General features: G+C 35.4%; 1 protein-coding gene across 19 annotated transcripts; it reads right to left on the bottom strand.

The window, feature by feature from the left end:
- Positions 1-239: 239 nt before the first annotated feature.
- Positions 240-82,054, bottom strand: LOC101894094 (uncharacterized). Of its 19 annotated transcripts, none has more exons than XM_011293353.3 (3): positions 81,891-82,054; positions 81,759-81,822; positions 240-993 (listed from the first exon to the last, which is right to left on the bottom strand). In XM_011293353.3, exons 1-3 carry the CDS (start codon positions 81,948-81,950, stop codon positions 557-559), a joined length of 561 nt encoding a protein of 186 aa, XP_011291655.1. In that variant the 5' UTR covers positions 81,951-82,054; the 3' UTR covers positions 240-556. The 19 variants fall into 19 exon arrangements, with proteins under 19 accessions (XP_011291655.1, XP_005181483.1, XP_019891595.1 ...); XM_005181426.4 differs by lacking the exons at positions 81,759-81,822; positions 81,891-82,054 and adding exons at positions 78,344-78,455; positions 78,527-78,711; XM_020036036.2 differs by lacking the exons at positions 81,759-81,822; positions 81,891-82,054 and adding exons at positions 70,786-70,873; positions 70,936-71,071.
- Between the last annotated feature and the right edge of the window lie 39,842 nt (positions 82,055-121,896).

Raw genomic sequence — 121,896 nt, 5'->3', positions numbered from 1 at the left:
ATGAGAATGATTTCTGGTCTTCTCTGAAAAAATCCTCTGTCTCTATGTATATACCGTCTGGATTGAAGTTCCCGAGACACATAGTCCACTCTTCTTCATTTTATTACTTTCTTTTTTAGAAATTTAAAAGTAAAACATTGCAATTTTGTTATAAAATCTAACCTAAAAAGTTTTTTTTATTTAAATTTTAATAATTATTAATTTTACTTCGCCAATCATTATGTATATAAAAATAAATAATATACATAAGATTAAGGCAGATATATTTTGTTTTAATATACAATAACTAAATATTTACAATAATAATACACTGAAATACCTCTTCTCGTTATATATTTCAATATTTACACGAATTTGTGGGAAGGAAATGATTCTACTCCCATTGTTTTTGTTTAAGTACGTATATAACTTATTTAAAGAATTTAAAATACAAAATATCGTTGCTTGTTTTTTTTTAATAATGACTAAGAACTTCACTGAACACACCATACTGGCGCTAACCTGCCCGGCAGGCTAACACTGTGTATGCCTAGCACCCGCCCAACCCACTTCTACATCATACAACCGATGACGCCTGGTGTGTGATGTCTGTGGCTGTTGAAACCATTGCCGCTGGCATGGGTGGGGGTGCTGTGGAAGTTCTGGCTGCAGATGCACTGGAGCTGGTATTATTTCCTGAACTTGAAGTGGCTGCTGCCGCCGCAATTGGATCAACTTCACTGTATGGTGGTACGGCTAGTATTGTCTCGGTTGTGTTGACACTGGCATTTGAGGCTGTTAGGCCGGTAACACCGGCCGCACTGGTTGTCGTTGGGGTCGTGACGCTAGTCATGCGCATAACTTCTTCGTAGGAGGGCAAGTCTTTGTCATCCTTTTCCAATTGTGCCCGTATGCGTGCTGCCTCGGCACTGTTGGGTTCAATGAAGAAAATGTCATTGTAACGACTCTCTCGACTGTTCTCATCTTGTACGGTAAATACATTGGCCTGACGATCTGAAATGGAAGGATTAACAGAAAATTGGGGAATTAGAGAGGGAGTTTCGAAAGTTGTAATGAGGATTTTATTTAAAATGTTTACAGGTAAGTTACAATCCAATCACAATAAACTTAACATATGTTTACCATAGCCAAGTTGATTGTGATTGGTCAATTATTAGGGATTTGTATGTAAACGTAGTCTAAGAGCATTTTTAGGATATATCATAATAAAGTAATACAGGTAGGTGCATCGACACAGTTGCTGGGACAATGAACTGTCAAATCAATTTTGAAATTGAAATTGTTGAATTAAAAATTATTATAATTTTTAAAAATTGTTAAAAACGCATATTATAATAACCTCCGATTGGCGTCGTCTAAGAAATCACATAAAAATCTACTTATATTTGAAAAAAAAAAACATTCTTAAATTTTTGACATATCAATTTTCTCTAGTGTTGATGCAACTACTTGTATTCTTCTACCATGGGATATATTAAGATAAAATAATATAGGAAGGCGTACGACACAGCTGTAGTGACAATGAACTGTTAAACCAATTTTGGAAAGCTTTTTCAATTCGTTTAAATAGTTCAAAAATAAATATCATAGCAACATCCGAATAGCATCCTTTAAGAACACTTATAATTTTTCTACCATGTGATATATTAGCCCAATCTTAGTTGTTGGTGTCTTAACAACAATCTAAATAACGAATTTTATAAAAACAGGCAGGTGTAGATGGGGTTTTCTCAGTAAAATGTAAAGTAATCAAATGCTATCGACTCTGAGTATCAATGGACGTAGAAATTGACACTTGAAATCCACTCGATTTGTTATGTGTAAACAGGCTTAAATTTCATCAGGTGATTTACCTATTCTGTGGCGGTAGCATGGTAGAAGAATACAGGTAGATGTATCAATACTTGGGAACATTGATATGTCATTGATATTTCAAAAATAAGTAGATTTTTATACGTTCTCTTATGCGATACCAATCGGAGCTTGTTATGATATGCACTTTTAAACAATTTTTACAAATTGGAATAATTTTTCATTTAACATTTTCAATTTCAAGATGGGCTTGAGAGTTCATTGTCCCAGCATCTGCGTCGATGCGACTACCTGTATTCTTCTACCATGGGCGGTAGTCAGTTATTTCGAACCTTAGGTGTGTCTGGTTACCCTAACATTTGTAGCATGGTTGAAGAATATAGTTATGTGGGAACATTGATATGTCAAAAATTTTAAAGTGTTTTGTCAAAAATAAGTAGATGTTTATATGTTTTCTTATACGATACTAATCGGAGCTTGTTATGAAATGTATTTTTCAACAATTTTTACAAATTTCAATAATTTCTCATTCAAGATTTTCAATTCCAAAATCTGTTTGACAATTCATTGTCCCAGTGGCTGTGTCGATGCGATTACCTGAATTTTTCTACCATGATTTGTAGCTATTGTTGTAATTGTATTGTTGTTATCTGAAGTCTGTCTGTTAATACAAAAGTTCTGCCAAATAGAGCGATTTAAGAGAAAAATTTTTATACTTCTTTCACTGAGAGTTTGCAAATTCTTGCTGGACAAATTTCCCTTTGTAATCACTTGTAACACTTCTTCTCCTTCCGGTGATTTATATTTGGACAAAAACATCTATATTTTTCTGACGCACAAATTATTTTGTTATGACAAATCAGCTGATTGTTTGCATGGTTTACATCTGTTTAGTTTTCACAGTTAATTTGCAAAAGAGAATAAAACTACCTTACTCTCTCAGACATATGTTGCTAGACAATAAACATTCTCTATTAACGAATTCTAGATTAGGCGCTTTTTCTTTGTCGAATTTTACCGAATTTCGTTCGATATCTATATAAATTCCCTCAGTACAAGTTTCTGAGTAAAGGTGGGAGTACATAAAAGGCTTTTTTTTAACTGGCTTAAGTCATCGGCTAGCTTCTGCGAAAAAGAACAAAGGAGCGTAGGGCCAAAATCGAACTAAGTCAACCTAAAACACCTTTGTTCCCGTACGTAGAAGCCAGCCCATGGCCCAATTATTATGTCTTCCTTCGAGCGAATTAATTTAAAAACAGCTGTTTTTTATCAGATAAAATGTCAAAATTCAAGCTTGAGCCGAAAATAAATATTTTCGCCTTGACAGAAGAATTTTGTGGCGAATATGTTTTTTTTTGTCAATTTTTGGTATGTATAACAGCTCTGCTGCATGGTAGAAGAATACAGGTAGATGCAACAACGCTTGGGAACATTGAGATGTAAAATAAGATCATTTTTATAGGTGTTCTTACTCGACACCAATTGGAGGTTGTTATGAAAGGCATTTTTCAACAATTTTAACAATTTTGAACAATGTTTCATTTAAAATTTTTAATTTAAAAATTGGTTTGACAGTTCATTTTCCCAGCAGCTTTACGATGCGACTACCCATATACTTCTACCATGGTTTTGAAGTTTGTTTTGGTTGCAGCGAATTCAAATTTAATTGACAGATCGTTTGGTAATCAGCTGAGCTGGCCGATGACTTAAGCCAGTCAAAAAAGCGTTTTATGTATTCTCATCTAAACCTTTCCTGGGAATGGTTGTTGAAGTCACTGCACGAATGACTTTGAAGAGTTGAAAATAACTTATTAAAAAAAAACATTTTAACATTTTTGACATATCAATCTTCCCAAGTGTTGATGCATATACCTGAATTCTTCTACCAAGACTTCAACCAAGTAAGGAACTGGATGTGTTTCATATTTTATATATAAAGATTAAGCACTGTATAGGGAAAGCACTAAATTCTGCGTTTTTAGAATTGCCTTATTCTTTTGTTCTTCACATTTTTTTATTTAGATTTTTATACATTTTTTATTTGCATATTTACTTCTTGCTTCATAGGCTTGAGTTTCCAATTTGGCACTGCGAAATATTGCCAAATAGACAAAGTAGCAGAAACATGGCAGAACTACAACAATTAATAAAACACAAATCGCAATAATGCCAACAGAAGTCATATTTTCCGACGACAAATGGCTAACAATTCGGACTGAAGTCAATAAACCAATCGTAGCAGATATCTAGTGACAAAGAATCGATTTTATAATTATTTTGAAATTGAGAGCAAATTGTTATTCTTCCGATAAGATTAATAATTTATAGCCCCGAAGAGAAAGAGCTGAGGTATTTTGTTATTGTTTTTCTCTTTCATTGTTGGCATGTGATACTTGACAAAATAATGACTTCGAACTGCCAATAAGTTCGAAGAAGTCATCAAGTGAATGCCCAGGGAGGCAAAGGAACATTATATTGCCTTGTTGTTTTTTTTTACCGATAATTTAGGTAAACAAAACCTCTTATTGTACTAAAAAAACGCTTTACGTTAGAATGTTCGTGGTTTTTAGTATCTTTATTGACACAGGGCACAATTTATAGAGCGGAATTTCACAATGAATAAAGTAGCAGAAGATGAACTGTATGCCAAGCCTCCCAATATGAAGGCCATGTTTGAATTTAAGTTTTCAACGGTAAACCAATGGATCATGACGAAATAATAAGGCGTTACACCCATCAGACGAAATGTCAAAATTTGTTTGCTGTTTTGTTTACCGTTTGTTTATCTTTCGTAAAGAATCGTAATAAGTGTTTTGACAACTAATCTAGACGATCAGCTGTGGAGATTTCAGCACCTATTGATTGCGCCATGAAATCGATCATAGAAATAGATCAATTATAACGGCTCCCTACAGAAAAGAGTTTTTGTTTTCAAGACTAAAAAAAGGGTAATGGTGAAATATCAGACGAAAACTAATAATTTGTTAACAATTTGTTTATTTCTTGTGCTGTGATCTCAATCACAACAAGTATTTTTGAGATCTAAAAGGATATTTGTTTATTCCTATTATGTTGGAACATGGCATTATTTTCCTTTAAAGTACGTTTACATACAACATCTCTACCCTGGTAATTGACCAATCACAATAAATTGAAGGAATGTTTTCTATAGTCGGATTTATTGTGATTGGTCAATTCACAGGAATAAAGCGGGTAGCAATTTTTAGAAAAGTGAATGAGTTAAGTTGAGTATACATAAGAGGACATTTTCGATTAACTTCCATTTTAGATCCATAGTCCATGGCAGAAACAAATTCTTTTATATTCTCATCTTATTTTTCAATATCAATTGTATACATCATGGCAACATAATAAAAGGTAAAGTCATTTACTAAATTGAATATGGCAACCCTTTTCTGACGAAATTGACCTTGTCATTTTTCAAATAAAATCTATTTTCATATATAAAAGATTTTCGTATGACGAGTGGCAGATTTTACAACAATAATAAATGTTATTTTATTTTCAGTGTTCCTTTGCACGTGAACACATTTTTACATTCCATATCTTAGGAATATCAAATTTATTTATCTACTTTTGGACTAAAACATATAAAGATAAATATTTCAAGCCCTTTAGGAAACGTTTTCGGTGATAATAGCCCGCTTTTAAGAATCAAATCCGCAGAACTACCCCGCTGACAAATGTTGCCAAAATATTGAGAATATATGCTATATGAATTCTGTACTGAAACGAAAGCTTACACTGACAATTTCTTTTAATGCATTTAATGCCAATTCGACTAAAAATGAGAGATGAGATTGTTTACCTCCATTTACCCTTTAAAAGACGTGAAAATAACAAAGTATTTCGACTGAATTTAATGAAAAACTCTTGCAAGCGTACGCCCATATTTAAGAAAGAATACAAAATATAAAATTGACCATGAAGGGACATAAAAAATTGTGACCGTATGATAGCTTGAGATTACCTTGGTAATGTAAACGCACAAGTCTGTAAAACTGTAATCGTAACTAGTGTAAACGTACTTTTATTACCAGCTGTTAACATGGTAGAAGAATATAGGTAGACGCGTCGACACGGCTGCTGGGACAATGAACTGTCAAATCAATTTTGGAATTGAAAATGTTGAATGAAAAATGGATTCAATTTGTAAAAATTGTTGAAAAACACGAATTATAATAGCCTCTGAATGACGTAGTATAAGAAAAAATGTAAAAATCTACTTAGATTTGAAAAAAACATTTAAATATTTTTGACATATCAATGCTCCCAAGCGTTGATGCATCTACCTGTATTCTTCTGCCATGGCTGTTAAGGTGCAGTCATGGTAGAAGAATACAGGTAGTGGCATCAACGTCAAATGTCAAAACAACATCAAATGTCAAAAATAATTAGATTTTTATATGTTTTCTTATACGAAGCCAATCGGAGGTTATTATGATATGCATTTTTTCAAAAGATCTTACAAATTTCAATAACTCTTCATTGAAATTTGTCAATTTTTAAAATTGGTTTGACAGTTCATTGTCTCAGCAGCTGTGTCGACGCGACTACCCGCATTCTTCTATCCACACAGCTGCTGGGACAATGAACTGTCAAATCAATTTTGGAATTGAAAATTTTGAATGAAAATATATTAAAATTTGTAAAAATTATTGAAAAATGCATGTCATAACAAATTACGATTGTCGTATTTAAAAACGTATAAAAATTTATTTATTTTTGAAAAAATTTTATGAATTTTGACATATCAATGTTCCCAAGCCTTGCTGCATCTACCTGCATTCTTCTACCATGTTGGAATCCAAGTACGAATGAACCACACACAACAACAAATAAAATGTAAACAAATGTTGACATTTCCTGCGATTTTGCTTTATGTAATCTAAAATAAATGTTGACAGCTCAACGCAACATTAGTTGAGGTTTTAGAAACCCGAATAAACGGGTTTGAATTATGTCATATTTCAATTTGTTTTTTTTTTTTTCGAAAAATACCCATCAAGTGTGGGTAACTAGCTCATCAATAAAAAACAATTGACAAGAGTTTTGACAAGAGTTTTGACAATCTACTTCAAAGCGTTTCACTTCTGACATTCGGACACTGTCACAAAAAAAAATAATATTTACCATTTCCATTTCTTCTCTCCTGTCGATAGGCCGCCCAACGATACTTTAAACATGGCATAAGAAGCAATATACAATAAACCGTTAAAAATATAAAAACTATAAATAGTAGGGCTAATCCTAGCAAACCTCCGACCATTTTTAGTTTATGCTTCCTTCGAAATCACTTCAAAATGTTTAACTGCTAAAACAGTTAATTAAACAGAAGTAATAGTTGCGATTGTTTAACGAAATCGCTATCAGATTAATATTTTCGTTTATTATTTGACGATAAGATATTCGCAATCGCACATAATAGATTAGTCATAACTTGAAATATTTGTTTTTAATGCTAAAAGTAATTCGGCGGGCTGGTGGTGGTCATGTGTGCAGCAGAATAAACTAAATAGATAACGACATTTGTATGTATTAATGTGGGCGAGTGCTATGAGTTATTGTGGAAGAATGATCCATAGTTGATTTTCTGGATTTGCAGCAAAAAAAAAAAAAGATTTGACAACAATTTCTCAAAACTAGCTTTTACAAAGACGTAAAATCTTGAATCAGAGTTGTATTTTACTACATACTGGATTGATACTTGAGGTGAATGACTTCCTTACTATCTACTAGCAAATTTTAAGATAGTTTTGTAAACGCAGGGTAAGGCTATGTGTCATATACATAGTTTGCTATTTTCATTGTTTACCTGTCAAATAAACAGCGTATTTTTATAAACTTAGCTCCTATATAAACAAAACAGATTTTAAAAGACATGCAAGCTTCTTCTTAGCTAGTAGGAACACAGTTTACTTTTCTGTCCTATGCCATTTCGAAGGTAGAAATTCTTGACAGAAACGAAACGTACACTCCGACTATTGAACATTGGCATCACTTTTACATTAAATAGAATTTCTACGCATTTAAGCATGTTTCACCGATTCCGGCTCCTTACATTTTCACAAAAATGAGATACGCTGAAACTGTATCATGGTAGAAGAAAACAGGTAGTCGCATCAACACAGCTGCTGGGACAATGAACTGTCAAATCAATTTTAAAATTCATGAGAATTTCTACAAATGTGTCAAAATTGTTGAGAACTGCATAAAATTACAACCTTCGATTGGTTTCTTATGCGACACCAATCTTATACAAATCTATTTTTTTTGAAAAACATTTTAAAAATGTTGACACAACAATGATCCCAACCGTTGATCATGGTAGAAGAATATAGGTAGACACATCGACACAGCTGCTGGGACAACTGTCAGAAAAAAATTTGGAATTGAAATTGTTGAATGAAAAATTATTTAAATTTGTAAAAATTGTCGAAAAATGCGTATTATAATAACCTCCGAATGACGTCGTATAAGAAAACACACAAAAATTTACTTATATTTGAAAAAACATTTAAACATTTTTGACATATCAATGTTCCCAAGCGTTGATGCAACTACCTGTATTTTTCTACCATGCCGTTGATGCAGCACACTCCATGGTAGAAGAATACAGGTAGATGTGTCAACGCTTGGAAACACTGATATGTCAAAATTTTAAAAAATGTCAAAAATAATTAGATTTTTATATGTTTTCTTATACGAAGTCAATCGGAGGTTAATATGATATGCATTTTTCAAAAGATCTTACAAATTTCAATAACTCTTCATTGAAATTTGTCAATTCCAAACTTGGTTTGACAGTTCATTATCTTAGGAGCGACTACCCGCATTCTTCTACCGACACAGCTGCTGGGACAATGAACAGTCAAACCAATTTTGGAATTGAAAATTTTGAATGAAAAATATTAAAATTTGCAAAATTATTGAAAAATGCATTTCATAACAACATACGATTAGCCTCGTATTAGAAAACGTATAAAAATGTATTTATTTTTGAAAAACGTTTTATAAATTTTGACATATCAATGTTCCCAAGCCTTGATGCATCTACCTGTATTCTTCTACCATGTTGGAATCCAAGTACGAATGAACCACACACAACAAATAAAATGTAAACAAATGTTGACATTTCCTGCGATTTTGCTTTATTTAATCTAAAATAAATGTTGACAGCTCAACGCAACATTAGTTGAGGTTTTTGAAACGCGAATAAATGGGTTTGGATTGTGTCATATTTCAATTTGTTTTTTTTTCCTAGAATTAGGCCATGTAACAAAAACCGACCATTGGCAAATGTTGTTGTCGAAAAATACCCATAGAGTGCGAGCAACTATCTCATCAATAACAAACGTTGGCCTAGAGTTTGACAGTCTACTTCAATGCATTTCACTGCTGACATTCGGACACTATCACAAAAAAAAAAATAATATTTACCATTTCTATTCCTTCTCTCTTGCCGATTGGTCGTCCAACGATAATTTAAACATGGCACAAGAAGAAATATAAAGATAGCCGTTAAAAATGTTAAAACTATAAATATTAAGGCCAATCCTCCCAAACCTCCGATCATTGTTAGTTTGTGCTTCTTTCGAAATCACTTCAAAATGTTTAACTGCTAAAACAGTTAGTAGAAGTAGCATTTGCGAATGTTTAACGGAATCGCCATCAAATTAATATTTTCGTTTAGTATTTGACGATAAGATATTCGCAATCGCACATAGATTAGTCATAACTTGAAATATTTGTTTTTAATGCTAAAGATAGTTCGCCGAGCTGGTGGTGGTCAAATGTGCAGCAGAATAAACTAAATAGATAACGACATTTGTATGTATTAATGTGGGTGAGTGCTTGGGTTCTTGTGGAAGAAGGATCAATAGTAAATTTTCTGGATTTGCAGCACAAGAAAAAAAAATTGACTACAATTTCTCAAAACTAGCTTTTACAAAGACAGTTTTGTTAACGCAGGGCAAGGATATGTGTAATATACATAGTTTGCCATTTTCATTGTATACCTGTCAAATAAACAAAGAATTTAGCTGATATAAAAACAAAACAGATTTTAAAAGACATGCAAGCTTCTTCTTAGCTTGTAGGAACACAGTTTACTTTTCTGTGCAATTTCGAAGGTAGAAACATTGGCATCACTTTTACATTAAATAGAATTTCTACGCATTTATGCATGTTTCACCGATTCTGGCTCCTTGCATTTTCACAAAAAATGAGTTACGCTGAATCGGTATCATGGTAGAAGAATACATGTGGTCACATCGACACAGCCGCTACGACAATGAACTGTCAAAACCAATTTTGGAATTGAACATTTTCAATGAAAAATTATTTCAATTTGTATAATGTTTTGAAAAATTCATATTATAATGGCTTCGTATAAGAAAACATAAAAAATCTATTTATTTTTGACAAAAGGGTTTAAAAAATTTGACATATCGATTTTCCCAAGCGTTGATGCAAAAGCATGTTTACATACACTTAATCAAGCAAATTTTGACTGTAAATTTCATCGCGTTTATGTCACATTAAATCCAATGAATTTTGTATTTGTAAGTACGATTTAAAGATATGTAACTTCAAAATAAAAATTCTTGACAGAAACGAACCGTCAATTTGGACTATTGAACTTTGGCATCACTTTTATATTAAACAGAATTTCCTGCTACATATGAGCTGTCACTTTTGGTTTATTTAGATATGAGTTGTCATTTTTATTATCCATGTATACGTCAAAATTCCAATTTTACATATGACTCATAATTCTTGCAACCATACACTTGCATATGTTTTTATATATCGTCCACCTTAAAAAAGGAGGGCATATTAACTTTGTCATTCCGTTTCTAACATTCCTAAATATTCTCCATAAAGTATATACAAGGTGAGAAAAAAACTGCAACAGAGTCAAACGCCATATTTTTTACATTTTTTTTAAAAATTTTATTGAATGAAAGCTAAAAATGTCGGAAATATCATCAATTTCTAGAATTAGTTTAGATTGGTTCGAAATGGTCACTTAGACACGAATTATGGCGAATGAAACCGTCACACGCTGCCCGAATTTTGCTCTATGGTATTTTGGACCATTCCGGGCGAAGCTCTGGCTTAAGGTGATCGACACTTTGGTATTGTTTAGTGCCAACCTTGCTTTCCACAATATTCTAGACACAATAGATCAACGGGTTGGTATCCGGAGATTTTGGTGGTCATTGTGCGCTGGAAATGGAACGAAGAACCTCATTTTGTAACCATTCTTGGGTGGCGCGTCTTGAGTGCGATGGTGCTGAGTCCTGCCCAAGGCTTTAATAGATCCTTCAGAATATTTTCGCGATAATATTCGGCATTTATTCTGTACCCACAGTCGATTAATATGAGCGAAGAGCGACCATCGGCTGTTATGGCGGCCAACCGAAGATGCGCATTTCCAGCTGACCTCTTTGGCAAGTAAACACGATCATTTTGTTTGTTTACAAACTGCTGGACAACGAATGTTTTCTCATCGGAGAAAACCAAATTCGGCAGTTCACCACTTTGGGCCAAGCGAAGCAACTCTTTAGCTCTTTTGAGTCTATTTTCTTTTTGCTTTCTGTTGCGATGTAAGTTCTTGCACTTTTTGGAATTTCAATGGCTTTACCCCGAGCTCATTTTTCAATATTTGCCGAATGGAATATTGCGATATGTTCAGCTTTTTCGAACCATTTCTTCTGATGTTGCTGTTTTCTTCCGCCCACTTCCTTGACGTCGGGCTACGCTACCAGCATCACGGTAACGAGCGATGGTGCGAGACACAGAAAATTTATTTAATATCACGAATAACTTTTTTTCTGGAAAATTGTCACCAAAATTCTTTTGTACCCTTGTAAACAATATAATGAGCTGTCACTGGAATAATTTTAACAATTTTCGGACGCGTGGCTTTGAAATGACAGCAGTCTGAAGTTGGTTGCAGTTTTTTCATCTCAACCTGTATGCAAAACCCTTATCGTCTGATAACAGCTTAACCTATTTAAATTGAATTTTTCGTCTGTTCTGGTCCGTTATATTTTTTTTTTTTAAATTTGACACACTGAATCAATATTTTGTAAAAATGTATGTTTACATGAAAGATCCAACAGATTTCAAATGTCAATTTCTCTTATGGTTTCATCCTTGACATAAATAATATTTGGGTGTTTACAACTTGGCATCACTTTACAACACTTTTCCTTTAAAAACGAATTCCGATTTCAGCACTCCTCTTTCGATTATATCATTGTTTTCTTTTACCTGAGGATTTTTTTATTTTGTCAGTAAGGGCTGCAACGAAAATAATTATCGCAATTACCAAAACGAAGAAAACAGCTATCATTTTGTTACATGGCTTTTTGTTTTGTTCACACTTCCCTAATGTTTTTCAATGACTACACTCAGGTAAATATTAATTCTTTTCAATAGTCCATTGGTTTAACAACGTCTAATAATATAATTGTCTTTTTTCCATCGTTCGATAAGATAGAGCGCAGAGTAAAACGATAAGATGATTTTATTACTGAGCTTTTGGCTTCAAATATTGGCAACACTGTGACAGCTGAGAATGTAAACACATAATTTTCGGTGTGATTTCACTTGTCAAATTACATACATACGGCAAAGTAAACGCCGATGGGATTGTTCATGTGGCAATCTTTTGTTAGAGCACGTTTACACTACTAAATCCACTTGATTTCAAATGTCAATTCCATTAGGCATACGTCAAATAAAATCCAATGGATTTTGTACATGTTAACATGGTGTTAAGATCATTTCCTCTTATTTTTTCAAACTTGACTACAATAATAATTATGAGTTTACAACTTGGCATCACCTTACAACACTTTTTTTAACCGAATTCCGGTTGCAACACTCCTCTTTCGAGTATATCACTGTTTTCTTTTACCTGAGGATTTTTTTATTTTGGCTGCAATGAAAATAATTATTGCAATTACCAAAACGAAGAAAACAGCTATCATTTTGTTACATAGCTTTTTGTTTTGTTCACACTTCCCTAATGTTTTTCAATGACTACTCAGTTAAATATAAATTCTTTTCAATAGTCCATTGGTTTAACAACGTCTAATAATATAATTGTCTTTTTTCCATTGTTCGATAAGATAGAGTTCAGAATAAAACGATAAGATTATTTTATTATTGAGCTTTTGGCTTCAAATATTGGCAACACTGTGACAGCTGAGAATGTAAACACACAATTTTCGGGGTGATTTCACTTGTCAAATTACATGCATACGGCAAAGTAAACGCCGATGGGATTGTTCATGTGGCAATCTTTTGTTAGAGCACGTTTACACTACTAAATCTACGTTTACACTACTCAAATGTCAATTCCAAAGGGTGTATGTCAAGTAAATCGTGGATATTTGTCGTATACGCAATTTGAGATCGAGTGGATTTAAATTCAATTGTCACAAAAAATGTATTTTTAACTAAAACCTCAATATTTTTGACATTTCCAATAGCACTAGAATTAATACCCACTCATTAACGGCAGCATAATTTGCAATAACACAAATATAATTGCAATTAATAGAACATAGCCCAAGATGAAGAGTGTTAATGTATCCATTTAATTTTAGAATAACAAAGAAACAAAGAAAAAAAAAACGCAATAGCGATGTTGTTTTAGATCTTCCGCCACCAGGGAATTGTTTGAAATTAAAATAATAACTGCACGAATAAGTTTTAATTTTTTATGGCCGCAAAACATTTTGATAAAGGAGATAATAAAACAAATATGTCAAAAATAAAATATAAGTGGATGCATATCGTCTGTCTCTCTGTCTGTTTGTGCGAGATAAGATTACAACACTTGATGTTGTAAATAATGACGAAAATGCAAATATTTATTAGAGATGACGTAGAGGCAAGAGATTTACTGGAATTTTCTCAGGGATAAAATCAGAGGGCGATGATTATAATATTTCACAAGTAATTGTCCATAGTTTTGTTTTATTTTCAGGCTCATCGATGTTTTCTAATTATAGATTTTATTAAAAAAAATATGCTTAATTATCTTATCCAACAATGTTGCGATTTGTTTTGTTTTTGAAACACAAGGCTGTGAAAGACTGACGCCGGAGAGTTAAATCACACCAACATTGTGTGCAAAATATGTCATATTTTATCTCTGCTTTGACAGTTTACAAAACAGCTGATATGACATAAAACAAACAAGAGCTTTGGCAGCATTTTTTTTTTTAAATTTGATGGATATATATTTAATTAATTTTTGCAAATTATCAGATACAAATATGGAAATTTTAAATGGGAAATATTAATGGGAAAAATATATAAACAATAGCTAAATTCCGGAACGTGTAAAATTACTACTTTATATATTTTTGCAACAACTAGATTCGTGCGAACAGGAATATAGAATTAAACACGATTTCCTGACCTGGTATTCAATTTTTGCAATTAGAAGTGGTAAAAAAAATATAAAGGAAAGAAATGTCAAATCAAAAATGTTTATAACATTGAACTGGAAAACGGCCCATACTTTTAAAAAACTGCTGAAGTAGAGCAAAAACATGTTTACACATAACAAATCCAGTGGATTTCGACTTGAAATTTTATTACACATAGTTCAAATGGTCAGATTTGACATATACGCAATGGAATTGACAGCTGAATTCCACTATATTAAGTACATGTAAGCATGTATATTAAATGAAAGCATGGTAGAAGAAAATACGTAGACGCGTCGACACAGCTGCTGGGACAATGAACTGTCAAACCAATTTTGAAATTGAAAATGTTGAATGAAAAATTATTTAAATTTGTAAAAATTGTTGAAAAAAAGCCAATTTTAATAGACTCCGAATGACGTAGTATAAGAAAACATATAAAAATCTACTTATATTTGAAAAAAACATTTAATTTTTTTTGACATATCAATGCTTCCAAGCGTTGATGCATCTACCTGTTTTCTTCTGCCATGAATGAAAGTCAATTGAGAAAGTTTATATGTTTAATCCTGAAATACGAAACAGTTGTTGTCTTTTAGACAAAGGAATCATTGGCAGAAAAAATTTTTTTGAGATATTTGTGAACTTTTCTATGTATTCCCATTTGTTTTCATTATAATTTTAAGTGAAAGATGCATTTTAAAGAAGGCACCGACAAAATCAGCTGTTGTTATGAAGATGCAATAATGTAAACGAACTGTGATATAAATTTTAGTTGTGTTACAGGGTAGAATAAATTGGTAGAATTCAATTGGCGTCGTATTAAAAAATAATATATAAAAATCTACATATATTTGATAAAAGTAAACATTTAAAAACTTTTAACGCATCAATGTTCCCAACTGCTTAGGCATCTACCTGTATTCTTCTACCATGGGATTTGCTAACTATTTCTTTATTGCTGTGATTTCAATCACAATACAATTTTGACAGTTAATGAAATGATCAGCTCTGATAGTTGTTGTGTCTATTAACAGGGTGAGATGAAAAAACTGCAACCAATTTCATACTGCTGTCATTTGTAAGCCACTCGTCCGACAGCTGTTAAAATTATTCCAATGACAGCTCATTATATTGTTTAAAAGCGTATAAAAGCATTTTGGTGAGAATTTTGCAGAAAAAAAGTTATTCGTGATGGGTTTCAAGCGTGATAGAATGATTTCTTTATATTTGGCTGGAAAACCACAAGCGGCTATCGTTAGATCGCTCCTGCATTTAAATGAGAGTAAATCTTTTGTGTCTCGTACCATCGCTCGTTACCGTGATGCTGGTAGCGTAGCCCGACGTCAAGGAAGTGGACATAAGGCAGAAACAGCAACATCAGCAGAAATGGTTCGAAAAGTAAAGAAGCGACTTGATCGAAAGCCGCGTGGCAGTGGCGGAAAAATGGCTAGTAAGCTGAACATATCGCAATATTCCAATCGGAAAATATTGAAAAATGAGCTCGAGGTAAAGCCATTGAAATTCCTCAAAGTTCAAGAACTTACACCGCCACATAAAGAAAATAGACTCAAAAGAGCTAAAGAGTTGCTTCGCTTGGCCGAAAGTGGTGAACTGCCGAATTTGGTTTTCTCCGATCAGAAAACATTCGTTGTTCAGTATTCGTTTATAGTGTTTACTTGCCAAGAACTGAAGCCCGGCCATCGTCACGGTGTGGGCCCCATAACAGCCGATGGTCGTTCTCCTCTCGTATTAATCGACCGTGGCATGCCGAATATTATAGCGAAAATATTCTGGAGGGTGTATTAAAGCCCTGGGGCACGCAAACATTTTTGCCGCAGACCTTGGACATTCCAACAGGACTCAGCATTATCGCACTAAGCACGCGCCACCCAAGAATTGTTACAAAATGAGGTTCCTCGCTTCATTTCCAGCGCACAATGGCCACCAAAATCTCCGGATATCAATGCGTTGTACTATTGTGGAGTATTTTGGAAAGCGAGGTTGGCTCTAAAAAATACCAAAATGTCGATCACCTCAAACAAGCGCTTCGCCGGGAATGGGCCAAAATACCGCAGAGCAACATTAGGGCAACGTGTGACGGTTTTATTGGCGGTTTGAAGGACATAATTCGTGCCAAAGGTAGCCAATTCGAACAAATCTAAACTTATTCTGAATTTTGATGGTATTTCCGATACTTTTTGCTTTCATCCAATAAAATTAAAAAAAAAAATTAAAAATTATGGCGTTTGACTTTGTTGCAGTTTTTTTTTTAATTTTTCACCATTTGGAAGAAACTTGAAATATTTTAAAAATTAGTTCAGCCGAAAAATACCGCTCAAATGAAAGCCGTTATATGCGGGCTATACGAAGACTTGGTCCTGCATAAGCAATTTGTTTCATAAGTTTACTACCACCGGTTCTGAACTTTGTATATGAAATTTGAAACAATTCCGGTCAATAGTGTTGCAAAAATCATCAAAATACCGAATATCGGGGGGTACCGTTATATGGGTGCTATACTAAAACGTGTATCTGGAAAAGTACTCATAAAGAACTGCTTGTGTAGAATTTCAGACAATTCCATTAAAAAATGTGGCTAAAATCATCAAAATACCCAATAATGGGTGGGGGATGTACCGGATATACGATATCGTAGACCGATATAGCCCATCTTCGAACTTGACCTGCTTGCAGAGAAAAGACAGATCTGTGTAAAATTTTAGATTCCTATCTTAATTCGTTTTGACTGTAGCGTAATTACAACAGAGTTGGGGCTAAATCGTGGCTAAAATTATCAAAATACACAATAATGGGTGGGGGATGTACCGGATATACGATATCGTGGACCGATATAGCCCATCTTCGAACTTGACCTGCCTGCAGAGAAAAGACAGATCTGTGTAAAAGTTTAGCTTTCTATCTTAATTCGTTTTGACTGTAGCGTAATTACAACAGACGGATGGACGTACGAGGCTTGGGGCTAAATCGTCTTAGAATGTTACGCTGATCAAGAATATATATACTTTGTTGGGTCTAAAATTATTATTTCGATGAGTTACAAATGGAATGACGAACTTAATATACCCTCCATACTATTTGTGGTGGACGGTATAAAAATGGAAAGAATTGATGATTTAGTCAATATTTCGCCAATGTTGCGATAATACCAGGATCAGAAGATTATATTGATGTATTGGACTCGATTTAATTTTGTATGGTAAATAATCGTAAAATTTGGGTTGATAAGGCACACATAAAATAATGTAGTCTAAATGGCCTTTAAGTTTTATTTACTGTTTGTTTATCTTTTGCCCTGTGATTCCAATCACAATAAATTTTTGACAGCTCTTCTAGATGACAAGTCGCATTAAGTGGGGTAAATAGCATTATGTGTACCAAAGAGCATTTAAAAGGTCAGTCAACGCGAACAGCTGTTTCCTCTTGAACTGTCAAAATTCATTGTAACCATGGTAGAATAATATAGGTAGGCGCATCGACACAGCTGCTGGGACAATGAACTGTCAAACCAATTTTGGAATTGAAAATGTTGAATGAAAAATTATTTAAATTTGTAAAAATTTTTGAAAAACGTGAATTATAATAGCCTCCGAACGTAGTATAAAAAAACCTATAAAAATCTACATATATTTGAAAAAACATTTAAATTTTTTTGACATATCAATGCTCCCAAGCGTTGATGCATCTACCTGTATTCTTCTGCCATGTTGTAACCCGAGTATAATAACCGACAGACAATAAATAACCTTATTTTTCAAATGTTCTGGTAATCTGTCAAGTTTCTATTTTGTTCGAAATTTCATTAAACATACCTTCCACATTTGTCGGTCGCCGCCTTCGTTTGTGACAACACAAACGCCATATCACCAAAACTACCTATCGATAGTAAAATACAAATATACACATATATTTCGTATCGATATCAAATAAAGCCAACACCTACCATCATTATTACACATAATCCAATGGTCATGAAAATTATATAAACTCGAGCGGCTACGCCAATATTGTCTTCCATTTTTCAAATTTCACAAAAGAAATCACAAAATGTTCAAAAAGCGATCGACAACATTCGGAATGAAAATTTTGCACACAACTGATTGAGTAAAGGGCTGATTAGAGTTCGTCAGGTGGTAACCCGAACAGTTAATCAGATAACATGTTATTTCATTAATACTGTGATAATGTCAAAAAACAGAAACGCTGGTGCGGAGTTTCCAATACACTTAATAGATAATTAATTTAGGCTAGCGTATGTAAGTCCTCGCGTTTTGAGTCACTTTACGATGACACAGAATGAACTCTGGTCATTTAATGGTATAAGAGTTATAGTTTTTTTCAAAATGTTGTCCCTTTGTGGGGGAGGTACTAGAAGGAGGGAACCGATATATCCCATCTGCACAGCAGATCTTGAGTTAATAGAAATACTGGGATGTGTAAAATATGGAGATTTCGGATTTATTAATCGTTTCGGTTATTCAAAATTTTATCCTTTGGGGGGAAGGTACCAGAAGGAATGGTTCGACCTCTGTCATCATTATCACAGATCTTGAGTTAATGGAAATATTGAGATGGGTGAATGCGTTTTATGAGCTTCATGGATATTCAAAATGTTGACCCTTTGTGGGAAAGGTACCAGGAGAAGTCGTCCGATATATTCCTACTTCTCACTTGACTTTGAGTTAATAAAAATATGGTGATGGGAATAATTTGAAGACAATCGGACTCTGACATCACATATTATAAGAATTATAATTATTCAAAGGAGATACCAAAGGAGTGAACTGATATATCCCATCTGCACAGCAGATCTTGAGTTAGTAGAAATAATGGGATGTATGAAATATGAATAGAACGATGTGCCTCTTTCGGATTTTATAATAGTTTCGGTTATTCAAAATTTGTACCCTATGCGGGGGAGGTACCAGAAGGAATGGTCCGATCGCTACCATCATTATCACAGATCTAGAGTTGATGGAAATATTGATATGTGTTAAGTTGGAATGGAATCGAAAATTAATTTCGCGTTGTTATGAGTTTCATGGATATTCAAAATTTTGACAATTTGTGGGGAAGGTACCAGAAGGAGTCGACCGATACATCCCTTCTTCACACCTGACCTTGGGTTAATAAAAATATTGTGATGTGTGTTATTTGAAGACAATCGGACCCTTACATCACGTTTTACATGAGTATAATTATTAATTAAAAACTGTGACCCTTTGTGGGGGAAGTACTGGATGGAGTGGACCGATATTGTCCATTTTTGCACCTGACCTAGCACTGCCGCAAATATTAGGTTATGCAAAATGGTAGCAAAATCGGATTATCCTTTCTTATTTTAATTTTTTGAAAATTTCGATCATTTGTGGGGGAGGTACCAGAAGGAGTGAACCGATATTGCCCATCTCCGAACTCGATCTAAGTTTGACAATAATATTACGATGTACCAAGTTTGGATCAAATCAGATATTCCCTTCGAAAGTTATCGTGAGCACCAACAAGCCAGATAGACAGATGGACGGACGGACATCGCTAGATCGACTCCAAATGTTCTGAAACGGATTTGGTCCAAAGAGACCTATGGTCTAAATCCGTTGTTTCGATGAGGCTCTAGCCATATAGCTGAGGGTATAATAAAAACTACTACAATTTTCAGGTGTCACAAAATACTTTACACAAATCACAATTTTCATTTATTTTTCCAGATATTCGCCAGAAACCCAGAAATCGTCAGTTAAGCTTTGCATTGCTCTCTTTTCTTTCCTTTCTTCTTTCCGAACAAAATGCAGCAACCGTTGGAGTAAAAGTTTTGCCCAACATTCCTTGAAATCATGGTAGAAGAATACAGGTAGTCGCATCGACACAGCTGCTGGGACAGTGAACTGTCAAACCAATTTTGGAAGTAACATTTTTGAATGAAAAATGATTAAAAAATGTATATCATAACAACATCCGATAGGCGTCGTATAGGAAAACATATACAAATATACTCATTTTTGAAAAAAATTAAATTTTTTGACATATCAACTTTTGAGATGATCTCAAGCGTTGATGCATTTACCTGTATTCATCTACCATGCTTGGAATCAACAATTCCATCGCAGTAACCATGGTAGAAGAATATAGGTAGTCGCTTCGACACAGCTGCTGGGACAATGAACTGTTAAACCAATTTTGAAATTAAAAATTTTGAATGAAAATTTACTCAAATTCGTTAAAGCTGTTGTAAAATGCATATCGTAAGAAACGTTTTCTTATACGACGTCATTCGGAGGTTATTACAAATCGCGTTTTCAACTATTTTTATAAATTTAAATTATTTTTCATTCAACATTTTCAATTCCAAAATTAGTTTTACAGTTCATTGTTGCAGCAGCTCTGTCGATGCGTCTACCTATATTCTTCTACCATGTATAAACTTCTTGAATGTCTTACTGAATCAGTGTTGTATTTGCTGATTGTTTATTTGGTGTAAACACAACATAACGCTAAATCCATTTAATAAGTAGTGCCAAGTTCATGGTAAAAGTAATGCCAACCGAACTAAGAACACAATTGTTGTTTCCATTATATATTTTTTTTCAATTATCTTTTTTTCTGTATTTAATCACAATAAACATACCTTCCACTCCCATAATTGGTTGATTTGGTTTATAACAACACAGACGCCACATCAGCACCACTAACTGTTTGATAGCATTGTATTAGTATGTGTGTTTGTAATGAAATTAACTAAAAATAACCTACTATCATTATCACACATAATCCGATTGTCATGAAAATTATGACCACACGGGCGGACTCAGCAGGATCAGCTGCCATATTATAAATTTGAAATAAAATATCACAATCGAGCGATCGACAACATTCAGAATGAATATTTTGCAAACGACTGATTCCAATTAATGGCCGAATTGCCGTGGTATGTGTTTCTTCGACAACAATTCAATATAGAAAACTAACCTGATAACATATTTTCTTCAATGTGATAGTGCAAAAACAAAAAAATACATTTTGAGGGTTTAAATTCCAATTAACATGTTCGTAAATAGGGGCATATTTAGGGTATACCTTTTAAAAGAAAACTGTTTTTGGTTAAGTTAATTGAAACAGCCTTTAGCAAGATCCTATTACATGATTCTACATCACTGTACAAAACAAACGAACAAATAAATAAAATTTGACATTTAGTCTGAGTCTGAAGCGCTGGTGGAACGCCTTATTATTGTACCATGAATTTGGCATTACTTTTTTTAGAAAAAAACAATGGGAAGTGCATTAAACACAGTTGAACACATGGTAGAAGAATACATGTAGACGCATCGACACAGCTGCTGGGATAATGAACTGTCAAACTGATTTTGAAATTGAAAATGTTGAATGAAAAACTATTGAAAATTGTTTTATGAGGTTAATGAATATAAAAAATGTTGACCCTTTGTGGGGGAGGTACTTGATGGAGTTTGATCGATATAGTCCATTTTCGCAACTGACCTAACACTGATGCAAATTTTAGGATTTGCAAAGTTGCAGCAAAATCGGATTATCCTTTGTCTTTCTGTTAATTTCTTCGGAAATGTTGACATTTTGTGAGGTAGGTACCTGAAGAAGTGGAACGATATTGTCCATTTCCGATCTCGATCTAAGTTTGACAATAATATTACGATTATTATTATTTTTATTATTATTATTATTACCATTTCTTTGTTGTCGAACACGAAATAATGTAACCAGCAGAAGAAGAACAAATCCCAAAACTACTGCTGCAATGACTACAGCAACCATGTAAATATTGTCACTCATAGTAATTTGTATTTTTCGTTTAGAGGCTTTCTGTGATCGGTGTTAATATTAAAAACAAAAACTTGGTTGAAAACATTTTCAATTGATCAACTGCTTGAAGTGAACTGATTATGGCACTTAACGTGTCATACAATTTATAAGTATGTATAAGATAAGATATTATGTTAGGAAATTTTACAACAATTTCATCATGATGAGAAATAATGGCATGAAAGTTAAGGTATTGTTCGGCTTGATATTAGCACGTGATTTTTTCACGTGAGAAAAAAAGATTGTCTCATGACAATGGCATTTTAGCCACTAGAATCAATCGCCAATAGCTCGTTATCGTAACTCTTGGCGATTAACCGAGATATTGTTAAAAAATCCCCATAAAAACACATTAGACTTCGTCGAAGTGCAGTTGCCCATCGTTGACTCTATTTGGGTATTGCCAATTCCATTGACCCATAACTCTTAAAGTTTTTAGATTTTAAGTTTAGACTATACCCTTATACGATGATTAAGAGCAGTATTACGATTTACGTGGTGAGTTAAAAAAACGGCAAAGTCAAACGCCATAATTATTAAATTTTGTTTTAAATTTTATTGAATGAAAGCAAAAAATGTCGGAAATAGCATCAAATTTTAGAATAAGTTTAGATTTGTTCGGATTATGGCCTTCAAACGGCCAATACAACCGTCACATGCTGCCCTAATGTTACTATGTGCTATTTTGACCCTTTTCCGGCGAAGCGCTTGCTTGAGGTGATCGACACTTTGGTGTTTTTTAGTGCCAAACTTGCTTTCCAAAGTACTTCAGACACAATAGTCCAATAGATTGGTATCCGGAGATTTTAGTGGCCATTGTGCGCTGGAAATGAAGCGAGGAACCATCTAATCATTCTTGGGTGGCGCGTGCTGAGTCCTGTTGGAATGTCCAAGGTTTGCTGCCAAAATGTTTGCTTGCTCAAGGCTTTAATACACCCTACAGAATATTTTTGCGATAATATTCGGCATTTCTTCTGATGCCACGGTCGATTAATGCGGAGCGGAGAGCGACCTTCAGCTGTTATGGCGACCCACACCATCACCATGGCTGGCGCTTGAGTTCCGGTGGCCAACCGAAGGTAAACATTTTTTATTGACCTCTTTGGCAAGTAAACACGATCATTTTGTTTGTTTACAAACTGATGGACAACAAATGTTTTCTAATCGGAGACGGAGGAAACCAAATTCGGCGTTCACCACTTTCGACCAAGCGAAGCAACTCTTTAGCTCTTTTGAGTCTATTTTCTTTCAGTTGCGGTGTAAGTTCTTGCACTTTTTGGAATTTCAATGGCTTTACCCTAAGCTCATTTTCCCATATTTGCCGAATGGAATATTGCGCTATGTTCAGCTCACGAGCCATTTTTCGGCCACTGCGACGTAGGTTTCGATCAAGTCGCCTTTACTTTTCGAACCATTTCTGCTGATGTTGCTGTTTTCTTCCGATCACTTCCTTGACGTCGGGCTACGCTACCAGTATCACGGCAACGAGCGATGGTACGAGACACAAACGATTTATTCACATTTAAAAGCTGGAGTGCTCTAGCGATAGCCACTTGTGGTTTTCCAGCCAAATATAAAGAAGTCAGACTATCACGCTTGAATTTCATTACGAATAAATTTTTTTCTGGAAAATTCTCTCCAAAATGCACTTGTAAACACTAGTATAATGAGCTGTCACTGGAATAATTTTACAAGCAGTCTGATGTTGGTTGCAGTTTTTTCATCTCACCCTGTATACTGTGTTGCATAACGTACAATGATCTATAATTGTTACTCCTTTTTCGCAAAAAGTAGCAAAACATATGCTCCATTCCAGAACCTGCAAGAATCTACTAGTCTTGCATTTCTTTCGAAATCATAGAGGGAAAATCGGTTATTATAGTAAAAACTTTAAAGTTCTTGCAGTTCTGGAACCGACCCATAATAAAAAAAAAACGTTTACATTCAAGCCCTTCCATGGTAATTGATCCATAACGGCAAAATACATTTATTTACAGACAACAACTGATTTTGACACTTTGTGTTTTCCTTAAGACTTATTTACACCGAATATGTTTTCGTTAAATGCCTTATTACAATTATTATAAGTTACATAGATGATAAATCTCCGAAAAGCTCGTAATTTAGGTTTCGGTGTGGGGGATGTTTTACTCACTGTAGCATAAAACAAGTGTAGTGTAATCGACTGTTATCGATACGCGCACCTAGAGATCCCAAAATATAACATGATAGATCAGCTGTAATTTATCAGCTGTAATTTAGCATTTGTTTTATTGTTTACAATTAAGGATAATAGTTTATAAGATAATAGAAAATAAGTAAAATCCCGTTATTTATGTATATATGTAGGACATTTTTGTAATAAAAATTAATCAAGTTTTATCTGCCGATCTGTCGGCATAAAGAAAACTACAAGTCTTTTATTTGAGCACTCTAAAGTGCTCTAAAAGGAAATTGCTTTGGCACTGTTAAGTGCCAGCAAACAGATAATCCTCTAGTGGCCAGTGGCGTTTTTAAGCGCCGGCTAAAAAAACAGCAGGCAGATGTTTCCATAAAGTGTCTTTCATCACACAAGTGTTTTACGATAATTTACAATTAATTTGACATTTGTATAACCCATCGAAGAAGAATACAGCTGCTGTGACTAAGAGCTGTCAAACCAATTTTGAAATTGAAAATTTTAAATGAAAAATTATTAAAATGTGTAAAACTTGTTGAAAAATTCCTCCGGTTGGTGACGTATAAGAAAACTTATAAAAATCGACTTATTTTGAAAAAAAAAAAACAACATTTTAAAATTTTTGACACATCAATGTTCCCACCAATCGTTGATGCATCTACCTGTAATCTTCTACCATGGTATAACCCGTGTATTTCAAATATTAAACGACACGTTTTAATGAAATATTTCTAATGTAAATATAGTCCACCATTAAAACATACTGGGGTTATATCTCTTTGTCGGAGTGTTATTTTGTTTGACATTTGTTTGTTGACTTTTCAATGAAAAATGTACCGACAGCAATCAGGGTTATGTTTATATCGGCCTTAAAAAACACACGTTAGATAAAGGAACACATTTTATGAAGGTCAACAAAGATATATGTGTCAGCAAAAAGAAAGAGAGTCAAAAAGGGGATAAGGCAAAAAAAAAAAACAAGTGAAAAAACATTAAGTTCGGCCGGGCCAAACTTTTAATACCCTCCACCTTAGGGTAAAAGAAACATTAGAAGAATTGTGGCAAAAACCATTAAAATGCCGATTATGGGGAGGTACCGTTATATGGGGGCTATACCAAAACGTGGACCTATAATTACAATGTTTCGCCACCGGAGCTGGAACCCATTATGACCCACAAATACCAATTTTTAGACAAATCAGTGAAAAAATGTGGCAAAAACCATCAAAATACCGAATATCGGGAGGTACCGTTATATGGGGGCTATATCAAATCATGGACCCATGCATGCAATGTTTCTCCACCGGAGCTGGAACCAATTATGACCAACAAATACCATTTTCGAACAAATCCCTGAAAAAATGTGGCAAAACTCATCAAATTACCGAATATCGGGAGGTACCGTTATATGGGGGCTATACCAAAACGTGGACCTATAATTACAATGTTTCGCCACCGGAGCTGGAACCCATTATGACCTACAAATACCGATTTTCAGACAAATCCGTGAAAAAATGTGGTAAAAAAAAACTAAAATACTAAATATCGGGAGGTACCTTTATATGGGGGCTATACCACAACGTGGACCTATACATGCAATGTTTTGCCACACGCTCAGGGACCCGCTATGACCTACAAATACCAATTTTAAGACAAATCCGTGAAAAAATGTGGCATAAATCATCAAAATACCGAATATCGGGAGGTACCGTTATATGGGGACTTTACCAGAACGTGGACCGATATATCTCATTTTCAATACCAACCATCCTAGACACAATGCAAATAGCTCTGCTAAATTTTGGAGCCCTACGTCAAATAATGTGGGCTGTATCGTGATTTCAACAGACAGACAGACGGACAGACAGACAGACAGACGGACATCGTTAAATCGACTTAGAATTTTATGCTGATTATGAATATATATACTTTATGGGGTCTAAAACGAATATTTAGGGATGTTACAAACGGAATGACAAAGTTAATATACCCTCCTTTCCAAGGTGGAGGGTATAAAAAAACGGTAATGATACCCTACACCACTTTGCTAATTTAGTAGAGCTCCGCATAACAATTACACGTTTTAATGGGAGAATTCAACATGCACGCTATAATTATAATTTAAAGTTCAACGGAATATATATGCCGAAGCATTTGTATCTTTTAAATTAGGACTTGTATTGTCCATTTGGTGTACAATTAATTTGAAATCGGATAAATGTATATATGGGAGCTATATCCAAATCGGAACCGATTTCAATAAAATTTGGCAAAGATATTTCTGAGCTGTATTTGATATATTACCTGAATATCGTTGTTATGGAGTGCATATTACGGCTGTGGGTAACAAATATAACAAATCGGATGAACTGTATATATGGGAGCTATAGCTATATCTGAACCGATCTTCACCAAATTTGACATACTAGCTTCTAGATTCAGTTCGGTCGTAAGTGCCAAATTCCATTCCATTTGGACAAATATTAGACGTTTGGTGCACAATAAAACCTTAGTCGGTCGAAGTTTTATATGGGGGCTACATCCAAATCTGAACCGATCTCGATAAAATTTGGCATACTTATTTTCAGGCCTAATTTGGTTGTATGTGCATATTAAATTTCATACTATTCGGGATGATATTACACGTTTGGTGCACAATAAAAAGCAAATCGGACGAAGAGATATATGGGAGCTATATCTAAATTTTGACCGATTATCTCCATTTGGGTTCGTCCTTGGGCCAAAAAAATAATTTGTGCAAAATCTGGATAGGGCAATAAATGCGAACTGTACTTTGTTTACAAAAATACATGGACAGACATGCATAAATCGATCATCAAAAGGAACTATGGGACTATCTCGTTTCCTTTTGCCTGTTACAAGCAAATGCACAAAGGCATAATACCCTGACCACCTTGTGGTGTAGGATATAAAAAACACATTGAGTTCACAGTAGAAGTTAGCATATAGCGTATTTCCATACAAAATCTTTACCCGGTTTTATACCAATTCATGGTAAAGAATATATATAGACGCAGCTGCTGGAATAATGAACTGTCAAACCAATTTTGAAATTGAAAATTTTGAACGAGAAATTATTCAAATTTGTAACAATTCTTGAAAAAATTCATGTCATAACAACATCCGATTGGTGTCATATGAGAAAACTTATGCATACTTATTTAAAAAAAATTGTAAACATTTTGACGTATCTACAGGGTGAGATGAAAAAACTACAACCGACTTCAGACTGCTGTCATTTCTAAGCCACTCATCCGACAGCTGTTGAAATTATTCCAGTGGCAGTTCATTATATTGTTTATAAGCGTACAAAAGCATTTTGGTGAGAATTTTCCAGAAAAATAGTTATTCGTGACGGAATTCAAGCGTGATAGAGTGATTTCTTTATATTTGGCACTCCAGCATTTAAATGTGAATAAATCTTTTGTGTCTCGTACCATTGCTCGTTACCGTGATACTGGAAGCGTAGCCCGACGTCAAGGAAGTGGGCGGAAGAAAACAGGAACATCAGGAGATGTTCCGTGTCGCAGTGGCCAAAAAATGGCTCGTGAGCTGAACATATCGCATTCGGCAATATTCCATTCGGCAAATATTGAAAAATGAGCTTGGTATAAAGCCATTGAAATTCCAAAAAGTGCAAGAATTTACACCGCAACAGAAAAAAAAATAGACTCAAAAGAGCTAAAGAGTTGCTTCGATTGCCCGAAAGTGGTGAACTGCCGAATTTGGTTTTCTCCGATGAGAGTGTGTTAACAAACAAAATTGTCGTGTTTAATTGCCAAAGAGATCAGCTGAAAATGTGCACCTTCGGTTGGCCACCTGAACTCAAGCGCCGACCGGTGATGGTGTGGGCCGCCGATGGTGGCTCTCCGCTCGTATTAATCGAACGTGGCGAAAATATTCTGGAGGGTGTATTCAGGCCTTCGGCACGCAAACATTTTGGCCGCAGACCTTGGACATTCCAACAGGACTCAGCACCATCGCACTCAGCACGCGCCACCCAAGTATGGTAATAAAATGAGGTTCCTCGGATCATTTCCAGCACACAATGGACTGTCGATCATCTCAAGCAAGCGCCAGGCAGGGAATGGGCCAAAATACCGCAGAGCAATATTCGGGTAGCGTGTGACGGTTTTATTGGCCGTGTGACCAATTCGAACAAATCTAAAATGTTTCTAACATTTGATGCTATTTCCGAAATTTTTTGCTTTCATTCAATAAAATTAAAAAAAAAAATTAAAAATTATTATATTGTTGCAGTTTTTTTATCTCACCCTGCATATAACATTATATGAAAAATGTCAGCGTTTGACATAAGACATATTATATGCAATAGCTATTTTCAGCTGTGATTTTGCACTTTTTTGTTATTGAGTAAACATTTTTTTCTGAAAGCAATTCCATGGTAGAAGAATAAAGAACCCTTGGGAACATTGATATGTCACAATTTTTAAAAATTCTTTTAAAATAAGTAAAATTTTATAAGTTTTCTTGTACGACACTAATCGGAAGTTGTCATAATATTGATTTTTCAATATTTCTTTTAAACTTGATTAATTTTTCATTAAAATTTTTCAATTTCAAAATTTTGTTTGACAGTTCATTGTCTCAGCAGCTGTGTCGATGTGACTACCATGAGCAATTCGGGTTGTCTCTTTCTATTTACACTCTCTATTAAAGATAGTACTCAGCCGCGACATGAACCATTTTTATCTCTCAAAAAATATACTGTTTTTTTATTTTATCATTATTTTGTACTCTTTGAAGCACACAATAAGACACATCCATCATAGACATTTTATGCATACCTCTTGAGTGATTTCTCGGCTTATACCACTTTCTCCATGCCAATATTAACAGCTACAATCGAAAATAATAGAAGTTATTATTAAACTCAAGTACGATACACTAACGTCGCAGTAACATACAAGAATTATAATATATATTGCCAACATAAACAGCGATGCAATTATATAGGCACGAGGATCCTGGAAGACATCCAAGTCATCCGGATTGTTGTAATTGTAGTTTGAGGTTGAAATGAAATTATGAACTTCCATAATTTGTTAAAAAAAAAAAAAAAAAAACGTAAAAATCTTTAGTAAAATCGTAGAAGAGAGGTTATGACACTGATTAGACGCCCTCTGTTAGACTAACAAAACAAACGCAAAAACAGTTAAAACAATTTTCTGTTTATATGGCAGGGCAGAAAAATAAAAGAAGAAAAATAAAAATATTCCATCACTATAAGATTGCTGAAAAGTAAATAATGGAACAACCACATGCACACATGATTTCCCTCCCCCCATCAGCGATAAGGGGAGAATGTTAGTATTTTTGTTGAAAAAAAAAAAAAAAAAACTGTTCGTTTTAAGTTTATTGGAATGGAAATGTTTGTGTTCTCTTAGTTTTTTGCTCATTTCTGGTTTTTGTGTTATGGAACATCTGTTTCCTATATCCAATGGGAAGAGCATTCGATCAGCTGTTGAAAGTCAACATCTGTTTATTTTTAATTTATATGGCTTATAGTACGTTTACAGTTTACTGGATGTATTAAACCTGTTGGATTTAAATAAAATAAATCTCAGAAAGGTGTTTGTGCGGCAAAGAGGAAAAGAACGAGTGGCACCAAAAAAAATAGATATATAACAATCAAATTGTATTTCGTCCATGGTAGAAGAATATAGGTAGACGCGTCGACACAGCTGCTGGGATAATGAACTGTCAAACCAATTTTGGAATTGAAAATATTGAATTAAAAATTATGTAAATTTGTAAAAATTTTTGAAAAAACGCGAATTATAATAGCCTCCGAATGACGTAGTATAAGAAAACATATAAAAATCTACTTATATTTGAAAAAAAAACATTTAAATTTTTTCGACATATCAATGCTCCCAAGCGTTAATGCATCTACCTGTATTCTTCTGCCATGATTTCGTCAAATGCAAATATTGTAGATTTTTTATTCAAGCAAATATTGAGAGATTTCGTTCTTGATGCGACGTAATGCAACAACAATATAAGATTTAAAAAAATGAAAAAACGGGTCGAACTGTGAATACCCTCCACCATTGGGAACGAATTTGGCAATTTTCAAAAAAATAAAATCCGTTTAAAATTTAAAATTCCGTTCAAATCTTAATAATACCGAATGTAGCCGAAATTTAAAAAACGTCGGTGAATGATGTAGCTAAAATCATCAAAATACCGAATATAGGGGGGTACTATTATATGGGGGCTATACCAAAACGTAGACCTGCACAGACAAATTTCTGTCATAGGCTGTAGTATCCATTACGAACTTCAAATACGAAATTTAAAAGAATTCCGGAGAATAATGTCACTAAATCATCAAATTATCGAATATCGGGAGGTACTGTTATATGGGGGCTATACGAAACTGTGGACCTACCTGGCCCATTTTCAATACCAAAACTCCTGCAAATATAATTAACATTTTATCAACCTACTTCATTTCGTTCGAAAGCTAGAGTGAATTCCACAGAAGAACAGACGGTCGGACATCGCTAAATCAACATAGAATTTTATGCTGATCATGAATATATATTCTTTGTGGGGCCTAAAATCTAGATTTCGAGGTGTTACAAACGTAATGACCAACCCTCCATAATATATCCTCCAGGTGGAGGCTGTAAAAACAACGAGCAAGCGAAGATATCGTAAGTGTTGCTTTTAGAAGTAAAAACATTAATTTTGGCCGAGTACCCTCCACCATTGGGTAAAGAAAACATTTTTATAAAAAAATATCTGAATTCCATTTTGGATAATGCTGTTAAATTTTTCAAAAAACCATAAAGTGGGTGAGGCCGTTGTATGGGAGCCATACCTAAACGGGAACCTCTATAGACAATTTTTTTTACTTCAAGGATTGTCATCTACCAAATCTTCTAAAATACCAAAGTTGAAACAATTTCATGGGTAAATGTGACTGGGATTATCAAAATACTGAATATCGGTTTGCATCTTTATGTGTGTGCTATAGAAAAAGGTGGAACTAAAAATTCAATGATCTGCTACCGGAACCCATTATGAACTACAAATACCAATTTTTTGGCAAAGGCGTTGAAAATATGGCAAAAATCACCAAAATACCGAATATGGGGAGGTATCGTTATATGGGGACTATACAAAAACGTGTACCTATACATGATATGTTCCGCCACAGGAGCTAGAACCCATTACGGACAACGAATACCAATTTTTGAACAAATCCGTTTAAATATGTTGCAAAATATAAACAAAAAAAATAACGAATATCGAGAGGTACCGTTACATGGGTGCTATACCAAAACATGGACCTATATATACTATATTCCGCCACCGGAGCTAGAACCCATTATAAACTACAAATACCAATTTTTAGACAAGTCTGTGAAAAAATGTGGCAAAAATCATCAAAATACTGAATATCAGGAGGTACCGTTATACGGGGATTAGACAAAAACGTGGACCTATACATACAATATTTCGCCACCAGAGGTAGAACCTATTATGACCTAAAAAGATAAATTTTAAGACGAATTCGTGAAAAAATGTGGCAAAAATCATCGAAATACCGAATATCGGGAGGTACCGTTATGTGCGAGCTGTAAAAAAACGCAGACCTACATATACAATTTTCGACCACCGGAGCCATAGCCCATTATGACCTAGAAATTCCAATTTTTATACAAATCCGTGGACAAATGTGGCAAAAATCAGCAAACTACTGAATATCCGGAGGCACCATTATTTGGGAGCAATACGATAACGTGGACCAATATATGCAATGTTCCGCCACTGGAGCTAGAACCAATTGCGAACTACAAATGCCAATTTTTGGACAAATCCGTGGAAAAATATGACACAAATCCAAAAAAAAAAAATGCCGAAAATCGGAAGGTACAGTTACATGGGGGCTATACAAAAACGTGGACCAATCTATCTCATTTTCAATACCGACCATCCTACATACAAAGGCAATTGTTCTGCCAAATTTTGAAGCTCTACGTCAAATAATGTTTGCTGTGTGTCCGGGAGCCAAATCTCCCGTTTTGGCGATTTGTACTGGCCAGGAAAAATTGCCTGAGTTGACCGCTCCAGACTTCTTTTCTTGGATCTTAATGAAGTCGCGGGCTTATGTCAACAAGAATCAGACTCTTTCAGTTCCCGGAAGTTTTGGCCTAAGTGATGGAAAATGCCATGAAATGGGCTTAAATGACAGTAAACTGCGGCGGCGGCCATTTACATGACATCATATTCTCGACGTAAAAAAAAAACAAGTAAAAAACCAGTAAAGAAAGTCTTAAAGTCGGGCGGCGCCGACTTTATGATACCCTACACCACTTTGCTAATTAAGTAGAGCTCCACATAACAATTAAAAGTTTTTATGGGAGAATTCAATCATACACGATATGATTATAATTATAATTTATAGTTTAAAGGACTAAATATGCCGAAGCATTTGTATCTTTTAAATTCGGAATTGTATTGCCCATTTGGTGCACAATTAATTTGAAATCGGATAAAGATATATATGGGAGCTATATCCAAATCTGAACCGATCTCGATAAACTTTGGCAACGATATTTCTGAGCTGTATTTGATATATTTCCCTGAATATCGTTGTTTCAGAGTGCATATTACGGTTGTGGGTGCCAAATATAACAAATCGGACGAATAATATATATGGAAGCTATAACTATATCTGAACCAATCTGAACCAAATTTGACATACTAGCTACTAGACTCAATTCGGTCGTAAGTGCCAAATTCCATCCCATTTAGACAAATATTAGACGTTTGGTGCACAATAAAAGGTAAATCGGACGATGTTATATATGGAAGCTATATCCAAATCTGAACCGATCTCGACAAAATTTAGCAAATGTATTTCTGAGCTGTATTTGATATATTTCCCCAAATATTGTTGTTGCATAGTGCATATTACGGCGGCGGTGGACAAAAATAACAAATCGGATGAACAATATATATGGGAGCTATAGCTATATCTGAACCGATTTCGATCAAATTTGGCGTACATATTTTCAGGCCTAATATGGGTATATGTGCAAAATTCCATACAATTCGGGCTGATATTGCACGTTTGGTGCACAATAAAAGTCAAATCGGACGAAGATATATATGGGAGCTATATCCAAATTTTGACCGATTTTCTCCAATTTCAATAGGGTTCGTCCTTAGGCCAAACAAAAGATCTTTGCAAAATTTCATCTGGATCGGGCAATAAATGCGACCTGTACTTTGTTTACAAAAATACATGGACAGACGGACGGACGGACGGACAGACGGACGGACGGACGGGCGGACATGCATAAATCGACTCAGAATGTGATTCTATGCAGATCATCAAAAAGAACTATGGGTCTATCTCGTTTCCTTCTGCCTGTTACAAACAAATGCACAAAGACATAATACCCTGACCACCTTGTGGTGTAGGGTATAAACAGCTAAGTTCGGGGCCGGGCCGAACTTTTTATACCCTCCACCATTTCGAAGGAAATTGAAAAATTAAAAAAAAAATTCCGAAAACTACCACTTAAATGAAATGGGGAAAATACGAAACGTGAAATGAAAGTTTTTTTTTTTTTTTTTTTTTTTTTTTGTAAATAACAGTCAAAAAATATCGCCTTTTGCGCCACCTTGTATTTCGAGAGAAATTTTTGTTTATTGGTCTGTTCCAGAACTGCAAGAATGTAAAACTTTTTACCACGGATAACCGCTTTGTCCTTTATTATATGGAAGAAAATTCCAATTCTAGTAGATTCTTTCGGGTACTGTGACAGAGCGTATGATGACAATAAAAGTAAAAGAGAACACTTCCGAACGGAATCGTGATTGGGCTGGTTGTTGTTATAATCTTTCCAAGATCACTTTTGTAAATCCTGTTTAAAATAAATCAACAGTGCCTCCTGAATTGAAGGGGACCGCTTGTTGGCTTGACTCCGAGAATGGCGTAGTATCTTTTTTTCGTTCTTGAACGCGGTATACAACACATTTTTTATCCTGGTTTATTGTATTTTTCGGAATCAATTATCATGCCTTATCAGATTTGTAAGGCGTAAAAACTTTTAGATTATTGGTCTGTTCCAGAATTGCAAGAATATAAAAGTTTTTACTACGATAACCGATTTTCCCTTTATGATATCGAAGAAAATTGCAAAACTAGTGGATTCTTGCAGGTTCTGGAAAAGAGTATATGTTCGGTATTGAATTGAATTAAATTTCCTCAGTATATTTCTGGTTCCTTAAGAAATTATTTAGTTGTCCGATGACACTTGTAGAACACGAATGTGTACAAACATATCACAATATTATTTTTTGATTGACAATATTTGTTTTTAATTTTACATTTATTTTCTTCAAATTTGTAAATATTTTCGCACACACACAGACACTCATTACCTCTCATTTGACAGCGACGCGCATACGGATGTCGTTGGATTTGCAGTGGATTCCGGTATTCCATGTAAATCCACATGGAAAAGCGTAAACAAAAACAAACAATGGCACACGACAAAAATATCATGAAAAATGCCGAAATATACAACAGGACGTCCTGCATGTTGGCAACACTTGAAAATCGTATTTCTTTTTTCGAAATTACACAATTTTGAAATTAAATATTTTTGTAATAGTTCCTTCAAGAAAATTTCGTAGTTAAATGAACTTTCTTAGTTTGGACGCGACGTGAGAAGACTCAAATTTCTATTTCGTTTTAATTATCAGACGTCTATTTTACTGTTTGAACGTTTTTCATTTCTTAGACGTTACTCGAATGTTTTGTTTTGTTATCTTATGTTATTGTTGTCGTTGTTATTCTGAATTGCCTTCTACTGAATATTGTTGTGAGTGGGTACGAAATTTGGGGGGGGGGGGGGGGGGGCGAGAACAGCAGTTGTGTTATTTACAAAGGCAGTGCGCAAAAGTTGATATAAAATATAAGAGATACCCTACATGTGGTAGTTAAGGAAGAGTAAAACATAATAAACTCTGTGGAATTCTACTGTCAATTCCGATGCGTATGCGTCAAATGAAATTCCATCGATTTATGATATGTAAACATGCCTTAAAGTGCGTTTACATCATCCTTGCTCAGAATACATGATTTAGTAGAGGTGAGACACTCTTTGTTAATTTAGTAGAGCTCCACATAACAATTAAAAGTTTTTATGGGAGAATTCAATCATATAATTATTCAATTATAATTATAATTTAAAGTTCAAAGGACTAAATATGCCGAAGCATTTGTATCCTTTAAATTCGGACCTGTATTGCTTATTTGGTGCAAAATTAAATTGAAATCAGATAAAGATATATATGGGAGCTATATCCAAATCTGAACCGATATCGATAAAATTTGGCAAAGATATTTCTGAGCTGCATTTGATTTATTTCCCCAAATATTGTTGTTACAGAGTGCATATTACGGCTGCGGAGGACAAAAATAACAAATCGGATGAACAATATATATGGAAACTATAGCTATATCTGAACCGATCTTCACCAAATCTGACACACTAGCTTCTAGACTCAATTCGGTCGTAAGTGTCAAATTTCATCCCATTTGGGCAAATATTAGACGTTTGGTGCACAAAAGGTAAATCGGACGAAGTTATATATAGGAGATACATCCAAATCTGAACCGATCTCGATAATATTTAGCAAATGTATTTCTGAGCTGCATTTGATCTATTTGTCCAAATGTTGTTGTTACAGAGTGCATATTACGGTTGCGGAGAACAAAAATAACAAATCGGATGAACAATATATATGGGAGCTATAGCTATATCTGACCCGATTTCGATCAAACTTTGCATACTTATTTTCAGGTCTAATTTGGTTGTAATTCCATACTATTCGGGCTGATATTACACGTTTGGTGCACAATAAAAGGCAAATCGGACGAACATATATATGGGAGCTATATCTAAATTTTGACCGATTATCTCCAATTTCAATAGGGTTCGTCCTTGGACCAAACAAATGATTTGTGCAAAACTTCATTTCAATCGGAAAATAAATGCGACCTGCATTTTGTTTACAAGAATACATGGACAGACGGACGGACGGACTGACATGCATAAATCAACTCAGAAAGTGATTCTATGGAGATCCTCAAAAGTAACTATGGGTCTATCTCGCTTCCTTCTCCATGTTACAAACAAATACACAAAGACATAATACCCTTACCACTATGTGGTGTAGGGTATAAAAAGAAAATCAAGAGAGAATAAGTGTGCTTTGTTTATACCTTTTCGTTCGAGGCTGCTAATAGCTTGTTTACAACATGGTAGAAGAATACAGGTAGCTGCATCGACGCAGCTGATGGGACAATGAATTGTCAAACCATGTCTATTTTTGAATGAAAGAATATTTAAATTTGTAAAAATTGTCAAAACAAGTAAAATAGTATCAGTCGCCGACAGATGTAAAATCCCGGCCTTGAGTTATGATTATACAAACAGTTGACCCTTCCGAAGCAGTTGGACAATATTGACCAATTCGTATATGACCTAGGAATGATATAAATATTACAATGCGCCAGATTTGGACTATATCGAATACTTTCTATGAGATAAGTGCAAATTTGTGAAAAATGTGGGAATTCGCTTGAGGTATCAGATGTAGCAGACCAAGAATTCCATTTTTATACCCTCCACCATAATATGGAGGGTATATTAAGTTTGTCATTCCTCGAAATATACCTCGAAATATACATTTTATACCCCACAAAGTATAAATATTCTTGATCAGCATAAAATTCTATGTCGATTTAGTGATGGCCGTCCGTCTATCCGTCTGTGGAAACCACTCTAGCTTCCGAACGAAATGAAGTAGTTTTATAAAATTTTACTCAAATGTATATTATGTCTGCAGAACTTTTGGTATTGAAAATGGGCCATGTAGGTCTACGTTTTGGTACAGCCTTCATATAACGGTACCTCCCGATATTCGGTATTTTGATCATTTTAGCGACATTATTCAGCGGATTTTTTTCAAATTTGTTATTTGAAGTTCGTAATGGATACTTCAGCCTATGACAGACAATTGTCTGTGCCGGTTCACACTTTCCTATAGCCCCCATATAACGATACCTCCCGATATTCGGTATTTTTATGATTTAAGCGATATTATTCACCGGCATTTTAAGTTCGTAATGGATACTACAACTTAAGACAAAAAATTGTCTTTGTAGGCCCACGTCTTCGGTACGGTACCTCCCGATATTCGGTATTTTGATGATTTTTGCGATATTATTCACCGGAATTGTTTCAAATTTGGTATTTTGAAGTTCGTAATGGATACTACAATACAGAAAATTGTCTTTGCAGGTCCACATCTTCATATAGCCCCCTTATAACGGTACCTCCCGATATTCGGTATTCCGAAAATTCCGATAAATTACAAATTCATATCACATTTCTCTTTGATAGAAATATTTAATATTAACAAGTTGTAAAGAATAGCTGACTTGTTTCGCAACTTATGACAGATAAAAGTATTGGAAATTGTGGGTGAGGTACCAGAAGGGTTGGCAGATATACATCATCTTTACAACAGATCCTGCTTTAACAAATAAGTGAAATTTGAAAAGAGTTGCTTATTTCGCTTTCTTTGAGCGTTTCGTTTTTTTTTTAATCCTTAACCCTATGTGGGGGAGGTAGTAAAAGAAATGGTCCGATTTGTGCCATTTTTATAACAGATCTTACGTTGATGGAAATATTGAGATTTACCAAGTCAGAATGGAATGGGATGTTAATTTCGCGTTTTATGAGCTTCATGGATGCTCAAAATGTTAAACCTTTGTGGTGGAGGAGTGGACCGATATGTCATAATTTTACACTAGGCCTTGGGTTAATACTAATATTGTGATGTGTGTAATTTAAAGTGAACCGAATGCTTATTTCGGATATTATGATGGCTTCAGTTATTAAAAATTTTAAACATTTGCGGGGGAGGTACCAAAAGGTACTTTTAAAATGTTGACTCGATCTAAGTTTGACAATAATATTACGATGTAACAAGTTTGGACCAAATCGGATACTACCTTCAAGAGTTATTGTGGGCACCAGCCAAACAAACAGACGGACGGACGGACATTGCTAGAACGACTCCAAATGTCTTGAAATGGATTTGGTCCAAAGAGACCTGTTATTTCGACGAGGCACCTTTTGGCCGTATCAAATGATATATAACCTCTGTAGCCATATGGCTGAGGGTATAAAAATGGTGTGATATTTTTTTGTCGGCTATATAGGCTCATCTGGATATTGCCTGCAGTAGTTATATTCAAAGGAAGGAACACCCCAACCTGGCATCACACACCATTGTTTAATGGACAAAGGTACAAAAATAAAGTTTAGTGAAAAAGCACATATGTTCGGCCGGGCCAAACTTTTTATGCCCTCCACCATTTGGAAGGACTTGAAATTTAAGAAAAAAAATCCGTAGAAAAAATTCCTGAGAAATGAAACCCCTTATATGGGCGCTATACCAAGTCTTCATATGTAATATGTTGTCATAGGGCAATTCCGAACTTCAAATGCGAAATTTTCAAATTTGAAACAATTTCGGTAAGTATTGCTGCTAAAATCATCAAAATACCGAACAAAGGGAGGTATAGTTATATGGGAGACGTGGACCTGCACAGACAGTTTTCTGTCATAGGCTGTAGCACACATTACCAACTTTAAATACGAAATTCGAAAAAATTCCGTTAAAAATTATATATCTAAAATCATCAAAATACCTACTTATTTTAATTAAAATTGGTTAAAAATTTACTTTCTAAATAATTAACATAATTTATTTCAATGTTAAGCTGCGTTGATTTTCTCTCCACTATTCTGTGAATACCCTCTAAGGATCTTCAAATTTAAAACTACATTCCGATCTAATATATATTTAAGACTTCTACAGATAAAATACCTTCTATAGGGGTGTCGTAAAATATTCGCTCTAGGGTACTCCATTATTCGTTGTTGACCACCCGAAAATCTCATTTATTTACCAACATTCAATTCAATTTGTTGTTTAATTTCTGATATTGTATTTCAAGTTGAAAGTTTCTTCAAGTTTTTTTTTCTATGTGTTTGCTTCATTAGATATTTTTTCCAGATAAGTGTGATAAGATTGTGGCATTACACTCGTCTACAACCCCCTCCCTCGGGTTCTTCGACAAGTTATAGGCAATTTAGTAGTAGTAGTAGTGTCTGTGAAATATATGAAAATGATTTCGAAAAATATCACAAACTAATGCGAAATTTTCAAATAATGTGGGACATTTAATGAAAGAATTTTCGTTTTAAGGGGAGTTGTCGGGAGAGCATTCCCAATGGAAAAATAAATATTAGGAATGACGTTTTCGAAATCGAAAATCAGAATAGTTATGTTCTAGAAGAAAATAAATGCTAAAGATAAACAAATAAATATCATTTGTGATGTCACATGTGACGTATGAGTTATAAGTGATTATCGAAATATTGCTCATACGCAATGTTTTACTCAGTCATTATGTTATGTGGTAAAGTTGTTTTGTATTTTTAATAAAGTCAAATGTTTATTCTCCTATCATATGTGATATTCTTGCGTTACTCCAATATTGTATTGGAGGAAATGTCAAAATGTATTTATACCTCTCTTATGGAATGCTTATATTTCGTACAATCACAACAAGTGTTTTTGGGCAAATCGTATAGATCAAGGCCCATATAAAGTGGTTTGGGAACAGTAGTTTTTTCACTATTGTCATTTGACTCATTTTGAATTATAAATCTCAATTATGTCTTTTAACACCAAAGTCATAGCACGTTTAGATACAAAATTTTATCCGCATTATAAAGATTTATTCAACCAGATTTGTTATACAAAATTGATCTTCTCACGACCGGATTTATTTTAAATCCGAAGCGAAATCCACATACAACTGATATGCAACCCTTCACCATAGTATGGAGGGTCATTCCGTTTGTAACACCTCGAAACATACATTTTAGCCCCCACAAAGTATATATATATATTCTTGATCAGCATAAAATTCTATGTCCGTCCGTCTATCCGTCTGTGGAAATCTCTCTAGCTTCCGAACCAAATAAAGTAGGTCGATAAAATTTTACTCAAATGTATATTATGCCAGTAGGACTTTTGGTATTGACCATATAGGTCCGTGTTTTCATATAGCCCCCATATAACGATACCTTCCGATATTCGGTATTTTGATGATTTTAGCGACGCTATTCAGCGGAATTGTTTCAAATTTGGTATTTAAAGTTCGTAGTGTATACTACAGCATAAGACAGAAAATTGTCTGTGCAGGTCCACGTCTTCGTGTAACCCCCATATAACGGTACCACCCGATATTCGGTATTTTGATAATTTTTGCGACATTTTTCACCGGAATTGTTTCAAATTTGGTATTTGAAGTTCGAAATGGATACTACAACCTAAGACAGAAAATTGTCTGTGCAGGTCCACGTCTTCGTGTAGCCCCCATCTAACGATACCTCCCGATATTCGGTATTTTGATAATTTTTGCGACATTTTTCACCGGAATTCTTTCAAATTTAGTATTTGAGATTCGTAATGGATACTACCGCCTATGACAGAAAATTATTTTATTCTTCTGTACAGGTCTATCAAAGAATCCCTCTTCAGCACGTCTGTAATAGTCTCCCTTCGTCTCTTCAGTAATAGACACTTTTAAACTCACTTATTGTACGCTACTCAGAAATTCCTGTTGTAGGTAAAGGTGATGACTGCGATAATTTTTATACCCTACACCACAAGGTGGTCAGGATATTATGTCTTTGTGCATTTATTTGTAACAGGCAAAAGGAAACGAGATAGACCCATAGTTCCTTTTGATGATCTGCATAGAATCACATTCTGAGTCGATTTATGCATGTCCGTCCGTCCGTCTGTCCATGTATTTTTGTAAACAAAGTACAGTTCGCATTAATTGCCCAATACAGATGAAATTTTGCGCAGATCATTTGTTTGGCCCAAGGACGAACCCTATTGAAATTGAAGATAATCGGCCAAAATTTAGATATAGCTCACATATATATGATTGTCCGATTTGTATGGAATTTTGCATATACACCCTCATAGGCCTCAAAATAAGTATGCCAAATTTTATCGAAATCGGTTCAGATATAGCTATAGCTCCAATATATATTGTTTATCCGATTTGTTATTTTTGTCTTCCGCAGCCGTAATATGCACTCTGTAACAACGATATTTAGGGAAATATACCAAATACAGCTCAGAAATACCTTTGCTAAATTTTTTCGAGATCGGTTCGGCCTTTTATTGTGCACCAAACGTCTAATATTTCGTCTAATTCCAAATGGGATGGAATTTGGCACTTACGACCGAATTGAGTCTAGAAGCTAGTATGTCAAATTTGGTGAAGATCGGTTCAGATATAGCTATAGCTCCCAAATATACTGTTCATCCGATTTGTTATATTTGTTACCCACAGCCGTAATATGCACTCCGTAACAACGATATTCAGGGAAATATATCAAATACAGCTCAGAAATATCTTTGCCAAATTTTATCGAGATCGGTTCCGATTTGGAAATAGCTCCCATTTATATGTTTATCAGATTTTATCCTTTGTACTTTAAATTATAATTAGGCACTACCAATAAAATCAACTGTTTTCGCAAAGTGTTTCTTTACAACGAATGACAGAAAAAACAAGGTAAGCAAGGGCTATAGTAGGGGGGGGGGGGCGACCATGTGATACCCTGCAACACTACATTCTGTTCTAAGTCCCCAAATCCATTTTGAAAGAATTCATTTTTGAAATAATGTCCCGGCCCAGAGGTTACCCTTAGGTTTTTGACCCGGAGAATTTGGCCAATATTTATGCACTCCGTACTGTTGTTAGATATTCAAAATAATTTTACACGAAACTTGCGGTCCATTTTACAGCTAAATGTAATCCAATGGTCATCCAAAATGCTAGACGTCTTCCCTGTCCCTAACTCTCTTCCGATGCGAAATTCCGTGTGGATTAGTTTTTAATTGTGGCCTATGGAGCGACTACAAAATTAGAAAAAAATTTTTTTTTTAGTCCATTTGAACCTTTAAATGTACATCTTAAGAACAATAGGCTTTTATTCTGACCCTAACCCTACCGCCATGCAAAATTTCGAGAGAATCGGACGATAATTGCGACATGCATACAATACCCTCAAAACGTAGTGTTGGGGGTGTCAAAAATTAGAAAATATACCATTGAAAATTGTAAGTCAAATTGAAAAAAAAATTTCATCGCCAAATTGGTAGGTTTTCGAACAGTCTTAAACTCTAACACCATGTAAATATTCGCGTCTATTGGTTCATAATTGTGGCCAACAAAGCAACTGCAAAATCCTGAAAATGTTCTGTTTTTGGTACATTTGAGCCCCTAAATATCATGCGACCATCTCCAAAAACACTAGGGTTCTATTCTGACCCCCTAGCATCACGTTCTCTACAAATTTCACATATCTCATTATTTTTAGTAACAAAAGATCTGCTGTCAAGAAGATATATATCTGCGAACCCCTTCTGGTACCTCACCCACAAAGGTTCACAATTTTCAATTTTTTTATCTGTCATAACTTGTGAAAGAAGACAGCGATCCTGTACAACTTGCTATACCTGAATATTTCTCTTAACCCGAAATCTGTTATGAAAATGGAATTTATCGAAATTTATGATTTCGCATAGAACTGGATATATATATGTGTTCGATTTCCTTCAAATTTTGAACATGCCAATATTTATACCCTCCACCTTGGAAAGGAGGGTATATTAACTTTGTCATTCCCTTTGTAACATCCTTAAATAATCGTCGTACATCCCATAAAGTATATATATATATATTCATAATCAGCATAAAATTCTAAGTCGATTTGGCGATGTCCGTCTGTCTGTCTGTTGAAATCGCGATACAGCCCACATTATTTGGCGTAGAGTGCCAAAATTTAGCAGAGCAATTGGTATTGTGTCTAGGATGGTTGGTATTGAAAATGAGATATATCGGTCCACGTTCTGGTATAGTCCCCATATAACGGCACCTCCCGATATTCGGTATTTTGATGATTTATGCCACATTTTTTCACGGATTTGTTTGAAAATTGGTATTTGTAGGTCATAACGGGTCCCTGTACGTGTGGCAAAGCTTTGCATGTATAGGTCCACGTTTTGGTATAGCCCCCATATAATGGTACCTCCCAATATTCGGTATTTTGATGGTTTTTGCCACATTTTTTCACTAATTTGTCTAAAAATTAGTATTTGTGAGTCATACTGGGTCCTAGTTCGTGTGGCGAAACATTGTATGTATAGGTCCACGTTTGGGTATAGTCCCCATATAACGGTACCTCCCAATATTCGGTATTTTGATGATTTTTGACACATTTCTTCACGAATTTCTCTGAAAATTTGGTAGTTGTAGATCATAATGGGTCCCAGTTCGTGTGGCGAATCATTGTAAATACAGGTCCACGTTGGTATAGCCCCCATATAACGGTACCTCCCGATATTCAGTAATTTGATGATTTTTGCCACATTTTTTTCTGAAAATTGGTATTTGTAGGTCAAAATGGGTTCTAGCTCCGTTGACGAAACCTTGCATGTGTAGGTCCACGATTTGGTATAGCCCCCACAGATAGAGGTAATACCAAAAGCCAAACAAAAAAGGACTGCGTCCATCTCTCCCGAGAAAAGTAAAATAAATAAAATAGTGCGTACTGGAGAACCAGAAAGAAAAGAAACAATAGAAAAGGAATCAGAAATAAGTGAAAATAAATCTGAAAGTAACTCTCAATGGTCAATGGTAGAACGCAGAAAGGCAAAAGTTAAAAAAAGAAGTGAAAGGAACAATATTAGACGAAAAGGAGATTCCATTACAATTCAAAGCGGCAATTCCACCTATGCAGATATTGTTAAGAAAATGAAAATTTCGATAAAACCCGAAGAAATTGGATTTGGAATCCAAAAAATCCGTAAAACCAAGGAAGGAGACGTCCAGATAGTGGTAGGAAACAGAGACGGAAATGTCAAAAAGCTAGAAGATATCATTAAGTCATCACTTGGCGAAGAGGTCAGAATACAAACCCGAGTTGAAAAATTTTTCATCGATATAAGGGATATGGAAGAAACGACCGACGAAGAAGAAATCATTAGCAGTATAGTGGAAGCTGTCAATGATACAGAGGCTAGGAGTAATATCCAAGTGCGCAATATCCGGAACTTTTATGGAGGAACTAAGCAAGCATTAGTAGAAATACCAGCCAATATTGCTGCTACACTCTTAAAAAATACAAAGATTAGAGTGGGACTGGTTCAATGCCGTATACGGCGAAAAATTTTTGCCAAACATTGTTATAGATGTCTAGAACAAGGTCATACTGCTCGAAACTGCCAAGGTAAAGACCGTAGCAAGATGTGTAGAAAATGTGGGATTGATGGCCACAAGTCAAACTCATGTCCAAACCAGATGAGATGTGTTATATGCCTTGAGGCTAAACAAGAGAATACACATCACTATATGGGAACAGGCTCATATTGTAGATATGCGATTTAAAATCCTACAAATTAACTTAGGAAGAGGACGGCAAGCTCAAGATCTAATGATAAAAAATGCCTCTGAAATGGAAGCTGATATCATTCTAATCAGCGAGCAATACAAGAAATGTGAAGGTAAACTGTGGTACCAAGACGTCAGTACAAAGGCGTCGATATATGTCAGAAATTCAGGAATAATTATACAAAGCGTTGAGGAGAAAAATGAAAATTTCGTTGTCATACACACAAAGGAATTGAGCATATGTAGTTGTTATTATTCGCCAAACATGGAGCTACAAGAGTTTTTAAAAAAAATCTGTGAACTGGAAAGGCACATAAAATTACAGCATACACCCGTCTTAATTGCTGGAGATTTTAACAGCAAATCGTCCGAATGGTACTCACGGATAACTGACAAAAGAGGTTTAGCAGTCAGCGAGATGATAGCATCACTTGGACTAGCTATACTCAATAAAGGTAATACTCCTACTTTTATGAGAGGCAACGCCACTTCAATCATCGACATTTCATTGGTCTCAACAACAGTTGCACCGACAGTACTAAACTGGAAAGTTTTAAGTGACGAATCACTAAGTGACCATCAAGAACAAAGTTCCCTTGTTTCTGGTCTGGGATATTCTCCCCAGAAGTTATTTTAAAAATAACTTCTATGACAAAAAACATTTTTTTACCCAAGTGACGAGATCGTAAGCTCAATAGAAGAGGAACAAAAGAATTACATAAAACTAAAATTCTTTTGGAAAATCTTCTAAATCTTACAACCGCACTTATAAACATTTACATCTTTCTCCACTTGTTTTCTATTAATAGACACAGGCACGGTCGACGAAGGGGTTTTTGTTCTAACAGACAAAACAAACTTACATGGTTATGTTACTTCGTTCAGGTTGAACGAAAGCATAACAAGTGGAGAAAGATGTAAATGTTTATAAGTGCGGTTGTAAGATTTAGAAGATTTTCCAAAAGAATTTTAGTTTTATGTAATTCTTTTGTTCCTCTTCTATTGAGCTTACGATCTCGTCACTTGGGTAAAAAAATGTTTTTTGTCATAGAAGTTATTTTTAAAATAACTTCTGGGGAGAATATCCCAGACAAGAAACAAGGGAACTGGTGAGGATTGGTGGCTCTTTCCGAAACCTAGGTATTCCCTGCCTTACCCCCTGGTAAACATTACCATCGTTCTCCACTCATAAATAAACGTTGTTTTTATAAAAACAACAATAATGGGATTTTGCCTGACGATTTTGCAACAACAAAATTCGTATAATTCTAATATAAACACCCTCTGGGGAACAGTAGACACATTTTATCAATATATCAACACTTTGCATTTACACAAGGCTAAATTAGATGATAAAACACGACATAAATCCTACCTCTTTGGCGGAGATCACGATTTAGACGCCATGTCTTATAGAGACGTATGCCCAACTACAGATATAAGAAAATCATATTTAAACATATTCATTTAGCAATTTTTTAATTTCATTAACAAAATCATACAATTATCAATTGATAGAAGCCGAAGACCACGGCCATGGCCACCAAATAAACGATAATATTTTCAACAGCTGACATTTTTTTTTTTTTTGCCGCGTGGATATTCGAAGGTGCTTAACTTCTTGTGCGAATTAGTGCAAATTAACTACTTTCTTTTTCTGCAATTGTTGCGGTCGTTGTTTTTGTGGGGAAAAGGCACTAAAGTAAACACTTCTTTTGACACAATTCGAAAACGAACTGTTCGTAAATTTGATAGAATGGAATTAAAGCCTTAATGCCCGTCATCATCTATTCGAGGCATATGAATGCCGCACACAGCCAAAAAAAAAAAAATGATTTCTATATTTATTTGACTTGGTTTCTTTGATAATCAAACGAAACTGGTGTCGGAATTATGTATTAATGAAAACGCTTCGATGAGTTGTGTTCGAAATTATCCATTCGATAAGATAAGGGACATTTGCATGACGGTGTAAGTTTCGTTTTCGTTTTTGTTTCTGTTTGTCTGTTCTCTTTCACAGCAAACAGAACGCCCGAAAAATGCCAACTATTGTCTACTCCTGCCACCCAAAAAAAAAAAAAAAAAAAAAAAAAAACACGAGCATTGACGTGACATTGATGAATTCCCCCATTTTTTTTGGGATAAGAGTGGTTATGACGACAAAGAGGGTTGGCATATTCCACAACAATGCTAGGAATTTTAACATAAGGGCCATTGTACAAAAGCTATGATCTATGGTCATGTGTCAGGTGATTTTTCGATATTCGTTGCTAACTGAAATTGAATAGAAAAACATTTTGGGATAATGATTTCCCAAGGATGTCTGGGCTAAAAATAGGTAGAAAACAAAGAACTATAGAAAAAAATGGGCAACAATTCAATTTATTAAAGAGTAGCAGCTGTAATTCGTGGGAAGCTTTCATCTGGTCTCCAATATATTCACTTCGTCTGAGGATTTACTACAAAAACGTAATGATGGTAATCTCCGGAGCTTTGGTTGCTGTAGAAGACTGAAAATCGAAATGAGGGGTCTGAGTTTTCAAGACAAGCTGTAGAAATGAACGGAAGACCTTCTGCAGGTCTTTTATGGATAGCAAACCTTCTACAGGTATTCTATGGACATAGGAGCTTCTACAGGTCTTCTATGGACAGAGGATCTTCCACAGGTCTTCTACGGCTAGAAGACGTTCTACAAGTCTTCTACGGATAGAAAACCTTCTACAGGTCTCCTATGGATAGAATACCTTCTACAGGTCTTCTACTGATAGAAAACCTTCTACAGGTCTCCTATGGATAGAATACCTTCAACAGGTTTTCTATGGATAGAATACCTTCTACAAGTCTTCTGTGGATAAAAGACCTTCTGCAGGTCTTCTATAGATAGTAGGACCTTTTATAGGTCTTCTATGGATAGAAGACCTTCTATAGGTCTTCTATGGATAGATCTTCTATGGATACAGGATTTTCTGCAGGTCGTCTATGGACAGAAGACCTTCTACAGGTCTTCTATGGACAGAAGATCTTCCACAGGTCATCTATTAACAACAGATCTTCTGCGTGTCTTCAATGGAGAGAAGACCTGATGGTCTTCTATGGACAGAAGACCTTCTGCAGGTCTCACATGAACAGAATACCTTCTGCAGGTCTCACATGAACAGAATACCTCATGTAGGTCTTCTATGGACAGAAGATCTTCTACACCTTTTCTATGGACAGAAGAACTTCTACAGGTCTTCTATGGACAGAAGAATATATACAGGTCTTCTATGGATAGATGACCTTTTGCAGGTCTTCTATGGATAGAAGAAGGCCTTCTACATGTCTTCTATGAATAGAACCCCTTCTACAGGTCTTCTGTGCAGACCTTCTGTAGGTCTCCAATAGACAAAATACTTTCAACAGGCCTTCAATTGAAGATGAACTTCTAGAGGCTTTCAATAGATAGTAGATTTTCTGCAGGTCTTCAATTGACGTAAAGCCTTTCAAGCCTGTCTTCTATAGATATAAGATCTTCTACAGGTCTTCTATAGACGAAAGACCTAGAGGTCTATTTAAAATAATTCCTAAAGAGCTCGTCTATAAATACTGGTCTTCAAAAAACTAATTTCAAGCTCGTCTATAGTGATACCCTCCTCAGCTCGTCTATAAACACTTTTTTCCTCAGCTTTCTATAAAGACTCTCTGCTCAGCTCTTCTGTAAAGACTCTCTCCTCATCTCGTCTATAAGGACTGCCTCCTCAGCTGGTCTATATAGGCTCTTTCCTTAGCTCGTCTATAAAAAGATTTACCTTGCTCTCTTTTTCGTAAATCAATGTTTCGTCTGGGATATACATTCATTTTTCCAGCATTTTCTAGAAACATGCATCACAATTACCTCTTCGTTGTGGATTCCGTTGTCTGGTCGCACGTCCACGTCGAGATTCATAACCCGATACACAATATTCCATTACTAGCCACAAAATAAACTACAAGAAATTTTCCACATCAACAAGATAATCTTTATCAAATATAAGTGTAGATTTCGTTCATTACCCTTATGATTAGGAACACCACCGGCATTCCCAGGAAAATAATGAAAAAGAATAGGATATATAAGGCAAGTATACTCATTTTGATAATTTTATTTAACTTTAAAAACTTTTTAATAAACAACGTATTTTATTCAAATTTTTTCACCGAATTCATTTACTTCTTTATGACCAAAATACAACCGTTTTTGTTTACAACCGAAAACAACATAATTTTTATATTTTCTACAATGTTTTTAAAAACTTTCTGTCGTTGTGTTGAAAAAAAGCCCAATTTGGTCGGTCGGATTTAATAACAAATGACAAATTTTATCACCGGATTCTTTTTATGGCTACCTTCGAAGATAAGATTGCGTGAAATAACTGAATGAAATGAACTGTAAAAATATTTTTGGTGGAATCGGCAGGTATTTTAGGTACCCTACACGACTTTGGGGATTGGAGGGGAAAACAGGTCAAACCCCTAGCATGAAAATTCTTAATAATATAGTAACGACTGATAGTGAAGAAGATTTGGACTTTTTTTTAAGTCGAAGAAGGTTTGTCTTCCACTCCTCTTTCATTTTTTACTACACACAACTTCACAAAAAAGACTCCCTCGGAAGCTGTAAAGACTCTATCTCGGGTGCTCGTCTATAAAAACTTCCTCGGGGGACAGGTCTATAAAGAATCTTTCTCCAGCTCGCCTATGAAATCCCATTCTTCATTTCGTCCAGAAAACTCTCCCTCGAGCTTGTCTTTAAAACGTACTCTCAAGCTCGTATATAAAGACACTCCCTCGAGCCCGTTAATAATAACACTCCACCGAGCTCGTCTATAAATACTCCCTCACGAGCTTGTCTATAAAGACTATCTCTCTCGAACTCGTCTATAAAGACTCTCTCTCGAGCTCGTCTATAAAGACTCTTTCTCGAACTCCCTTTCGAGCTCGTCTACAAAGACTTCCTCTCGAGCTCGTCTATAAAGACTCCCTCTCGAGCTCGTCTATAAAGACTCTTTCTCGAGCTCGTCTATAAAGACTCCCTTTCGAGCTCGTCTACAAAGACTTCCTCTCGAGCTTGTCTATAAAGACTCCCTCTCGAGCTCGTCTATAAAGACTCCCTCTCGAGCTCGTCTATAAAGACTCCCTCTCGAGCTCGTCTATAAAGACTCCCTCTCGAGCTCGTCTATAAAGACTCCCTCTCGAGCTCGTCTATAAAGACTCCCTCTCGAGATCGTCTATAAAGACTCCCTCTCGAGATCGTCTATAAAGACTCCCTCTCGAGCTCGTCTATAAAGACTCCCTCTCGAGCTCGTCCATAAAGACTCCCTCTCGAGCTCGTCTATAAAGACTCCCTCCCGAGCTCGTCTATAAAGACTCCCTTTCGAGCTCTTGTGTAAAAACCGTTTTTCACGTCATCTATAAAGACTGCCTGATATAGAATCCCGTCCATAAGAAATGCTTTTTCATCAGCTCCTCTATGGAAAGCCTCTCTTTACGCATCATATCCATAAATTTTGTGTCTTCGTGTGATTCAAGTTCTTAATTTTTAAATTTAAAATCAAAACATACCACTGTCTTCATAAATCTCCGAGTCTCTATGGTTAGCCGTACATTGCCATGCTCTCAACCAGGTGGATACGGAGCGTCGTCTACATGGTGCTGGGCGGCATAATTTTTCCAAAGTGTTGCTGCGAATGTAGCAGCAGAAGCAGATGATGGGGAGGATTAAGAAGAGGAATAGAAATCCCGCTACATAGTAAACCCAATCGTTCATTTTTATTACACAGCAAAAATTCTGCCCTTTCTCTCTCTCTTCTTATCACCACTAGCCACCGGAATAACTCTCCTCCGCAAGGGAATTGAACTGAAAACCAAAAATCCTATTGCTTTGTTTATTTTAGATCGCTTAGCTACCTCCTTCAATACCGTACTAAAAATAAATATCGATTTGTTTGCTTAGCGAATTTGTAACGATTTCCCATTTGCTTTTGCTGTTGTTGTTGTTTTTTATTGTTTTTTTTTTTATTTTCATTTTGCCATTGGTAGTGACCTGTAAAGAGCTGATATTATTTACCCCCATCCAGCAACAACATTGACGGACGGAGATAAGAGTAAACCATTTGTATTTATTTTGAAAGATAATGCCAAAAAAAAAACGCAAAGCGCACGAGAGAGCAGGAGAGAAGATATTCCGATGGTTGTTATGCCGTTTATTATAGAACTCGTCTCCGATAAGATTTTGTTAATACTCAAACTGATGTGAAGAGTTTTATAATATATTTGTTAATATATTAGGTATGTATGCGAAAGGTATGACAGCGATCTTAATGTGGGTCGAGGTAAAACATTCAACTTAGGGATGAACTGAAAGAAAGTAGTCTTTTTTAAAGACGAGTTCTAGAGGGTGTCGGATTTAGAGACGATTTCCAGAGAGAGTTTTTATTACAGAAGAGCTCGAGAGGGAGTGTTTTTTAAAGACGATTTCGAGAGGTTTTTTATAGATGAACTCGAGAGGGGGTTTTTGAGCTTGTAAGGGGGTCTTCATAAATAAGCTGGTGAAGGAGTCTTTTGGACGAGCAGCACAGTTTTTTTGTAAGACCCTTTTATATGAACTAGTGGGTTCTTTTTTATGGAATAGCCATATAAAGAGAATTCATAGAGGTATTGCCGTGGCTCAGTCTACAGAACTTTTGTGGATAGAGGACATCCTAGAGATCTTCTATTCATAGAATACCTCCTATAGGTATTTTGTGGAGAAAATACCTTCCACATATCTTCTATGGATAGAAGACCTCTTATGGGTCTATTGTGGATAAAAACCTCTTAGAGGACAGAGGATATAGTACCATGTAGGGATCTTCCATGGATAGATCACCTCCTAGAGGTATTCTATAGAAAGGACACCTTCAAGAGGTCGTGTTTGGAGAGAACACCTTTTAGAGGTCTAAAGAACTTTTACTATAGGTCTTCTGTGGGAAAAAAATACATTCTACAGGTCGTCTATGTATTGAAGATTTCCTTCAGGTCTTTTATGGATTATGGCCTGCAGGTCGTCTAGGGATAGAAGAGTTCCTATAAGCCTTCTGTGGAGAAAATACCTTCTACAGGTCTTCTATAGTTCTCTATGGATTGAAGACCTCCTATGGATAGAAGACCTCCTAAATGTCTTCTATGGAGAAAATAGCTTTTACAGGTCTTCTGTGGATCGAGACGTTCTACTGATATGGATAGACGACCTCCTTAAGGTCTTCTGTAAATAGAAGACCTCCTACAGGCCATCCATGGATAGAAGACCTCTTAGGGATTCTGTAGATAGAAGTCTTTCTAGAGATCTTCTTTGGATGGAATACCTTCTAGAGGTCTTCTTTGGATAGAACACCTCCAACAGGTCTTCTATGAAGAAACTAGCTTCTGCAGGTCCTCTGTGGATCGAAGGTTCTTCTGTGGATTGAAGACATCCTACAGGTCATCTATGGATAGAAGACCTCCTAGAGGTCTTCTGTAGATAGAAGTCTTTCTAGAGATCTTCTTTGGATGGAATACCTTCTAGAGGTCTTCTGGGGATAGAAGACCTCCTATAAGTCATATATGGATAGAAGACCTACTAGAGGTCTTCTGTAGACAGAAGACGTTCTAGAAGTTTTCTTTGGATAGAACACCTTCTTCTTTGGAGAAAATACATTCCACAGGTATTCTGTGGTTCGAAGACATACTACAGGTCTTCTACGGTAAAATACCTCTTACAGGTCTTCTATGGATAGAGGATCTCCCAGATGTCGTCTATTACAGGTCTACTATAGTTTTTCTATGGATAAAGGTCCTCCTGTGTGTGTTATTGTGATAGAAGATCTTCTATAGGTCTTCTGTCGAGAAAATATCTCCTACAGGCTTTCTGTGGATTGAAGTCCTACTATAGGTCAGACCATCTTCAGAGGCGTCTTTCAGGCGAGTCTATTGAGACGGAAATCAGACCGTCTCTTAAGACGGCCTTCAGACCATCTGTAGAGCCGACCTCCAGACCGTCCATAAAGACGGTCTATGAGTAGCAGTCCTTTAAGTGGTTATTTTTCTTTTTTTTATCGTAAATTCCAAAACTTATGAGCAAAAGAACCTCTTTACGGTTAAAATACAAAGTTCATAAAAAAATTACATACCCATCTCTCGATTTCTTTGTTGAGCTTCCCAACGATTACGTTTCACAATTGCACAATACTTAAAACAAAAAAAATAATAACTTTTTTGAACAAATTCGAATTTGCACCATTCACAAATAGCTACCCTTATAAATATGCACAACATTGGCAATATTAGAAACATCATGAAGAACACAATGAAATATGTACCGCTGTCCATCATTTTGAAATCGTTTCGGATTTTTTTGGTTTTTTTTTTTTCGCTATGATTCACAATTACGTCTCAATTATTTGTTGAATTTAGTTCGTCTATCGAATTGTACCCAAGTATAACTGAAATAAGTTCGATTTGTTTCGCGTCCTCTCTTTCAGAGGGTGTTCGTATTTTGTCACTGAGTGGTTTCAAAAAAGGCATGGCAAGACATTAAAACAGTATTAATTGCAGATAAGATTATAGATTAGGTGGCGGGTGGAGATATTTTATGGAACTTCCCGCTAAGAGTTATTGAAGTTGAATTTATTTTATTTTTCACTGAAAGGGGGGGATTTTTTAATTTAAAAACTGTTTTTTTTTTTTTTTGATTTTGGAAATATTTTCGAAGGAAAGTACCTACAGATTTCCACTTTTATTTCAGGTATAAAATATTTCTGCAAGAGGGGCTTTTTTAAAGCATACTTTGAGGCTTTATGATACCTTTATTTAAGATAAACCCCATAGCACTTATTTAAGCAACTAATTGAAAAATGCTCGTGCATATGTGTGTAACCATCACATCTCGTGATGAAATTCTTGCCGATCGCGTGCAACTTTTTCAGAACTGATTATTCTAACGTACAACGATCTTACCAGAATTCTAAGCAATAATAAAGCGTTGGAAATAGTTTCACTTTTATTAAAACGAACGTAGATTTTTCTTGAAAATAATCAATACAAAAGATAAAACGTTATAAAATCATTCTAAATTTAGTTTCAAATTTTAGATTCGTAATTTAGAAACAAAGAGTAATTGAAAATGCCTCCGCTCAATTTTGTTTTGAACCCAAATTATGAATAACATTTTAAATAAATTTTAATAACCTCCAACACGAGATAACGAAAACCTTTAAAGAAAGAATCGGGATTGAACATTGGGTCCACTCAACCACCCAAATGTTAAGAACATATACACCAAAAGAAGCTAAAAAGTATCAGTCTGTTTTGCCGTCAGGTATATATACATATACCCCCAGCCAATGTTCGATTAATTAAATTTATTTTGACTTCAGGTATGATTATTTAAAATGTTGACCCTCAATGGAGCAGGTTGCGAAGGGATGGGCCAATATTGTCCATTGTATATTGTATTTCTTGTCGGATCTAAGTATATACAGGGTGATTTGAAAAAATTGTAACCAACTTCAGACTGCTGTCATTTCTAAGCCACTCGTCCGACAGCTGCTAAAATTATTCCAGTTACAGGCCATTATATTGTGTACAAGCGTACAAAAGCATTTTGGCGAGAATTTTCCCGAAAAACACTTATTCGTGATGGAATTCAAGCGTGATAGTGTGATTTCTTTATATTTGGATGGAAAACCAAAAAAGTGGCTATCGTTAGAGCACTCCAGCATTTAAATGTGAATAAATCTTCCGGTAGCGTAGACCGTCGTCAAGGAAGTGGACGGAAGAAAACGGCAAATCAGCAGAAATGGTTCGAAAAGTAAAGAAGCGACTTGATCGAAACGCGGCCCAGTGGCCGAAAAATGGGTTGTGAGCTGAACATATGGCAATATTCCATTCGGCAAATATTGAAAAATGAGCTCGGGGTAAAGACATTGAAATTTCAAGAAGTGCAAGAACTTACACCGCAAAATAGACTCAAAGGAGCTAAAGAGTTATTTAGCTTGGCCGAAAGTGCTGAACTGCCAAATTTGGTTTTCTCCGTCTCCGATGAGAAAACATTCGTTGTCCAGCAGTTTGTAAAAAAAACAAAATGATCGTGTTTACTTGCCAAAGAGGTCAGCTGCGCGAACTCAAGCGCCGTCCATGGTGATGATGTGGGCCGCCACAACAGCCGATGGTCGCTTTCCGCTCGTATTAATCGACCGTGACATCAGAATAAATGCCGAATATTATCGCGAAAATATTCTGGAGGGTGTATTAAAGCCTTGGACACGCAAACATTTTGGTCACAGACCTTGGAAACTTATTCTAAAACTTGATGCTATTTCCGACATTTTTTGCCTTCATTTAATAAAATTAAACAAGTAAAAAAGCAGTAAGTTCGGCCGGGCCGAACTTTGAATACCCTCCACTATTTGGAACGAATTAAAAAAAATTAAAAAAAAAAAATAAAATCGATTAAAATTTTTTTTAAAATCTTTAAAATATCTAATAAAGGAAAGTGCCGATATATGGGGGGATATACGATATTGTGGACCGTTATATGGGTGCTATACGATATCGTGGACCGATATAGATAATTCTCTTCCGAGGTATAAACTACCCATAAAGAACTTCTTGTATGGATTTTCAGACAATTCCGTTGAAAAATCTGGGTAAAATCATCAAAATGCCGAATACCGGGGGGTACCGTTATATGGAGGCTATACGATATTGTGGACCTATATAGATAATTCTCTGCCGAGGTATAAAGTACCCACAAGGAACTCCTTGTGTGGATTTTCAGACAATTCCGTTGAAAAATGTAGGTAAAATCGTCAAAAAGCCGAATACCGTGGGGGTACCGTTATATGGGGACTATACGATATTGTGGACCTATAAAGACAAATCTATGTCTGGGTGTAAAACACTCACAAGGAACTCCTTGTGTGGATTTTCAGATAATTCCATTGAAAAAGTGGCTAAAATCATCAAAATACCGAATATCGGGGGTAACGTTATATGGGTGCTATATGATATCGTGGACCGATATAGATAATTCTTTTCCGAGGTATAAAGTACCCATAAAGAACTTCTTGTACGGATTTTCAGACAATTCCATTGAAAAATGTGGCTAACATTATCAAAATACCGAATATCGGGGGTATCGTTATATGGGGGCTATACGATTTCGTGGACCGATATAGTCCATCTTCGAACTTGACCTGCCTGCAGACAAAAGAGAAATCTGTGCAAAATTTTAGCTTCCTATCTTAATTCGTTTAGACTGTAGCGTGATTACAACAGACGGACAGACGGACGGACAGGGCTAAATCGTCTTAGAATTTTACGCTGATCAAGAATATAACGAAAAATGTATACCCTCCATACTTTTTTGGTGGAGGGTATAAAAAAAAAATAAAACTTATGGCGCTTGACTTTGCTGCAGTTTTTTTATCTTACCCTGTAGACGCTCTGTAGCCATTCGGCTGAGGGTAAAACAAGTTAAAAAGCCTAAGTCAGTTTATTTAAATATATTTTGATTTATGTTATGTTTATTCAAAATATTGAAATTTAAGGAAGAGATACGGAAGGAGTGGACCAATATTATCCACTTCTCATTATATCCTCAGCCATATGGCTACGGAGGGTATATATCATTTGAAACGGCCTAAACGTGCCTCATCGAAATAGCGGTTTTAGACCCTAGGTCTCTTTGGACCAAATTCGTTTCAGGATATTTGAAGTCGATCGTCCGTCCGTCCGTCTGTCTGGCTGGCTGGTGCGCACGATAACTCTCAAAGGGAGTTTCCGATTTGGCCCAAACTTGGTACATTATTTTCAAACTTAAATCAAGTTCGGAGGTGGACAATGTCTTTCAAAAGTTCGTTTTTTCAAAGAAAATACTTGAAAGAGAAAGGATAATCCGATGTTGCTCCAACTTAGCAAATCCCAATATTTGTATCAGTTCTAGGTCATGTGCTAAAATGAGCAAAATCGGTCCACTCCATCAAGTACCTCACCCACAAAGGGTCAACATTTTGAAATTATAACCCGAGTTCTGGTGCGAAGATGGAATATATCAGTCCACTTATAATTTTGACCCACTGTGACGGAGGTACCAGAAGAAGTGGCCCGTTCATAACAAATTTCATAACAATTTTTTACCGGTTCTAGCAGAGGTAGTGGACCAATCTATCCCATCCTTACAACAGATTTTCTATAAGTAAAAATATTGGAATGTATGAGGTTTCGAAAGGATCGAATGCTTATTTGAAGTTTTATGGGTGTTTTGATTATTCAAAATTTTGATAATTTGTGGGGGAGGTACTAGAACGATTGGTCCGGTAGAAGTATTAATGTGTGCAAAATTTGAAGACAAACGGAATCCCATTTTATAAACGTCACAATTATTCAAAAGTTTGCCCCTTTGTGGGGGAGGTACCAAAAGGAGTTGACCGATATATTCCATCTTCACACCAGACGTTGGGTTAATAAAAATATTGTGATGTGTTTAACTTGAAAGCAATCGGACTCTTACATCACATTTTATAAGAGTTATGTTTATTTAAAATGTGGATCCTTTGTGGGGGAGGTACTTGATGGAGTGGACCGATATTGTCCATTTTCACACCTGACCTAGCATTGATGGAAATATAAGGATTTGCAAAGTGAGGACGGACAGACACGCCTAGATTGACTCCAAAAGTCCTAACACGGATTTGGTCCAAAGAGACTTAGGGTCTAACTTTATTTCAGTTAGGCAAGTTTTGGTGGTATCAAATGATATATAACCTCTGTATCCGTATGGCTGAGGGTATAAAAATATAGCCTCAGTCAATGAGGCCGCAAAATTTATTTTTCCACAAAAAAAGTCCAAATTGTCAATATTGCCATGTCTCTCAACATGTTGGGAGAGAATGCTGGTTTTACACACACATACATACACACAACACTCACCTGCAGCTGTTGCCGATGATGTTGGTGGTGGTGCTGGGGGATCTATGCGTATTCGCTGGACAACACGACGCCTTACCGGTCCACCGGGAGGATTTTCATTCGACGGAATATTACACAGGGCGGTGCAACAAACCTAATATATAAATTATTGAAAAAAAAAAATTGTCGATACTAATTTTTGCTCACACTCATTTTTTTTTGTACCACTCAACTTACACGAATTATGACAAAGGCGGATATAATTATCAACATCCATATCAGATACGTTCCGAAATCGTCCATATTGTGAAATTAATATTAGTTAATTGTAACACTTGTGAAATAGTTTGAATGATTTCGAAGTGAGATTTTTAATTTTATTTATTATTATTTTTTTTTTGTTTTTTGATATTTAATATTGCTTTTTTTTTGTTGGTGGAGGTATCGCCAAATTCTGATGACTGTTTGGTGGCAAATTGTTTTCTATTTCCCTTGACCGTAGTTAAAATTGTTTCGGTAAAACAAAAAAATAAAAAACGAACAGAAATTCTAAAAAAGAGGCAATAAACAATAACTGCGATGTGGAAGGAAAACAACTTAACAAAAAAAGCCCAAGAAAGGTGAATACGCACTGAAGCCAAAGATAGATAAACTTTATCGAATGGTAGGCGAAATAAAATCCGCATACGGCATGGATGAATTGTTTGGGTGCCCTACTTGTGGCAGAGGAGTTATGAGACTGGTTTTTTATATTTTTTTTATTAAATTATTATCTACTACCTATAATAAATAAATAAATAAAATATTTATGATAAATAAATAATAAATTATTAATAATTATTAAATTAATAATTATAATTCTTAATAAAAATTATTAAAATAATAATTGAAAGTAAATAATTAATGTTGCAAAATCATCAGGCAAAATCCCATTATTGTTGTTTTTATAAAAACAACGTTTGTTTATGAGTGGAGAACGATGGTAATGTTTACCAGGGGGTAAGGCAGGGAATACCTAGGTTTCGGAAAGAGCCACCAATCCTCATCAGTTCCCTTGTTTCTTGTCTGGGATATCCTCCCCAGAAGTTATTTAAAAAACAAATAACTTCTATGACAAAAAACATTTTTTACCCAAGTGACGAGATCGTAAGCTCAATAGAAGAGGAACAAAAGAATTACATAAAACTAAAATTCTTTTGGAAAATCTTCTAAATCTTACAACCGCACTTATAAACATTTACATCTTTCTCCACTTGTTATGCTTTCGTTCAACCTGAACGAAGTAACTAATTAATAATAAATAATTAATAATAATTTAGAAATGATTAATTAGAAAGTAAACTGACAAAAGTAGGGACAATTTCCCCGTCTTCCACACTTTTGGAAATGCTCGAATTAAGATTCATCGGAAAATGCACGAATTTTAGGTATATCATGTCTTTGGCAATATTTCAGATAACAATACGGGGAAATATTTGGATTGGTATTTTCATACCTCAAGCGAATTAAGAAACGGGTATTTGTTGTCCTTTTTTTAAATAATGGCTCAAAACTTACTTTGAGCCAGATCGTAACAAGTCAAATATTCTACAAAATTATTTGTCGTAAAATAATCGTATATAAAGTCAAAAGTATAAATCTTACATAAAGGCCAAAAATGTAAATATATACCAAAAACACATTTTAGGGTTAAAATCGTACTTTGCGCGAGTTTATGACAAAATTTCCAATAAAACATCAAAAACAAAAAAATCCAAAAACTACCACTTAAATAAAAACCGTTATATGGGGGCTATACGAAGACGTGGACCTGCATACAAAAATATTTGTCATAGGCTGTAGTACTCATTCCGAACTTTAAACACGAAATTCGAAATAATTCCGGTAAATAATGTCGCTAAAATCAGGAAAATACCGATTATCGGGAGGTACCGTTATATGGGGGTTATACAAAGATCTGAATCTGCATACAAAATGTTTTGCCAAAGGTTGTAGTACCCATTAGGATCTTCCAGTACGAAATTTGAAACAATTCTGGTGAATAATGTTGATGAAATCATCAAAATACCTTATGCAGGTCCCCGTCTTCGTATAGCCCCCGTATAAAGCTCATCATTTAAAGGGTCGTTTTCGAGATTTCTTGACATTTTTCAAGATCCTTCCAAATGGTGGAGGGTATTAAAAGTTCGGCCCGGCCGAACTTAGCTGCTTTTTTACTTGTTCATATTTATGAAATTCTGGCCTTTACAGGGTGAGATAAAAAACTGCAACAAAGTCAAATGCTATAATTTATATATTTTTTTTTAAAATTTTATTTGCGGTATCTTGGCCAATTCCCGGCGAAGCGCTTGCGTAAGGTGATCGACACTTTGGTATTTTTAGTGCCAACCTTGCTTCCCATTGTGCGTTGGAAATGAAGCGAGGAACCTCATTTTGTTACCATTCTTAGGTGGCGCGTGTTGAGTGCGATGGTGCTGAGTCCTGAGGGAATGTCCAAGGTCTGCAGACAAAATGTTTGCGTGCCCAAGGCTTTAATACATCCTCCAGAATATTTTCGCGATAATATTCGGCATTTATTCTGATGCCATGGTCGATTAATATGAGCGGAGAGCGACCATCAGCTGTTATGGTGGCCCACACCCACCCACCATGGCCGGCGCTTGAGTTTTGAGTTCTGGTGGCCAACCGAAGGTGCACATTTTAGCTGACCTCTTTGGCAAGTAAACGCGATCGTTTTGTTTGGAGAAATCTATGAGAACGAAAAAAAATCGACAGTTCAGCACTTTCGGCCAAGCGAAGCAACTCTTTAGCTCTTTTGAACCTATTTTTTTATACCCTACACCACAAGGTGGTCAGGGTATTATGTCTTTGTGCATTTGTTTGTAACAGGCAGAAGGAAACGAGATAGACCCATAGTTCCTTTTGATGATCTGCATAGAATCACATTCTGAGTCGATTTATGCATGTCCGTCCGTCCGTCTGTCCGTCCGTCTGTCCGTCTGTCCATGTATTTTTGTAAACAAAGTACACGTCGCATTTATTGCCCGATCCAGATGAAATTTTGCAAAGATGTTTTGTTTGACCCAAGGACGAACCCTATTGAAATTGGAGATAATCGGTCAAAATTTAGATGTAGCTCCCATATATATCTTCGTCCGAGTTGCCTTTTATTGCGCACCAAAAGTGTAATATCAGCCCGAATTGTATAGAATTTTGCATATACACCCAAATTAGGCCTGAAAATATGTATGCCAAATTTGATCGAAATCGGTTCAGATATAGCTATAGCTCCCATATATATTGTTCATCCGATTTGTTATTTTTGTCCACCGCCGCCGTAATATGCACTATGCAACAACAATATTTTGGGAAATATATCAAATACAGCTCAGAAATACATTTGCTAAATTTTATCGAGATCGGTTCAGATTTGGATATAGCTCCCATATATAACTTCGTCCGATTTACCTTTTATTGTGCACCAAACGTCTAATATTTGTCCAAATGGGATGGAATTTGGCACTTACGATCGAATTGAGTCTAGAAGCTAGTATGTCAAATTTGGTGAAGATCGGTTCAGATATAGCTATAGCTTCCATATATATTATTCATCCGATTTATTATATTTGTTACCCACAACCGTAATATGCACTCCGTAACAACGATATTCAGGGAAATATATCAAATACAGCTCAGAAATATCTTTGCCAAATTTTATCGAGATCGGTTCAGATTTGGATATAGCTCCCATATATATCTTTATCCGATTTCAAACTAATTGTGCACCAAATGGGCAATACAATTCCGAATTTAAAAGATACAAATGCTTCGGCATATTTAGTCCTTTGAACTTTAAATTATAATTATAATCATAGCGTGTATGATTGAATTCTCCCATAAAAACTTTTAATTGTTATGTGGAGCTCTACTTAATTAGCAAAGTGGTGTAGGGTATCATGAAGTCGGCCCCGCCCGACTTTAAGACTTTCTTTACTGGTTTTCTGTTGCGTTGTATGTTCTGGTACTTTTTGGAATTTCAAGGGGTTTACCCCGAGCTCATTTTTCAATATTTGCCGAATGGAATATTGCGATATGTTCAGCTCACGAGCCATTTTTCGGCCACTGTCACGCGGATTTCGATAAAGTCGCTTCTTTACTTTTCGAACCATTTCTGCTAATGTTGCTGTTTTCTTCCGTGTCCGTCTCCGTCCACTTCCTCGACGTGGGGCTACGCTACGAGACACAAAAGATTTATTCACATTTAAATGCTGGACTGCTCTTTTGGGTTTCCAAATATAAAGAAATCACACTATCACGCTTGGATTCCATCACGAATAACTTTTTTTCTGGAAAATTCTCACCAAAATTCTTTTGTACGCTTTTAAACAATATAATGAGCTGTCACTGGAATAATTTAACAGTTGTCGGACGAGTGGCTTAGAAATGACAGCAGTCTGAAGTTGGTTGAGGTTTTTTATTTTTATTTAGATTTTTAATATCTATCGTAGAATTTGTTGGCGAATAATTTGACTTGCTACGATCCCGTCAAAAAGACAGTGCTGCATCATGTTTTGAAAAAAAGAACCAAAAATACCACTTTTGTGACACGTTTGAGGGTTAAAAATACCCACCAAAATAATCTGCTATACAGGGTTGCCCATATTCGACGGACGCATCTGGCAACGCCATAACTTTTGACAGAGATGTCAAATCGCTTAATGACATACCGCGTTTGAAGCGTCAGTCCAAGCAGATTTTTACCATGAACCAATACACGCCACGCGAGCGCTCTGCAATAGTTGATATTTACAAGAAGACAATTGTGAAAACTCAACGTGCTTTTAAAACATTAAAAAATGCGAGAAGTGCGCCTTCTAAGAACACCATTAAGCGTTTATACGAAAAATTTTCGACTGGTAAGGCTCTTTCTAATACGAAGAGGCCATATAAAAGTCGACCAAGGCGATCGGCCGAGAATATCGCTGCCGTACGAGCCAGTGTTGAGAGGTCCCCAAGAACATTCCGAAAACGCCGTTCTCAGCAGTTGGGCATGGCTCGGTCCACTTTACAACGGACTATTCGCATTGATTTGCATTTGTTCCCGTACAAAATTCAATTGACGCAAAGAATGTTGCCTGCAAACAAGCCTCGTCGATTGGAATGGGCCCAAAAAAAACATGGGTCTGTCGAATATGGGCAACCCTGTACCGTCGACAATAACAAATTGATAAATATTTAAATATAAAAATGTAATAACATATAAATAAAAAAATAAAAATAATATATAAATAAGTTAAAAATAATTATAAAATAAATAATTTTTTATATTGAAAATTTCACTTATTGCAGATTCAAAATTTACCTACTACAGATTATTATATAAAAAATAACTAAACAATTTTTGTCTTCAAAAAAAAATCCTAATATTTATTTTTCGAATAGGGTGTTCAAATTTCGTCTAGACTTTAACCAATATGTTTTTTATTTATTTAGTTTTTTTTTTATATCACAAAGTAAATAAATAGTGTTATATATTGTTTCATTTCGAAGAACCCATCCAATACCGTTACAAATGCCTCACCGAACTAAATCAACCTGTAATGATTTTTTTTCTTTTTTTTCTGATTTACTTCTAACCGCAAAACAAATGTTGTTATCAACAAAACCAAAATTTATTTCCATAGATTAGTGCTGCTGACAATTATCGAACGTAACTTTTAGATACTGTCATATACATATGTGTGCGTGTGTTTTCTTGTTCGTTTCTTTTGTATGATTTATAAACAAATTTTCAGGTATTGTTTCTTATTTTTTAGTTTTTTTTATTTTATTTCTTTTTTTTGTCAAAACAAATAAACTGTCATGGGAAAATAGATGGCGGCGTTTTTTTGGCCAATCAATAAGGACCACCATGCCTGTGGTGCACACGAACCTCAAAATCAAAATCTGAAGCAATGGGGAATTAACTATTCATTGTTGAATTTACCAATTGTAGATATATTAAAAAAATGTGATATATATAAACAATTAATCATAAATTTGGTGTGAAACACAGGGTAACAGAAAAAAAATCTCAATATGTTTTCATGCCAAGGTTTTTGATATTTCAAAGGCAACGTCGAATATAACAAGTAAGCAAAGGCTACAGTCGAGCGGGGCCGACCGTTGAATACCCTACAACACTATAATAAGTGATACAGTTTATATAGGCGATATACTCGAAAGAATTCGACAAGATATTGTGACAAATAATAAAAGAAAACCATCATGTTTCGTTCTCTAATTTTTGAATAATAGAAACTTAAACTAATTTCCTCATTTACAATTTATTGGTAGATGTTGCACGTAAATGGTCTTCCTAGATCTGGAACCAATATTTCCCAATGACTATAAACTATAAACTCTCAGAAGTGGCAAAAGATTAACATTTATTATTGGTTTTTGACTGAAACGCATCTATATGAGATACAGACATTTGACTATATTCTTCAACGAAATCAGCGTTAACGAAATAGTCAGAAGTGTGTCTTTCCTGTATTTGTGAATTCTCCAAAGAGTCACTGGAATGGACATTTTCGTATTTTGTCTACAAAAGTTGGCAAACTATTTCACACATTGAATATTTTTGGATGGCCATCCAAAACTGCTTGGCTTTTGCAATGTCCGGTTACCCCCATTCAAATGTGCGTGAGGGTCGGGCGATAATTACGATCTGCTAACAATTTTGCAGTTTTTTGTCCATTTCAACCCCTAAATATATGACGATTATCTCCAAAAAGAGTAGGCTTCTATTCTGACCCTCATCTTATCCCCATGCAAAACTTCATAAGGATCGGGACATAAATGCGATCTGTATATGATATCCTGATATCCTAACTACATAGTTTTGTTAGCTGTAGAAATATTACCAAATGTTTAATTGAAAATGAAAATATGCCAAAAATATGACAAAAATTGAAAAAATATGAGAAAATGTTACAAAATCAATATTTTCATCTTTAGAGAGATATTTTTATGCGATTTTTTAGACGTTTTTTCTTTCCTGCCAAGAGGCCATTCTGAATTAATGATAACTGTCGAAATCAGTTCAGCCGTTCTCGACATATAAGAGATCTTTCAAGCATATCTTCTTTGATAGACATATATATCGCACATATTTTGCTATATATTCGATTTGTTGGATGTTAACATCAATGTAAAGATCAGAAGTAACCTTGCCATGGCTTTGTGATTTCGCCGGGATTTAAAATATTCGCGGTTTAATGAAAATTTTTGAATTTTTTCAACATAAAAGATATGGTCTATTTTACCCGCTAAATATTATCCGATGACCACCCAAATTGGTAGGCTTCTTCCCCGCCCTAAACTCTAGCTACATGCGAAATTCCGCGTCGATTGGAATATAATTGCGACCTGTATAGCTACTGTAAAATCCAACATTTTTTCAGTATTTGGTCCATTTCAACCCCTAAACATTTGGCGATCATCTCCAAAAGAAATAGGCTTCTATTCTGACCCAAATTTTGCAAAATTTCGTAAGGATCGGGCCATAATTGCGACCTGTAGCGTGATTACAAATTAACATGGACAGACGGACGGACGGACATACATAGCTAGATCGGCTCAGCTCGGCGAGCTAGGAAGATCCATATATACTTTCCTATATGGGAAACCAATATTTCGAGGTGTTACATAAATTCTGGCCCAATCGAACTTATAATACCCCAACACATAGTGTTGTAGGGTATAAAAACGGGAATCCGTAACAGGCATATGCTTGCGAAGATCAGGTGTGTACGATACCCCAATATTTTGTACAAAATACAGTTTGATAACCCAGATGGCCAGTAATTGAGGAAGAAACAAGTAAAAAGCAGCCAAGTTCGGTCCTCCACCATTTCGAACGAAATTGAAAAATTTCAAAAAAAAAAAAAAAAAAACAAAAATTCCGAAAACTATCACTTAAATGAAAACCGTTATATGGGGACTATACGAAGACGTGGACCTACAAACGAAATTTTTTGTCATAGGCTGTAGTAATATTAAAATCTCTCAATACGAAACGATTTGAAACGATTCCGATGAATAATGTTGCTGAAATCATTAAAATACCAAATATTGGGAGATACCGTTATATGAGGGCTATACGAAGACTTTGTTATAAGCTGTAGTACCCATTACGAACTTCAAATACGAACATTTAAATATTTCCGGCAAATAATGTCGTTGTATATATACTTTGCAGGGTCTATTATGAATATTTCTAGGATTTACAAACCGAGTGACAAAGTTAATATACCCTCCATAGAATGGTGGAGGGTATAAAAATATATGAGAGAGAATACTTCAGTAACATCAGCTGATTGAAAAACAGCTGTTGCCCGGTGCAAAAATGTTTAAAAATGTCATGTCATGTCATCTTTTAATCATTATATTCTACACCATTTTATAGAGGGTATATTAGCTTTGTCATTCCGTTTGTAACTCCTCGAAATATTCATAATAGACCCTACAAAGTATATACTAGGTGAGATGAAAAAACTGCAACCAACTTCAGACTTCTGTCATTTCTAAGCCACTCGTCCGTTCGCTGTTAAAATTAGTCCAGTGACAGCTCATTATTTGTTTACAACCGTACAAAAGCATTTTGGTGAGAAATTTTCTGAAAAAGAGTTATTCGTGATGGAACTCAAGCGTGATAGGGTGATTTCTTTACATTTGGCTGGAAAACCACAAGTGGCAATTGTTAGAGCACTCCAGCATTTAAATGTGAATAAATCTTTTGTGGTAAGTAAAGTAAGTGGCCGAAAAATGGCTCGTGATGGCGATGGCTGAACATATCGCAATATTCCATTAGGCAAATATTGAAAAATGAGCTCGGAGTAAAGCCATTGAAATTCCGAAAAGTGCAAGTGAAAGAAAAAGAGCTAAAGAGTTGCTTCGCTTGGCCGAAAGTGCTCAACTGCCGGATTTGGTATTCTCCGATGAGAAAACATTCGTTGTTCAGCAGTTTGTAAACAAACAAAATGATCGTGTTTTCTTTGACAAAGAGGTCGGCTGTAAATGTGCACGCTCGGTTGGCCACCAGAATTCAAGCGCCGGCAATGGTGATGGTGTGTGTGTGCCATAACAGCCGATGGTCGCTCTCTGCTCGTATTTATAGACCGGGAATCAGAATAAATGGCTAATATTATCGCGAAAATTTTCCGGAGGGCGCATTAAAGCCTTGGGCACGCAAATATTTTGGCCGCAGACCTTGGACATTCCAACAGGACTCAGTACGCGCCACCCAAGAATTTTACAAAACGAAGTTCCTCGCTTCATTTCCAGCGCCCAATGAACACCAAAATCTCCGGATACCAATCCGTGGACTATCGTATCTGGAGTATTTTTGAAAGCAAGGTTGACACTAAAAAATACCAAAGTGTCGATCACCTCAAGCAAGCGCTTCGCCGGGAATGGGCCAAAATACCGCAGAGCAAGATTCGGGCAGAGTGTGAGGGTTTCATTGGCCGTTTAAAGGCCATAATTCGTGCCAAAAATGGCAAAAATGCTAAAATTTGATGCTATTTCCGACATTTTTTGCTTTCAATCGATAAAATCTAAAAAAAGCATGTAAAAATTATGGGGTTTGACTTTGGTGCAGTTTTTTTTTATCTCACCGTGTATATTATGGATCAGCGTAAAATTCTAAGACCATCAGCGGGGTCCATCTGTCTGTCTGTTGTAATCACGCTATTTTCGTACAAATTGAGATAGAAGGCTAAAATTTTGCACACGTGCAAAATTTACCAGTAGGCAGGTTAAGTTCGTAAATGGGCCATGTCGGTCCACGTTTTCGTATGGCTCCTATATAACGGTACATACATATATTCTATATTTTGATGATTTTAGCGACATTATTTACCGAAATTATTTCAAATTACATATTTGAAGTTCGTAATAGGTACTAGAGCCGATACTAGGTATTCTCTTACCTCATTATTCACCGTAATTGTAAATTTTGTATCTAAAGTTCGTAGTGGGTACTACAGCCTATGACAAAAAATTTCGTATGCAGGTCCACGCCTTCGTCCCCATATAACGGTTGTCATTTAAGTGGTAGTTTTCAGATTTTTTTTGAAAATTTTGAAGTTTCTTTCAACAGTTGGAGAGTATTAAAAGTTCGGCCCAGACGAAGTACAGATTACTGAGTAATATTTTTTCTGGAAAAGTTATCGCACATACCAATGGAAACATTGGTAACATCTTATTTCCAAAGCAATATCTGTATCTGTATAATTTTATTATTGACTACTTTTAAAAATAGATTGACACCTAATAACAGCGAAAATCTAAAGGGGGTCCCCCTCAAAAATTTATCATGATGGTTTGATTGTAAGTTGCCCTCCAAAATCGCTTAAAATAACTAAATAATATATCACATCCAAACAATTATTTATGAATTTTAGAGCAAATAAATATATAAATTTAGAAAAGTAATTTTAAATAAATTTAACATTAAAGGAAACCGTTTAGTATCGGTTAAACCGTCTCCTTGGTGGTTGCTGTTTTATCGGTAATATCACTGGGTGACATCAAAAATACACACTTGCCCTAATAGTCCAATTCTGGTTTGTGGGAGCCAAGATATGACGAATGTGTCTTTGGGTTTTCGAGGTCACTTCGAAAATTGATTTTATAGCGGTAAATACAGAGAAAATCCGGATTTCTTGGACTTTCAACTTTAAACCTGCATATCTTCTATTTTTAACAACGTAAAGGCTTCCACAAGATGTCAGGATCATAGGTAATGTAACTTTTTACACACATTTTAATATCCTCCGCCATAAGGCTACAGAGTGTATGGATCATTTGATATGGTCAAACCGTGCTGATCGAAATAACGGCTTTAGACCCTAGGACTCTTTGGCTGGCTGTTGCGCAAGATAACTCTAGAAGTATCCGATTTTGTCCAATCTTGGTACATCATAATATTATTACCAAACTTACATCGAGTTCGGAATACGGCCAAAACCTGCATCATCGATATAACGGTTTTAGACCCTAGGTCTGCGTTAACCAAATCCGTTTCCGGACATTTGGAGTCGATCTTGCGATGTCCGACTGTCTGTATGGTGCGATCGTTAATTCTCGAAGGGAGTATCCAATTTGGTCCGAAATTGATGCACTGGAATATTATTATCAATCTTAAATCGAGTTCGGGGATGGGCAATATTGATCCACTCCTTCTGGTACCTTCCACACAAAATGTCGAAATTTTCAAAAAAAAATATTTTACAGCACAGAAAGAGAAAGGATAGTTCGATTTTGCTGCAAATCCTTATATTTGAATCAGTGCTATGTCAGGTCCACTCCTTCTGGTACCTCCCCCACAAAGAGTCTATATTTTGTATAATTATAACTCTTATAAAATGTGATATAAGGGTCCGATTGTATTCAAATTACACACATCACAATATTTTTGTTAACCCAAGGTTTAGTGTGAAGATGGAGTAGAATGGTCCACTCCTTCTGGTACCTCCCCACAAAGGGCCAACATTTTCAATATCCATGAAGGTCAAAAAACGCGAAATTAACATTCTTTTACATTCAAACTTGGCACATCTCAATATTTCTATCAATACAAGATCTTTTATAAATATGGTAGAGATCGGACCATTCCTTCTGGTACCTCCACACAGAGGGTGAAAGTTTTGAATGACGAAAACGATCATAAAATCCGAAATAAGCATCTGGCTCTCTTCATATTTCACACATGCCACAAAGGGTCAAATTTTGAATAACCAAAGCGATTATTACATCCAAAATGAGCATCCGGTCCTCTTCATATATACATCTGCTGTGAAGATGAGATAGATCGGTCCACTCTTTCTCGTGCCTAACCCCCAAAGGGTGAAAATTTTGAATATCCATGAAGTTCAGAAAAAACGCGAAATTAACATCCGATTCCATTCAGACTTGGTACATCTCAATATTTTCATTAGCACAAGATCTGTTATAGAGATGGGAGGGACCTGACCATTCCTTCTGGTCTACTCCTGCTAAGCATTCTTTCAGATATTTTATACCGTTGTCGTGGTTGTGTGTATGTGTTTTTTCACATACCACACATACACACGCACAAATCAGCAAAAAAATATTTTTTTCCACTCGAATTCACCCTTAGTGCAAACTCCTGCTTTATTTTGAGAGTTTCGACTCCCTCTCTATTTTGGGAGTGACTCGGGAGAGCTCCCAGTTAAAACAAAAGAATGAAGAGCAAACTTTGTAAAAAAAACTCCCAATCTTCGATCACTCCCATAACCTAGCAGGTTTCGCTCCCAAGTAAAGACAAGAAAATGCATGCCCTGTAAACTACTGGTCTATTCCAGAACTGCAAGACTGTAAACATTTTTGCTATGATAACCGATTTTCCCTTTATGATATCGATCAATATTGCACAAAATAGTAAATTCTAACAGGTTCTGGAACAGAGCGTTTCTCTTCAATAGTATACCTACTGATTGTGGCATGTGCTAGAATTTTCGATCTACCAATCGGTCGATGTTTTCAGCTTTTCAAATGCATAAATACAAAATGACCACGAAAAGCATCACAAAGAAAACAATTCACTCCTATATTCTCGTAAATGTTTTCTTTTTCTCAGACAAAAAATAAATTTCCTCTAGTCTCATTTTGGTTGACCCTGCGGAAGGATAATCTTTCTTCTTTTTACAAAAGTGAATCTAAAACTTTTGAAAATGAATTCCCATATCTGTCCTAGAATACTTCAATTTGTCTAGGAAGAAATATTGCAAGAGTTCGACATAAGTTTTCCAACACGAAGTGGTTCCTTATAATAATTGAGATGGGATACATGTAAATTAATACTAACTAACCTCTTCCTCGAAGCCATGGATAGTGGGCAAAGGCCAAACTGTCACACACTGCCGTACATTGGTGTCCGTATAGAAATTTGACCAACCACTAAAAATTTCAAATTGGAGTCCAGATAATATTCAAAAAGAAAGTTTAGATATTTTACTCACTCTTATTAGGAATACAAATGAGATGAATAGAAACAAATCGAAGCAATAGATATAAAACGATTCCATATTAAAATTAATTTTGAATAAATTATTTTCAAATTGTTGACATTATGACCGAAGAAAATGAAAGTAAGCAATTATAAAAATCGATAAAGTCATAAATGTCACATCAGCTGTGTTCCCGTACTTTATAATGTGCTATGTTCCAGAAACCGGAAGGATGAAAAAAAAACAATACCACTATAACCTATTTTCCATTTATGATATCGGAAAGAGGTGAAAGAGTATTAGTCGGCTTTGCCGACAGATGTATACCCGCAGACTTGAGTTATGCTTATTGTAACTGTTGGCCCTTTATGGGGGAGGTTCAAAGCAGTTGGCCAATATTGTCCAATTACCAATTACAATATAAATATTACCACGTGTCATATTCATGTCTCATAAAAGGTATAGGAAGTAGACTCCAGTACTTCCTATACCTTTTATGAGACATGATTTTGGAAAATGTGGAAAAATGCATGAGGTGCCAGATATAGCCGACCGAAATATTCCACTTCATCTAATACAGATAAAACCAGTAAAAACAGTCCTAAAGTCGGGCGGGGCCGATTTTATGATACCCTACACCACTTTGCTAATTTAGTTGAGCTCCGCATAACAATTAAAAGTTTTTATGGGAGAATTCAATCATACACGCTATGATTATAATTATAATTTAAAATTCAAAGGACTATATATGCCGAAGCATTTGTATCTTTTACATTCGGACTTGTATTGCCCATTTGGTGCGAAATTAATTTGAAATCAGATAGAAATATATATGGGAAATATATCCAAATCTGAACCGATCTCGATAAAATTTGGCAAAGATATTTCTGAGCTGTATTTGATATATTTCCCTGAATATCGTTGTTACGGAGTGCATATTACGGCTGTGGGTAACAAATACAATAAATAGGATGAACAATATATATGGGAGCTATAGCTATATCTGAACCGATCTTCACAAAATTTGACATACTAGCTTCTAGACTCAATTCGGTCGTAAGTGCCAAATTTCATCCAATTTGGGCAAATATTAAACGTTTGGTGCACAATCAAAGGTAAATCGGACGAAGTTATATATGGGAGCTATATCCAAATCTGAACCGATCTCGATAAAATTTAGCAAATGTATTTCTGAGCTGTATTTGATATATTTCCCCAAATATTGTTGTTGCATAGTGCATATTACGGCTGCGGTGGACAAAAATAACAAATCGGACGAAGAATATATATGGGAGCTATAGCTATATCTGAACCGATTTCGATCAAATTTGGCATACTTATTTTCAGGCCTAATTTATGTGTATATGCAAAATTCCATACAATTCGGGCTGATATTACACGTTTGGTGCACAATAAAAGGCAAATCGGACGAAGATATATATGGGAGCTATATCTAAATTTTGACCGATTATCTCCAATTTCAATAGGGTTCGTCCTTGGGCCAAACAAAAGATCTTTGCAAAATTTCATCTGGATCGGGCACCTGTACTTTGTTTACAAAAATACATGGACAGACGGACGGACAGACGGGCGGACGCACGGACAGACGGACGGACATGCATAAATCGACTCAGAATGTGATTCTATGCAGATCATCAAAAGGAACTATGGGTCTATCTCGTTTCCTTCTGCCTATTACAAACAAATGCACAAAGACATAATACCCTGACCACCTTGTGGTGTAGAGTATAAATATTGGTATGTTCAAAATTTAAAGGAAATCGAAAAATTATATACGCAATTATAAATAAAATAATAAATTATATATTCAAATTAAGGTGAGGGTACTTAAGCAGCTGGGCATATTAATTCGTCACAAAAAGAGGTATGCGAAGACTTCTAGTTGTTTATGAACTATCACCTTTAGATTTCTTATTAAGCTAAATATTTAGATATAGCAAGTTGCATAGAATCGCCGACTTGTTACGCAAGTTATGACAGATATTAGTATTATAAATTGACCCTTTGTAGGTGAGTTCCAGAAGGGGTTGGCAGTTATTTATCATCTTCACAACAGATTTTGCAATGTGTGAAATTTTAAGAGAGTTAGATGCTTATTTCGCATTTTTGAAGAATTTGGTGGGGGAGGGGTGTTTCTCGATCCAAGAAGAGTGCAACAATATAACCCATTTTCACAGCAGATCTTGAGTTAGTAAAAGTAATTACAAGTGTGAAATTTGAAGAGAACCAGGTGCTTTTTTCGGATTTTATGATCGTTTTCAAAATGTTGACACTATGTGGGGAAGGTACAGGAAGTAATGGCCCGATCTCTATCATTTTTATAACAGATCTTGCGTTGATAGAAATATTGACATATACCAAGTCTGAATGGAATGGAAAGTTCATTTTGCGTTTTATGAGCTTAATAAATATTCAAAATGTTGACCCTTAGAGGGAGGTGCCGGAAAGAGAACACCGATACTTGTGTGTGTGACCTACCCCTACCCCTTACCAGAAGAAATGGTCCGATCTCTACTATCTTTATAAAAGATCTTGTGTTGATAGAAATATTGAGATGTGTCCAGTTTGAATGGAGTCGAACGTCAATTTCGCGTTTTATGAACTTCATGGATATACAAAATTTTGACCATTTGTGGGGATGGTACCAGAAGAATTTGGTTTAGATTAAAAATATTGTAATGTTTGTAATTTGAGGACAATCGGGCGTCACATTTTATAAGATTTATAATTATTCGAAATGTCGACCTTCTGTGGGGGAGGTACGTGATGGAGTGGATCGATATTTTCAATTTTCATACCTGACTTACCACTGATGCTAATACTAGGATTTGCAAAGTAAGAATAAAATTGGATTATCCTTTTTTTTGTCTGCAGAAAAATATTTTTTTTGAAAATGAGGGAGGTACCAGAAGGATTGGAACGATATTACCAATCTCCGAACTCGATCTAAGTTTAATAATAATATTACAATGCACCAAGTTTGGATCAAATCGTATACTCCCTTCGAGAGTTACCGAGCGCATCAGACAGACTGAAGGGCGGGCATCGCTAGATTGACTCCAAATGTTCTGAAACGGATTTGGTCCAAAGAGACCTAGCGTTTTAAACCGTTTTTTTTTTCGATGTGGCACGTTTTGGCCGTATCAAATTTTATATAACGCAATGATTGCGTTTACTTGCCAAAGAGATCAGCTGAAAATGTGAACCTTTGGTTAGCCACCAGAACTCAAGCGGCGGCCAAGGTGATGGTGCGGGCAGCCATAACAGCTGATGGTCGCTCTCCGCTCCTATTAATCGACCGTGGCATCAGAATAAATGTCGAATATTATCGCGAAAATATTCTGGAGGGTGTATTAAAGCCTTGGTCACGCAAACATTTTGGCCGCAGACCTTGGACATTCCAATAGGACTCAGCACCATCGCACTCAGCACGCGTCACCCAAGAATGGTTACAGAATGAGGTTCCTCGCTTAATTTCCAGCGCTCAATGGCCACCAAAATCTCCGGATACCAATCCGTTAGACTATTGTGTCTGGAGTAATTTGGAAAGCAAGGTGAGCACTAAAAAATACCAAAGTGTCGATCACCTCAAGCAAACGCTTCGCCGGGAATGAGCCAAAATACCGCAGAACAACATTCGGGCAGTTTGAAGGCCATAATTCGTGCCAAAGGTGACCGATTCGAACAATCCGACATGTTTTGCTTTCATTTAATAAAATTTAAAAATTATGGTGTTTGACTTTGTTGCAGCTTTTTAACCCTGTTAGGTCCACGTTTTGGTATAGCCCCCATAAAACGGTACCTCCCGATATTCGGTATTTTGGTGATTTTAGAAACATTATTCACCGGAATTGTTTTACATTTGGTAGTTGAAGTTCGTAATGGATACTGCAGGTCTACATTTGGTTATAGCCCCCATATAATAGTACCTCTCCATATTGATGATTTCAGCTACATTATATACCGATTTTTTTTTTCAAGTTTCGTCTTTGAATATTTTAATGACAAAAGTTGCCTATGCAGCTCCACATCGTCGTTTAGACCCTAATATGACGGCTACATTTGGTATTTTCATGATTTTAGCAGAATTTTCAACGGATGTTATTTTTTTATTTTAAATTGCCAAATTCGTTCCAAATGGTGGAGGGTATTCAAAGTTTGGCTAGGCCGATCTTATAGCTTTTATACTAGTTATTTTCCATGACACATTGGCCCACTACTTCGGAACATCTCCGAAATCGAATCAAACCAAGTCAACCTAAGACTCCTTTGTTCCTCTGGGAAGAAGCCAGGGGATGACTTAAGCCATACAAAAAATAAACGTTTTATGTGTTCTCACCTTTAGCATATGTTGGCATTACGATTTAGAAAAAAAAACAATTGAATTGAAAAAAAAAAAGAAAAAGAAAATAAACAAATGGCCTGTTACAGAACTGCATTAATCTAAAATATTTCACCACGATAACCGATTTTCCCTTTATAATATGGAAAAAAAATTGCAAAAATTGTAGATTCTTGCAGGTTCTGGAAACGATCAAAAATCTACCAGTTCCATTTATGATTTTAAAATTGATAATAAATCAATTTTGCAATGCTGGTAATTTATATTTGTCCAGCCTTGTGTAAACGTAGAGTTATATATAAATATTTAACTTTGTGCCCACTGTGAGCTTGACATTACTCGCGCCCCACAAAAAAAAAAACTGATGATAAAATTCCAACCCCATCGTAATTATGTTGATACCACAAATTCCAACCCAAGGTAGATTTAACAGGTAACCGCATCGGCGAATTGCTACAACAAAGCAACTTTTGTGGTACCCTCAAATGTCAAAATTGCCATCTAAGGCGAAAAACGTGCATTCGCCAAGACATTTAAATAGTGCGGCAAAGTTGTTTCAACCAATCAGGAACGAGGTATTTGTTTACATTTTATGTTGTGTTTGCAAATTAAGCCAAGTAATTACGACTCTCGGGGACCATTGCAAAAGCCCCAAGTTGATAGCTGGCCCCCGAAATATTTAGACAAACCCACAACTGTAATATCTTCTACGTCAATGTTGTTGGTAATGTTGGTAACCGGAGGTTACACTGACTCCAGCACATGGCACAACAGTAGCAAGTGTTCCCGATCAAATGGTTTTAAAGAAGGAACATAGCACCAATATCGCCACCAGTAAAAGCCCTTTAAGAATGCCCAGCAATCAAGCTGTGGCTACCAAACCTCTCTTGGTAGCAGAGCCGATGCTAATTCCCCAAACCATACAAAGAGTTTTCACAGGCCACAGAAGGCTGGTGGAGCTGTGGCTAGTGTAAGACCAACTGAGTCATAGCTCTCGTAAAAAGCTGGAGCGGTAAAGTAAAATGGCTATACCACAGAGTCAGGCCTTAAAGGGGTTGTATGGACGCCTTACAATGCTGCAAGACTTCGTGGCAGCGGCTTGGATGCCATCATGGTAAAAGAATACAGGTAGATGCATCAACGTTCGGGTACATTGATATGTCAACAAAATTTTCATTTTTTTTTCAAAAATAAATAGTTTTTTTTATAAGTTTTCTTATACGACGCCAATCGGAGGTTGTTATGGTATGCATTTTTCAAGAATTTTTAAAAAATTGAAATAATTGGTTTGACAGTTTATTGTCCCAGAAGCTGTGTCGACGCGTCTACCTATATTCTTCTACCATGAATGAAGGAACCTTTGATTACAGTGATTCTGGAATACAGCTCCAAGTCATGGACAATTCTCACGTTTCATTGGTTTCCCTAACATTACGGTCGGATGGCTTCGACAAATTCAAATTTTAATTCTTTTACTGGTGGTCAGGGTATTATGTCTTTGTGCATTTGCTTGTAACAGGCAGAGAAAACGAGATAGACCCATAGTTCCTTTTGATGATCTGCATAGAATCACTTTCTGAGTTGATTTATGCATGTCAGTCCGTCTGTCCGTCCGTTCGTCTGTCCATGTATTCTTGTGAACAAAATGCAGGTCACATTTATTATCCGATTGAGATGAAATTTTGCAAACAACATATGTTTGGCCCAAGGACGAACCCTATTGAAATTGGAGATAATCGGTAAAAATTTAGATATAGCTCCCATATATATCTTCGTCCGATTTGCCTTTTATTGTGCACCAAACGTGTAATATCAGCCCGAATAGTATGGAATTTTGCACATACAACCAAATTAGGCCCGAAAATAAGTATGCCAAATTTTATCGAAATCGGTTCACATATAGCTATAGCTCCCATATATATTGTTCCTCCGATTTGTTATTTTTGTCCTCCGCAGCCGTAATATGCACTCTGTAACAACAATATTTGGGGAAATATATCAAATGCAGCTCAGAAATACCTTTGCAAAATTTTATCGAGATCGGTTCAGATTTGAATATAGCTCCCATATATAACTTCGTCCGATTTACCATTTATTGTGCACCAAACGTCTAATATTTGTCCAAATGGGATGAAATTTGGCACATACGACCGAATTTAGTCTAGAAGGTAGTATGCCAAATTTGATGAAGATCGGTTCAGATATAGTTATAGCTCCCATATATATTGTTCATCCGATTTATTGTATTTGTTACCCACAGCCGTAATATGCCCTCCGTAACAACGATATTCAGGGAAATATATCAAATACAGCTCAGAAATATCTTTGCCAAATTTTATCGAGATCGGTTCAGATTTGGATATAGCTCCCATATATATCTTCATTTGATTTCAAATTAATTTTGCAGCATGTGGGCAATACAAGTCCGAATTTAAAAGATACAAATGCTTCGGCATATTTAGTTATTTGAATTTTAAATTTTAATTATAATCATAGCGTGTATGATTGAATTCTCCCATAAAAACTTTTAATTTTTAAGTGGAGCTCAACTAAATTAGCAAAGTGGTGTAGGGTATCATAAAATCGGCCCCGCCCGACTTTAGGACTTTCTTTACTGGTTAAAATATTAGAAAAGAGATACTTTTACTGAAGAAGACATAAAAACAAACTTTGTTTTTTTGTTGCTTTCATTTAGGGCGAATTCAGCATTACAACAACTTGTTTTGACATTTAAAGGTGCCGTCAGCTGGGGTGATGCGACTACCTAGTAGATCTACGTTGTTCCAGCCAACATTTGTCCTTTTGTTTTATTAACCCAGAAAAGAAAAAAAATCTTTGCCAAGACGAAGGGGAGCTTATCATATCTTGTAAAATTATGAATGAAGTAAATGTTGGAACTACTTGGCTCTCACATGCTGATTTTTTAGTGGTTCTTTATCTGCTCTTGGAGCATATGATGCTAGAATGGTCTTAAAGTTTTAATAGCTCATATAAATTTTCTTTATCAAAATGCAAAAAAAAAAAAAAATAGAAATGAAAAATAGAAACACAACAAACCTGCTCTGGTAAAACAATGGCGATTAAAGTACAACGAGTCACGGGCAATGTTGAATTGTTGATCCTCGGGGAGATTGATGCGGCCACCAAATGTAAAGCCCTTATAGATGATCTGGAGGAAAAGGATACCACATGAAACAACTCCTTACTCCCGCAAGAAGCTATTTAATTCCATCTACTTACAATAAACAGCAACACCATTAGAAAGGTTAAATAGATTATATCACTTATAAACATTTCGGTTGTCATTGCTTGGTAACACGATCAAAGATATTTTTTTTTTAATATTTATTCTTATTTTTTAATTTTTCTCAATTACTGCAGATGCCTTAACAAATTTTCGTTCACTTCAGCCTTCTTTCATTAATCACCAGCTAGATAAAAAATGCTTGCCTTTTAAGATGAGTCCCCGAAGATATTTCTCTATGAGACAGCAAAATCTAAATTGTCGTTATCTTCATATCTCCCTATTTACATAGATACATGATTGTATGCGTATGTGTGCATGTGTATGTATATATCTTATATTGGAGATCTTGATAGTATTATCATTGTATGCGATGTTATCTTATCGCAGTTTGCAATTTGGAGAAATGGAAAGAATTTTGTGTTGCTTTGCTCTGTTAAGGCTGCAGAAATGTGTTAGCAACAGAGAGCAATAATGTAAGCGTCAGTGTTGGCACAAAGTTCTGGACTCAGAGATGGAAAACGATAGGAATGCAAAAAGCCTTTTGAAGTACTCTTTTTGTTTAAAGCAGGGCTAAGCAATAAGGAAGGTGCTGCCGGATATATTTATGAATACACCGTTAGAAACATACGTGCGATAAAAAATTGCAAAAAAGTAAACTTTTTTTAAATTTTATTGAAAGAAAGCAAAAAATGTAGGAAATAGAAATCACATTTTAGAAAGGGTTTAGATTTGTTCGAATTCGTCACCGAATTATGGCCCTCAATCGGCCAATATTTGTTGCTCTTGCGCTTGCTTGAGGTGATCGTCATTTTGGTATTTTTTAGTGCCAACCTTGCTTTCCAAAATACTCCAGACGCAATAGTCCAACGGATTGGTATCCAAAGATTTTGGTGGCCATTGTACACTGGATATGAAAAGAGGAACCTCATTTTGTACCTATTCTTGGGTGGCGCGTGCTGAGTGCGGTGGTGCTGAGTCCTGTTGGAATGTCCAAGGTCTGCGGCCAAAATGTTTGCGTGCCCAAGGCAAGAATATATTCGCGATAATATTCGTCATTTATTCTGATGCCACGGTCGATTAATACGAGCGGAGAGCGACCATCGACTGTTATGGCGGCCCACACCATCACCCTGCCCGGCGCTTGAGTTCTGGTGGCCAACCGAAGGTGCACATTTTTTAGCTGGCAAGTAAACACGATCATTTTGTTTGTTTAAAACTGTAACGAATGTTTTCTCATCGGAGAAAACCCAATTCGGCGTTTCATCAACTCTTTAGCTCTTTTGAGTCCATTTACTTCTGTTGCGGTGGAAGTTCTTGCATTTTTTGGAATTTCAATGGCTTTACCCCGAGCTCTTTTTTCAATATTTGCCGAATGGAATATTGCGATAAATTGGAGCAAATCGGATTATCGTTTTTCTTTCTGTGCAGAAAAAAAAAATATATTTTTTTTTAAATTTCGACCTTTGTACCAGAAGAAGTGGGACGATATTGCCCATCTCCGAACTCGATCCAAGTTTAGACCAAATCGTATACTCCCTTCGAAAAAACGGTTTTAGACCATACCTATCTTTGGACAAAATCCATTTCAGGATATTTGGAGTAGATTTTGATGATATTTTTTAACGAAATTATTTCAAATTTCGTATTTGAAGATCTTAATGGATATTAAAGCCTATGACAACAAATTAAATATGCAGGCTATGTCATAGTATAACCCCCATATAATGATATCTCCCGATATTCGGTATTTTGACGATTTTAGCGATTTTATTCACCGGAATTGTACCTACTTTCGTATTTGAAGATCATAATGGATTCTACGGCCTATGGCAAAAAATTACATATACAGGTCCAGGTCTTCGCATAGCCCCCACGCAACGATACGTCCCGATTTTCGGTATTTTGATTATTTTAGCGACATTATTTACCGGAATTTTATCAAATGTTGTATTCGAAGATCTTAATGTCTACTACGGCCTATGAAAAAAAATTATATATGTAGGTCTCCATCTTCTTATAGCCCCATATAACGAAACCTCCCGATGACCGGTATTTTGATGATTTTAGCGATTTTATTCTCCGAAATTGTACCAAATTTTGTATTTGAAGATCATAATGGATACTATAGCCTATGACGGAAAATTGCCTATGAATGTCCACGTCTTCGTATAACCCCTGTATAAGGTGTCTTTTGTGTCTCGTACCATCGCTACATACCGTGATACTGGTAGCGTAGCCCGAAGTCAAGAACGGAACGGATGGAAGAAAACAGCAACATAAGCAGAAATGGTTCGAAAAGTAAAGAAGCGACTTGATCGAAACCTGCGTCGCAGTGGCCGAAAAATGGCTCGTGAGCTGAACATATCGCAATATTCCATTCGGCAAATATTGAAAAAAGAGCTTGGGGTAAAGCCATTGAAATGCAAAAAAGTGCAAGAACTTACAACGTACCGGAAAGAAAATAGGCTCAAAAGAGCTACAGAGTTGCCCCGATATTTGGTGTTTTGATCACAGGAATTGTATCAAATTTAGTATTTGAAATTCGTAGAGGGTACTAGAACCTGTCTCAAAAAATTATGTAGATCCACGTCTTCCTACGGCCACCATAAAACGGGTTTCAGTTATACGGTATTTTCGACGGATTTTCTTTTTTTTTTTTTGAAATTCTTCCTTCCATATGGAGAAGGGTATTTAATGTTTGTCCAGACCGAACTTTGCTGTTTTTTAAACAAAAAGCATCGTCACCACCAAATATCATTACATCAACAAAGGCGTTTTTTTATTTTGCTTAACGATAGGCTTCTTCCCTTTTAGCCGCTGCCAGCAATTTATGCCATTCAGAAAAATGAGCGATCCAGTAAAGGTTGTGTCCATAGAAATTACTTCAATAGGTTCCCGAATTGATGGTCGAATATCAAGTTAAATATCCGCCATATGCAGAGTTAAACTAATTTACTCATAACTAGAAAGTTTTATTTCCGAACCCTGCGAAATTGTTTCATTTCCATATGGCATAGAAAACAACAAAACAATAACAACAAAATAAATTAGCTCAATTATTGTCCATCCCCCCGCCTCATTGGGTGTTGTTGATAAATTTTGGCAAAATGTGCGAATATTAAAAAAAACAGTAGCACCTTGCTTTGGTGTAGATATAGAATCTGTGATTAGCTTCACTGCAAATTTCTCTGGAACGCACTTTTTATACGAAATCGTTAAACTTACCATTATTGCTTTCCTCGGCCGCAGCGTGCAGGGTTGGAGCCAAACACAGCAGACGGATAAAAATCTGACAAAGAATAAAAAAAGGGGAGCTAGAAAAATTCCAAAACAAGTGGCACACAAACACTTCTTTACCCTCAGCAGCAGGGAAATGGCCAAGATCAAAAATATGTAGTATATCAAACTGAGGACCATTGTGGTATCTTTTGCTTAGCGGCTTTTTATTAATTCTTTTTTCAACTTGTATTTATTTATTCCGGTCTAGATGTGCTTCTTCTTCTTCTTCTTTGTATTCCAAAACAAATGTTTTTTAATCGAAATAAAAATTGTAACTGGAATTGGTTGGCGTTGATGGGTTTGTTTGGTTCTGGCTTTGATTGCGTTCAAGTGCGAATAATCATATCAACCCATCCCCTCACCACCACCCACCTGTTTCATAGGATTCTCCCCAAATGTGATTGAATGTGTGTGCGTGTGTGTGTGTGTTGGTCCAATTCAATTGGCACGATTGCCGATTAATGGAAAAACTAGACGAAGAAGAAGCAACAAAAATGGCAATACTTACCGTTAACCAGATAACTAATTCAGTTATAATGTGGGCACCGCGTAGAATGCGATAAGGCATTGTTCAGTCTGTCGAATACAAACAATATAGCGGTCAATAATACACTTTGTTGTAATTGCCAATGGATGGGCGAGATATGTACGTAGACATTTAATTATTTCCTGAATGGAAATTCATTGACGCATTACAGGCTGTGGAAAGGCAGATCCGGCTGTTTTATACTCTATATGAAAAATTCTTATTTTCCTTAGAAGACCACGAAGTTACTCTTTGAGTTGAAGTGTATTATGAAGTTTATCCTTGTGTATCCTTGGTTAAATGTCTCGATATTTTCTCCACAAAAGACCTACAGGCTTTCGCTTTAGAAAATATATATGTTTTCTTATTAAAAGACCTGGAGATATTCTAAATGGAAGATTAGAAGAAGAGATATTCTCCACACAAAACCCAGGGAATTCCATCATAAAATATCTAGATATTTCCCTACTTAGAACTAGAGGTTCTTTCTATAAAAGAGCTATATTTATTTATTTTTTTAAGGAGAAACTAATGGTCTTGCTCATTAGGAAAACCTAGAGATCTTCTCCAAAAAGAAGATGAGGGTGTCCCGTATGGAAGACATAAAGATATTCTCAACAGAGGACTCAAAATCCTCCTTATGGAAGGTGTTTTTTGTTGATGAACAGGATGACTTCTGATAGAAGACTTAAGGGTAACGATACGAAGGACTTTTACATAAAAAACAGTAAAGGAAGTCTACCCTGCACACATGTACATATTTAGTAGAGTTTCTTATAACAAATAAAAAAATGAAAAAAAAAAAAAGGATGAACAAAATATATGGGAGCTATAGCTATATCTGAACCGAGTTGACATACTTGTTTCTAGGCTCAATTTGGTTGTAAGTTCCAAATTCTAACCCATTTGGTCCGAAGGCGGACGAAGATATATGTGGGAGCCATATCCAAATCTGAACCGATTTCGATAGAATTTGGGAAAGGTATTTCTGTGCTGTATTTGATATATTTTCCCAAATATCGATGTTCAGGGTGCATATTACGGCTACGGAGGACATAAATATCATAATGGATGAACAATATACATGGAAGCATGGTACAATGATATCAAGGTAGGGCTATGATACCATATGATTTCAATTTTTATATTTTCTTGGCTTAATATGTCACCTTTTTTTGTTTATGTATGTGTTTTCTTTTCAATAACAAAAAAATTGTTCAGAAAACATTCAAATTCGGATGTTTTCAAAATGTTTATTTCATCGTATGCATCGACAAAATCTAGAGTTTCTGTAGCGAAATAATCCTTTAGAGATATATAGAACCTAGTTTTGAAAAGAAGTGTTGACGTTTCATTCAGTTTTCGCGGTTTTCAATTATTGATTCAAAATAAATGCAACAAGTTGTTTGCTTTTTTATTGTTTTGACACTAATTCTGACATTACAAGCCAAACAGGTAGACCTCTATACTTGCAATTTTTTCAAAGTTGACCTACCTTCTCTTCATTGTACCATACTATTTGGCCTGATATTACGTTTGGTGCACAATAAAAGGCAAATCGGACAAGGGTGGGATGAAAAAACTGCAACCAACTTCAGACTGCTGTCATTCTTAAGCCACTCGTACGAGAGCTGGTAAAATTATTCCAGTGACAGCTCATTATATTCTTTACAAGCGCACAAAACCATTTTGTTGAGAATTTTCCAAAAAAAAAAAAAGTTATTCGTGATGGAACTCAAGCGTGATAGGGTGATTTCTTTATATTTGGCTGGAAAACCACAAGTGGCTATTGCTAGAGCACTCCAGCATTTAAATGTGAATAAGTCTTTGGTGTCTCGTACCATCGCTAGTTACCGTGATACTGGTTGCATAGCCCGACGTCAAGTAAGTGGACGGAAGAAAATAGCATCATCAGCAGAAATGGTTCGAAAAGTAAAGAAAACCGCGTCACAGTGGCCGAATGGCTCGTGAGCTAAATATATAGCAATATTCCATTCGCCAAGTATTGGAAAATTAGCTGGGGGTAAAGCCATTGAGATTTCAAAAAGTGCAAGATCATACACCGCAACAGAAAGAAAATAGACTCAAAAGAGCTAAAGAGTTGCTTCGCTTGGCCGAAAGTGAAAGGTGAACTGCCGAATTTGGTTTTCTCCGAGGAGAAAACATTCGTTGTCCAGTTGTTTGTAAACAAACAAAATGATCGCGTTTACTTGCCAAAGAGGTCAGCTGAAAATGTGCACCTTTGGTTGGCCACCAGAACTCAAGCGTCGGCCATGGTGATGGTGTGAGCCGCCGTAACAGCCGATCGTGACTCTTCGCTCGTATTTATCGACCGTGGCATCAGAATAAATGCCGAATATTATCGCGAAAATATTCTGGAAGATGTATTAAAGCCTTGGACACGCAGACATTGGACATTCCAACAGGACTCAGCGCCATCGCACTCAGCACACGCCACCCAAGAATGGTTACAAAATAAGGTTCATCGCTTCATTTCCAACGCACAGTGCAAAATCTCCGGATACCAATCCGTTGGACTATTATGGCTGGAGTACTATTGGAAGGCAAGGTTGCCACTAAAAAATACCAAAGTGGCGATCACCTCAAGCAAGTGCTTCGCCGGGAATGGCCCAAAATACCACAGAGCAAGATTCGGGCAGTGTGTGACGGTTTCATTGGTCGTTTAAAGGCCATAATTCGTGCCAAGGGTCAAATTCGAACAAATCTAATTTTATTCTAAAATTTTATGCTATTTGCGACACTTTTTGCTTTCATTCAATAAAATTAAAAAAAGAAAAAACAATTAAAAGAAAAACGTTAAGTTCGGCCGGGCCAAACTTTCAATACCCTCCACCTTAGGGTAAAGGAAACATTAGAGCCCATTATGACCCACATATACTAATTTTAGATGTATTCTTGGAAAAATGTGGCAAAAAATCATCAAAATACCGAATATCAGGAAATACGGCTATATGGGGCTATACAAAAAACGTGGACCTATACATACAGTGTTTCGCCAAAAGAAATCCACGAAGAAATGTGGCAAAAACCATTAAAATGCCGAATATCGGGAGGTACCGTTATATGGGGGCTATACCAAATCGTGGACCTATACATGCAATGTTTCGCCAAACGAGGTAGAACCCATTATGACCTACAAATACCAATTTTCAGACAAATGCGTGTAAAAATGTTGCAAAAATCATCAAAATATCGAATATCGGGAGGTACCGTTATATGGGGACTGTACCAAAACGTGGGCCGATGTATCTCAATACCAACCATCCACAATACAAATTACTCCGCTAAATTTTGGTGCTCTACGTCAAATAATGTGGGCTGTATCGTGATTTCAACAGACAGACAGACGGGAATCGATTTAGAAATTTATGCTGATTATGAATATATATATATATATATATATATACATATATATATATATATATATATATATATATATATATATATATATATATATATATATATATATATATATATATATATATATATATATATATCTATATATATATATATATATATATATATATATATATATTTATATATACATATATATATATATATATATATATATATATATATATATATATATTTTTTTTTTTTTTTTTTTTTTATGGGGTCTACGACTAATATTTAAGGATGTACAAAGTTAATGGCTGACGGAATGACAAAGTAAATATACCCTTCTTTCCGTCATAATGTGAAAATTATTATGTTTGACTTTGTTGCAGTTTTTTTACCTCACCCTGCATATTTTCGAACCCCTTCTGGTACCTCAACCACAAAGGGTCAAAATACTTGTATCTGCCATAATTAGCGAAACAAGTCGATTTATGAATAACCAAAACAACTATAACATCAGAAATAAGCGTCCAGTTCACTTCGTATTTCACACATCCCATTATTTCTACTAACACAAGATCTACTGTGAAGATGGAAGGTATTGGTCCACTCACATTTACCTCCCCCACAAAGAATCAAAATTTTGAATATCCATGAAGCTCATAAAACGCGAAATTAATTCAGACTTGGCACATCTAAAGATTTACATCAATACAAGATCTGTTATAAAGACGGGAGAGATCGGATCATCTCTTCTGGTATCTTCCCGGCATAGGGTTCAAAATTTGAAAACACAAAACGATCAACTCTCTTCAAATTTTACACATACAAACATTTTTTCTAAAACAAGATCTGCCGTGAAGATGGTATATATCTGCCAACCTCTTCTAATAGCTAACCCACAAAAGGGCACAATTTTTAATACTTTTATGTGTCATAACTTGCGAAACAAGTCAGCAATTCCTTACAACTAAATATTCTTTCTTTCTTTCAAACCTTGCACGTCGCAACATTTATATCATATTTATTTACGTCAGATACGAAATGGACAATGTTGGCCCATTCCTTCGGAACCTATTCCATAGAGGGTCAAAAATTTGAATAACAATAACAAAAATCAATATATATTTAAATAATAAAATAATCGGCTGAGGGTATACATCTTTCGGCTATACCGACTGATACTTTTTATTTTGTTTTGGTTTGACATTTTCAGATGCAAGCTGTGAATTCGTCAACCAAGCCCAACTTCATTGACATCCGTTTTAGCTACCATAAAATTTTGAATTTATTTCCAAGAGGAATTTGTTACGGTCTTTGTTCAATTCATTGAGATCGCCAAAAAAATGCTGCCATCACTCTCCTCCATTTGTTTGGAATCATTCATTTTGCAGATTTTTATTTTGCACCAAGGTTATGATTTGCGTGAACAATTTACGGTTTATCGTTTCGGGACAAGGTACTCGCTCGCTCGTACATACAAATAAATAGACACTTTTGATACGCGTACTATACTTAATTGAATCCAACAAATATAGCAACAACAACAATAACAACAACCACCATCCCAACAATTGATCCACATGCTCCAAGCCGCCACATACCAATGCCAGTGGTGTGCGGAGAACATAAGACTTCAATGTACAAGACTTGTGCCATTGCATTGCTGTTGTTTTTTTTTTCTGTTCAAAACCCCAGGCGTTCCAGTAAACGAAGAAAAAAAAATACTGGGACGGACACAACATTTCGGACATTGGTATTACGCTTTAATGTCTTTAACTGGCGTAATTCATTTACACATAGACTTGTTGCTGTTGTTGTTGTTGTTGTTGGGCTTGTTGTTGGTAAGTACTTCAAAATTTACTGGATGTTATCATGGTTCGGAAGATGGGAGGTGTTTTTTTTTCTGGTCATTTTGAGGGTTTGCTGGACGCTGATACCTGTATGGTGGTAGCCAGCACTTGTTTTAAGCGTTTGGCCACAACCGATCGCAATGACCTTTCCATGACTTGGGGCATTTCCGAAAATTATGCAGAGCAATGCTTCTTTTTTTGCTTTGCTTTGTGGTGTCTGTCGTTGCTTTGTTTTTGTTTGTGGTGGCAATTTGTTGTTATTGTCCATTGTTGTTTTCAGTTTATGAACAAATTTTTACCCTGTTTACATGGAGCTGGAAACAGCTACTAAATTGAATTTCGGTTTTCTTGGGATTGTGTTTGACTCACAACCGAGTGTTTGTTTTCTTGGTCTATTTTATTGCCAAGTAATTTTTTTCAAAACATTTTTTTGGTTTTATTTTATTGTTTTCCAGTTAATGTTGTATTTTATTGTTGTTGTTGTGCTTTGCTGAATTTGTCGTTGCCGTCCAATGGATGGTTACAACTTTTGCCGATGTTTGTCCCTATAATTAGTTGAAATTAATTTGAACATTTTAACGGTTTTATTAGATGTTATAAATTTTCCGCTGAAGGTCATTTGATAAAATGCAAAGTAGTGGCTGTTGTTGTTGCTGCTGCTGCTGTGGTTTTCGGTGACGATGAGAAAAGATCTGACTGAACAACAATTTTTGAATTGTAATTATCCCCCAAATGTCTGTAATTAACGTTTACTTGAGAAACAGGGGAAATAGAAATCATTACAATCTTTGCCCCCCTTCAAGGCATTAAAGTGAAATATTTTTTTATTTGAAATGCAACACATATTCAAAATGGATTTGAAACAAATATATTACAAAAAAAAAAAAAAAAACAAATAATTAAAGGGAAACAAAAAAAAAAATTAATCCACTTCCGGCGTCAAGTGTTAGCCGATGTTGAAATAATAAAAAAAGGAAAGACCTTTGACTTGAACTTTTAGGCCCATAAGCTTGTATGCTTTGAGATTTTTTTAGGACCTCAGGATTTTTAGGATCTTGAAAAATGGATATTTGATCGGATTTCATTTCTTGACAGAAATAAACAGCAATTTCTTTCTAAGGCCATCAGAGCCATAAATGTGGATTTTTAAAATATGTTTTCAAAAAACTTTGGGAACCAAACGAAATGAATTAAAAGAAATTCAAGATCGTCATTGATTGCGGAACCAAATCAAGGATTTTTAAACAACATCTATCTTTTCAAGTACTTTCAGAACCAATAATGTGGATTTAAACAACTTAAAAAGGCAATGTTGGGTTATTTGAATATATTTTGAGTTCTGTTATTGTTATTCAAATGTTTGACCCTATATGGAGTAGGTTCCGAAGGAATGGGCCAATATTGCCCATTTAAATAAATATAATATGAATATTGCGACGTGCCAGTTTTGGACTATATTGGTCACTTCCTTCACATTCGCGGGGTTCGCGTATACATATCATCTTTACAACAGATCTTGCGTTAGCAAAAATATTTGGATGTGTGAAATTTGAGGAGAGTTGGATGCTTATTTCGCTTTCTTTGAGCGTTTTGTTATTAAATCTTGAACCCTATGCGGGGGAGGAAGAGATGGTCCGATCTCTACCATATTTATAACAGTTCTTGTGTTGATAAAAATATTGAGATTTAGCAAGACAAAATGGAATCGGATGTTAATTTCGCGTTTTATGAAATTCTGATCCATTGTGGCAGAAGGAGTGGGCCGATATATCCCATCTTCATAGCAGGTCTTGTGTTAATAGAAATAATCGGACGTGTGAAATATGAGGAGAACCGGAGGCTTATTTCGGATTTTATAATCTTTCGTTTATTTAAAACTTTGACCCTTTGTGGGGGAGGTACCAGAAGGAATGGTCCGATCTCTACCATCTTTATAACAGATCGTGTGAATTTTGCGATTTATGAGCTTCATGGATATTCAAAATGTTGATCCAGAAGGATTGGAGCCATATATTCCATCTTGGCGCCAGATATTGGATTAATAAAAATATTGTGATGTGTGTAATTTGAAGACAATCGGACTCTTACATCACATTTGATAAGAGTTATAATTATTTAAAATGTTGAGTTACTTGATGGAGTGGACCTATATTGTCCATTTTCGTACCTGAAAGTTGGAGCAAATTAGGATTATCCGTTCTCTTTCTGTGCAGTAAAATATTTTTTTTTTTTAAAATTCGACCTTGTTTGGGGGATTTACCAGAAGGAGTGGATCCGAACTCGAATTAAGTTTGATAATAATATTACTATGTACCAAGTTTGGACCAAATCGAATACTCCCCTCGAGAGTTATCGTGTGCACCAGCCAGACAGGCATACAGCCGGACGTACAAATGTCCTGAAACCGATTTGGTCTAAAGAGACCTAGGGTCGAAAATCATTATTTCGATGAGACACGTTTTGGCCGTATAAAATAATATATGACTGAGGTATATTTTCAAAGATTTCCAGAGATTTTTATACCCTCCACCATACATAGTATGGAGGGTATATTAAAATCGAAATAATCGTTTTAGACCCAACAAAGTATATATATTCTTGATTAGCGTAAAATTCTAAGACGATTTAGCCAAGTCCGTCCGTCTGTTGTAATCACGCTACAGTCAAAACGAATTAAGATAGGAAGCTAAAATTTTGCACAGATCTGTCTTTTGTCTGCAGGTAGGTCAAGTTCGAAGATGGGCTATATCGGTCCACGATATCGTATATCGCAGGGGTACTGTTATATGGGGCTATAACAGTACCCCTGCGATATTCGGTATTTTGATGATTTTAGCCACATTTTTCAATGGAATTGTCTGAAAATCCACACAAGAAGTTCCACAATATCGTATATCCCCCATATATCTGCACCTTCCGATATTAGGTATTTTAAAGATTTTAAAAGAATTTTTAATGGATTTTATTTATTTTTTTTTTGAAAATTTTCTAATTCGTTCCAAATGGTGGAGGGTATTCAAAGTTCGGCCCAGCCGAACTTACTGCTTTTTTACTTGTTTATATTTAGATATGCTGCCAATATATATCTTTACTCGATTTCAAGTTATTGCGAGCCAATTGGTTAATCTAAGTCGTAATCGAATGGATTTTGGCACAGACGAACGGATTCAGCCTGAAAGGAAGTGTATCAAATTTGCCGAAAATCCGTTAAGATATGGCTATACAGGGTGAGATGAAAAAACTGCAACCAACTTTAGACTGCTGTCATTTCTAAGCCACTCGGCCGAAAGCTGTTAAAATTATTCCAGTGACAGCTCATTATGTTGTTTACAAGGGTACAAAAGCATTTTGATGAGAGTTTTCCAGAAAAAAAATTATTCGTGATGGAATTCAAGCGTGATAGTGTGATTTCTTTATATTTGACTGGAAAACCACAAGTGGCTGTCGGTAGAGCAATCCAGCATTTAAATATAAATAAATGCCGCAGACCAACATTGGGGAAGCGTGTGTATTTAAATATAAATAAATGCCGCAGACCAACATTCGGGAAGTGTGTGACGGTTTCATTGGCCGCTTGAAGGCCATAATTCGTGCCAAAGGTGACCAATTCGAAAAAAATCTAAACTTATTCTAAAATTTGATGCTATTTCCAACATTTTTTGCTTTCATTCGATTCAAAAATTCAAAAAAAAGTAAAGTAAAAATTATGGCGTTCGATTTTTTTTGCCGTTTTTTTTTATCTCTCCGTGTATGTCCCATACATATGTTTCATCCGGCCTCACAGCAGTAAAATACTATCAGAACATCGATATTTGATCCCACTTATTAGATACTGCATAGAAATACTTCTTTTTTTGGAGATCGGTTCAGATTTGGATATAGCTCCCATATATATACTGTCATCCGATTTTACGTTTGTTGTGCCTAAAAAGTATAATGGGTTTTTTTAGAATGTTTTATCAGAGATTATCATTCCCAGAAAACTGAAATTTTTTAGAATATGTTTTCAACCATCATAAACGACCATGAGACTCGTAAATTATTTATTTCAATATGAATTAAACAATTTTTTTTCATTTAATTTAATAAATATTTTTTGGTTTTACAATTGAACCTTTTGTCGGCAACATCCATTGATGTTCATATTTTTTTTGTTTTTTTTTTTGGTTCCCAACGAGACACCCATTTTCCAACAACATTGCCAACAAATTAAAATTAATACATAGTTTAATAACTACTACCATCCTTGAGGTAGGCGGGAAAAAAGCCCAGCTAATGAATACCTAATAATTTATGAAAACGGCTTCTGTTTCATATCTTTTTCTTTGACTTCGGCTATGGTAATTAAAAATCCACTGAATGTGGTCACGCATTTTGTAAGAAGCCCATTCAGAAGTTTACCCAATGCATTGCCAATTCACAGCTTGGATTACCTTACGCACCTGCTCTTCGCCCAATTCCAGTCATTCATTCATTCAATCATCTGATGTGCGGTCCATGCAGACAGTCATTTGGACCTACCACACATATCTATCTTTTTTTACTATTTAATTCCATTCATTCATTTTTTTGCTTTGGCTTGTTACGCTTTGATGCTTAAGGTGCTGAAGAGCAATCACAGACGACGACTGGTGGTCATAGTCGCTGGTGTTATTATTTGTTAATAGTGTGACATAATATTATGGAGCATTATATTCCAAAAAATAAAAAAAAATGTTCGTTAATTTGTTTACGGGCCATATTCACTGGCGACCAAATGTATTGGGTGGAGACGAAGGCCATGCGTTGGGATTTATGCGACGATTGTTTCAAGAACTCGAAGCCAATGATCGAGCATTTTTGATTATGACCATTAACGACTTCAAAGGAGATTTTTAGGATTTAATATTAAGAACTAGTTTCAAGGATGCTCATGACAATAATTTGGACACTTTAGGAGATCCTAAGGGACACTAAAACGCCTATATGAGGAGTTTTCAGGTGATATTTCAACCATTTTTAAGGACTATAAAAGGACAATTAATCAGATTGTGTAAGAATTTGATTTTGTAAGGACTAAGACTACATAGGTCTTTTAAAAACTATAAAGTAAGATAAAAAATATAAAATAAATAAAAAATAAATACAAAAAATAAAAAAATTATAAGTATAGATAAAAAACTGTAGAAAAGTCAAACGATATAATTTTAAATTTTTTTTTTAATTTTATTGAATGAAACAAAATTAAGTAAAAAAGCTGTAAGTTCGGCCGGGCCGAACTTTGAATACCCTCCACCATTTGGTACAAATTTGGCAATTTTCTAAAAAATAAAATCCGTTAAAAATTCTGTTAAAATCTTAAAAATACCGAATGTAGCCGTATATTAGGATCTCTACGACGACGTGGAACTGCACGGGCGACTTTTGTCACAAGCTATTACCATATTCAAATGCGAAACTTGAAAAAATATGTTTATATACATCGTCTTAGAATTTTACGCTGATCAAGAATATATTTACTTTGTTGGGTCTAAAATGATTATTTCGATGAGTTACAAACGGAATGACGAACTTAATATACCCTCCATACTATGTATGGTGGAGGGTAAAAAAATTGGAAATAGCATCAAGTTTTAGAAATTGGCATCAATTTCGAATTGGTCTCCTTTGGCACTAATGATGGCTTTCAAAGGCCAATGAAACCGTAACACGCTGCCCGAATCTTGCTCTGCGGTATTTTGGTCCATTACCGACGAAGCGCTTGCTTGAGGTGATCGACACTTTGGTATTTTTTTAGTGCCAACCTTGCTTTCCAAAATATTCCAGACACAATAGTCCAACGGATTGGTATCCGGAGATTTTGGTGGCCATTGTGTGCTGGAAATGAAGCGAGGAACCTCATTTTGTAACCATTCTTGGGTGAAGAGTGCTGAGTCTTGTGGGAATGTCCAAGGTCTGCGGCCAAAATGTTTGCGTGCCCAAGGCTTTAATACACCCTCCAGAATATTTTCGCGATAATATTTGGCATTTAATCTGATGCCAAGGTCGATTAATACTAGCGGAGAGTCACGATCAGATGTTATGGCGGCCCACACCATCATCATGGCCGGCGCTTGAGTTCTGGTGGCCAACCGAAGGTGCACATTTTCATCTGACCTCTTAGGCAAGTAAACACGATCATTTGTTTGTTTACAAACTGCTGGACAACGAATGTTTTCTTATCGGAGAAAACCAAATTCGGCAGTTCACCACTTTCGGCCAAGCGAAGCAACTCTTTAGCTCTTTTGAGTCTATTTTCTTTTTGTTGCGGTGTAAGTTCTTGCACTTTTTGGAATTTCAATGGCTTTAGCCCGAGCTCGTTTTTCAATATTTGCCGAATAGAATATTGCGATATGTTCAGCTCACCAGCCATTCGGCAACTGCGACGCGGGTTTCGATCAAGTCGCTTCTTTACATTTCGAACCAAATTTCTGCTGATGTTGTTGTTTTCTTCCGTTCACTTGCTTGATGTCGGGCTACGTCGCGCTACCAGTATCACGATAACGAGCGATGGTACGAGACACAAAAGATTTATTCACATTTAAATGCTGGAGTGCTCTAACGATAGCCACTTGTGGTTTTCCAGCCAAATATAAAGAAATCACACTATCACGCTTGAATTCCATCACGAATACCTTTTTTCTGGAAGATTCTCACCATAATGTTTATGTACGCTTGTAAACAGTGTAATGAGCTGTCATTGCAATAATTTTAACAGCTGTCGGAGGATTGGCAGTCTGAAGTTGGTTGCAGTTTTTTCATCTCACTTTGTTCTTTGAGTTATTTCTCAATCCCTGTTAGTGGGAATTCGAAGAAAATTTTTCATGATTTTTTAGGAATATAATGTGCGGATTTTCAAGGTGTTTTATGGACTGAAGAAGGGGTTTTCAAACAACATCTTGACGACTTAAAACAAGACCTTTTAAAGGATTTTCAAGGGGTTGTATTCATTTTAAGGACTTTAAAACCGATCTTTCCAGAGGGCTTTCATTCAGATCGGCAATAATATCAAGTGGACTTTTAAGATATGTTCTCAAGGACTGTTAATTTAATATATTTGGACTTTAAAGAATATTTTTTAAAATCTTTTAAGAGAATTTAAGGAAGACTCTGAAGTTTTTCCTGACCTTATAGGGGTGCTTTTAATATGAATATTTTTAATTTAATTTTTTTTAAATATGAAGTTATTTCAAGGACTTTTAAGAATTTTTTCGTGCTAAAAACAGCGATTTCTAGCGTGTTCAAGACTTTTGGGGAGATTTTTGTTCGGGACTAATTATTGAAGCTTTAAGGACTTCTATGCAAGATTTATTCAAGAATCTTTAAACATAATTTTTGAGGTCCACCAAGGACACAAACTTAGCCTGTTTACCCTCAGCTATATGGCTAGAGAGGGTATATATCATTTGATACGGCCAGAACATAGCTAATCGAAATAACGGTTTTAGACCAAAGAGGCCTAGCTCATGGGACAAAATCCATTTTAGGATATTTAGAGTAGTTCTAGCGATGTCCGCCCATCTGTCTGGCTGGCTGGTGCGAACGATAACTATCGAAGGGAGTATCCGATTTGGTCTAAACTTGGTACATCGTAATATTACTGTCAAACTAAAATTGAGGTCGGAGATGGGTCGGGTCCTAATATTTCCATCAGTGCTTGGTCAGGTGAAAAAATTGGTAATACGGTCCACTCCATCGAGTACCTCACCCACAGAGGGTCAACATTTTTAATAACCATAAAAATCATAAAACATCCATGAAGCTTATAAAACGCGAAATTGTTGCAAAATATTTCGGCGTAATTCTGTTTACTGTTGTTTTTATAAAAAAAAAAACAACGTTTACTTATTTGTGGATAAAGATGGTAAATTTTTTTCATTGCAAATTTTCACAAAACAATAGTCCACCCTCTCATCGTAAAGTTATTAAGACGATTCTTGAGGATTATAAGAGTTTTGTATTATAAGGACATTGGCTTGGGGAACTGTCCGAGCCACGACCGCAGGTTTCGTGAACATTTTAGGGAAATTGTCTCAATATATTTTCCGGAACATTTTAATTTCTTGTTTTTCAAATTCATATTCCACCCCATTATTCGCATTGCATCAATGTCTCACCAACTGACCGACATCTTGCATAGACTTAAGATGACCATTTTATTGCGACGGATTGCCAAATATTTCTCTTGAATATTGAAATTGAAACCCTTGCTTTGGTTTTGGATTTTGAGCCGCTAAGTGGCTGTGACTTTACATGTCAACGGAATGCTTCTGAGGTGGAAATGGAGAAGTACAGTGAAGCCTTTACAGACATGGTATTTTATCTAATTCGAAAAATATGTATTTTTTGTGCTCCAGGACATGTGTCGTTAAAATGTATGGGACAAGGCTGAAATTCCCCTCAGGTTTGGCTTATTATCTGTTCCGGAGCCTGCAGGAATGTAAATATTTTACTCCGGTAACCAATTTTTCTTCCTGATATCGAATAAAAATCATTGTAAAATTACAGCTCTTTCTGTAGTCATTCGAATTGTTTTTGATATAATTCGTTACATTTCATGTGTAATTCGAGAATTTTATTTGTAATTCGAATTATTTCAGTTATAATTCGATAAATCCAATTGTAATTCGTATGATTCCAGCAGAAGTTCGAATGATTCCTTTTATAATTTGAATTTTTCTGATTTGTTTCGCAAGTTATGCCACATAAAAGTATTGAAAATTGTAATCCTTTGTGGGTAAGGTACCAGAAAGGATTCGCAGATATATATCACCTTCACAACAGATCTTGTGATAGCAAACATGGTTGTATGTGTAAAATTTGAAGAGAGTTGGAGGCTTATTTGGCTTTCTTTGAGGGTTTTGTTTTTCAGGAACCAGAAGGAATGGTCCGATCTCTACCATCTTAATAACAAATCTTGTGTTGAAGGAAATATTGACATGTGTCAAGTCTGAATGGAATCGGATGTTAACTTCGCGTTTTATGAATAGTACTATTCATAATGTTGACCCTTTGTGAGGGAGGTTCCAGAAGGGGTGGTCCGATATATCCCTTCTTCATAGCAGATCTTGTGTTAGTAGAAATAATGGGTTGTGTGAAATATGAAGAGAACCGTATTATTTCGGATTTTATAATCGTTTCGGTTATTCAAAATTATGACTCCTTGTGGGGGGAGGGTTCAGAAAAAATGGTCCGATCGCTACCATCTTTTTAACAGATCTTGTGTTGATGGAAATATTGAGATGCGTCAAGTCTGAATGGAACCTGATGTTAATTTCGCGTTTTATGAGCATCATTGCTATTAAAAATTTTGAACCTTTGCGGGGGAGGTTTCAGAAAGAGTGAAAGAGCGATATATTCTATCTTCACATCAGACATTTGGTGAATAAAAATATTGTGATGTGTGTAATTTGAAGACAATCGGACTCTTACATAACTTTTTTAAGAGTTATAATTATTCAAAATGTTCACCCATTGTGAGGGAGGTACTTCATGGAATGGACCGGTATTGTCCATTTTCTCACCTGACCCAGCACTGATACAAATATTAGAATTAGCAAAGTTGGAGCCAAATCGGATTATGCTTTTTCTTCCTGTGCAGTAAAATATTTTTTTTTGTGTGAGAGGTACCAGAAGGACTGGACTGATATTGCCCAACTCCGAACTCGATCTAAGTTTGATAATAATGTTACGATGTACCAAGCATGGACCAAATTGGACACTCCCTTTGGGAGTTATCGTGCGTATCAGCCAGACGGACGAACGGGCGGACATCGCCAGATCGACTCCAAATGTCCGGAAACGGATTTGGTCCAAAGACACCTTGGGTCTAAAACTGTTATTTCAATGAGGCACGTTTTGGTCATATCAAATAACATATAGCCTCTCCAGCCATATTGCTGAGGGCATAACAAGTAAAAAAGCAGTAAGTTCGGACAGGCCGAACATTGAATACCTTCCACCGTTTGGAAATTTCCAAAAAATGTAAAATTAATACATAAATAAATTAAATCCGCTAAAAAATCAGTTGAAATCTTAAAAATACCGAATATAGCCGAAATAGGCAACATTTCTATCAACACAAGATCTGCTTTAAATCTGTCCTGGTAGAAATCAGAACATTCCTACAATATTCAAAGACGAAACTTGAGAAAAATACGATTAATGTAGCTAAAATCATCAAAATAGCGAATATTGAGAGAAACCGTTATATCGGGGATATAGAAAGACATGGACCTGCATAGAAAAATTTCTGTCACAGGCTGTAGTACATATTAGGAACTTCTAATACGAAATTTCTAACAATTTCGGTGAAAAATGTCCCGTTGTAGGTGGGCTATACGATATTGTGAACCTATATGGACATTTCTCTTCCAGGGGGTGCTCAGAATGAACATCTAGTATTGAAAAATGATTACAATAGACGAACGGACGGACGGACAGGGCTAAATCGTCTTAGAATTTTACGCTGATCTAGAATATACACACTCTGTCGGGTCTAAAGTTATTATTTCGATGAGTTTCAAACGGTTCTGGAACAGAGCATCAATAAAAGCCTATCTTTGCAGTGCTTAACATCTTTGAAAATAAGTGTGCCTCTGAGATTTTCTCAAAAAAGCATAAAATTGTTATTCAAGATGTTAAAAAATCTGCGAATCGACCTTTAATTTCTGGCACTCACAGCAATGATTGTTTATTTGCTAATTTAGATTTTCAGTATATTCCAAAATTACGAGTTTTTCGTGGAATACCTGTTCCCCGATACCAATATGTTACCACAACAGCAACAACAATCCCCTCCATATAGGCTTAAGTAACTTTGGCGGATAGAAAAGCAGTTAACAGCTATGGATTTTTAGCCAAACGACATCTGGCATGATACTTCCAACAGCAGCAGCAGCAGCAGCATATCGTCAACGGCCGCATTACCGTCACCGCCGTCATTCGCAAACTTCGTCGTCATACCGTCATACATTCATTCAGACGTCCAATTAAACTGAATGCTCTGCTCTATTTAATGTAATTCACATAAATTGCTCTGGTTATGCCGATGCCGACATAGAAGGGTCGGTCATAACATTGCGTTTGCTGATTTTTGTTGTTATCGTTGTTGTTGTTGTCGCTAAGGCTTACGTCACTTTCTTCTACATCGTGTAAGGGCCAAGTGCTATCGATGTTAAAGACATGAGCGACGACCATTCACAGCGTCTCTTTAGCATGATTTACACTTTGAAAATTGGACAGTTCGAATGTCTGAATGGACGTTTGGGTTGTTGTTGATGTTGTTGTTTTTGTTTTCCTTTACTTTCTGTTTGGGTTGATGTTTTGCACTTTCAACTGACACGCCTCGTTTTAATGAGAGTAACAATAGAGAGATTACAGAGAAGTCAATGGAGTGAACTGGTGTATGGCTAACAATAGCGAATCGGACAAATGATTTTGCAAGTAATTTAATTTATTATTTTTAAACAAAGCTTAAATTGGATGGATAGTCGCAGGTGATTGGCATTAATTCAGGCAGTTGTTAAAACTACCCAACTGAATTATGACTGTAAATTAAATTCCACTTTTGGAATACCTATAAAAATCAAATCTCCAAAACCCCCTAGAAGATAGACTCTCAACAAAAGTCATTTATGAAGTACGACATAGTAAGCGTAAAGAAAGTCGTCCATGAATAGATGATCTATTAAAGACATTTTATATGTTGAGCATATATTACAGGACCTCCTCGAATTGAAAGCCCGTAGAGGTCTTCCATACATCTTCTTTTATGCATAGAGGACTTGTTGTCGAAAACCTATAAAGGAACTTATAGAAGGGATGTATACCCTGAGTCGATCTAGCTATGTATGTCCGTCAGTCCGTCTGGCAATGTTAATTTGTAATCACTCTACAGGTCACAATTATGGCCTGATCCTCATGAAATTGCAGGTGGGGCTGTGGTCAGAATAGAAAGCCATTGCTTGGATTGCTAAATTTATAAACGCCTACGTTTGAGCATGTTTTCCAAGGGCTTATATCTTAAAAGGATTTAAAGGATTTGATTAAATTATGATGATGATTTGAGAAGATTTTTTCAAGGATTGTTAAGGTCACAAACTTTGTTTTTTATGGAATCCATTTTAAGAACTATCCCAGCCATAATGAGCGATGTTTTAAGGACATTTGTATACCCTCCACCATACTATGGAGGGTATATTAATTTTGTCATTCCGTTTGTAACTCCTCGAAATACTCATGTCAGACCCAACAAAGTATATATATTCTTGATCAGCGTAAAATTCTAAGACGATTTAGCCATGTCCGTTTGTCTGTCTGTTGTAATCACGCTGAATGAATCTTTCGAACAAATGGAGATAGAAGGCTAAAATTTTGCACACATGTATATTTTGCCAGTTCGTAAATGAGCCATGTAGGTCCAAGTTATCATATAGCCCCCATATAACGGTACCTCCCGATATTCGGAATTTTGATGATTTTAGCGACATTATTCACCGGAATTGTTTCAAATTTGGCATTTGAAGTTCGTAATGTATACTACAGCCTAAGACAGAAAATTATTTGTGCAGGTCCACGTCTTCGTATAGCCCCCATATAACAGTACCCCCGATTTTCGGTATTTTGATGATTTTAGCGACATTATTTACCGGAATCGTTTCAAATTTGGTATTTGAAGTTCGTAATAGATACTGCAGCATCTTTGTATAGCCCCCATCGTCTTCGTATAGCCCCCATATACCGTACCCCCCGATATTCGGTATTTTGATGATTTTAGCAACATTATTTACCGGGATTGTTTCAAATTTCGCATGTGAAGTTCGTAATGGATACTTCATCCCATGCCAGAAAATTGTCTGTGCAGGTCCATGTCTTCGTATAGCCCCCATATAACGGTACCCCCTATATTCGGTATTTTGATGATTTTAGCTACATTATAAACAGATTTTTCTTCAAGTTTCGCATTTAAATATTGTAATAACTTATTACAAAAGTTGCCTATGCAGGTCCACTTCGCCGTATAGGCATTTTATCGGAAATTGTCAAATTTGAACCAAATGGTGGAGTGTATTAAAAGTTCGGCCCGGCTGAACTTACAGATTTTTTACTTATTAAAAGCCATATCTTTATGAATTTTTAACAAAACTTTTATGAAAAAAATTCTCAAGGAATGTCAAATTTATAAAAGTGGGCTTTTGAAGAGTGTTTCAAGGAGCAAAGTCGGATATCCTCTATATCCCAAAAACTAATATTAATATTATTAGAGAGGGATTAATCTACCCACAAGGAACATGAAATAACAAATATATTCGTTGAAAGTGGGGAAACAATCATTCAAAATACCAAAAATATGGGTGTGATACCTTAACGTGGTTCGGTATATGACATTTTCAACAACAAACATCCTGAGAGCAATATCAATTATTGGAAGTAAAAGAAAATCTTTAGGATGCACCTTAAAAAGGTATTTTATATATTCAAGGTCTTCGATGAAAAAAGGTGCAATGTTGTTTAGGGAACCCATTATATCGTCAAGGAGGTCTTTGCTTATTGTTGAAACCCTTACATTACTAATATGGAAATATTTAAATAAATCTTGAAAGATTTAAATAAATCTTGAGCCGAGAGCAGCGTGACCGTTGTGCCACTAAAGTATCAATTTTGACACTTTTTTGGGCTTTGATACCTTTGTGCCACTTTTTTTTATTTTGATCCTAAATGAGCCACTTTTTTAATTTTTGTGCCACTTTTTTATACATTGTGCCACATTTTTTAAACCCTCCATCATAGTAGGAAGGGTATATTAAGTTTGTCATTCCGTTTGTAACACCTCGAAATATACATTTTAGACCCCACAAACTATATATATTCTTGCTCAGCATAAAATTCTACGTCGATTTATCAATGTCCGTCCGTCTGTTCGTCTGTGGAAATCAATCTAGCTTCCGAATGAAATGAAATAAGGTGAAGTAAGTGCAGGTCTACGTCTTCGTATAGCCCCCATATATCGGCATTTGTATGATTTTAGCGAAATTTTTAATCGGAATTGTTTCAAACTTGGTATTTGAAGTTCGAAGGAGATTGTCTGTGTAGGTTCACGTCTTCTTATAGCCCCTATATAACGGTACCCCGATATTCGGTATTTTGATGATTTTAGCGACATTATTTCCGGGAATTATTTAAAATTCTGTATTTGAACTTCGTAATGGATACTACAACTTATGCCGGAAAATTGTCTGTGCAGGTCCACGTTTTATAACCCTAATGTACCTCCCTATATTCGGTATTTTATTTATTTTAGCTACATTATAAACAGGTTTTTTTCAAAGTTTCGCATTTAAATATTATAATAGCTTATGACAAAATTTGCCTATGCAGGTCCACGTCGTCGTATAGACCCTAATATACGGCTACATTCGGTATTTTTAAGATTTTAACAGAATTTTTAACCGATTTTATTTATTTTTTCTTTTGTGAAAATTTCCAAATTTTTACCACATGGTGGAGGATATTCAAAGTTCGGCCCGGCCGAACTTACAACTTTTTTGCTTGTTTTAAATAAAATGTGAAATAAATTGTGCCACTTTCTGTGCCACCATTTAAAGAGATATGTGCCACTTTTTTTAAGAAATTATACTTTTTGTGATACTTTTTAAAAATTACCAGCGGTCACACTGGCCGAGAGTATAAAAGTCTACGATCCCTCAAGAAGTGCTCTTTAAAATTTCGTGTTTGTGGCGCCGAAATTTTTTTTATTATTATTATGAACCTAGATATACCCGACAGAGTTTTACCAAATGGAAAAATTTGGTTGAATATGAAAAAATCTATCCAATTTGGGCCGATATTATATATGGATGGTTATATTATATATGGATGGTGGACAATAGCCACAAAATCGGATGTAGATGTATGTCGAACCCTTTTCGATAAAATTTGGCAGAGGTATTTTCAAGCGGTATCTGATATCCGATATCAAATGTCATTGTTGTGGAGTGCATATTACGCATGTGAGGGACTTTAGTACCAAATCGGATGAAACATATAGCTATTGCTACGTATATCTGAAACGATTTTCACCAAATTTCAAGTACTTATTTCTAGTATGAATTTAGTCGGAATTGCCAAGATTCTGTTCATTTGGGCTGATATTAGCCATTTGGTGCACAAAAAACCTGATATCGGAAAAAAGATATGTATGGGAGCTATATCCAAATCTGACTCGATCTCGGTAAAATTTGGCGCAGGTATTTTTGAGCTCCATAAATTATCTGGTACCAAATATCATTCTTGTGGAGTGCATATTACGCATGTAAGGGACTTTAACACCAAATCGGATGAAATATATATATAAAACACGTTTGTGGATCCGAGAGTGCCTCAGAAGGCCATCTTTAATAATCCACATTTTAAATACCTTTAAAATTCACGTTTGCGAATTCAAGAGTCCTTCAGAGAATCTAATTTAAAATTATCGTTTTGGGCTATCAAAATTACTCCTTTTTAATACCATAGCTTGTTGCTTTGAGAAAGCATATATAAAAATCCACCATTGTGGATTTGACAACCCCTCAGAAAGTCTGCTTTAACCTCCTCTTTGACTGCCAAAATACTTCAGAAATTTTCTTTAAAGTTCCAAGTTTTTGGTTCCGAATGTTCTTCGGAAAGAAATCTTCTTTAAAATTTCCGTTTCTTTATTTACATAAAAAACTGAAGCTCTCTTCATTATTTTTTATTTACTAGTATTTAAAAAATAAGCTACAGCTCAAATTTTCATAAAATTATTGCTCACTTTACAAACGGAACAATACGAATAAATGAATCATTTCATTGTTATCATTCTGAAAAACGACTAAAATACTATTATTATTTGTGTTATTCATTATTTCAATATGCAACAGATATTTAGATTTCTTTTGCATAATTTTATTGAAAAACTAATTAAAATGATTCATATTCGACAGAAGAAGCCGAAACAAAATCTATTTGCAAGGCATTGTGTCTTGAAGTTAGAAAGAGGAATATCAAAACAAAAAACTGAACTGATGCATGTCCGCCATAGACAAAGATCTGTAATGGCAGTACAATCACCGCCACCACCTCCATCACATGAATGAGGGTGTGGACCACATTTAATGACTAGATCAAAGTAACAAACTTAGTTTTTTATTTCTTTTCGAAATTTATTCATAAAAATTAATTTAATCTAGTCTATCTTTCAAAATGCGAACCTAACCCAAAAACTGTATTTTTTGGTGATTGAATTCTTTGCCGAATAAGACGCAGTTGATTTTTTGTCGGGGAGAGGTTAATTAATTTTGATCTGAATACAATTGCATGATCGCTTGCGCTCTACTGTACATCTTAATTGAAATATCTCATTGACCTTGGCATTTAAATCGATTCAATAGTGAAATGCATTTGTCTTTGTTTTTTTTTTTTTTTTGCTTTTTTGAGTGATGGACTTTTGATGTGGTCAGTGGAGTCATTTTTTTCTTTGCTTTTTTTTTGGTTAAAATATTTTGGTTAATTTGTTTAATTGTTTAACAGCTATTTGGGTTGAACCCACATTTATGTATTTTGATAGAGATATTTATGGCGGAGTTTCATTATTTATGGCAAAATGCTTTCTATGCTGGTTCAATTGCACAATGTTAACTTCGTATGATGTGGGTTAATATGTGTCTGAGTTTACACGAAAGAGGGGAAGCATATTTTAATCAATACCATTTGAAGATGGTAAAAGTATCCTTTACCTAGCAGTACCATAACAGCTATTTTTCACACTATTTCCAAAATTTTACTAATTTTTGTTTTCTATTTTTGTATCAACGTGCAAGGTTTAACCGTCATCCACTTTTTTGGATACCAAAAGAAATCATTGGAAACATTTAAAAAAAATTTTAACATTTTTAAAATATAAAAACTTGGAAACTATACTTTTTATACCCTACAACACTATGTGTTGGGGTTATTATAAGTTTGATTGGGCCAACAATTTTGGATTCCCACATAGGAAAGTATATATGGATCGTCCTAGCTTGCCGAGTTGAGAAAATCTAGCTATGTATGTCCATCCGTCCGTCTGTCCGTCTTCACGAAATTAAGAATGGTGGTGGCGCTGGAGCCAGAAGAGAAGCCTATTGCTTTTGGAGATGATCGCATAATATTTAGGGATTAAAATGGACAAAAAACTGAAAAATCTCCTGGTTTTGTCGCAATTATAGACCAATCGACGCGGAAGTTAGCATGGGGCTAGAGCTTAGGGCTGAGCAGGTGCCATCCAATTTTGATGGTCATCGGGTAATATTTAGTGGGTGAAATAGACCATAACATTTCAGGTCAATTCTGACCGTTACGCAGATGCCGATAATAAATATATCGGATATATATAGCGTAATATGTACAATGTTAGCTAGAATGCACATTCTCATGAATGGCTGGATCGATTTTGACAAATTTTGTCAATTCAGAATACCCTCTTGGCATAAAAGTATGAAATCTAAAAAAATCGCATAAAAATATGCAAACAATGATGTTAATATAGATTTTGTAGTATTTACAACACAGGTTGGGTTTATTATACACAGATTGCAATTATCGTCCAATTCTCACAAAAATTTTCACCAGGGTAGGGTTGGGCTCAGAAGGGCTAAGCTTATTGTTTTCTACGATTTTCGCAATATATTTAGGGGCTGAAATGGACCAACAACTAAAAATGTTCCTGATTTTGCAGCCGTTATAAAGGTCAGAAATAGAAAGCAAAGGACACGAACTCTCGCATGAAGTTAGAGTTTAGGATAGCGGATAGAATGGACCACTACTTTTGTGTGAAAAATATCAACATTTTCATTCTACCGAAACGCTGAAAATAACCTACAGGCGAAATCAAAAATACACAAAAGACGAACTTCCGGTTTTTATGCTGATTTCTTTGACAAATATAGCCAAATATAGTAGACAAGCAAATAATATAGATGAGTATAAAATTTGGAGATACAGAGAGAGAGAGATAAAAGAAGCCCGCTTTTGGAGATGATCGCAAAGCCAAAAGCAGAAAAAATTTCCTGATCACACAATTGAAACCAATCGACACGGAATTTTGCATGAGAAGAGAGTTAAGGACAGGGAAGAATTCTAGCGTTTTGGATAACCATTGGATTATATTAAGTAGTAAAATTGAGCACAACTTCTAACAGCACGACGGAGTGCGTAAATATTGGGCAAATGTCCCTGGTCAAAATGCTAAGGGTAATATCTGGGCAGTGCTCCGTGACATAATTTCAAAAGCGAAATCTTCCAAAATGGATTTGGACGTATAGGAGCTTCTAATATATTGTAGTGCTGTAGGGTTTTACATGGTCGGCCCCGCACGGCTATAGCCTTTGGTTACTTGTTTTACATTTAAATTTATTTTCTGAATTTTGGAATTAGGATTACTGTTGGAGTGTAGGATAAGGGTATGTACTAAATAGTACTAAATGTAGTATAGTTTGGACAAGGGAGAACCGATAGGTCTGTAATCCCGAAATTAGAAATTAAGATTACTGTGAGAGTGTAGGATTGGTTTATGTAGGAACTTTTGGAAATTCATACTTATTTGTATTAAATTTGGTACAAATTGGATTTGGGTGAACCTTTAGTCCTGAAATTTGAAATTCTTTTTGGCAACAAGTACTTACTATTATCGACCACTCATTTCCAATTTTGCTCTATAATTGCCTCTAACTTATACGAAATCCACTTATTATGCCCTCAGCTATAAGGCTAGAGAGGGTATATTTCATTTGATACGGCCAAAACGTGCCTCATCAAAATAACGGTTTTAAACCTTAGGTCTCTTTGGATCAAATCCGATTCGGGATTTGAAGTCGATCTAGCAGTGTCCGTCCACCCGTCTGTCTGTCTGGCTGGTCCACACGACATCTCCCGAATGAAGTATCCGATATGGTCCAAACTTGGTACATAGTAATATTATTATCAAACTTAGATCGAGTTCGGAGATGGGCAATATCGATCCACTTCTTCTGGTACCTCCTACAGAAAAAGTCAAAGGACTCTTAAGGGAAATCATTTTAACGATTCATGGCTCTAATACACAATGATATAAGAGTCCGATTATATTCAAATTACACACATCACAATACTTTTATTAACCCAAGTTCTGGTGTGAAGATATAATATATCCTTCTGGTACACCTCAATATTTCCATCATCGGACCATATCTTAAAAAGCATCGAACTCTCTTTAAACATTTTTGCTAAAACAAGATCTGTTGTGCAGATGTATCTCTTGGCACCTCATCCTCAAAGGGTAACAATTTTCAACATTTATATATGTCATTACTTCCAAAACAAGTCAGCGATTCTTTCAAACTAGCTATATCCAAATATTTTTCTTAACCAGAATTCTGATATGAATACGTACTTTATCGAAAATTTATGAAATCAAGAAAAAAAAAATGAATATAAAAGTTCGATTTCCTTCAAATTTAGCTCATATCAATTTTTATTCTTATTAGATGGAATAACTTGGTCCGCTATATCTGGTAACTCACGCATATTTCCACATTTTCTAAAAATTTGCACAGATCTCATATAAAGTATAGGTAGTAGTCGATGTAGGCCAAATCTGGTACGTTGTAATATTTTTATTAGTATTAGGTCAGATACGAATTGTTCAGTATTGTCCAACTGCTTCGGAACCTTCCCATAATCATAACTCAACGCTGGGGGTATACATCTATCTGCAAAACCAACTATTACTCTTTAACTTTTTTTTTTTTGTTTTTTGAAAATGTTTAACTTTTGTGGGGGATGAGCCAAAAAGAGTGGACCCATATTGCCCTTCTTCGAACTTGATCTAAATTTGACAATAATATTACGATGTACCAAGTTTGGACCAAATCGGATACTCCCTTCGAGAGTTATCGTGCTCACCAGCCAGACAGACAGATGGACGGACGGACATGGCTAGATGGGCTCCAAATGTCTTGAAACGGATTTGGTCCAAAGAGACCTAGGGTCTAAAACCGTTACTTCGATGAGGCCATATGGCTGAGGGTAAAATAATGATCTTAAAAGGAACTTATAAATTATTTGTAACACCCTAATTACCAAATCCCAATAACTTTAGGTATTCATTTATTGCAGTCCAAAGGGGTTTGGATCAACAGCAACATGTGTGGTCCGCTCTTCTATAGTCTTTGCTTAATAATTTTGTTTTATTCAATGTAGAAAATATTCCATTATCTAAAACATTTCCTGCTACACTTTATGATTCAATACAACTTGTTATGTTTTCATAGTTTTCACTCAAGCATTAAACACTTCTTAGTCATAAAATCATGGCATACTTATTTCAAAATTATATCAAATTTAAGAAATCTTAAATTTTGGTCATTCGTCAGAACATTAATAAAACAAAACAAATATTTCAGAGAATAACTTTAAAACTTCCTATATCCGGCGCCACAAAAATATTCTACAACCAACAAATTATGACAAGCATATAATTGTGGAGCACCTTTGGATGTGAACAGCTCAATAGCCCTCGGCAACCAAGTGTAACTGGGGTGTGGGTGTTGGAGTTCTGGTCAGACAATTACACGGAAGAGTGTGAAATCCATTATCTCCAAGTTTCATTTGTTTTGTAGAATAAAATAATTTTGAATTTCATGGCATTTAGCGTCTGAAATAATTATAACAATGAGTAATGAATTCAAAATCTCCAACTTAATGCCAACAAGATTGTATTAATTAATAAAAAAATATATGGTTATTATGGTTTAAATTTGTAATAAAAATAAGAAACTTTCGAAATTCTTCATGCAAAAAAATTTTGATATTTGAAGGACATCGAAGTTTCACCAATAAACTAAAAAAATCACATTCTGCAAAAAAAAAAAAACAAAACATAAACCAAAAACAAGTAAGCAAAGGCTACAGTCGAGCGGGGCCGACCGTTGAATACCCTACAACACTATAATAAACGATATAGTTTATATAGGCGAGACACTCGAAAGAATTCCACAAGATATTGTGACAAATAATAAAAGAAAACCATCAGGATTCGTTCTCTAATTTTCGAATAATAGCAACTCAAACTAATTTGCTCATTTCCAATTTATTGGTAGATGTTGCACTTAAATGGTCTTCCTAGATCCGGAGCCAATATTTCCCAAAGACCTATAATCTCTCAGAAGTGGCAAAAGATTAACATTTATTATTGGTTTTTGACTGAAACGCATCTATATTTGATACAGACATTTGACTATATTCTTCAACGAAATCAGCGTTAACGAAATAGTTAGAAGTGCGTCTTTCCTGTATTTGTGAATTCTCCAAAAAGTCACTGGAATGGACATTTTCGTATTTTGTCTACAAAAGTTGGCAAACTCCTCCACACATTGAATATTTTTGGATGGCCATCCAAAACTGCTTGGCTTTTGCAATGTCCGGTAACCCCCATACAAATGTGCGTGAGGATCGGGTGATAATTACGACCTGCTGACAATTTTGCACTTTTTTGGTCCATTTCAACCCCTAAATATATGGCGATCATCTCCAAAAAGAGTAGGCTTCTATTCTGACCCTCATCTTATCCCCATGCAAAATTTCGTAAGGATCGGGCCATAATTACGATCTGTATATGATATCCTGATATCCTAACTACTTAGTTTTGTTAGCTGTAGAAATATTACCAAATGTTTAATTCAAAATGAAAATATGCCAAAAATATGACAAAATTGAAAAAATATGAGAAAATTTTATAAAATTAATACTTTCATCTTTAGAGAGATATTTTTATGCGATTTTTTTAGACGTTTTTCCTTTCCTGCCAAGAGGCCATTCTGAATTAATGAGAACTGTCGAAATCAGTTCAGCCGTTCTCGACATATATGAGATCTTTCAAGCATATCTTCTTTGATAGACATATATATCGCATATATTTGCTATATATTCGATTTTTTGGATCTTAACATCAATGTAAAGATCAGAAGTAACCTTGTCATGGCTTTGTGACTTCGCCGGGATTGAAAATATTCGCGGTTTTATGAAAAATTTTGAATTTTTTCAACAAAAAAGATATGGCCTATTTTACCCGCTAAATATTATCCGATGACCACCCAATTTGGTGGGCTTCTTCCCCGCCCTAAACTCTAGCTACATGCGAAATTCCGCGTCGATTGGTCTATAATTGCGACCTGTATAGCTACTGCAAAATCCGAAATTTTTTCAGTATTTGGTCCATTTCAACCCCTAAGCATTTGGCGATCATCTCCAAAAGAAATAGGGTTCTATTCTGACCCTAGCCCCACCTCCATTCTAAATTTCGTGCAGATCGGGCCATAATTGCGACCTGTAGAGTGATTACAAATTAACATGGACAGACGGACAGACGGACAGACGGACAGACGGACGGACGGACATACATATCTAGATCGACTCAGCTCGGCGAGCTAGGAAGATCCATATATACTTTCCTATGTGGGAAATCAATATTTCGTGGTGTTACATAATTTTTGGCCCAATCAAACTTATAATACCCCCAACACATAGTGTTGTAGGGTATAATTAATCGAACTCAATTATTTTGGCATTTGCTGTTGGTATTAACACAATTTTCTCTCTGGCATTTCCCACAATAAATTCAACCATAATAACAACCACTTTCAAATAAAGTTGTTAATAGAGAGTAACAAAACAACATTACCCAAATTATACCGCCCATTAAGAAACTCTAACTAAGAAGCGGATGTAGGAAGTTGGTATTTTCATTCAGCCGTTTTATTTCAATCATAAAGTTTTGAGGCGATTTTTGATTAAAGCTTGGTGTAGAGAATTTATTGTAAATGAAATGTATTAAACAAACGATAAGAAGTCATTAAACAAATTGTTTGAAAAACATGGTGCCATTTTTATGTAGTGGGGTTTCTACGAATAGCTGAATATAAATAAATATTTTAATGGTTTTCCAAGAATCTAGCATAGTATGGAGGTGTTATTTAAAAGGACAACCAAAACTATTTATACACGGTTTTATGCTCCAAGCAATTCCGAGTCACAATTATGACACTGAAGATACTTTAGAAAATACGATTATAGCTCTGGAGGTATTTCAAAACAGCGTCCCTAAAAAATCCAAGAGTATAGCTCAACAAAAAAAAAAAAATAAATAAAATAACAAGTAAAAAAGCTGTAAGTTCGGCCAGGCCGAACGTTGAATATCCTCCACTATTTGGTACAAATTTAGCAGTTTTCAAAAAAAAAAAAAAAATAAAATCCGTTAAAAATTCCTTTAAAATCTTAAAAATATCGAATGTAGCCGTATATTAGGGTCTATACAACGACGTCACAATTTTTTTATAATGTAGCTAAAGGGGGGTTATAAAATGGACAATTTTTTGGCACAGGCTGTAGTATCCATTTCGAACTTCAAATACAAAATGTGAAACAATTCCGGTAAATAATGTGGCTAAAATCATCAAAATACCGAATATCGGGAGGTACCATTATGGGGTATGGGGGCTATACGAAGTCGTGGACCTATATGGCAATACCAAAAGTCCTGCAGACATAATACACATATGAGTAAAATTTTATCAACCTACTTCATTTAGTTCGGAAGCTAGAGTGATTTCCACAGACGGACGGACATCGCTAAATCGACATAGAATTTTATGCTGATCAAGAATATACATGTATACTTCGTTGGGTCTAAAATGTATATTTCGAGGTGTTACAAACGGAATGACAAACTTAATATACCCTCCATACTATGGTGGAGGGTATAAAAATGATTACAGCTCTGGGGGTAATTTTCATTCTATGTCCAGGCTACACATGAACAAAATGTCACTATTTTAGAAGATTAGTACCATTTGAGAACTTTTCGTAACCATTAAGTTCAAGTTTCCAAAAAACCCTTTGGTACATCTATCCAGCAGTCCATAACTGACTTTCATTCTAAATTTCAGAATTTTAACTCATTTTATTATCAAAGTTGAATCAAGTTCGGAGATAGACAATAACCATCCACTCTTACTGGTCGAATTTTTTTTAAAAAATAAAAGAAAAATAGTTTACTGCACAGAAAGAGAAAGGATAATCCGATTTTGCTCCAACATTGCAAATCCTAATATTTTATCTATGCAAGGTCAGGTGCGAACATGGACACTCCATCCCCACAAAGGGCCAAAATTTTGAATAATAATAAATAAGAGTCCTATTGTCTCCAAACTACACTCATTACAATATTTTTATTACATTATTTTTATTACCTTAAACGTGTAATATCAGCCCGAATAGTATGGAATTTTGCACATACAACCAAATTAGGCCTGAAAATAAGTATGCCAAGTTTGATCGAAATCGGTTCAGATATAGCTATAGCTCCAATGTATATTGTACATCCGACTTGTTATTTTAGTCCTCCGCAGCCGTAATATGCACTCTATAACAACAATATTTGGGGAAATATATCAAATGCAGCTCAGAAATACCTTTGTTAAATTTTATCGAGATCGGTTCCGATTTGGATAAAGCTCCCAAATATAACTTCGTCCGATTTACCTTTTATTGTACACCAAACGTCTAATATTTGCCCAAATTGGATGAAATTTGGAACTTACGACCGAATTGAGTCCAGAAGCTAGTATGTCAAATTTGGTGAAGATCAGTTCAGATATAGCTATAGCTCCCATATATATTGTTCATCCGATTTTTTATATTTGTTACCCACAGCCGTAATATGCCCTCCGTAACAACGATATTCAGGGAAATATATCAAATGCAGCTCAGAAATATCTTTGCCAAATTTTATCGAGATCGGTTCCGATTTGGATACAGCTCCCTTATATATCTTTATCAGATTTCAAATTAATTTTGCACCAAAGGGGCAATACAAGTCCGAATTTAAAATATTTCAACTTTGAATTTTAAATTGTAATTATAATCATAGCGTGTATGATTGAATTCTCCCATAAAAACTTTTAATTGTTACGTGGAGCTCTACTAAATTAGCAAAGTGCTGTAGGGTATCATAAAGTCGGCCCCGCCTGACTTTAAGACTTTCTTTACTGGTTTTATATGGTTTGGATGAAGTGGTACCTCACACACATTATCACATATCTCATATAAAGTGAAGGAAGTAGTCGATATAGTACAGACCTGGCACGTCGCATTATTTATAGAGGGTCAAAAATCTTAAAAATTGTAATAGAATTCAAAATATATTTAAATAATCGAACATTGGCGGAGAATATAAGTCTGTCTGCAAAAAGATTAATACTTTTTATTTATTTATTTATTTATTTTTTTTTTGTAAAATCACCACATACACAAATACCAATGTGTAATATTTTTTCTTATTTAACCAAATAGAGCACACATTCTTTGCACTTGGCAATCGAAGAATAACTGGATTTGTTGTAATTGACACTCACATTTCTTTTGGCTCACAGCCAAAGCCACGACACACACACACTCAGAGAGACACAAAATATGCAGTTACATGAATAGGAAGTGACACATTTCAAAGCCGTAAATGGCCTTTCTTTTGCCGTCACCTAAACGAATGTCGCCAGGCAAGTGTCTCAAGAACCAAATTGTGGTAGTAAATGTCATGAAGTCTATGGACGGCGAATTGCAACCACATTATGTCCAACTTATTGACCCAGTTGAGGGAACAACAGAAGAAGAAGAAGAAGAAAAAAGTAACTGCAAATGAAAAAGCTTCCACAAAGAAAGTCATCGATTTTATTAACACTTGGTTGCTGGTATTAATTATGCAATACATTCACTTGATGAATGAAGAAATGAAACAAACAAACCAACAAATGAAAAGTAAATTACGTGGCAAAAACTGAATTATGCTATGAATTGAAAAGAAATGTATTTTGTTGTTGCTTTTTTTACAATTTGTGGATTCAATTATTGCAAGTAATGTTTTAATTAACTGTGAAAATAGGCATTTTTGGAATTTTTCTTTGGATGAGTCAGAGGGATTTTGTGTGAAAGAGAAATTAAACAAAAGACTTAAGACACAAGTGTATTACCATAATTCAAAAGTTGTAAATAATATTTAATGTGTTATAATTTGTTTGTTTTGAATTTTGAATTGAAAATTTTTGAAAAATAAATGTTTTTGAAAGTTGGTAAAAACCAGAAACTCTTTGGAAAAATATAAAGGCCAGGGAGACCTTGACAAAAGTTCTAAATATACAAAGTTTTTCTTAACCAGTAAGGAAAGCTCAAAAGTCGGGCGGGGCCGACTATATGATACCCTACACCACTATGCATATTTAGTAGAGCTCTCGTAAAAAGGTTTATACAGGGCATTTCAGAGCTCTATGAGATATTTGGTACAAAATCAAAATCTATCTAATTCTATCGTGCATTTTACGAGCTATAGCTATCTCTGAACCGGGTTTCTCCAAATTTGACGTATTAGCTTCTAGACTGAATTCGGTCTTATGTACGAAAATTCAGGTGATTTGGGCTGATATTGACCATTTAGTGCACATTTAACCCGAAATCGGATGAAGATATATATGGGAGCTATGTCCAAATCTGAACCGATTTCGATAAAATTTAAAACAGCTATTCATGTGCTCCATCTAATACCTGGTACCAAATATCACGGTTGTGGAGTGAATATTACGAATGTAAAGGTCTAAAACACTAAATCAGATGAAACATATATATGGTTGCTATATCTAAATCTGAACCGATTTTCACTAAATTTGATATACTTGCTTCTAGGCTGAATTTGGTCCGATGTACTAAAATTCAGTCCATTTGGACTTATATCGGCCATTTGGTGCACAATTAATCCGAAATCGGATGAAGATATATATGGGAGCTATATCCAAATTTGAACCGATTCTCACCAAATTCAATAGGGTTCGTCCTTGGGCCAAAAAAATATTGTTTGGAAAATTTCATCTCAATAAAATGCAGGTCGCATATTTTGTTCACAAGAATACATGGACAGACGGACGGACGGACAGACGGACTGACATGCATAAATCGACTCAGAAAGTGATTCTATGAAGGTTCTCAAAAGTAACTATGGGTATATCTCGTTTCCTTCTCCATGTTACAAACAAATGCACAAAGACATAATACCCTTACCACTATGTGGTGTAGGGTATAAAAATACGTAATTTCTGCCAGGAAACGTAGAAAAAAGCCTAACATTTTCCAATTTTGCCAAGAGGTCCAAAAAATTTTGTCAAAAAAAAAACTTTAAAAATGTTCAAAATCACGATATTTTCTGTCAGATATCAATAAAAGATTCACCAATTTTACATAAATTCCCTAAAAAATTGTTAAAAATTCGTAATTATTGGTCAAAAAATCCCTGAAAGCATTCTTTCAAATTCTCAATTTATTTTTATTCTGTATCAAAAATTCAAAATTAAAATTTTTAAAAAATCATGAACACCATAATAACTTGTCAGCAAATCTTAAAAATATTATCAAACACGTTTTGTCTAGAAATCTCCTTAAAAAATAATCGTTAAATATCCCAGATTTTGGTCTGGGATGGCACTGTAAATGAACTGTCAATAAATTTGTATCTTCTCTGCAAAATGATTCCAAAAATCAACGATACTCCATTTCAGAAATTTAGGCAAACCCAAAATTCTTTGCAAATAATCCAAACATGTTTGCACCTGGTCAAAGATTGATTTGTCCGATGTGTCGATAGAATTTTACGAGGAACATGATTCGACCTTTGTAGGAGTGGTAGCAAAAGTAATGAATCCACAGTTTAAAAAATAAAAAATAAAAAAAATTCCAGAGAGAAATATTTGACAAATATTTTGAAAGAGCCAGAACGAGCGAACCGTTAAATCTTATATTTACCCTAGAAAAAAAAATCATTTCCAGAAAAGTTGAATTGTGCAAAATGTTTAATTTCTCACCTAGGAGAAATTGCTATTCGAAAGGTTAAAATTTCGCTTGGCATGTACGAAAAAAAAAACTATTTATCTTTTGTGGAATTTGTACCTTTTTTGTACCATCAGCCATATGCCTTATCTAGACCCTAGGCCTGATTGGACCAAATCCGTTTCCGGACATTTCAGAGTCGATCTAGCGATGTCCGTCCGTCTGTGTGTCTGACTGGCTGGTGCCCACGATAACTTCTGAAGCGAGTATTCGATTTGGTCCAAACTTGGTACATCGTAATATTACTATTCAACTTATATCGAGTTCGGAGATGGGTAATATCGGTCCACTCCTTCTGGTACCTCCCCCACAAAAAAGTCGAAATTTTGAATAATTACAACTCTTATAAAATGTGATGTAAGAGTCCGATTGCCTTCAAATTCACACATCATAATATTTTTATTAACCCAAAGTCTGGAGTGAAGCACCGAACAAAGAGTCAAGATTTTGAATATCCATGAAACTCATACAACGCTAAATTAACATCCGATTCCATTCAGACTTGCTTCATCTCAATATTTCCATTAACACAAAGTCTGTTATAAAAATATTAGAGATCGGACAATTTTTCTGGTGGGGGAGACATATGTCGGGGAGACACAGGGTTCAAGATGTACAAAAAAAAAAAGAATGCGAATCCAACTCTCTTCAAATTGCACACATACAAACACAAACTCTGTCTGCGAAGCCCTTCTGGTGAGTCACCCACAAAGCGTCACGATTTTCAATACTTTTATTTGTCATAACTTGCGAAACAAGTCAGTGATTCTTTACAACTTGCTATATCTAAATATTTCTCTCAACCAAAAACCTGAGATGAATAAGGAATTTACGATTTCGAATAAAATTGGATATAAATTTTTTTGTTTGTCAAATTGAAAAAATCGTATGCGATAAAAAATATGACAAAAATTGAAAAAAATGGAACAAAAGAAATTCACTCATTTATTGGTATATATTTCCGCGATTTTCTTAGATTTTATCATTTTCTGGCCAGAGACCATTCCGAATTGATGGGAATAGTGAAAATTGGTTCAGCGTTTCTTGACTTATAAGCAGAATAGATAAGATATATTTATTTTACATATATATTATTCCTCTTTTGCTATATAGCCGATTTCTTGGCTATCAACATCACTTTAATGTTCAGGAGTGACCTTTTAATGTATTTGTGATTTGGAAATATTCACGGTTTAGTGGAAAATTTTCTATTTTCTTACATAAAAGTTAGGGTCTATGTTACCCGCTAAACATTGTGCGAAGGCCGCCCAAACTGTTGAGCTTCAACCCAGTCCTAAACTCTAACTCCATGTAAATTTCGGCATCGATTGGTTCATAATTGTGACATATTGAGCAACTGTAAAATCAGGAAAATGTTCTGTTTTTGGTCCATTTCAACCCCTAAATATTTTGCAATCATCTCCAAAAACAATAGGGTTCTATTCTGACCTTAACCCCACTCTCATTTTCAATTTCGTGAGGATCGGGCCATAATTGCGACCTGTAGCTTGATTACAAATTAACATGGACAGACGGACAGACGGACGGACGGACATAAGTAGCTAGATCGACTCAAATCGGCGAGATAGGAAGATCCAGGTATACTTTCCTATGTGAGAAACCATCATTTCGAGGTGTTACATAATTGTTGGCCCAATCAAACTTATAATACCTCCAACACATAGTGTTGTAGGGTATAAAAATCCAAAAAGAAATACTTAAAAAATACTTTGGTTAGGAACGAGAAAGTATAGGTTTCTATATGACCAAAGTCTAGTAATAACATTTGTTTCTTCACAGTTTTAACCGATTCGGGTATTCTACTCACTTTTTTGGTTGATATGTTTTTTTTAAATTATCGGTCCTACCGGAAATTCACGTAATTGTTCGTACCAAAAGCCTAAGAATGATCAATTTTTTTCCAAAATATTGCCATAAAAATCTCAACACGCCTAGAATATATTTATATGATTTTAAAAATCTCTCTATATCTTTATATAAGGAAACGATTAAAATACTCTACAATACAAAAGACTTAAGAAACAAACATTAACAACATTCCAGGTATTTATTATTTTCTCCAAATTAAAAAAAAAAAAAAAAAAAACAAGAAAAACGCTTAAAGTTAGGCCGGGCCAAACTTTGAATACCCTCCGCCATTTGGTACAAATTTGGCGGTTTTCAAAAAATTAAAATCCTTTAAAACTTCTGGTAAAATCTATACGACGACGTGGACCTGCATACGCAACTTTTCTCATAAGCCTGCACCGACAATTTTCTGACATAGGCTGTAGTATCCATTACAAACCTCAAATATAAAATTTGAAATAATTCCGGTAAGTAATGTCGCTAAAATCATCCAAATGCCGAATATCGGGGGGAACCGTTATATGGGGGCTATGCGAAGATGTGGACCTACATGACCCATTTTCTGTCTTATACTGTAGTATCTATTACGAACTTCGAATACCAAATTTGAAACAATTCCGGTAAATAATGTCGCTAATACCATCAAAACACCGAATATCGGGAGGTACCGTCATGTGGGGGCTATGCGAAGACGTGGACCTACATGGCCCATTTTCTGTCATATACTGTAGTATCCATTACGAACTTCGAATACTAAATTTGAAATAGTTCTGGTAAATAGTTTCGCTAAAATCATCCAAATACCGAATTTCGAACTTCGAATACTAAATTTGAAATAGTTCTGGTAAATAATTTCGCTAAAATCATCCAAATACCGAATATCGGGAGGTACCGTTATATGGGGGCTATGCGAAGATGTGGACCTGCACAGACAATTTTCTGTCATAGGCTGTAGTATCCACTACGAACATCAAATACCAAATTCGAAAGAATTCTGATGAATAATGTCGCTAAAATCAACAAAGTACCTAATATCGGGAGGTACAGTTATAGGGGGGCTATACGAAGATGTGGACCTACATATCCCATTTTCAATACTAAAAGTCCTGCAGACGTAATACACATTTGAGTAAATTTTTATTAACTTACTTCATTTCGTTCGGAAGCTAGAGTGATTTCCACCGACGGATAAACGGACAGACGGACGGACATTGTTAAATCGACATAGAATTTTATGCCGATCAAGAATATGTATTTACGTTGTGGGATCTATAATGTATATTTCAAGGTGTTACAAACGGAATCAAAACTTAATATACCCTCCATACTATGGTGGAGGGTATAAAAATCAATTACTCAATAATAGTCCAGCAATAAATGTCATGTTGTTTCAAACAATTCAATTTATTTGAATTTGCAATTAATCAATAATATCTCCTCATTGTCTTTGCAATAATGAATTGTGTGAAAAGATTCTATGTGGTCAGCAGTTCAATGGCTGTTGTAGTAATTCGTTTAGACTGTTTTGTATTTGAAAATAGCTGAGTAACCAATCACGATGAGCACACGTACTCGTCCAAAAATATTCAGTCAAATCCAGAGAGTAAAAACAACTTCATAGCAAAAAACTTGTTTTCTACATTTTCCCAGGCTTTAAAAGAAGATATAATTCGGTTGTACGATGACGCCTCTAAGGTGTTTGAGTTTATAAAACCAGCTACTACTCTAACTTTAATAAAACCGCACACATACACACGCTCTCGAATATGCACGTATGCAATCAGCTGGTTATAAACTTTGTAAAATATTGTTACGCTGCAGTCAAATGTAAATTAATCTCAAACTGCAATTGCATTTACTGTTCAGGTGTAGTAGCTGTTGTAGACGAACGAAAAAAGAAGCTTTGGAATTAATTCTCCCACAATTATCTAACTAAGTTAATTATAATTGAATGAAACTCAAACATTGATAACCTCTTGACAGAGATAAAGTGAAACCTGTCGAAGTGCGACAACTGGATCTACAAGAAATATTTCAAAATTTTAAAAGTGATATTAATTGAGTTGGATTCATTCTTAAACAAATTATCACAAATTTCAATCTATTGTAGTGTTCGTCATTATGAGGCCCTATTGTATATTAATTAATATCATTATATATTGAATTCATTATACATTTTCAAAATATTGAAAGTGTGGAAATATTCTTTAAATTGGAAGTATGTTATAGTACGAAATAAACCAAAATTCGAGTGATATGTGGGATATATACTAAATGTTGGACATACACCATTTGGTATGGAAGTTATATTATATTAGAAAAATGTTACGATATTTAAACATCATGTTTTGAAGACGTCATTTTGTAAGTCTAAAGGAGAAAATTTTCTGATCCCCCCAAAAAAAGTTCTCTATTTCTTCTGGGAGGTGAAAAATGACTGTCTGTTTAAAAAAACTAAAATTTGTTTCTTTTAGAATGATGGCCTCTGAAAAACATTGTTTAGGTTTCTAATAGAATTAAAAAAAAATAATTTTCTATAGGAAAAGGTCTAAATTATTTTTTCCGGGAAAAACAAGGTTTTTACATATTTTAGAAAAATATTCCCTGGTGTTCCATCATAGAAGACAATATAATATTTTTAAGAGAAGGCAGTAGGGGTTTATTTCACTCGCATCAGTGAAATTTTCATTTAGGGAAGAAGACCTTTTGGTCTTTTAGAGAAGAAGGAGAAAAACTCCTTCAGGTCTTCAATAGAAGGAGACAATCTCTTCATAAAGGAAGAATGCTTTTGCGTCTCCTATAAAATCAGAAGACATTCAGGTTTTATAGAGAAGAGGACCGACCTTCTGGTCTTTTTTAGAAGAATATTTTTTGGTCTTCCGGAAAAGAAGACCGTACCTATAGAGAAGAAGAACTTGTGGTCTTATATTATAGGTCCACTATAAAAGAAGACTTTTAGGTTCTCTATAGAAAAAACTTTAAAGTCTTCTAGAAGAGAAGACCTTTTGCTCTTCTAGAAGAGAAGACCTTTCGCTCTTCTAGAAGAGAAGACCTTTTGCTCTTCTAAACGAGAAGTCTTTCTACTCTTCTAAACGAGAAGACCGTCTGCTCTTCTAAACGAGAAGACCTTCTGCTCTTCTAGACGAGAAACCTTCTGCTCTTCTAGATGAGAAGACCTTCTGCTTTTCTAGAGAAAAGCACATGATGGTCTTGTAGAGAAGAAGACCTTCCGCTCTTCTAGAGAAAAGGACCTAATGGTCTTTTAGAGAAGACCTTCTGCTCTTCTAGAGAAAAAGGCTGATAGTCTTCTAAAGAAGAATACCTGCTGTTCTTCTAGAAAAGAATACCTGCTGCTCTTCTAGGGAAAATGACCTGCTGCTCTTCTAGGAAAAATGACCTGCTGATTTTCTTGAGAAGAAGACCTTCTGGTCTCCTGGCTTGCTTCTAAAGAAGAAAACCTTCCGGTCTTCTAAAGAAAAAGACCTTCTGGTCTTCTACCGAATAAGAATAAAACTTCTGTAGAATAAGACTTTAAGGTCATCTATAGAGGACGATTTAAAGGTCTTCTATAGAAGAAGACATTTTGGTGATCTACAGAATAATACATTCTAAGAAGAAGAAGACTTTCTTGTTTTACATAAAAGAAGAACACCATTGCGACTCCTACAAAAGAAGAACACCTTCTGGTCTTATAGAAAAGAAGACCCTATTGACTTCTATAAAAGTATACATTTTGGACTTCTATAGAAGAAGACAATTTGGTCTTCTAGAGAATAAAACCTTGCGGGTTTTGGTCTTCCTGAGTAAAAAGATGTTCTGATATTTCATAGAAGAATTCAGGTATTCGTTTGTGGCAGACCATATAAGACGATTTTTTGATCTTATGCAGAAGAATATGGTCTTGTATAGAACAAGGTCTTTGGGGGTTTTATGGAAGAAGGTTTTGAATAGGAAACCCCTGATATTTTAGTTTAGACGACTTCTTGTCAAGGAAAATATTTTAGTATTCTTATCTCTTGAAGTACTAGAAGTTTTATGATTAAGATCAGCCTAGGACTTCTATCTACAGCAACCCTAGCCGTCCTCAGTCTATATGCTACTTTACGATTTTCTTGCACAGAAGCTATTTTATAATTTTCAAAACAGAAATAATATTTGCCATATTTCTGTTCAATATTTCATAATATGTTGCACGTTTAAAGCGAACCAACGAGTTTGTTACACTTCGTAAAGTGATGTGGTCAGGCCAGGCGGACGGACAGTTCGAACATCTGTAGCAAAAATTAAAAATAGAAAAAAAGATATTCGATACAATTCACTTTCGTTGAAAATGTTTGAAATCAAAAAACGAATTACCGCACTCAATGCAAAAGCCTTCAGCGGGAACACAAGAAACGAAAAACGAATAACAAATCCAAAAAGTCTTACACCAGAAGACGTCATGGCAAATCTACAGCCAACCAGACCACTCTAAACGCCCATGCACTGGCGCTGGCGG

This window comes from Musca domestica, unplaced genomic scaffold (assembly GCF_030504385.1).
Source record: "Musca domestica strain aabys unplaced genomic scaffold, Musca_domestica.polishedcontigs.V.1.1 8, whole genome shotgun sequence".
Lineage (NCBI taxonomy): Eukaryota > Metazoa > Arthropoda > Insecta > Diptera > Muscidae > Musca > Musca domestica.
The sequence above is the reverse complement of the archived record's forward strand: the minus strand, read 5'-3'. Positions and strand labels throughout refer to the sequence as shown.

Excerpts from the sequence above, each read along its gene's own strand:
- LOC101894094 (XM_005181423.4), bottom strand. The coding sequence starts at position 50,744 with ATGAACGATTGGGTTTACTATGTAGCGGGATTTCTATTCCTCTTCTTA. Across the intron at positions 994-50,539 it reads GGAGATTTATGAAGACAGTG|ATCGTCAGGCCAATGTATTT; the intron begins GTATGTTTTGAT and ends CTTCCATTTCAG.